Source organism: Diadema antillarum, unplaced genomic scaffold, assembly GCF_040938485.1.
Source record: "Diadema antillarum isolate AM-2024a unplaced genomic scaffold, OU_Dant_1.0 seq00000089_RagTag, whole genome shotgun sequence".
NCBI classification, from domain to species: domain Eukaryota; kingdom Metazoa; phylum Echinodermata; class Echinoidea; order Diadematoida; family Diadematidae; genus Diadema; species Diadema antillarum.
The window spans coordinates 1451110-1595288 of record NW_027271179.1 but is presented as its reverse complement, the minus strand read 5'-3'; the positions used below and the strand labels follow the sequence as shown (position 1 = coordinate 1595288).

At 39.3% G+C, this 144179-nt stretch overlaps 4 protein-coding genes across 4 annotated transcripts; 2 read left to right on the top strand and 2 right to left on the bottom strand.

Annotated features, from left to right (window-relative positions):
- Positions 1-11311: 11311 nt before the first annotated feature.
- On the top strand, positions 11312-16777 carry LOC139726541 (trypsin-2-like). The gene is made up of 5 exons (XM_071637525.1): positions 11312-11360; positions 13350-13536; positions 14921-15183; positions 15559-15704; positions 16613-16777. The coding sequence occupies exons 1-5, from the start codon at positions 11312-11314 to the stop codon at positions 16775-16777; spliced, it is 810 nt and encodes a 269-aa protein (XP_071493626.1).
- Positions 16778-40039: 23262 nt separating this feature from the next.
- LOC139726540 (sialidase-3-like) lies at positions 40040-72316 on the bottom strand. The gene is made up of 11 exons (XM_071637524.1): positions 72235-72316; positions 65140-65369; positions 63927-64061; positions 63341-63395; positions 57271-57441; positions 54728-54866; positions 53247-53340; positions 50515-50592; positions 46018-46163; positions 45451-45645; positions 40040-41433 (listed from the first exon to the last, which is right to left on the bottom strand). Exons 2-11 carry the CDS (start codon positions 65342-65344, stop codon positions 41092-41094), a joined length of 1560 nt encoding a protein of 519 aa, XP_071493625.1. The 5' UTR covers positions 65345-65369; positions 72235-72316; the 3' UTR covers positions 40040-41091.
- Positions 72317-83618: 11302 nt separating this feature from the next.
- LOC139726550 (aldehyde dehydrogenase family 16 member A1-like) lies at positions 83619-127325 on the top strand. The gene is made up of 13 exons (XM_071637541.1): positions 83619-83825; positions 99550-99779; positions 100566-100744; positions 101499-101761; positions 102121-102273; positions 111304-111501; positions 111818-111916; positions 116051-116293; positions 119290-119447; positions 122353-122520; positions 123704-123908; positions 125349-125534; positions 125938-127325. Exons 1-13 carry the CDS (start codon positions 83712-83714, stop codon positions 126235-126237), a joined length of 2496 nt encoding a protein of 831 aa, XP_071493642.1. The 5' UTR covers positions 83619-83711; the 3' UTR covers positions 126238-127325.
- A 5950-nt stretch (positions 127326-133275) lies between these two features.
- LOC139726539 (NADH dehydrogenase [ubiquinone] 1 beta subcomplex subunit 8, mitochondrial-like) lies at positions 133276-137000 on the bottom strand. Its single transcript, XM_071637523.1, has 3 exons — positions 136914-137000; positions 135759-135849; positions 133276-134187 (listed from the first exon to the last, which is right to left on the bottom strand). The coding sequence occupies exons 1-3, from the start codon at positions 136955-136957 to the stop codon at positions 134083-134085; spliced, it is 240 nt and encodes a 79-aa protein (XP_071493624.1). The 5' UTR covers positions 136958-137000; the 3' UTR covers positions 133276-134082.
- Positions 137001-144179: the final 7179 nt, after the last annotated feature.

The window sequence follows — 144179 nt, the reverse complement described above, 5'->3', positions numbered from 1 at the left end:
AGAGCCATTGCCCATGACTTTAAAGTGCTGCTATATGATGTTTCTCTTTTGCATTGATGGCTGAATAATGTGTTTATACTTTCAGATCATCCAACTGTTGTGCCAAAATAATCTGTAATTGGCTAACGTGGTGTAAAGCATGCAATATTTATATCAGAACCCCATGGCAATTTACATTCTGAGCTTCATTGTTGATTTCTGCCTTGAATAGAGGTCCACTATGAAGAAACAAACATCTCATTGGGCATTGTAGAGTGTGAATTCCTATCGGGTATTTTTATAATGATGCAGCTGCTTTAAAATGGAAAGCTGATGAGTTCCGCTTCATACAAATACATGTTTACCATGCTTGTAAATGGAGAAAGAATATTTTCACTTCTACCCACATTATTACCACAATTGAAGACAGTCCGGAATATGAACAAATAGTGCTATTTTTGTAGTTTAAAAAAAAAATTAGTAAATTGTACACAAAGCTTAGCTGATTCCGGGTTTGAGTGGTATCTTTCAAAGTGTTCTGAAGTATTGGTGTAAATACATGTATGCTACTTTGACAAGCCAAAACTGGAACACCTCCAGTGACTTTGAGAGATATGCTTCATGAGAACCTCGAACAAGCATCTCTTTAATTTCTTTGTTGTCAATGGTCATTCTTTTATAATACATCTACATTAGATTCTCAGCCTTACTGCAGTACATTGTGTATATACACATAATTCATAAAAAAATGCATTAAACTGTATTTGCATCATTTTTGTTGATTATAGGCCTGTATCCATATGAAGAAATTATGCAGGATGGGCTTTGCTGTATAGCATAAAGAATAGTTATGTGCCTTGCAAACTGAAAATTTTATTGTATGGATTCCTAAAGTGATATGGTAAGCACACAAGAGCTAAGGGCTCACAGAGTGTGTGAACACTGACAGTTTATGTCCTATTATTCTTATTGGAGAGGTTAATGTGGCAATTGTCCACATTATGTACAGATGCATGAAAGAAAGCAGCACATTCAATTTTGCACACCTGAAATAACTACAGCCCTCAATTGCATATCAATGTCAATCTATATTAAAGAGGCTTCTTTAAACTGATGTTTGATAAATGTAGCAGCATTCGAAATGATCACAGTAGTTACGTTCAGACGACAAACCTCGAGGTTAAGCTTGTATTTAGGGACCGTGTAGACGCGCTCGTAGTTAGCTAACCTCGAGGTTAGCTCGATGTTAAGAGCCACAAGATAGCTTATGGTTAGCGCTCTAACCACGAGCCGCGGGGATCCCACTCATAGTTAAGCACCGTGTGGACACAAAAATCAACGAGCTCAAAGGGGCAGGAGCTTAACCCCGAGGTTAAGCTTCGTCGTCTGAATGTAACTAGTGTAAATGTTATCTAATCACTAACATCTTGTTTAAATGCAACAGGAAGGAATCAACCACATGTGAATAATCAAAGAAAAAATACTAGGTTAACATTTTTCATGTTAACAATTTCAGCTAAAAAAAAGAAGCACATGTGGATTTACATGCAGATTTCTATAACTGCAAGTCAATAAGCTGATTTTTTTTCCCTCCATGGAGGTTGTTTACTTCAGTCATCGCCACCAAATTCTACTCAGTGATTTCTGCACCATCTTTTTAACATTCTTCTTTTTTTTATGTGGTATTTGTCTGCACAGTACACATGGTTTTTAACCTGCCGAAAGCAAAGCAGAAATTCTGTAATCAAGTTGTATGATGAATGATTGTTATACAATGTGTGTGCTGTATTAACCAAATGTATAACAAATCGTCCTTGACTGTTTAGGGAAACTAGAGTTTTGTTTTGTTTTTGTTTTTTGAAAAGAGTTATTGTGGCTATTATGCAAATTATATTTATGCACTTAAATGTGAATGTCTTTTGACTTCAAATACATACTGCATTTGTAATTGGAAAGTTTGTTGTTTTTATTTATTAATGCTTGTACAAAGTATTGTGGTTAACTAACAGCATTGAAGTGCATTTGTAGCTTGCCTTTGCTTGTGTATTTATGATGTAACACCTCTGTGCAATTTATTTATATTGTCTAGTCCACAAGTGCATTTTTTACATGTGTTTTTGATTGCAGTGACAGATTTTATTGTCAATCTTAAAAATAACAGCTGTTCTAATGGCCAAACAATTTCCTCAGCTTACGTGAATAGGAGTCCAAGGCTAGTTTTCCCGGAGCTCTAAACCAAGTTAATTTCAATAATCGTCATTTCAACTTTCTAGAATATCCATATTCCAGAGTATGTCATTTGCTGCTGAAACATACGCTAATGATCCAAAAGTTAAATAACGAGGTTTCATACATTGTACATTGTTGATTAAACTATTGCCACATGTTTGTAGCATTTTTATGTATTGAGAAGAGCAGTCTGGCACTTGCACATCCGTTCATGAGCAGTCATATTGTGAATTCAAGCCCTTTTCCAAGTTTGATGTAATCGAAAACACAGAATAAACATACACTTGTTTGATCAAATGTTGATGCATGTTCTAGAAAAGCTTCATACATGATGTCTTCCTGCCAACAATAGGGGGCAGCCTATTTCCTGCAAAGGGGAGGACACACGTATAAGCCTAATTATGAGTAGATTACCCATGTATACTCGATGAGTTTTCATTGACAATCAAATCCATGTACTTTTGGCAGCTGAATAATTGCACAATGCGCTGAAACAGGGCTCTATTGCCAGCTCTTAGACTGGTTATTGACATGTCTGTAAATCTTGAATAAGTTTTACATTTCACGCATATCCTGTCATGGAATAATGTTGTATTTGGATGTATTCCAGAGTTTTGTTGAACTATTAATGCCATGCTTAACCTTTGCAGATAAAACTGACAAATTCATATCCTACCAAATGCTGTGCATGAACTGGTTTTACACTTGATATAAAGTGGAAACTTTAAGTGAGACGATGTGACATAACAAACTTGTTTCGCTAGTCCAAATGTTCATTTTGTTTTCATATACATTTTGTTATTACGAACGCTGTACTTAACGGTTAGGAAAATTTCTGTAAAACACAGACCTTTTTCCGGAAAGTTTCTTTGTACTCATGTGAGAATCTCGCAACAAGCATATGATTATTGTTCCGTTCTCGACTTTCGAATCAATATAGAATATCAGCTTTTTACGGACTCCGAGGTGTGTGGGTTTTTTTTTTTTCTGTTTGTGAGTATTTTATTCTTGCTGTGTAGCACTTCTGTTGGCTTTACTATTATTGACGTATACAATGAACTTGTGGCTTTTCTGTGATTTGCACTTTTTAATGAATTCCACTGATATGAGCAGGCATGGCCTAGTAATATCTTAGGCATGTATTGCTAATGAAGTGTTCTGAGTTTGCCAGTGCTACGCCATTTTTTTTTTTTTTTTGGTTATTTGTAAGCTTATTTGTTTTTTATCCTCGAAATTATTAGTTAATCTCGGACAGAAGGTCTGCTTTGCTAAACGTATACCGTTTCCAAAAACTTGATCGCTTGAGCTGACACTGGTTATGCAACATGACAGGGACCGCGAACGCTTCTTTTCTTTTCTTTTTATATGACTATACTTATTGTTAATTACTTGAAGTGTGAACCTTACCGACATGGTGTTTATCTGACTCTTTAATGTAGACACCCTTCTCAAGAGGCAAAGGAAAAACATAGCCGGAAAAAACTAGAAATGTCGCTATGGCGACTAGTATGCCTCCGCCATAATGTATGATTCTCCTAATAGGTCTAGATAGTACATGTGGACAATGTGTGATTACATTTTCACAAAACTGGCAAAATATTGAAATGACAAGTTTGTCAGAAATGTGTTGAATGTTCACATTCCCTGAACTTGGTTTAATTGGATGAATAGGAGAGCATGTATTTGGGGATTTAAGGACTTTAACTTGACTTTGACCCATTCATACATTTATGCATTGAGTAATTTTCATGGTACCGGTATGGAGAAAAAGTGCAATTTCTGTACTGAATAGTAAATTGTTACCATGTTCATCTGGCCTTAGACCCTAAAATTCATAAGATAATCACTTTCAGGTAGAACATGCATAGATATGCAGTAAGTTTCACGATAAATTGAGCCACTTCCGAGATATGGAGGAAAAAGTTAGTTCAGCACTTTCACTTGATCTTTGACCTTTTGACCTTTGAGGCAATTAAAAAAAGAAAAAGAAAAAAAACTCTCAAGAGAATTTCTATTAGGTTACACATGCATACACCAAGTGTAAAAAAAAAATACTAATCCTGCTGGCATTGCATGAACATGAGGGAAATAGTAAAATTTTGAAGTGTTGCACTTGACCTTTGACCCCTGACCTTTGACCCCATGAACCCTACATTCTCTAGATAATCACTGCCAGTCAGTACATGTATATATACTATGTTCCATGAAGATACCTTGAACAATTTTCCAATTTACAGAGAAAAAAAAGAAGTTTTAATACTTTTACTCGACCTTTTGACCTTTGACCTTTGACCTCATGACCCAAACTTTCACCAGAGAATCTAAATTGGATAATACATGTATACACTAAGTTTCAAGAAAATATCTTCAGGCATTGCATAGATATGGTGGAAATAGTGCAATTTTATGTATTTGACCTTGACCTTTTGACCTTTGACCTTGAGCACGTGCACCCAAAAGTTGATAGGCACAACTTCACCCCCTAATACACATACATGCCAAGTTTCATTAGGATACCTCAACAGCTTTTGATAGTTACCTTGTCCACAAAATTCATTACGGACGGACGGAAAGACGGACGGAAGGACGGACGGACGGACGGAAGGACGGACGGACGGACGGACAACCCGAAAACATAATGCCTCCGGCACCACTTCGTGGCGGAGGCATAAAAATCACCTAATAAAAATAAATTATGATGTTCTGTGTGCTTTCAAGAAACCGCCGTCACGTTGTCATGAAGCCTATGTGAATTACGGGACTGCGAGACAAGGATGTGTCAGTGCTGTGTGCAGGATTGCATGCTGTTACAGTGCACTCTCGATATAACGAAGTCTTCGTTACCACCAGGTTTCTTTCGTTGAATCGAGATTTCGTTATAACCGAACAAATACAGTACAATATTATCAGAATGCATAAGCAATTTGTATATGGTATGTTGTTTATTGGATACTCATCATTCGCTGAAAAGCAATGTTGAATGCTATGCTATCTCATTAATTTCGTTCAAATTTTACATTTAAAGGGGATGGCTAGTAATTGATCAGTGGGAATCAGTGGGAATGCTGGAGGATGATTGTTCCAATCCTTGTGGGGTTCATTTAAGAGTACATTATAAATTCCTGTGTGAAAATTATTTGCCTCAGAATGGTCTCATATTCAAGTAATGTGCAGTTTAATGTTTCCAGGTAAGCGTCCTTGGTCAGTGACGGGGCATTAATCTGCACATTACTTGAATATGAGACCATTCTGAAGCAAATAATTTTCACACAACAGTAGATATATAATGTACTCCTAAATGAATCCCACAAGGATTGGAACAATCATTCCTCAGCATTCCCACTGATTCCCACTGATCGGTTACTAGCCATCCCCTTTAAGAGACAGCATAAAGTTGTTCCTACTTTCATGCTTAGCTTGAAAACACATTGTATAAAAAGTTACATTCAAAGGTTCGTTATTTCGAAGGTTCGTTATCCCTAAGGTTTGTTCTTCCGAAAGTGTTTCATTCCGAAAGTTCGTAATTCCGAAAGTGATATAAAGTTCATTAGTCCGAAAGTTCGTAATTCCGAAAGTGATATAAAGTTCATTAATCCGAATGTTCATTAATCCGAAAATGGATTAAGGTTCGTTATTCCGAAAATGAAAAAGGGTAGTAATTCCAGGGTTCGTTTACCGGGTATACGAAAACGATATCAGTTTTGTGATTGCGAAGGTTTGTTAGTTTCCTCACTTTTTTTCCACTTTCCGATTAGCGAACATTCGGAATATTGAAGATTCCGATATCATTTTCGGATGAAGAACGCTCGTTATAACAAATTTCATTTCATTTTGGGATTGCAGAACCTTTGAAATAATGAACCTTGCGGAATAACGCCACGGAAAAAAAAAGAGAGAAAATGTTCGTGATAACATTATACCCTATTTCATTTTAGAACTAACAAATATTAGGTATGATCTTACGGAATCTGTTTACTTCGTAATAACGAACTTTCGGAATAACGAACCTTTATTTCATTTTGGATTAAGATATAATTACGGAAGTTCTCCTCGAAAACAGTGTGTGACACGGGGAGCGAATGCAGAGCGATTTTTATGTAGACTGAATTGTGAAGCGTTCGCGCATGCAGAGACGCGCTGTTAATTTTTGCTCTGCTGTATAATTTCGTAAGCGATCCGCATTTCGTCATAACGAAGCACATTTCTTTTGTTTCCCTTTGTGAACAGTGCTAAGAAACGACTTAGTTCTAACGAAAATTACGCTATAACCGTGTCCGTCGCAACCGAATTTTGCACCATGGACTGTAATGATAACTTTGTGACCTGAAGTTTTACTTCGTTGTAACCGCGTTCGTTGTAACGGGAGTGCACTGGAATAGCAACGTAGACGCAGGGAGAATTCTACATGTACACAGGGCACTGGCTCAACAATACATAGGCCTATTTGTGTTTCCTGCTTTCATTGCTTTACTTTACATGTATACGTCTTTTTGTTTTCACTTTTAAAACATCTAATCGTGTAGTTCCTGAACCAAGTTGATCATTTCTCACACCACTGGTATTTGAAAGAATTCCAAATGATGTCTGTCCTCGTGTCCTATCAGGTGGTTGATCAAAACCATTGGCATTGTACATGATCCTGATTTGTAATTAAACGGAATGCGTATTGTGATGCACAGAATTGAATCGTTTTTATCCTTTTGCCGTTTAGTGTATACTCGTGTGTGCAATACCGTTTTTATTATCGTTATTATTGATATAATAATGATAATTCTAATCATTTTCATTATATTGTTATTATTATCATTATCATTATTAGTAGTAGTACATGTAGTAGTAGTAGTAGATAGGGCGTGTTATTATTATGAGCTTGACGAGTGTCAGCCATTTGCGAGGTTAAAAAAATGAAAATGATTACTTGTTCAAAAATCATCGGTAGAGAGAACAGCATAAAGGCCAAATTTCGGAGATTCGAAGGTTCAAGTGTAGAGTGTACCAATGAACATACATTTTGCATCATCGTCATTATGATCGGCCCATGGGAAATCTCTATAGGCAATATATCACTGGTTTTAGTGAGGATTTTTTTTTCTCATTTTTCGATGAAAAATCCAGATGTGTATTTGCCCTAGGCATGTGAGTGTATCGGGTGAGTGTGTGTGTGTGTGTGTGTGAGGGGGGATGGTAGGGGTAGGGGTACAGCCTTTTCCAAGCAAATCGCACATCACATGATGCATCGTGGTGATTGGGGTATAACAATGGTAGGCTTATAATAAATAACTGAGGAATATCTTATAGTATAGAGTAAAGATCATGGTAGTTTTGGAATAGGCGACAGGTTTGGGGACTGGGCAGGTATACACATAAGCCACACAGGGTGTAATTAGGCAGTAAGGCAGAGAACATTTACATGCGATTAGGGGACAGAAGAAGGGTTAGATCGAACCACAGAACAACTGGCAAGCGACATATCGGGGTCCAAATGGATTACTCACAACAAGTAACATTCAGGCATATGAGCCTTGAACTAGCTTGTACGAGACTCGTTTACAATTCTGAAAATTCTTGTCTATATCAGCATGGGTCCCCAGATGGGTACCTAATAACCATGATAACGCAGTCGTCATACTCTCCCGAACTTTAGCAAAGATGGACACACTATAAAAGATATGTTTAGATTCGGCTCTCATCGTATAGAAATCGGGCCGTTCGTGACGTCATCTTAAACCATCGTATGACCTGTCCCGGCAATGGAGTTTCTCAGGCTCTGGCAGCATCTTCGTGAGCGGTGACAAAATCTTTGACGTGCCCCCCCCCCCCCCCCCCCCCCCAAAAAAAAAAAAAAAAAAAATGCTCGAAACCTTGCGAAGATCAATTTTCGTGCTGAATTCATACATCCATTTTGCCCTTCGTTATAGGTCATCGTTGCGACGAGGTGAGGTTCTCACAGAGTGCTTGTGTGAAAATAACCGAATTTCACAAAATGATAAGAAATTCGGACATTTTCACATAAACCACACTATGTGAACCTGTGTTTGTTCCGTAAGGGATTGACCCATATTGTGGGCTTTGTGTGTCCTCCGTCCTTCGGTTAAACTGCTCCATAAAAATTCACATCTTCTTGTACGTACTTCATATGCCATCGTGTGCCTTCGAGTGTCATCATGTGACCTTGTAGGCATCGTATTTGCTTCGGCTGTTGATTGGCTTAACTCGGGGCCAACTTATTCGTGCAAAACTGAAAATTGGTGCGAAGTTGGCCCCGGACATGGTCAAAAGCCGATCAACAGCCGGAGCAGGTCACATGAAGATGTGAATCTGTTAAGAAGTCTACCGCTGAAGAACACACGAAGGAAACACAATGTCTAAACGAACATGCACGACGAACATTTCCCTATATACCCCTCGCAAAGTTGCTGCTGGAGCTTGAGAAACCCCACCATGCAGTGGTCTCATCAACTATGATGGCTTGAGATGCCGTCGCGAATAATCCGATGTTAATACAGTACGATCAGAGCCGAATTTGAACATTTCCTTTATCATAGTATATGTCCATCTTTGTTTAATTTCGGGACAGTGTGGCGCCTGAATTAGAAACTGAACGTTCAGATGTAGCAGTTGTGTGCCGTTGGGTCACAGCCTGGATAGCCTGCATGCTTCTCAGGAAGTGCATGAGGAGTGCGTGCACGCGATCGTGTTCTATGAATACTGCGACGTGTTTGAAATTAACTCCTCTATCATAGTTCATCGCTGGAGCTATGGTTTTCGGAGGGCCTTTTCTAACAGTGCAGTTGGTTTCGATAATCTGATAATTAATGTTGGAGAGGACGTATTTCAGCCATCTCTCAGTATAATCCTTTAGACAGACGTAGCAGTAATATGTATCATTTGTCTTACAGATTACTGTAAGGCGCTTAGGAAATGGTACTTGCGTCATTGCAAACGTCATGACAGACACCATCTCACTGATTGTAGCGGCTGAAAATAGGCGCCCTTCATGTGGTTTACGGTTTTATATGAGTGCGTACGTGGGCGTATATACTGGGTAATAAGTTTCCGGGGGGGGGGGGGGGGGCCGGGGGGTGTCAATTTTCTACATTGATTCTATGGGACATTACAGGACCCCAAAAGGGAGAAAACTTTGCACAGCTCTAAGATTTGCTTTAAAGGATGACTTAAGTCATCCTTTAAAGCAAAATAAATCATAGAGCTGTGCATAGTACTAATTTAGTCACTGTGTTCAAGTACCCAGTTGGTTAGGCGTATATCTTTGGTCAGTGAGATGGATATTTTGTGTTTTCATTGTCCTCATCGGCATATATGTCTAGAATCTTGATCGAAGACATACATTAACATCTTTTATCTAAATCTCTAGATTCCTGCACACAGGTGATGCTCTCAAGTTTTGCTCGCACACTCAGTCTGATGCTCTCTAAAAGCGTAAATCTGCTGAAGATCCGTCAAAGAGGATAAAATTGGGTGCTGGAACAGTGAACTTGAGGCAGTTTACAGCGGTAATGAAATGTACATGTTGCAAAGTCACGTGTTGGGCAATGTCGATTCCCTCGCAACCCCTTTTATTTTGAACGAAGACTTCATAAAAAATGACAGAAACTTTGCAGAATTTCTCGATTTTCTCGACTTTGATGAGCATCCCTATAAATTTACAGAAGAAAGTAAGAACATTATGTAAATGTTGCTTTCGATGCTTCGGCTGTTGCAATAATCTCTTACATACATTTCAGCTCTGGCTTCGGGAATGATGAGTCCCAGGATGCTATTACCATGCATGAATATTGTTCCCATCTTGGTTTTAGTACTGCGACCAAATGGATGATGTTAATCTCTGTTACTGTTGCTCTTGTTCTTAAGTTCATAACGTTTTCATTTAGCCTGAATATGAACGATGAAACTTTTACAGCTGTTTTCTTGATTTTTAAAGTAAATGTAATAATAATGATAATAATAATAATAATAATAATAATAATAATAATAATAATAATAATAATAATAATAATAATGTGCAACTTATATTGCGCCATATCCACTCTGCAGGCGGTGTTCCAGGCACATACATTAACTATTAGGGCCTATTACCCCAGTAACCGGATACGTTGAGCATGCTTCTCGGCAGGGCACTGTACGTAGGCCGTAGTACCCGGCCGGGATGAATCTGATGTATATAGCAATGTTACAGAGTCTTTGCCGACTGTTGTCCGATGATAAAATGAAATTTACACACATAAATAGCGCAAGTTGATAGCACTTTCTTGAATATTAATTTTCGACTCATATATTTTATGACGATATTTCGGAACTGAGCTTAACGATTACATGGAACAAAGATCAAATAGCTCAGTTTATGTTTTCCAGTTGTGTCTTTATAAAATGCGAAAATTCGAGCCTTGTCTAGTGGCAAGAGCAAAAGTCGCATGTCATTGGTATAGGATGGTCGTACTGAAATTGAAATTATACATGAAAACCAGGGAAACTGTACTTAAATCAAATGCAAAAAGGAGGTTGTGAAAATTTCATGTTATTTTATGTAAAAGTTATCGATCAGTAACGGTAGGCTATAATAATTATCATGCAAAGTATTATGCAAAGTAGTGAGTTGACGATGTCAGGAACTCATTAAACGCGTCCGGTCATGACGCTGTGTTTCTATCAATGCTGCATGAAAATTCTCGAAACACGTAAAGTATACATGTTTCTCATCTCATCAGTTTTCATTTTATTACTCCATGAGGATTATGTGCTCTTTCTACAGGAAGTGAAAACATGAAATTGCTTTTGGATACTTGAGTTGATGTTATCAATAAGACTGGCCCTATCATACTGATTTTGCTCCTATATTCCAGCAGATGCGATGACGTGCAGATTAAATCTTTATCTCTAGCTTGTTCCAATGCAGATGCTGACTGCAACACTGTTCCCACACCGATGGGATGATCATTAAGTAACATTTATCTCTTGCTTCTTAAAGACAGATGTTAGCCTGGAGTTTGCTCCCACAGTCCGGTTGATGGAATGAAGACAGACCTTATAAATGGCTTGCCTTTCAACAAGGCTGTTAAATTTCGAGAAGACTCGACTTTGCAAGATGTTGGCACCCCTTGTTCTCCTCTCCTTCGTCGTAGCAGCCACGGCGGGTAAGACAGACAATTATATACTTTGGTGTGGTTGGACAATCCAGACTGCCTGTCTTTATTTTATTGCACCGATAATTCTGCTTTACCAAAAAAAAAAAAAAAAAAAAAAAAAAAAAAAAAAAATTAGAAAGAAAGAAAGAAAGGAAGAAAACTCTTGTTTTTGATATGGGCGGTGGTTATGGAGGGGATTGTACTTGCTGATGAATGGCACACCAGAACCAGTGGGTTTTGCCAAACAAATCCAACCATTGAATAAGTGTTGAGCAGTTGGGATGTACTATCATGTATGGTGCGGTTTATTTGGCAGGGCAATTTTTCTCAAATATATTGTGTTATCTCAAATATATTTTAATCTCATCAGTGTTTCAACTATAAAGCTGAAGTGCGAGAGATTTCACACATACGAAATCCAAGGGACACTCGATTGTTTACCCTGTCCGAAAGTGTTACAAAGGATGGATGGATCATAACCCGCTTTCAGAAGGGCACTCATAGATAAAAAGATAATGGCAGCATGACATGAAAACACATTTCAGCGGAATATCAGTAGCCCTGTTCCACATTGGATACCGTCATTTTCACCTGACCTTCTTTATGTTCTATAAGAGCTTCTTTACATTTTTCATATGTCAGCATTCTTGTTTGCTTCTGTCAATCTAACTCTTATTTTCCAACATCCATTCAAGACATTCATAGTATCGCAAAATATCAGTTTTTTGTTTTGTTTTGTTCTGTTTTTTTCGTTGGGTTATTGCTATCAAACACATGCTCATGAACAAAAGTTTTACGTATTTCTTCTTAGGCTAGTAAGCTGCTCGGAAGGATGTGATTTATCCATGGCTGTATAATCTAAACCTAAAAGTTTGCAATCAAATAATATCTTGACATATCTTGGCTCAAAAGATTATCTGAAGTCAGAATGGTAATGATTAAATAATTATTTATGCTGTCGTTGCTGTCCAACGGCGGCATGCAGGTTGACAACTAAAATGTACGGAAACAAGAAACAATAATTAAGGATCATTTTTCAAGCCTCGTTCCGTCTAAAATTCTTGTTCCGTACTGAACAGACGCCAGAAGCCATTGGAAATAAAACTGTGCTGGAATCGCGACGGTCACACCTTGTGTCATATATAAAGTGGTATTGAAATCGTATCCGGAAAATGATACCATCATTATGCACCAAGAACAATGGATTCTCCGACCTAAAAAAAACTTGAGCCCATGGCTTCATCAAGGCGTACCGGAAATATACTGACAGAGGACGCATGAGGCCAACGCAGAAAAAAAAAAAATTCACGTTGTCATTCAGACTTCCACCTAAATATCGATTTTCCATTTCATTATAGGCAAACTGCTCCACGAGATCAATTTGTCCCATCAATCATTATTTTAATCAAACCATGGATCTGGGATACAAAGTAAGATCAATCATGATTATCGTACCTCTTATTGTGTGCGAGCAATATTGATGCACTGTATGGGCAGACACATTTTGATATACAAGTCCCATCAAGCCATATCTTGTATATGAGTGATATCATGAACACAGACATAACAGGAGAATTGAATTTTTCGTTTGCAGGGTTTCGGTTTCAAAATACCATTCATGAACGACATAATATTATTACGTTGTCTTTCTAGTCAGGTAGTCTCAGTATAAACCAACAGATTTGGCCTATACATGTATTTCATATCATTCGAACACACTGGCTGCCCCCCCCCCCCCCCCCCGTGAAAAATGAATGTAAACTTAGAAATTCTTAGGGTTCACTTCCCGAATCCTCCCCTCCCCCCCCCCCCCCCAGGAAATAGAGGGGGGGGGGGGGAGAGAGAGAGAGCGTTCCACAGTGCCTACCCTACAAATTATGGTATCAAAATGCCGGTGTTGTCACGGTATGCATGGAACCATGCATGGTACAAACCATGAAGATATATCAATAGCCCAGTCTAGAATATATTATGGTGTGATTCTTTTCATTCCCAAAGATTGCGGCGTCCCCGCGATCCAGCCTGTAAATACGATGATCGTTGGCGGCAACGATGCGACCGAAGGCAGTTGGCCCTGGCAAGTTGGCATAATCAAGAACTACCTGGTGGGATCCGGTGGTTACCACATGTGCGGCGCCACTCTCATCAACGACCAGTGGATCGTGTCTGCCGCCCACTGCTTCTAGTGAGCATGAAAGCACCTTTTTTTTAAAAAAACATATCCGTAATAATTGTATCATGGTGGGATTTATGCACCCCTTGTTGTAGATAATACACAAACGGAAATAAAAACTGAGTTGATATAGATTGCTACTTTTTAAGGAACATGTAACAATGTACTAAATGCACGGGTTTTTTTTTTTTCAAATTCACCCCCCCCCCCCCCCCCTTAAAGGCAGGCCTGTGATGTTGACAGAGATGTTAAGGAACATGTAACAATGTAGTAAATGCACGGGTTGTTTTTGTTTGTTTTTTCAAATGCACCCCCCTCCCCCTTAAAGGCAGGCCTATGATGTTGACAGAGATCTGTTAACAAGCATTGTAAAGATAATGTCAGCTGAAATGCGAATGTCTTTAAAAGATATATGACATGCTCTGCAAGTTTCTTGCAGGGGGCCGCGAAACCTCCCCCACCCACTTTTAGCTCGTACAAAAAACAAAAAAACAAACGGCTATACATAAAAGAAACCACAACAAAAATCATCACTTCCGCCCGAGAATCTTCCCGTCAAAAAAAAAGGGGGGGGGGGGGGGGGCAGAGAGGTACCATCAACCGTTGATCCCATCCCCCCCCCCCCCACACACACACACACAAAGTGGCCCACTGTCTTCTCTTCAACGTGGCTGACTTTTAAAGGATGATTTCAATTAATTTTCTCTAGAGAATGCGATGAAAAAAGAATCACGGCGAGAACGCTGTGAAACATTTGAGATCGTTAGGGCCTTACTTGTAAGAGGGTTTCAGTGGCTGGGAAAAACGAGCGTTCATGTGAATTGACTCCTGAAGTGTTCACGCAGCTGTGGCACAAATTTTATTTTGAATTTGTCGTTTTGGTTTTATTTACACATGAATTAACTCACTACATCGATATGTACATGAACTCATGCAACCACTTCCTCCCTCATTAGACCATGGAACGTGTAAGTCGACGGTACGTCCACCCCAAGAATCAAAGCGTACAGTGACCCTGCAAGCATAAAAAACTATGGCCTCAACGTCTATGTCAAAATACATGTACAACAAAGGGAACAGTATTCAGAAGGAATCGCTGAAGACCGGCAAAACTGACATGCAAAACTATTGAGTCTTTTTTTTTTATTGGCACAGCAGCTGTAACTTCATTCGAATTTTACATCTGCACTGGGCTATCGCTTACGTATTGATAGTCTCATACATAGGGCATATTTCACCACAGCAATTGGGAGGTTTTGAGATAGGAATAGAGAAAAAAGCCTTCGTCTTACACAGAGGAGTTAAATTTGTGAACAATTAAACGATATGACGTTAAGCAATCGGTACAAGAGTGTTCAATGAGATATCAATGTTCTTTCCCCGCCATTCCCCGTAGTCGTTGGAAGCGTCTCTCAGACTATACCATCACCGTTGGTTCCCATGACCGCGATGATGTCGACAAGAACCAGCAAAACCTGAAGCTTGGTGGTATCTGGGTGCATGAGGACTACAACTCCCGCACCCTCGACAACGACATCGCTATGTTGAAACTTGAACAGCCCATCACTTTCACTGACTACATTAGCCCCGCCTGCGTGGCCACCAACGACTACCCGGCTGGCACCACATGTGTCGTAACAGGCTGGGGAGACCAGGAGAGTGAGTATAGCCAGTGGGGATGCCTGACCATGCTGGAGTCTGCATAGTAGGTAGCGCACCGCGCTAAATCATTCCATCTCAAAAGAAAAGTAAAAAATGTCATCAAGCCTGGCCTGGAAATAGCACACAAAATAGTCAATTCAAAGACCGGGCGAGACATTTTGTCGCAGAGGCAGCTGTGACTAACTCTACGTTAGGAAAGTGTAAGAATATTGTATTATATAGATTTAAGACTATAAAGTAAATACAATTTTATATACGTATAATGCATGTCGAATAAATGCGTATGATATATTAGTCATGCAGGGTGGAAAACCTCAACTGCCATATAAGTGTACATTCTTACAGGTTTTGCTTGATCTGTGGTCTTTATAGCCGCCGTTGACGACACTGATCTCCAGGAGGTCTATGTGCCCATCATTGACACCGAGGTGTGCAACCGTCAGAATTGGTACAATGGCGCTATCACCGACAACATGTTCTGTGCCGGATATCCCGAAGGTGGCCAGGACTCATGTCAGGTGCGTCACAAAATATGAATGAACCTTCATTTATCCCGAACACGCAATAGCTCTATAGGTGAATAGAATGATAAGAGAGGAGTATAGATAGAAAGGAAAAACAAAAACAGATAGGAGAGAGAGATCGATCGAGCGTTCGAACAATCGATAGATAGATAAATGGAGAGATGGATAGAAAATAGGTAGATGGAGTAAATAGAAAGCTACATGAAATAAATAAGGGAACACGGGAGTGTTGGTACATTGTTAGTTTGTTTTAGATAATAGAGGAAAAAAGGAGAGGAAAGAGGGAGATGAAAGAGAGGGAAACTAAGAAAAGGATCAAATAATGATTGACATTGTGTATGCGTGCAGTGCTATTTTGATATCTATTAAAAGAATGAGCTACTTGTAAGCATTGTTCGCAAGTTGGTCGTCACAGTCCCCATACATCATACCAGACAATAGTACTGGTTCGTTTTGGGTACTCTGAGGGCAAGGTTATGATATCTGAGTTGTGCGTACACTATACCATGAATAACTCTCTTGAAGAATTATTGTTATATAGGAATGTTTTAGGGTGTACAGGAAAATGAAAGAATATAATGAATATGATGAATATGATGAAAGACGAGATAGATGAAATAATCCCTTTCATTATAGTAATAATAACGTGTATGTAAAGATGAGATTACATGAAATGCCTATTTATTTTTAAAAGGATAAACGCTAGTCTGTAAATCTCAGTGCATAATGACATGTTGGAGAAAACAAGAGAAAATGACACTATCGCCCGTCCTGTATGTATGTATGTATGTATGTATGTATGTATGGTATGTGTATGTCGTTGATATACCACTGAATCCTCTTGACACTTTTGGCATTGTTGATGCACACAATAAAGTTTGTCGCTATCGTAATCTGTGCAGGGAGACAGTGGCGGACCTTTTGTGTGCCGGAACCAAGCAGGAGCTTGGGAACTGACTGGAGTAGTGAGCTGGGGATACGGCTGCGCTGATGCCCTCAATCCAGGAGTCTACACCAGGGTTACCCGCTACAATAACTGGATCAACGGTATCATGTCCAACAACTAAAAGACAGTGGAATGTGTGTAGGGTCACAGAAACAAGTAAACATATATCAATACAGGTACCGTGATCTAATGAAATCAAGTTAAAAACCAAATCAAATTCTAGAGTGTCCTCTGGCAGCAATTTTGCGAGGGGTGTTTCATCAATGGGCAATGTATAAAGTGAAGCTTTATTGTTTCATATAATGAAATAAAATGAAATATTGTAAAATTTTCTCTTGTTTGTGTTTACGGTTATTGAAGAGTATTATGTCGTGTCATAATGCATGAATATGCTTGAGCGAGTCCATGTATGCGTGATGTCTGATTGCATGGAAATCATACTCATGGGGTCCTGAGAACATTCAATACGTAGAAGTCTGTAGATATATTGATTGATTGAGTGAGTGAGTGAGTGAGTGATTATATATTTCCATACAAAGCATTAGATACGCGATTTACAATTCTGAGTATTATATAAAGTGAAGTACAGCTAAGAAAAAAAAGTAGTAAATTCTACCAGCAAGGTATTAATATCCGTAACGTGAAGATTGTCTTGTTCATCATGGTGGCGCTGTCAATGTCTTGATTGTCATAACATATAGGTATATAAAAAGAATCTTAAAAGCTGTCTGTCTCAACACTTGCTACAGACTGATAACACCTAGTAGGATTTTGTTTTTAAATGTTGGCATTGTCGTGCAAACCTATTTATATGAATATACAGCCATAAGAATTAAAATACAATCTCTCTGGATATGTAACGCGAGCATCCCCTGAAATCAAGGAGACAAGAATAGCTTCAAAGAGCACATGCAGTATACACATCATCACATCATGCACATGACATCACACTCATAAATACACACCATCACACAAATGCACACACACACACACACACACACACACACACACACACACAAATACTTCCGAGATTCTCCGACGTCTTGCCCTCTGCAATTTCTTTCCTAAGTCCTATTTTTCTGCCACATTCTTGTTTGTCTTGGCTCGGGTTTTCGGAAGGATGTCCGTTCCTTTCTGCTGCTGCTGGTCGTGACTGTGCAGACAGTCTAACCATGTGTTTCTCTTTCTGGAAGCAGTAATTCCTCTTTCCAAATTCTTTACGGTACTCTCACGCATTAGTCCGTGCGAGGTATACTATTGGTTTAATCATAAAGAGTATAGGTCACTCCGTTCTGGAAAAGGCAGAAACAGTAAGAGGAAATGAAACCGAAAGTATCGATTGCTTGTTTTAAGATACACGGGTATATATGTATAAATATGTAAGACATATAATTATGGTTATACATATATATGCCTATATGTATATTCTCAACAATCCTCAACAAACTATATATTCCTGACGGACCCAACATATATGTATATATATATATATATATATATATATATATATATATATATATATATATATACACACACTTGGCGATTCTATCCTACTATGAAAAGTGCTCGATATCCTCAAAGGAAGAGCTTTAGACAGAAGTATTGGAACAAGTTCACGCGGTTGACTGCAGGTTCATCCGTATTTATTGCAACTCTGAGTTTCATGCAACCTCCATGAGGTGCAATCATCAGGCAATTATAAGACTTCCCAGATTTATGGGAAGTAATAATTGCCTGATGATTGCACCTCATGGAGGTTGCATGAAACTTAGAGTTGCAATAAATACGGATGAACCTGCAGTCAACCGCGTGAACTTGCTCCAGTACTTCTGTCTATATATGTACATATATATATATGTGTGTGTGTGTGTGTGTGTGTGTATGTGTGTGTGTGTGTATAGTCATTATCCATACTGATCAAGGGGAAGTAACGTTAACAAAATGCAACATTATTAATACCCCATCATGACTCAGAATAATATTGCGTCTATCAATCTGTTCTTATAGTATGCTTTGTGCATTGTAATTTCAGAATAGTGGGCCACGGTAGGCCTAGACCACTGACCGTGGACAATGTGAAAGATAAAAGACTTTTATTTCAAGACTTTTGTTAGCAGCTCAAAATCTAGCCAAACCATACAATGTCAATCGAGGAACTTACTGTAAATACGCCTGCATGAGAACGCTCTGTTTCACAGAGAAGTTACATAACGAGGCACGGGAAGATTTAAATGAGCCCTCATGCCGCTTATGGTATAAACCAGGACTCGACACTTAACTTTTTTCCCGCTGGTGGCCCGTTTGGGTCACTAGAATCTTTCAATCTGAAATTTTGGTGGCCCAAAATATGAGCAAACGTAACTATCCATTTTTAATATTGTAGTTGCCCGATCGGGCTATCAAAAGATAACAGTTTTTGAAATTTGGCGGCCCGGCATCAATATTTAGTGGTCCCAGGTTAACATTGGGGATACAAATTTCCCCATTTTGTGAAAAACGTATAAGAATGATGATAAAAGTGAAATAAATTTTGAACAGGAAAAGACACAGTTAGCGGAAGACAACTATAAGTAGCTGATAGCTTTAAAGGATAGGTAACACAAAGAAGTAGATAGGCAGGCTGAGAGATTGAAGTGTGATGTGAGGAAAAATTGCAACAGTTAGCAAATGCATACTAAAAAAAAAAAAAAAAAAAAAAAAAAAAAAAAAGTTTATGATACACACATTGCACAACGCGCAACTATTGAGAACATGCCATGCCAGGACAACAGTGCAAAATATTTGCATTTCAACCAGTTTCACAGGATATAACCTTCACCTTTACCGCTGACAGCAATCCAGACATGGAGCACCTAGATTGATGAGTCGTACCACTGTGGTAATGGCAGTCACACGTTAACAGGTCATCGTTGCTAGGCAACCAACATAGTGTGCACAAAGTGATTTACTCGGAGACCAGAATATTGCAACAAAGCGATCCTGAATTCTAGCTGGGAAGGAAATGAATAACAAACTTTCGAATCTACGAATCACGCATTTCCTCCTTGTCTCGGATTACAAATCCAGCCATGTATTTACAAAGAACGACCAACTTGTCGCCAACGTGTGTGAAATGAAATTGTGCGTGCATGTGTGTGCGCGTATGTGTTCATATATGCATAAATAAATAGATATGTACATGTATATGTACTTTATTATACAAATCAATTACAAAGTAGACTTAAGCTTCACTGTCCTTGAATGCGTCAGAGCAAGGCGGGATAAATTGTAGAAATGTATAACAAACTTCTCACTGCTGAATTGTTCACGTAAAGTTAATAGTCACAATGGTAAAGCAAAATAGTATCAGTAAAAATGACTGACGGTGGCCGATGTGGCAGGAGTGACAGTGGAATACTAGTAGTATACTAGTAGTTGCAATAATAGTTCACATTAAAGAAGTAGTGATAGACGAAGTAAAGGTATATAGCAGTAGTATCTCTATTAGGTAGAAGCAGCAGTGGTATTGTGTATAACGGTTAGCATGGTTAGTTGTATAGCACTATGGTATAATAATTCTTCCACATCCCTGGTAGTAGTAGAAGTACTAGCAGTAGTAGTAGTAGTAGTTGTTGTTGTTGTTGTGGTGGTGGTGGTAGCAGTAGGAGCAGCAGTGATAGTTGTGACTGTTGGTAGTAGTGGTAATAGTAGTGGTAGCACACTTTGTTGTAGTTGTGGCAGAAGTATAGAAGTGGCACTGTTAGTGGCAGTGGTAGTAGTAGCTAGCAGTAGTAGTAGTCGAAGTGGTAGTAGTGATGGTTGCAGCTGTCGTAGTGGTGAGTGGTGGTAGTAGCAGAATAGCTATGGCATCGGTGGTAGTAGTGGCAGTGGTTGTAGAAGTAGAAGTGTGTAGTAGTAGTAAGCAGTAGTAGCAGTTGTAGTAGGAATGGTGATGAAAGTAGTGGCAGTTGTAGTAAAGTAGTAGTAGTAGTAGTAGTAGTAGTAGTAGTAGTAGTAGTAGTAATAGTAGTAGTAGTAGTAGTAGTAGTAGTAGTAGTAGTAGTAGTAGTAGTAGTAGGACTAGTAGTAATAGCAGTAGTTGCTGTAGCAGTGCTGGTAATCAATAATCAAATTTCTCTTTCGACTATTGCAATGTCAAACAAGCCACACACAAAAAAAAATCCGCTTTGAAAAAAAGAAAACTCTTTTTGGACTGTAAGAGTATATATAATTTCAACGAGCGAAAGTGGCTTCTGCCCTCTTGACCCTTTATACACAGTGGTCCTTTCTCTGTCGGTCGCAGTTTCCACAACTTGATAGTCACAGTATTGTTTCATTTTGTACGCCTTGCGGTTTATAGGTAACTGCTGTGTAAAGTTTCTTTATTTCAATCCCAAGCATTGAAAGTACACATGTATATTACATGTCTTTCTCGTAGCTACTTCTCATTTGTTGACTTTCCTATTTTCATAAAATGGAATTAATAGAATGATTGATACAAAAAATATTCATCTAAAAGCTTAAAAGTGCACGGGAACAACGTCCTATAAAAACATGGAGGGTTTATTTCCGTGTAACTTCCTTCTTGGAATGAGCAGCGTCAGTGAATGAGTAAGGTATTTTTCTCTAAAATGAGTTATCTACATCTTTATTTTTTTCGTCGGACAAAATGAGTTTGTCCGATTTTTCATTCCGTGTTTTTCAATAGCACATTATTTGGGAGAAAGATTGCCAGATGCATACCAGATATACAACAAAAAGTCAAAGCAATAACTTTTCTCTTGGAGATCCACTTTATCAAAACCTTCATTGCAAGTGTTCTAATACTGTATAAAGCATCAATGCAGAAATACGCTAACTCTGTACGCATCACACTGCAGCCCACCTTCGAATCCCTTCAATCCTAATTCATTATACTTGCTCAATGAATGTCTTTATTCTTGGTTAAAGGCTAGGTCTCGCGGGTTGCGTATGCATGGGTGCTTACATCAGACATGTCCCAATCTGTTAATTTTGTTTACACACGTATTCATTTCATTTATTTGAACAGAACTGTCCATTCAGATGAACTGGTCTCCCATGATATCCTGTAAACGAATGAAAATAGACACGTTACAAACTTCCGAACAATCAACAACAGCTAATGAAAAACAGCAACTCTAAAATTAGAAAATGTTTCAAGAAGCAACTAGAACACAGAGCACAGGTAAAGAGAACGTAATTTGAGTAAAAACATGCTTGTGCAAAGGGATAAAATGATATAGATGATGATACTGCTAACCATCATTTCATTTCTATAAAGCTATCCCCACATAAACTAACATTATTATGACGACGTCATTAAAATCTTAGATCCCTTCTATCACTGTTCAGCAGGACATGAATTATCTAGATTACAAGAGGTGCAAGCAGTGATTACGTTAGAGTATTGACCCAACTGGGCTGCATTGTCCCGATCAGATAATGATCTAACTCATGATTCACAATTTAATGGGATAGTTCAATTCTGTTCTGCAAAAGGGTGTAAGAGCTTTGTTGTTGGTTTTGGAGGGGGGGGGGGTTGGTTGCTTTTTTACCTTGTCGTTATGACTTACAAAACACTAAATAATTGAACTCTGCAAGTTTTGACGTATGTATCTAAGCACACCCGCAGTTCCGCGTTAGATCATGCATAACATTAAAAAACAAAATTTTCATGTACAATGGTATTTAATACCTTCTGCCCTGTAACTGTGACTTAATAGAGGAGGCATTATAACGAGTAGGCCAACACTTACAACATTATTGATATGCAAAAAAAAAAAACATACAAACACAAACAAACAAATACACAAAACGAGCTAAGGAGCAAGCAAGCAAACAACCAAAGAAATTCCCTCTTGACAACTTCAGAGAATAGGCTGCCATAGTAAAACATTCAATTTGCAGTCATCTTAACTTTATAACAAAGGCTACTCCTGAAAGCAGCTACAGCTTGCCCGCAGGCTTGTCCGCCATAGCAGCAGTTTACCCGAGTAAACCGGAATCCTAGTATGTACAAGTAGTGGGGTGAAAAAAAAAAATATATATATATACATATTGAGGCAATAGCGATTGGTATGCCTCCATCATGTCGCATTACATGCCATTCTATTGTCTTATTATATCTATGCTAAGGTACATCTTGTAAATGTGAGACGAGTTTCACATGAACGACGAGAAATTGAAATGACATGTTTGAACGTCTAATGGCACAACCGCAATATGCATTTAGATATACACTCCTTGTGCCATGTTTCATTTGGATGGTAGAATTGTTTTAGAGAGCAAATATTCAGGAACTTTAGCATTTAACTTGATCTTTGACCCTTGTCATAATGACTCCATGGCCCACAACTTTCTTCACATAATCACTAACTGATAATATACATACCAAAAACAAATTTTCACAATACTTTTAAGCTATTTTCAAAATGTGGGGGGAAAAAACAGCGAAATTTTAGCATTTCCACTTGACCTTTGACCCAATAGCCAGAATCTTTCCTTTAAAATCATCGTGCTTTGTGTATATACCCTGTTTGCATAAATGTATCCATTGAGTCATTTCCAAGATATGGAGGAAACACTGCAATTTCAGCATAATACCGGTAGTATAATTCAGCATTTTAACCTGACATTATAGCTTTGACATTTGACCCCATGACCCAAAACTTCCCAAGAGCATCATTTTCGGGCAATATATGTACATAATACAATATAGTAAGTTTCATGAAAATCCGTCGAGTTAATTCTGAGATATGGAGGGGGGACACAGTAATTTTAGCATTTTCACTTGACCTTCGCCCCTATGGCTCAAAACTAATTCCTACAGAGTCTTTATCTGGTAATACACATTAATAAACTTAGTTTCATGAAAAGACCACCAGGCATTACAGAGGTACTGGGAAAATTGTGACATTTTTGAAGAATTTGACTTTGACCTTCGACCGTGAGCGCGTTGATAGGCACAGCTACCTCCACTCATACATACATATGCCAAGGTTTATTAGAACACCTCAAACGGTTACGACGTCCATAAAATTGTTTTAGGGACGGAAGGACGGACGGACGGATAATCCGAAAACATAATGCCTCCCCTTGGCAGTGCGTAGTGGAAGCATGAAAGAAGGTGAACTCAGAGTCGTGAGTGTGTTTCTTTCGGACACCTCGTATCACCTCGCAAAACCGCGAGTTTTGTCACCTGCATCACTCAATAATTTTTTATCTACTATGCGAACTGAGCGTTCCTACTGAGCTATGAAGTATGTTGTAATGCAGGGTAAAGCAATGGAACTTGCAAAATGCTGCGAACCAGGAAGTCGCGTACTAAAAGGTCACAGATCAGGTCGCTGTCATGATCAATTCTGAATGACGTGCGGGATCTCCTGGTAAGAATTTTTCACGATTTTCGGCACACCGCTAGTCTCTTTACCCACTCTGTTTCTGCTAAAAATCGTCCCTCGCATCGAACATCTAAAAACGTGGTCGACGGATCACCTCGCATTATGGGAGATAGGGACAAGGGGGGAGGAGGCTGCTAACTTAGATTGTTGTTGTTATTATGGGTTGTTGTTTTTTTCTTCGACGGGCCTAACAACTGGAGGAGACGTCGCCGCGATTGACTCGGTCTCAGTTGCGGAGACGTCTCCGGTGAGTCGTCAATGGGTCTCCGCGAGGTCGCGGGGATGTCTCTCAGACCTTCCCGCCTTGGCGATAGGTCACCGAGACCAGCTGAAGACTGGAAAAAGTTTCCGAAAAAATTGAACATGTTCAATTCTCTCACGACTCCCCGGAGACCAGGCTCGTCTCAACGAGACGTCGAGGGGACATGGCAATCAGCGAGACTTGAGTCGCCACGAGGTCGCCACCTATGTAGTCTCCAAGCCAATGAGATACCAACTTTAATACCCATGGGGAATTGGGGATTTCAGTTCAACATCATTTCCACTCGACTCTTTTCTCCCAGTTCCTTCCATTAAACAATGGAATTTAGCATGCAGCTCAAGTTTCATTTGAATAATTATTGTAATCCATTTCAAACAAATTCAATCATACAAAGCCTTTAAAACGTGGAATATGTTTTGACTCGGATCGTATCAGTCAATTTGAACAGACACAGATGCTGGCTGTGATTTTGACTTGGTATGTCACATTATAATTGCAAAATCCAGAACATATAACAAACAAACAAACAAACAAACAAACTAGCTAACTAGCAATTTTTGTTGATGATTGTCACAAATCATAACTGACTCATTTCCTGACAAAAGTTACTGTTGTCACGAACATTGCCTTGTAACAGTTCTGGTGCAGATGAGAAATAAAAGGGAATATTACAAAAAATTTTACGGAAATCGTTAAACATTCTAAGTTGCTATATGAGATTCAACAAATTTTGCTTCGAACTATGATTACAATAACACTAGTAATGTGAAACCTTTTTGGTCTAGACCAGACGCGAAACATTTATTGAAATGCATATTTACATTATTGATAATCCAGTCACACCGGAGTTTCCTTTGTGCACCTGCTTTTTGACTACTTTAGAAACTTGAGTCATTCAAGACGGACAGAATTCCAACAGTACGAGTTCAGTAACACGCAGTGACTCGATCAGTGGAATATAGCGACAATGACTTCTTAAGATACGATGAAACAGCGGTCACACTGTCCCGAGATCATCACCAACCAGGCGACGTGGGGCTGTCGAGGATAGAAGGTGTGTTCTCATAGTCTCTCACCGGCATGACGAAATTCTCGTAGTTCTGGTCCGGGCCGTTCCTTCCTACTCCCATCAGTGGTGCTGACATGGGTGTGGAGACACTAGGCGACATACTCGAGGCCGACGGCCGAGTTGGTAGTTGAAGGGACCCACCTCGAGTAATGTCAGCTGGACCAAGATCCTTCATTGCCGTAGTCTGGGACGGGGTCGTATTCTCGTAGATGGATTCGTCATCCACGTATCGCACGGGTGCGAAAATCATCTGACTCAGTCGGTTCAACTTTTGCCTGAAAAAATTGGGTCGTTGAAGAGCAGAAGCGGTCGTGCCATGACTGCGGCTTGCGTTGCTAGGGGAGGGGGCGTGGCTGGTTTGATAACGCCGTGGCAATGAAGTGTTCGTCTCGTTCTCAGGTGCGGCATCTGTCTCGCTCTTAAAACTTCCACTATAATCAATGTCGTAGCTTTCAGATCGCTTCTTACGTGCGTGCCTTATCCCTATTACCATACACACACAGATGAGAAAGAGAACGGGTGTGCCTCCCGCAGTAAGACATGCAATCAGCACAACAGACTCGGTGAAACTTGAAGGCTTGTCACCTCCGTCCTCGTTAATGATCAACAGGTATGTGCGGTTGTTCGATATCCCAGTGGTTGTCCATGCCGTACATGTTATCTCCGTGCCATTGTCGGTATAGTTAAGCCAGCGATACGTAAGATGACGATGTCTGTGATTCCATTCATCGTCAACAAAAACGCGCGATCCTTCAAAGAAGTGGCGATCATGTTGGGGGTATACTTGCTCTCCGTTGATGAACCAGTCGTAGGTCTCAATCTGTGGGTCACCTGTTCCGTCACACGTGAATGTATTGCTGTCACCAACAAAATGTGTTCCGGGTGAACTAGTGATTGTCACTTCCGGTAGCATCACTAGGGGCCGCTGAGAGCACGACGGACTGTGGTACACCTTCGAGCCGTTTATTGGCATACAGAGAAACTCGATGCCGTTATCATCCGGCGCCAGCCGCCACTTCACGGTCATCTCGTGATTTGCTGAAAGCTCACTTATGTTGCCAGAAATCTCTCGTCGAAACCAGGCAAGCTGTGGTTGGTTATCGCTATCAAGAGCTCTCGTCGGTTCTGTTCTATCGGATTCATCGCCAGTAATAGTCCCATTGCTGTTTAGATTGGTGGGAGCAGAGATAGCCGACCATTTGCATTTAAGTAAAATGAATTGTCCAACTTCAAACCGTGAAGAGCCACCAACCGGAGAAGACGAACAATACAAGCTGTCGTACAGAGATAATGCTGAATGACAGCTTGCCATAAATAATGAGAAGAAGAGATGTTTCCAAATGTATTTCATCTTGCAGGGTTCGCATGCAACACTTCCAGCAGAATACAAACAAAATATAGAAGATCCCGAATTATCCACAATCCGTGACGGGGTGCAATTCAGCGACTGATGTCGTGACAAAGGTATGATCCACAGAAAATAAAGAAGTATGTAGCACACGACATCGACGTTGCGAAATCGCATTCACGTGCAATATACAGTCGACATTCAAATTCTTTAAGAGCCTATGTTGCCTTTTTATATCCTCTTCATAGGATTGCGAACGATTTGTGTCTCTGCTTATTAATTCAAATCAAGGAGGCACGGTAGTCTGTTCCTGATGCTTTGCCTGAATGATGTCGTCTGCAGTGAACTTGTTTTTGAATCGTCTGCAACAGTATGGTAAGCCCAGCTGGTTGGCGTAGAATATGCTGAAATGAATTACATGTCTGGTCGGGTGTCCGCCACGCACACACCAGCATAAAAAGTGCCCTATTGTATGATTTGTTGATGAAAATCTGAGGCTGTCGCAGGTTCACAGTGTCCTCTGCGGTTGTTTCGTTTCCGTTGCGCTGGTCCTGAATTTCCGATCGTTTGCTCGAGCCTCTCTATCTTTGTGCTTCCACCTCCATGACAGGTTTGTTGGAGTAAAGCCATTGTTACGTGCGAAGCAGAATTTAGAGGGGAAAAAAATCCACACCAGTTCACCTGTAATTGAAGATTGTCACAAAATGCACAATTCATTTTGACAATGCTGAGGCGAGGAAGAGAGTGTGTGTGTGTGTGTGTGTGTGTGTGCGTGCGTGTGCACGAGCGTATGGATTGTCAATCTATTGGCTGTTTTTGAACGGACAAATTAACTGTCCAACTTCATAATAATATGCTGAAACTTGGATATTCCTGATCTACAAACATGTGTGATTCGTTATACTTTGATAAAGATTACTTGACAGGTTTGACTCACAAACTGCTAGACTTCTTGAGTAATGGTCTTGGAACGTGGAGAAGACGATTCCACTGAAGCTTATGTGACGTTCAGATAGCAACAGTCATTCGATTGAATTTCTAGATCATCATGCCAACGAAGGTCCGTTATTCTAATCCCGTGGTCTCAATCGTTATCTGGTTATTGCAGTCAGGGTCCCGTTTCATAAAACCTGTTATCAGTAACAACTGTCACATTTCTATGACAAATTTGCTCTCGGCCAATCGGATGCGAGAATTTCAGTAACTTAATAATATTATCGTAACTTGTTACTGAGAACAACGTTTATCAAACGGGACCCAGGTTTTGACTGCCATGTGACAGTACTAGCCCTGTTACGTTTGTATAACTTCACCGCGGGGTGGGTAAGGGGTGCAGTTTGCTGTAACGTACCATGTGTACTCAGACAAATTGGATCGGGCGTGACAGTGACACACGAGGTGACACCACAAGTCAGCAACTTGTGACTGGCTGCTGTAAACCATCTTTATGCTATAGATCCAGATGAATATTAGCGGTGGCAAAGGTTACATTATTGCGCTGTATATTGACTTGCACATCAATATTTTGATTTGACTGGAGTAAATAATATCGGTACCTTCAGATGTCATGGAGCACTTTCAGCAGTTACATGTACTTCAAAGCAGACAGACAGGGAAGAAAATAACATTTTCTTCACTTTTTGTGGTTTTTGTATTCCTCTTAGGTCCCTATACTTCATGTACTTGATAACCTGATCAAACATTAAGTCATCACACATGAATGGTAAACACCATGGCATCTACATCTTTTGAAGGAAATACGCATTTCGTTGAACATCCTTTGTTCATGCATTGCCGTCTGATGAGAATGCACGTGTAAGCCTACTTTGTATACTAGATTTATTATCATGAGCTGTTGCAGTGCGTTCTTTCGTTTACCTCCATATTTGTCTGAAGCTGTTGTTAGCAACACAGCACGAGCACAATTTCAGTTAAAGCCTAAAACTTTGGATCGGGAAGTAAAAATGCCAACGGGAATTCCCCTAAAGACGAAAGCTGGAAAGAATGAAATCAGTAAATCAGAAAAACATTAGCAGAAGGTCTTAGGAAAATAGAAACACAGAACGATTTGAGTCATTTCATCAATTAATTACTCTCCAATGGAAATGTCACACAGCCGCCGTGGTCACATGACTGAGATGTCGCTTTATTTGACTGAAAATGTTGTGAAGGTGTCAGAAAATGTCATTATCTTTGAGATACATCGGAGAATGAGGATCACATTGTTGAAAGAATGTAAAAGTACCGAAATAATACTTCACGTAAATATACACACAGACATGCATAAACATAAAACGATTATAACACAAGCACATCAGCATCTGCCACTGACAGGCAACATTTATTGGAAATTTGTCGGAAATACAGCTATGACCATGCATGCCAACTATCAACTCTGTATAAATGTGATGTTCAAACGGCAATGTACGGGATGCAAATCCAAAAAGCTGACCTCACTTGCTGCGATTCATTTCAACTTGCAATTTGAGGGTGGTTGCAGTGCAAAATACCTGAATACGACATTGCCAGCATCTGAGGAAACCTATCCATGTATACACGCGAGTCTTATTTCCCTACATCATCTCAGCATTCAGTGAACTACATTTCTCAGCCTCTGGCTTGAATCAAGACTACGTGACTTCATTAATCTTTCTTCTGATGGATCCATGTAATAGATGGTTCCAAAAAAGCAAACTCCTCAGCCCTTTTCCATATTATTATAAGAAAAATACTCATTAATGGGACATTTTTTTTTTTTTTTTTTTGGTGTTCAAATATAAACATTTTTTTTAAAAAGTACATCAAAGTTATGTTGGAAACTTTCCAACGTTTGATGACTATCTTAACCCTTACCGAGCCGGGTTATTCAGGGAGATGACAGAGGTGGAGGAGGGAGCCTCCAAGCCTCCCCCTCCTCCCCCCCCCCCCCCCCCTCCCTCATCCCGTCTCGCCCGTAACGAAACGAACGACAATCGGCAGACACATTGCCTGCGACGTAATTTACAAAACTGTATATATCTATCTATCTATCTATATATATATATATATATATATATATATATATATATATATATACATGTATATATATATATACATGTATATATATATATATACATGTATATATATATATATAAATATATTATATATATGGTAATCTATGCTGATTTAGGAACAATGTATGCGTGAAATCATGCTTTTTGGTAAAATCACTAATCAAAGTTCCACAAAGGCATATTTTTGGTGTACATATTCTTTCTTGTGTTCTTAGCAAATGTGGGTGAGAAAAATGCATTATAAATAATTTCTTTGCATTTCATTGTTTTTTAAATTTCTCATGTATTTCTCTTTTTTTTTTTACTTTTTCTCTTGGATTTTTTTTTTTTTTCGATGAAACTTGTTGTAGACAATTTCAGAGCATGAAAATATGTTATAAATTGTTAGTGACAACAAAAAACAAAAATCATCATGCTTTATGAAATTTGACTGAAAGCATGATTTACATTGAAATTACACATGAATTCACGTATTTGAGCAATTTTTTATCCGACGTGTATGTACATATTTATGCGTAACTTCTAAACTGCGCACCCGGGTGTCGCAAATTTGGTGTCAAAAGATGCAGGAGACTCGGAAAAAAGAGACCCTCGGGTCTCGTGCTCACCTGAGTATCGCAAGTTCACCTTCAAGGCAGTCACTAATCTAAATTAGCACAGCATTACTGTAGCTTATTGTCTACAATTTGAGAAAAGGAGATTTTCCCCCCTCTCAAGTGGGAAATCATGCCCATTCATACACATATATACTTTATCACGCAGGCACCAATACCTGCCAAGTTTGGTGAAAATTGACCACGCATTCTCAAAAAAAAGATGAAAATGTACAATTATGGCCCCGATTTGTCTAGAGCAATATATCTTTAAAGATCCCTTCATTTGGGGGGGGGGGGGGGGGGGGGGGGGGGACTGGGCCCCATTGGGCTCCCAGGGGAGCATGGTGCCCATTTGAAGAAATTGAGATCCTATCCCCCTCGAGATGCTACCTGCCAGGTTTGGTGAAATTCGGTCAAGGGTTCTTCAAGAAGAAGCAAGAAGAAAATGAAAATGTACAATTTAGGCCCCCATTAGGACCCCTCCCATCCCCCTCCCCTGGGTCCCAAGGGGGCACCCCTGATTTCGCCATGAACAAACTTGAAACTACAGTCATCAATGTACTAAATCATAGTACAATTGTATTAACTTAGGTCTATCACTTCTGGCTCTATAGAGAAGAAGATTTTTAAGATGCCTTAATTTTTTTTTTTTTTTTTTTTTTTGGGGGGGGGGGGGTGGGCCCCCTGGGGCCCCCAGGTGGGGCATGGTGTCCATTTGAACAAATTGAGATCCTATATCCCCCTGAGGTTCTACCTGCCAAGTTTGGCGAAAAACGGTCATGGGGTTTTCAAGAAGAAGATGAAAAATATGTAAAAAGTTTACGGACGACGGACGCCGGGTGCCGGACGAAGAGCGATCGCAAAAGCTCACTTGAGCCTTGGCTCAAGTGAGCTAAAACAATAAATAAATAAATGAATTAAATAATGAAAAATGAAACTAAAAAATCTTGCAACAACGCGGCGATAGCTTTTGGCGATGGCGACATATCGCGCGGAATGTCGGGTAGCCTCCGCCTAGTTAAGGTTAAAATAAAATGTAATACACTGTATTCTTCATAAGCCATCCAAACATGTTACTACGGAATCTCCATCAGAGCGTGTGGTAATTACAGCTCTTAGAGCAAAAATCAGTTTGCCGAATGCCTCTTGATACTTTCATCCGTTGTGTCAAAGACTACATCGCCGATGCAAAACACAAACAAACGCACATAAACACATAACTTTCACACAATTTCTTTTCTTTAGTCTTTAATTGCCTTTTTAAAACCGCAACATCCTATCAGAAGCACACTTTATCTAGAATATATACCAATTTGTTTCAGCAAATTGAGAAACATTTATCTGCTTTCTCATCGGTGCATTTGGAAATCATACCTACATACTGTGCATGTATTATAAAATCTGGTAAAATGCAATAAAAAAGAAACACCTGCTCAGCTGAATGACTTTCAGCGTGTATGTCAAGAATCTTTATGAAACGCATACATTTGTAGTACATTATCAGCGTTTTGTCATTAGTTCTTTCTCACGTGAAGATATTGCGAGAACAATGCCCCTTTTGAAACAAGTTCAATAATATTTACTGTTTGCAGTGACTTAAAGGACAAGTTCACCTTCATAAACATAAGGATTGAGAGAATGTAGCAATATTAGTAGAACACATCAGTGAAAGTTTGAGGAAAATCAGACAATCCATTCAAAAGTTATGAATTTTTGAAGTGTTTGTGCAGTAACCACTGGATGAGAAGACTACTGCAGTGTATGTATAACTTAGATGTCACATGCGTACAACAATATAAGGAAAATATAAAGAGAATTTCACAAAATTCCATCTTTTGAAAAAAGTACACATTCCCCTGACTCGTTACCGACAAATGTTATGGGTAATATTATTCCCCCCGCCTTTAGAAAGAGGCAAGTCAAGTGCTCTTTTATTATGCGAAAAAAGTGAAAATATGTTGAATTTTCTTTTACATTTTCTTTATACTGTTGTACGCATATGACTCACAAGCTGTAGTAGTCTCCTCATCCAGCGGTTCCAACACAAAAATTTTAAAAATTCATAACTTTTGCATCGATTGTCCGATTTTCCTCAAACTTTCACTGATGTGTTCTACTATTATTGTTGCATTCTCTCAATCCTTATGTTTATGAAGGTGAACTTGTCCTTTAAGTTACTTGCTGTCTATTCCAATTCCTTAATACTATGTACAGGGGAATCCCGTTATAGCCAGGTCGGATACAGCGACGAACCCTCTTTTAACGGGGTAAATCTTTGGGTTTCAAACTAACCAACTGTGTCAACCTATTAGAATTCGAAGCGTCTGGTACAGCGGGCGATATCACGTGTGAGTTGGCGTATGTAATTTCTCATTACTGTATACAGCTGGCCCTGGCCAAATGTAGCTTCTCAACCTCTCTTCACGTATTCACGAGTCCGAATATTTTTTAGATAGCGTGTTGTCTGTGTAATACCCTTCACGTTTGGTTCTGTCCTTTTATATCCACTATCTAACAGCGTCAGAAAGTAAAACAATAGAGCGCTATCGCTTTGCAAAAAACAATAACAAAAACAAAAACAAAACACCAAATCGTGGCTTTGGCGACTGGTATAAGGATGGTTCTCATAATAGGTCTATAGTACGTCTTGACTGTGTGACGACAGTTCCACTTCAATTGGCACAAAAAAAAAAAAAAATAATAAAATGACATGTTTGTCCCTAACGTATTAAGTGTTTACTTTCCTTGAACTACGTTTAATTTGGATGGATGGCTACATTGTCTTATAAGAGAGCATTTATTCTGTGATTTGGGGATTTTCACTTGACCTTTGACCCTTTTATTAAGTTTATGCATTGAGTATTACGAATATCCAACGTATGGAGAAACAAGTGTAATTTCATCATTAACTAGAATTTTAGTATTTTAACCTGACTCGACCCCATGACCCTAAAATTCTAAAGAGAATCACTGTCAGGCAGTACAAGCATATGTGCTAAGTTTTCCTTGAGCCACTTCTGACATATGGAGGAAAAAGTGAAATTTAGCATTTTCACTTGACCTTTGCCATTTTGACCTTCAACCCTCCAGCCAAAAAACTTTCCAAGAGAATTTCAATTGATTAATTCATGTATACACTAAGTTTCAAGAAAATTCAATCAGGCATTGCATTTATGGGAGAAAAAGTGAAATTCTGAGGATCTGACCTTGACCTCTGATCCTTAACCTTTGGCCCTATGACCCCTAAAGCACTGTAAAAGAATCACTAACAGGCAGATATGTACTCAGTTCCAAGAAGATACCTTGAACCATTTCCGAGATATGGAGAAAAAAAAGTGAAAGTTTTGCATTTCTCAGGACCTTTGACCTTTAACCCCCTGGTCCAAAACAGATGGAAGGACGGAAGGACGGACGGAAAACCCTAAAACATGTCTCCGGTGACACTTTGTGGCAGAGGCATAGAAAAAAAAAGGATGGTGTTGCCTGTGGGCACAGCAATCTCCAATACTGCTGTGCACTTTCAAGAAATCATTTTATTCGCACGCCTGTCTTCAAAAGGCAGTGCATCATTTTTTCCCCTACCTGTTTCATTTGCTTCCCTTTTCTTTACTTACCATTACTATGTGCCTAAAGTACTTATGTTCTATATCCTGGTTGATATGATATAAGGACGATGTGAAGACAACGTCACGGCTTAATAACATGCATAGCGTGTATAATGTAACGCTATCATGACAGAACAGATTCATTAAGTGTACATTTACAGGTGTGCTCCAAGTATACGGATACGAGGGTCCGCATATAACGAGGTTACTATTAGTCGAACCCGACGATCTCATTATAACGAGATTCCCCTTTACTTAAACAATGAGATTACATTGACATCATTTCTCTCATACTAATTCACATTTCACCTTCTGATAGATGTCTGACTAGGCACGTCATCTAAGGAAGCATCACTGACAACTACATCACTTCCTGGAGTAATACGGCGCATTATAAATGTACTTTATTAATATTATTATTATTATGGTGTCTCCTTATCATATTAATGGAAAGAAATTCCTCCACAGTTCCTGGATTTCAAATCGGCAAGAGCATGTACTTCTGAGTAAGCATGTATTTCAGAGAATCAGATAAATTGCCTTGAACAATTAAGTACATTTTTTTTCCAGTATAGTTCATTAGTTCATGTTAAAGGGATAGTATAGTTATGGTTGAGATGGAGCTTCAGGTTTCAAACTTTCTATTGTGAGATAATGAGAAAGCTCTTATGAAATACGAAAGAGCTTACAATTCTAAGAGGAATTCAAAGTTTACTTGATGCAAATTGGTTTACTTTATTTTGGATATCACAGCCATTTTAAAGGACAAGTTCACCTTCAGAGACATGTGGGTTGATTGAATGCAGCAATATTAGTAGAGCACATCATTGAGAGTTTGAGGAAAATCGGACAATCCGTTCAAAAGTTATGAATTTTTGAAGTTTCTGCTCACTCAAGGCTGGATGAGAAGACTACTATAGCTTGTGATGTCACATGAGTACAACGATATAAAGAAAGAATAAAGAAAATTCAACATATTCTCACTTTTCTCGCATAACAAAAGAACACTTGACTTCTCTCTTTCAGAAGGCAGGGGGAATAATATTACCCTTAACATATGTCAGTAACAAGTCGAAGAAATGTGCACTTAATTCAAAAAGTAAAATTTTGTAAAATTCTCTTTTTATTTTCTTTATATGGTTGTACGCATATGACATCATACACTATAGTAGTCTTCTCATCCAGCAGTGACTACGCAGATACTTTAAAAATTCATAACTTTTGAACGGATTATCCGATTTTCCCCAAACTCTCACTGATGTGTTCTACTAATATAGCTGCATTCACCCAACCCAAATGTTTATGAAGGAGAACTTGTCCTTTAAAACCAACTTTCATCAAATGAACTTCGAATTGCTCTTAGAATTGTACGCTCTTTCACATGTCATAAGTGGTTTCTAATTGCCTCACAAAAAAAAAAATCAAAATCTGAATCCCCATCTCAATCAAAACTATACTATCCCTTTAAGGGTGAAGTATTGAGACTTATGATAAATCCTCATTCTACTTTTATCTAAAATTTCAGTGACAAAGTGATTCATTCATAAAGATGGCACAAAATATAAAGGCTATCATTTTGCACCTTGCCATACACTCTCAAAGGTTCTCGGGGAATGTAATGCAATGATGATGATGATGATGATGATAATAATGATAATAATACTGTAATACACTTGTTATAATGATTATAATATGACTTAACATTGCACCAAATCCATTCTGTAGAGTGCTCAAAGCACATACATGTGTACTATTATTACCCCAGTTACTGGATACATTATTTCCATTCAGCACTGACAGTGCTCACTCTCCGCTCCCTGGGGAGCATTCCAGCCAGTCGCCATTTTACAGGCACACACATGCTGATCAACCAACATAAACATTCTCATCCCTATGCAAAGCACTTAGAATTTCATTGGTAGCAACATAGGTCTTGCAGAGCATCTGATGATACAAAATAAGAGTATGATGGCACATATTCTGTCTAAAATCAAGGAATCACAAACTGAATTCGTATGTGACCTTGCATCACAAAACCAACAGAGATTCCAGACACAAATTTTTAGTTAAGGGCTGATTCTGAAAGGGCAGATGTATGATTCAGTTCAAATCAACTCTCCTATTGAAAAATGTATCTAAATATTTAAAAAAAAACAACCACACACACACACACTCTGGAAAAGTGTGTACTGAAAAAAGAGGCTGTGAAGTATTAGGTCTATTCAATTAAGCACTTTATTGCCAAGCCGTGCTCTGTGAAATGAATGGGACAAAAAAGCAGTATGTAAAAACTCAACAGCAACAACAATAAAGGGATTTTAGATTAAGCTGCAATTTAGCATGCTCTTTTAACACATTTTATCCATGACTAATAGCAACTTTGAAAGCAGCAGCATCATCCTTTCAAAAGTTCTTAGAGTTGAAAGTGAAGTGTGCAAAGATTTTTTCAAGAAATAAGATGGGGGGGGGGGGGCTCTAAGACACACCTCATCACACTATTCTGCACAGAAAGTGTTCAAGAAAACTGCTAAAACACGATTTCCACCTAGCTTAATGATCCCAAACTTTGGAATAATGTAGAAGAATTGCTCTTTCAGAAAATATGAAAAACTCAATATTGACTAGGTTGACAAATTTCGCCTCTTTTGAGCCCTTACTTAAAACTCAGGATGTGCGACTGTTGGTTTTGTGATGCATGATCACAAATAATATACACAGCACTATCAACAGAAAATGCTGATGTCAAAAATTTCTCATCAGACAGCGAAAATACATTCTTAGTCGAAGACCTCACTGCATACACTATATACTTCTTGCATGAACAATCACAAGAAGTGGGAAAAAAACAAACAACAGCATACAAATAAAAAAACAAAAAAACATGTTGTTGTTGGGGTTTTTGTTAAGTACACTGCACTTGGTGCCATATCCCATCTCTCAGAAGCACATATATTCAGATCTCTTACTGGAGATCAAAGTCATAAATCAGGAAACATTAATAAGACCCGCTTCTGTTAAAATCATGCACAGCACTATCACTTCATGAAAAGTGCTACCAAAAAAAAAAAACTAACAAACAAAAAGAAGCGATGGAAAATTCAATTAACCACATATATACCTATCCACACTGGCTGACACTCATATTTTCAAGAATTTTTACAGTGTTCTATCTTAAAAAATTAAAAGAACTATTAGCTCATTTGAAGATAAGCTAACCTCACAATGCTTTTCACTTGCCCCCTATTTCACTTCCCCCATACAGGGAAAGTACAATACGATTGTATCTACTGATCCCAAAGTGAAGTTCATGTGACCTGTAAATTATGGTCATGGTTCACTTCAGTCTGCCTGCTGTTGAAATGTGTATAATGTATGGGAGTCCCACAAGTTAACTAAATGGGTCAGAATTACATGATCACAACAGGATGCCATTGTTAGCAACTTTTTTTTTCACTCTCCATCAGTTTCACCTAAAATTACAATTGCTAGAAGTATGTCATGTGTAACCATGGATATGTTTGCAGTGAGAAATATACCCCTTCTTTGAATTCTCTACGTTTGTTGGGGTTTTTTTTCCTGCATGAATTGGGCTAATGACAATTTTGTTTGGATGGAAGGGCCAAATTTCTTCAGTAAATACTCTGTTGCGGGTGTGAATTAGAAATTGTGACTTCAGACTCTAGATAAGTTGCTATTTTCCTATTTCTCTTCTCAACCCCAACACTACCTTTAAAATGGGGCTAAGGTCTTTAGACTGTATACATGGCTCGACACTAACTTTTTTGTTTGGTGGCCCGATGGGGCCACCAAAATCCTAAATTTCAAATTTTTGGTGGCGCAAGAGAAAGATTTGGTGTCCCGAAAAAAACAATAACAAACATTAAAAGTCCTTTTTTTTTTTTATGAGTCAAATATTTAAGTTTTATGATAGTAAGAATTAGAAGTTGGACATATCTACTCATAAATAAACTTCAACAAACTTGCAACACTCGCTCTCAGGCACTCATTCAGTCCTTTTCATCTATCCTTTAAACAAATTTAACTGTTAATTTCCGGCGCAAAAAGTTACGAATTTATTGACATACTTTTCAAAAAAAATTGGTGGCCCGAGGCGGGCCACCAAATTTGCCCTTTTTTGAAATTTGGAGGCCCGACTTTCATTTTTGGTGGCCCCGGGCCACCGGCCACTGTTAGTGTCGAGCCCTGCTGTATAGCACCCTACTGCATTTCAATCCAAATTACCTAAAAATGACATTAGCACCCTGCTGATGTTTCTTTAAAATCTAAACCCGATGAGGACCAGTCTCGAGTATACTCGGTCAAGTGTCCATGGAAAATGCGTGTTGTAGCAAAATCAGCCCATCCTCAATGGGTTAAACATCAATACATACAGCACACAATGCAGCACAATTGTGGGTCTTATACTAATTTTTCAATATTAATTTACACTGGAATTATTCTCCAAACAATTGAATGAGTCAGCTGATATAAAATTGGTCTGAAACAAATCAGAGTAAAAACAAAGACATATTCTGACATGAGCAATGATACAGCTAATACTGTAGAATGGTAAACATTACCATTCATTGTCACTAATACAGGTAGAGGGTGAAATTTTAGATGTAAAATCTATGGTTCTCATGCATTTGCCAAATGTGGGTGCACCATCGAATATGTTTAAACACACACACACACGCACACACACACACTAGCAAACACACACAGATACACTTGACACATGCTTAAAAAAAGGAAATATTATAACAACAGCCTGATATTGTATCCGCAAGAAACAGCTAACGTAAATAAAAAATTTTCAGCCAAATGAACAAAATGTAAAAGGGCACTAGAGAAATAATTAAACTGACAGCATGGAATGAAAAAGCCCTGAGTATATTTCACTGGGAAGGTGCATCTCTGCCTACTTGGGATGTCTCTTTTGTACCACTTCACCAACAATTAACAAGCTTCACTATTTCACTGGTAAAAACATGACATACATAGTGCATCTTTACTTAGTCAAACAAAAGACAGTGTACATGGATGTGCAATCGCGTAAGTCAAAACGAATGAATACTATTGGTTATTTCAAATCCATTAAACCTTCACTAGTAACTTTCCTCAGTTTTCATGAAAGAAAGTCTTTCTTTAATGAGTACAAACTTTGCGTAAGGTATCTTAATTTCTTGATTAATCAAAGGGTTAACTTTTCATCATGCATAAATATCCTATGGAGGAAGTAACTGGACAAATAATTATAATTTCATTCTGTTTCATTCAGAATCTTCATTACCTCATATTGCAAAGTAACATGTCATTGGCATAAATTGTTGCATTGGCGTAAACCGCCCGACCCTAAAAATTCCGCCGACCCCATGTTTTTTAATTATTTTTTTTTGCTATCAATATCAAATATCTTGTTGATTGCGATCGCGATCGCACAAACCCGGAAGTGGAAACGGCTCTGGGGATATCGGATGTACGAGGGAGAGATCTAGCGCCTCGCATAAGCCTTCCTTGATCAGTATGTCATCTGTTTCCAACACGGACACGTACTCTAACAAGATTTATTCAGTGTATACGTAGCATTCAGACTGCGATGTATTGTGCACAGTTTTGCCATAGGTTTCTTGTGTGGAGAACTTACACGAATCTGTATATGTAGGATGTAATAGAGATCGCCGTGTGCGATGAAAAGATCGTACATATGTGTCAATTTGCATCTATCTTATCTAAGTCAAAATAGTAAAATATGAAGTGAAAACATTCAGGATAGGGATTTCAACATCTTTAAATTCTGTGAAGGGGTATAATTCCAGTAATATCGGCCTCATAAATGATTTGTAGAATAGATGAACACAGCACATTCGGTGCAGCAGTTGTAACTGTTTACTGAGCTGAGCACGAGTTTTACACGTAAAATGCAGGTAGCAAAAAAAAAAAAAAAAAAAAAAAAAAAAAATCCGCCCGACCGACCCTATTTGAAAATCTCATGTTACGCCAATGCAACAATTTTTTTTTTTTGGCCTTATCACTGATGGCTCTTTTTTTTTTTTTTTTACATGTTTAGTTTACGCTTTGACCCTTAATGTGTGCTTATTCTGAAACAATGGTAAATAAATGTGGATCACATAATCCACGAAGTCTGTACTGTATATCAATTGCCTTGGCATGGGAATGTTGTTTTGATTCCCAAGAGGGGGTTTGTTGAAATTACATTATGACCTCATAATTGCACTAAAATAAGACAAAATGTCTTGGTAAGTTGCAGCCTGACACATGGACATATGAAGGGTAAAGAAAGATACCTGTAAAGTACGCAGAAGAGGACAATTAAATTAATGAACTGCCTCTGGCTATTACAAAGGATGAAAACTTGCCATCAATTTGCTAATTCTGCAGTTTCTACAGGAGGTCAAATTAATGATACAGGTGATGAGGACACATTTGCCACACATGAAGATGGCCATGGAAAAAAAAAAGATAAACTTGCAGCAATAAAATATCAATAAATTGCAGAAATTGTCTCTAATCTGATAATCAATCCCAAGACCGATGGTCAATCCATGTCATGCATCAGCACAACAAGGATATAAGTAAATAACCATCACATTATTATAAAATTACAATCAAAATAGTTTCTATCTCAAGTCTTCTGCTATATCTTCTCTTCAACATTGCAACAATCCTTCATCTCATGTCATTACGGTACCTTTGCTGTTCCATGCAGGCAAAGGAAATATCTAGATTGGCACAGTAGAGAAAAAACAAAACACCCCACCAAAACCCTTTAACATCCAACTCTTCCCACCACAGAATGCAAATAGCTGCTTTCTGACTTCATCTTTAAAAGTGGCAGTCACAGTCAGTCTACTCCCACTTCACACACATTTCTCAGAGGCTTGTACAAAATTCAAGATGTAAAATAGATTACTTTCATTCTTAAAACACTGCGTGGTTCAACAGTGAGCAATTTGCTTGTTCATACAACATTTGACAGTAATTTGTGAATTTTATTTTAAAGACGAGGAGTAGGTATATCACAGACATGCTAGTCAAAGAACATCAGGAGCTGAACACACTCTAGGTGTCAAAATTCTTGTCACCTCCCAGTGGCATTAAACAAACCGTTCAAAATATTTGATAGGCTGAAAACTTGGAACTTCACATACTCATGTGGCATCCGGAGTCCTCCTTCAAACATCATTGCTAGATATGGAACGACCATCCCATTGGAGTCTCTGACCTCAAAGTAGGCTAGATCGGAGTAGGCAGCAAACACCTTGTGAATGACCAATGGGGTCGACCATGTCTGGCAGCCATCTATGCTGAGGCGCACAGCCAAATTTTGTCGTTCCACACGGTCAGCTGGGTTAGAGAGAATGACCCACGTCTTCTGGCCCACAGTGACTCCCTTGGGTGCTGGAAACCCAATCAGACTACCCTGCAAGTGACATGACCGAATCAGGAAAATCTCAGAAACATTCAGAAATGATAAACAACATTCCATGAGTGTGTTGCAAATATCATATTTCAAACACACTAGCACCTATCATAATTTCCTCTTTGTAGCTATTGACTTCGAGCAAAATATGAAAAAAAAAATGGAAAGGTTGTTATGGCAAGTGGTGTTACGGCACATTTTGGTAAATCAGCACATTTTGGTAAATTACCAAAATGTGCAAGTTACCAAAATGTGCCGTTACCATGTCACGGCACATTTTGGTAATTTACCAAAATGTGCCGATAGTGCACTTATACCTGACAGGATCAACTGTTACCAAAATGTGCAGTTAAAAGTGGATCTGCCTGCACATTTTGGACAATCTGCACATTTTGGTAACTGAACTAAAAACCCATGGATGGGCTTGAGATTCATAATACGGTCAAGAAGTTAAGGTGATATGGTCCTGCAGTGAAGACAGGCAAGACACTTATTTAGCTCACCTGAGCTGAAGGCTCGAGTAAGCTATTGCCATTGCTTTTTGTGCGGGTATGCTGTGTGACCTGCGTGCCAGGTGCGTCGGGCTGACAACTCAGTGAAGGAATTCCTCTGAAGGAATGGCAGAAGTACCACAGAATGTCATTAATTTGGCCGCATACAAGGACTGCGAAATACATGCGCGGGAGTTGCCTGCAAGGTGCTGCCGCTAAAGGCCTCCTACTGGCGTTCTGCGTGTACCTCTGTGGGCGATTCCCATGACTCACCCGGAAAAAGTTTTGGTCATGCTGTAAACTTAGCTGCGGGTAAATCGGACTTGCGTGAGCACCTCCGGGCAAATACAGGCGAGATACACGATAGGTACTGTTAGGTGCGGACCAACTGCGGAGAGCTCCGGTAGCAAATTTACTTCCCCGCAAGTCAAACTTCCCCAGATACGGTATGACAAGGCCTTGAGCATGTTCAAAATATGTTCAGTGTGAGTTGCGGGGGTACACGCAGAACACCAGTAGGAGACCCTTACCGGCAGCACCTTGCAGACAACTCCAACGCATGCACTTCCCAGTACCCATAAGTCGCTCGTAACAGAAAACGGATCGGTTTCAAAGTTCTCACGCAGGTCAAACGGAATACACGCAAGTAGAAGGTAAGTAGCACGCGTTTAGCAAATAAGACACAAGTGCAAAACTCGCAAACATTCTTGTCCGCCTGCAGAAAATTTTCCTGCGTGCTGAAAAATCCCTACTCGTAACAAGCCCGCGTAGCTTGCCCGGAAAGGTGTGACACGGCCTTACAGGCCTTACAGGCCTTACAGGCCATGTCACATCTTTCCGGGCAAGCCTTGCGTGCGACTTGCGAAGAAGAATTTTTACTACCAAGAGGTCCCCGCAGATGCCCTGCACGTAACGGTACCTAGCACGTATCTCACCCGTAGTTGCCCGGAGGTGCGCACGCAAATCTTTACCCGTAACCATGTTAAGGCCTTGTCACACCTTTCCGGGTAAGCTACGCGGGCTTGTTGCGTGTGAGGATTTTCCAGCATACCGCACAATTTCTGAGGGCGGACAAGGATTTGGGCGAGTTGTGCATGTGTCTTACTTGCTGGATGCGTGCTACTTATGTTCTTCTTGCGGGTATTCTGTGTGACCTGCGTGCCAGGCGCATGGGGGCTGACAACTCAGAAATTCATCTGAAGGAATGGCAGAAGTCCAACAGAAAGGACAGAATGTCATTATCTTGGCCGCGCTGACCGCATACAGGGACTGCGAAGTACCTGCGTGGGAGTAGCCTGTAAGGTGCTGCTCAAAACTTGGCTGCGGGTAAATCAGACTTGCGTGCGCAGCTCCGGGCAACTACAGGCGAGATAATTTTCCTGCGTGCTGGAAAAACCTTACTCGCAACAAGCCCGTGTAGCTTGCCCAGAAAGGTGTGACATGGCCTTTAGGCTGCCGAACTCATTCGGTGGGGACAAAAACCAACTGCACTTACAATTTGTTCTTGTGATGATTGTGGAGGAGCAGAAAGTTACCAAAATGTACCGTCAATGTCCTGCACATTTTGGTAAATTTACCAAAATGTGCAATTTACCAAAATGTACCGTAACAACTGGTACGCCTCTGCCATATCACATTACTCTACCAATAGGTCTACAGCACATTTTGCCAATGTGAGACAACAATGTCACATGATTGACAAATAATCATTATCCAATAATTACAAATCAATTTTCATGACAATAATTTGAGCCACTTTCAAAATACGGAAAACAAGTAAAATTTCAGTATTTTTGCTTGACCTTTGACCCAACGGCCCCAAACTTTCCCTTCACAATGACTGTGTGGTAATGCATATATCAAATAGTTACACCACTAAGTGTATACATTAAGTCATTCCAAGGGCATAAAGAAAATAGTGTTATTTCAGCATCAAATAGCGTAGCTTAAGCATTCTATCCTGACCTTTGACTCAATACTTTTAAATATAATCAATTTTATATCATACAATATACATGTCTTAGTACAGTGCTCACTGCTTAATCAGGAGGGTCAGGAGACAAGTTTCTCTCCCATTTAAGCAGTGCTCCTGCTTAATTAAGCAGTGGCTGGTATTGGCCATGCAAACCACACAACATGAAGCCCAGTACATGGGCATTACACTAAAACCATGCACAGATATCAAACCCACCGATAACCACAGCAACAAGTACACGCGCACTACGACACACAGACACAAAATGGCAATAAGAAAAGACACAGCAATCGCATAATTTTGGAAAATGCATTATCGGAACAAACCTTCATTCATTTGATCCACAAAATAACCCCTTTTAGAGTTCAAAGTACATACCAAGTCATGATGCCTATGACCCTATCAATGCAGAGAAAGAGGCAGCTATATGCCAACTTAACACGCTTTTAACATGTTAACAACATACACATTATGATGACACTGATTCCCATGATCGAAAGAACACATTTTTCTTATATATATTCACGCCCCCTTTTATGCCGCCACATACAAACAAACACACATTGCATGCATACTATGCACAAACAGGGAGAGTATGGGCCGCACACAGGGAAGGGGACTCTAAGTATTGCACTGAATGGGTGGTACAGTGTAAGTGCATGAGTAGAAGCTCAATAAAGATGACCACCTTTGCGCTGCATCTTACTGCGTAATGGCAAATGTTTAGACTGCAGTTGGCATAATCTATCTAGAATTGGCTTAAAAAAAACCCCTTCTGGTAAGGAAATGAAATCCCTGAGATTATTTCAAAGGATTTACTTATTATTTTTAGATACTAATGACACACAATGGACGTGCATCAGCAAGATTTGTCCAAATAAAGCAGTTCATGGTTTCGATTAAGCGGTGGAAATAACACATGAAAAATTTGTTACATCAAATTTTGTTGTACTAAAGCACGGTTCCTGCTAAAGCGGTTCCCGATTAATGAGTGAGCACTGTACTAAGTTTGACAAAATTTCTTGAGCCATGTCTGAGATGTGAAGGAAAAAAGAAGAGAAATTTTAGCATTTGAACTTGACGTTTGACCTTTGACTTTATACAATACAATAAAATACAATATGGGTACTTGACTTTATACAATACAATACAATACAATATGGGTACTTGTATAGCGCTCTTACAATGACCCAAAACTTTCCCTACATTCAGGTATTGCAGAGATATAAAAGGAAATAGTCAAATATAAGCATTTGACCTTGGCCTTTGACCTTAGCATATGCACCTAAAAGTTGATAGGTTCAGCATCATCCATTCATACATACATGTACATATGCCAAGCTTCGTTTGGATAGGCCTACCTCAAACTGTGTACTTTGTCCCCAAAATTGACTACAGACAGGTGGATGACAGACTGACAACTCTACTCTACTCTACTCTACTCTACTCTACTCTACTCTACAGTTTGTACTTTATGAAGCACTTAAAATGAGTGGTAAAAAGCATGGTAAAATGACTCTCTGGGGCATGATGGGTTAAGGTTGTTCCTACCTGGCATCCTGCAGCTGCTCTGGGAGTGGCCTTGCCATGTTTGCTAACCTTCCATCCCGGCTCAACCAACTCCTCCTTCAGGATGGGGTCTGACAGAGTCATGCCTCCATCAAAGCTGTACAGGACTGCCCGGGTCTGCTGGAAGTTGAGCGTTCTGCTGTTTAAACTGACGATGCTTTGGTCCAGTTCCACTGCCTGTCAATAAACAGAAACCAATAACGACATGCACTGGAAATCAACCCTTCTTCCTCCTACATCTGAAAGATTCCAAAAACTGCATAATTGGAAATCTGGGAGGTAAGGACTTGTTTAGTATAGAGGAATGCAAGCTTTTTAAGTTGCAATGAATGCAGTCGCTACGGAGGTAGCCAGGAGACTATATATTCAGTTGAGAAACATGTTGTTGCTACCATACCTACAATTTTTACCATTCTAGGCAATTGCAAGAATCTGAAGGAAACAGGCCCCTTACATGCATCTTCTTAAGACATCTTCAAACTGGTTCAAGAACACTTGGAATCTTTGTAAGTGTCATTTTGATGTTCACTATATGACTCTGGGACTCACCATGACCTCATTAGGGTAGATCGGGATACGGAATGGGTCCCTCTTGAATCTTGACCTGCCCCCAACAATCCACGTGTTTCCCCCGTCATCGCTGTAGATGATGCGATTATAGTTACTGCAGTTTTGGCACAGCCCTGCCAAATCATCTGACAAGAAAACATATTGATTTGGTGAGTATTTACCCTGAGCAGGAGAAAGAGATAGATCATGATCACGACAAGCTATGGTATCATGATTGATAACAGCTGATATAATATATAACACTTTTTCCACTGGATACAAAGCACAGCTGCTGAGACCACAAGAATGCCTGTTAAATGACAATAAGACAATAAGATACTGATAGAAGGAGAGTCATTAACCCCTTCCTAATGGGATCCTGGTATACCAGGTTCCCAAAATGTACACAATCAGAGTGTCGGCATTTAAAGACATAATATACCATTTGCAGATGAAACAAAAACCCAGCATTAGTGCTTCACAATAGTTCTAAAATGTGAGTTAGGGATAGAAACAACCAGTGTAAAAATTTTAACCAGTATAATCAATGTTAAGAATTGTTAAATATACAAAACATTTCCAATAGTTACAATAGAAATGTTTCCAGACTAAACCGTCTACAGTTCTGGTTTAATGAGAAAAATAGTGATGTTTCCTTATATTTTAGGCTTTATTGCAAAAAGTTAATATGGTAGGATGTTTTGTGATACAAATGATCTACACATATGCATCAAAAGTGATATCTTGAACATTTTTTTTTTTTTAAATCACTGCTCCCAAAGGTAAACACGACCTTAGAGATAAGGTCTAAATTAATGATTGTCAGTATCATACTCAGTTGCAAAATTACTTTAATCAAAAGGCAAGGGGTTCTGCTATCAACATTTGTTCATTTTCTGTCTCAGAATTTTGTTTACTTTTGGCATAATTTACCTTCCACCTCCCTGTTCCAATGTAATAGTGCGCTTGTTTTGCTGCACAACTTGTATGAAGATGTACGTAGCAAACAAGGTTGGGCTCACTTGATTCTGACTTTTGCTGACCACAATTAGATGCCCTTTATAGTGAATAAGAAAAGAATCTGTGGGCCCAGCACACACTTTATTCGTTCCTCTCATGTCCAATCAATATTTTGCACTGTTCAATGGCACAAGCAGTTGACCATGGAAAAGGAATACCCGTACTGCTTGACTGGTTTCGTAAAGGTGGATTACCAACCTGTCTGTTCTTTGTCTACGGGCAAAAAGATTATTATTTGGGGGCACTAAAGGCTCTCCCAGATTTGCAAAAGGAACAGGTTGAATGAAGACATGGAATTATCCTCTGCCCTTCATCTTCTGCGACTGATCCATCAGTAAATTCTGGCTCATTTTCCTTTAAACCTATATGGTCATGTCCTAGGAAATACTGAATAATCATATAGAGCTAAGAGGGCATTTCTCTCAGCTCCTGAAACAATTTTGTTGTGACAGCTGAAAAAAAAAAAATCAAAATTGACTGAAAAACCAGTAAGAGAACATGTTGTGTTTTATTGGAGAGCAATCTTTATCAATATAAACCTTTACAGTAATAGCTTGAACTTCAAACATCAAAGTGGGTTCAATCACAATTACATGAAGAAGTAACAAACTTAAACAAATAGGAATTTACATAGAAAAGGAGTGCTCTAACTACATGAGCTTGATGTATGATGCATACAATGTACCTTTCATGAACAGAAATGCACAGGCATATACACCTAAATATTACTTACTAACCCCAAAATTAACCTTACAAATAAAGAGGTGCATGAGAAGTCTTCACTATCTTTGTTCAGACAAAATTACCTTTTGTCCTAAAATACTACATATCACATAAGGTGGAAAGACAGAAGCCTGTAACAAATGTGGCATCTTTTCCTCTTACTTTGTGGACAATCTGCAAAGTACTTAACCAGTTCCTTACAAACTAGGTTCCCGTGGCATCAACAGATATACCAGGTTCCCAAAATCTAGACTGGAGTGCCTGCATTCGTAGCCTAAATTCACATGTATTTGTGCTATGCTGCCTAGAAAAATGGCTTTCATAGAAAGATTTCAGTTTCTGTTATCATTATCAATTTTCATTTGGTATGAAAACTGTGTGTATTGCAGTATAATTTGCCTTTTTCTCCAATGTAGTGAGCGCTTTTGTTATAAAACTCGTATGCCCAATCAAGGCTGAGCTAAGTAGATATTCGCCTTAGCTGACCCCATTCATGTGACTTTTTTTGTGTAGAACAAAATAGTTTGTGAGCCCATCAGCACATGGTCTATTCATACTTCGCACTCAATTGATAATTTCATTGTTCGATGGTACTTGAAGTTGACTGTGGCAAGGGGAAACATGTACCACTTGACTGCTTTCGCACAGGTGAATTACCAACCTGTCTGTTCTCTGTCCACCTGCAAACGTAATCTTGTTTGGGGGCATTGGAGGCTCTCGGGAAGAATGGGCCAAGGGCTGACGTCCACTAGGGCGCGGACAAGCCTAGGAAGGGTTGCGGAATCAAATTCTGTCATTTCGGCATCTAGTCCACATCAAACGCAGAAAAAGTGTGCGAATTGGCTTGTCCTGAGACATTCCTTGGAATCTCTGCGGACTGACTGCAGACATTCCTTGGAGTGTCCTAGGAATCACTCAGGAAGAGCGCAAAATACCCCGGAATATGCTAATCATTACCGTACAGCGCGATCATATCTAGGATTACACCAGGAATGGTGAAATCATGAATAAGCACAATTAGGAAGGCTTGCCGACAATATGCGGACAACATACGGACAGTAAGCAAATAATCAACGTTGGTGAAGGTGATGGGACAAACTATCACTTCCTCGGCTATCTGGATGTAGCTATCTTTCCGAAGCGCAGCTGAGCAGAAGATAGCGTACACATTCAGATCGCCGAGGAAGTGATAGTTTGTCTCATTGCCTGAAACTAAAAGTTGATTATTTGCTTTATATTCCACATCTAGGGTCCTAGAAATTCCCATTTTATTCCACATCTGAAACCGTTTTAGCTGTCTTTAGGTATCCTTAGGGCTTAGGCTTAGTGTGTGCGTAGATGACAAAATAATGAATTTGCTGCACGCACCGCGCGGCACCGAAGTGAAAGTGCGTTGCACTGTGTACTATCAAGTGACCTAGGTCACTTGATAGTACACAGTGCAACGCACTTTTATTTCGCGCGTACTCATCTTGCATTAGGACTTTGTGGACTGTGTGGAGATCAGCGAAACAAAAGGGACTATCAACATAGAGTGTAACAAACTTTTCTTCTCAGGTGATGTGATGGGCACAACTACGCTTCATCACGTGATCACCTCTGGACCAATCCTATTGCAACATTCTTAGTATGTGGAATATAATACTAGGAAATAGGGGAAGGTTATAAACTGGGAGCCGACTTTTGAATTTTCTCATTTGACCGCCTGCCATCATGGAGGTCACACTAGACGAAATTCACTATGCCTTGTTACTTCAAATTAAAGCTGTGAGAGATGCTCAGATAGCGCTATTCTTGGTCCCCTTTGAATGGGTTAGGATGGTCCCATTCTAATACGTTAATTTTTTTTTTTTTTCAAGTTTAGAACTTAGTACTTTGACATAGGCCTAAGAATTAAAAAAAAAAAATGATTATGAACTATGGTTCCACTTTTGTGGGTTTTTAGCTGAAGCGAACAAAATGATGTACTCCATAATGGCAACTATTAAAAATCCCTCAAATGAATAGTATTTCTAAAAAGAATGAAACAAAAAAAAAGTTCACTCGCAGCGGAGGGGGCTGCTTCCTCGTCTTCCTAGTTACTGTTGACAAAGTATCTGCTGCCTTTTGCTGTGCTTTCTTTGTTGGACACCGGGAAATGCTGACATTTACCTGTTCCTCATCAGAGGAAGACAGGTTCGGCTGGGGGGCTAGGATGGGGACCTCACCCCTCCCCCTTCTTTGTGTTTTTATGTTTCATAGGTATAATGCTGTATTGATTTTTTGCCTTCAAAATCCTTTTGCTCATAGGAATCTGTTGACTCTTCCGTGTCTTGACCACACATGTCTGCAGTGGCTCTGTGCGCTTGCATTTTTCGATCCGCATCGGCACCAGGCTGTCCTAAAACATTCTGGGTGCCTTCCGCTTTCATTCACGAAGCTGCCAGCACCGCAGGATTCTTTCAGGAGCGTATGCGGAAGAGGCGGAAGGGTTGCGAAAAAGGCGGGACATCCTGACGATGTCCTCACGACAAGTTGCCGAAGGTGTCAAGAAGTTCATTTTGGCGTCCAAATTTTGGTCTCGATTCAAATTTGGACGCAAAAATTTTTTCTGTCCCCCGAAGGTGCCGAAACGCCTGGACATGTTTAGGACAGTGAAAGTACTCATTCAAGAACGTGCGGAGAGATTGCTGAATGAGTGTGGAATTACTAAATTTGCTTTCCGCATCTTGTCCGCACCATAGTGGATGCCTGGTTTAAGTAAACATGACTTACTGCGTCTCTTCTCTTGTGTGAAGTAGTTGCAGGGAACAATAATTCGTCCACACTTCAGCTGTATGTTGTGACCCGGACCTGCCATGATAATATGAAACTAGTGGTATTATCAATATAAGGAATTATATTTGCCATGATGACAATGATAATTAAAATAAGGACAATGATAGAGAAAATGAAAAGTAAAAAAAAAAAAAAAAAAAAAAATTACTATAATGGCAACTTCAATGAAGATAATACAAAAGGTAGGTATCTTGCTTACAGCACTCTTTGCTGTCTTTCATAAAGGTGCTGTAAAAACAGAAAGTCCAAAATCATATTATAATACTAAGTTACATATGTTATCATAAAATGACCTAAAATAATTTCAAAACATCTGAAAAAAAAATCTAGATCAAATAATTTTAGAAAATTCTGTCTCCTGAACGTGACACAATCCATAAAACTTCTAAAAATTTCATTCATTGATTTTGAATTCACACATTACCCTGTAATTACAATCGTGATGCATATTGAAGGATAAGCACATGAAGGACAGAAAGATTTCTCAGAAATGGAAGAATAAAACATGTCATCTTTTTCATTAGTAATTATAATGCAATTTTTGCAGTAATACTGCAGCATGGCAAAGGATTACAAAAATACCACTTCATGGCAGATATGAATTTGAAGCCATCAAGTTAGTGCAACGTCAATTTCTTTGACAGGATACTCAGAAAAGAGAAAGAAGCACCTCAAGCAAGATTTGCCATCATGAAATAATCATCAAAATGTTGTCTAGGGCACTAACTTTGATAACAACTTCAATTCATCCAGCATATGATTGCCGCATTCTCCGTAAGCTTAGCAAATAGAAGCACATGGTCACAAGGAATGCTACCATCCTAGACAGCATGATTTCAATGACCTTGTGAAAGAAAGGGAAAGGACTACTTCCTCTGACAGAGATTAACAATGAAGAGATCAGTTGCAGTTCCACAATCAAGTAGAGATTAAATGCAAAAATACACTGTACAGGCCTGCACTGGCTCTAGCACTTACTGTAACCATATAGTGCGCATAGGGGTTGTCCACCCATCTCCCAGAAAGCAAAGCATAAAACTGACTATCAAATTGAAGCTGTTGGTGCCGGAGGCTATTTCACACAAGTTTACTCAAATGTGCTTTCTCAACTTCAAATAAGTCATTTCATAATTAGCTCATGTATACATTTCGGAAAATGACCTTTCTCTCTTCTCAGTTTGTAAGGCAATTCACTTGATTCAAAAAAACATAATGCATAGGCTTGCCTGACATATAAATAATGTAACAATTTAAGGAATTCATGTTCAAACAAAGAATGAACTTGCACTGAGCAGGTGACAAGAATGGTCTGTCAACTACCACTTAGGGAAGTATACATTTGACTGTTTTGCATTGAATGTATGAATAATAATTCACAGCATTTATATAGCGCATTATCACATGAAATGTCTCTAAGCGCTACGCAAACTAACAAAAAATAAAATAAAAATTCAGGAAGAAGCAGAAAGAAAGAAAGAAGAAGAAGGTTCAGTTTCAGAGATTGTAAGAAATAAGTCAAAAAATATTCAGTAAACAAATAAGTTTTTAACATGGATTTACATTTGTCTACCGAGTCTGTTTGTTTTATGCATTCAGGTAAACTGTTCCAGAGTTGAGGCAATGCTGACTGAAACGATCGTGAACCATAAGATTGTGTATTGACAGGAGGAGGCATTAAAAGTGATTTGTTGTTTGACCGCAAGTTCGGGAGGGTAGGTATGAAGAAACTTTTTCTGTCAATATTGCCCAAATACCAGGCTTAATGTCAAGTGGATGTGCTGGCAAGCACCATTTATTAAGATTATATGAGTAATCATCACACCACAGATGCTTATCTAAGTGATGTTACAACCCATCATGGCTGTTGGTACAAAATTAATGACCTTTTTCTGCTCATGTGCAAAGTGGAATTTTGAAATGGTCTATTGATATAACTGACACTTATGAGAAGAAATCCATGGAAAGCTATTCATTATTAGAAAGAAAATTAATGTGTTTTAAAATTACATTGAAATCAGAGTCCTCTGATGAATAATATGACATCAGACATTAAAAATATTTGCATATGAAATACAAATTTACGAATAATGGCATCACTTACTCAAAAGAAACCACTTATGAAAAATATAAATGGTCTCTGTACGGAAAGACAATCATTTCATAATTCTTCATGATCTAAGCTTTCCAATGGTATGTAACTCATAGGGTAAAATTTTACAAATATGAAGAAATATTGAATGGAAACTGATGGATTGCTGTGGACTGGTGTTGTCTAGCTCACAAACGTATGGATGGGAAGACAGTAAAGCACATACGCATGGCTTTATTCAAATTCACGTAGAGGAAGACCTATTCCGTTTGCTCTAAAATTCAAAGGTGAATGCCAATCCAAACAATAGTGACAGGAAAAGAGGCAGGGACAGTGATAAGTCAGAGTTCATGGGCTATAAAAAGCTCTATAAATCATCCCATCTTCCATTTCAGCTGCCGACTATTCTGTAGATTGGCGTTTGCAGCGTTTGTGCGAACTTCAGGAAATCCCGTAGATCGGCAGATATGAGTTAAAGACCGTAACCGCCTGCATCTTGTGTGGAAATTGTTGCCTTCTTGCTTTTTACCTGCCGAAAACCTCCCCCCCACCCCCCAGCATTCCATGTGAGACAGATTACCTGGAACGAAGAGGACAGGCACAGGAAACACTTTGAGGACAGTCTGGGAAGTGATGTCATCCGGAGTTGTCCACGTGTCTCCAAGGTCATACGTCTGTAGGTGCATGGACAAGAAAAGACAATATTACATACACACAGCAGAGGCGATAAGGGCCAATAGACTGTGGTGGAATGGGCATGTGGCAAGGAAAGCAAACAGCCACTTGTCACAGAAGGCTACTAACTTCTCAATGTCAGTTAAAAACCAAGGGGTGGATTCTATACTAGCACCTTGGAAGAGACACTTGCAGAGGACATTGAAAAATCTAGTCTAGCCCAGGTTTTTGTCACAAACAGGGCAGTCTGGATGACCACAAAGGAAAGAAAACATCCTATCCCATAAAGTCACAGCTACAGACATTACATGATGATTGCACGGTGTCATCAATCCACAAATGCAGGTTACAGGTAACTGCATTACTCAACTGAACAATGAAAAATACAAATGTGACCACCAATGCTGAACATATGTGACCATGCATCACAAAACCAACAAAAAGTTGCACACACCATGATTTTATGTGAGGATTCAAAACAGGTAGAATGGATCAACCTAGTCAATCTGTAGTTTTTTATAGCTTCTGAAAGAGCAATTCTTCTTACATTTTTGCAGTTTTTCTATAACACTTTTATTTGTAGAATATTGTGATAAGGTATAGTCTTACAGCCCCTTTCCACTTCTTACTAAAAAAAAAAAAACCTTTGTACACTCTTCACTTTCAACTCCAGTAACTTTTGAAAGGACCAGTGCTGATACGGACTTGAAAGTTGGTATTAGTCATGAATAGAATGTGCTTACAGTGCACACAATTTCAGCTTAATCGGATAATCCCTTCATTGTGATTGTTAAGGAGTTTTATTTCCTGTTTTTTGTCCCATTCACTGCACAGAGTACAGCATGGTCCAAGATTAGGCCTTTGAATAGCCCTTGAACTGCACAGCCTCTATTCTCAGTAAACCCTTCTCCAGAGTGTGTACTTTCTATTTCTTTCTATTAGATAGCTTAGGAAAGTCCATTTGTACTGAGTTTATGCATTATTTTAAAGCTTACAGTCTGCTCTTTCAGAATCTACCTTTAACTGGTGAGTTTGGCGTTGTGATGCAGGGTCACATAAACAAGGACAGCAAGACGCCTGTTTGTCAGTGTAATTCACATCATATTAGTTTATATCAGCTGATCTACCACTAAAGAGAAAGGAGTAATTTGATAATGTTCATTACAGAGAATGCACTTAACTTAAGTATGAGTGTAACTGGCTGGCATGCATGCCCAAAGCCAATATCCCTTCAAACACATCTTTGTGATTGTGTACAAACAGTTAGTACATTATCAATGTGAGCTGGCTTTCCTTCCCGTACCTAGCATGCTAGTCACTTATCACAACGTCAGCTTCGGCTGGAGCAGGATGGGGAGGGTGAAGTACACAGTAAAACAGACATACCTTCATGACATACAGCTTAGACATTGGAAACCTGGGAAAGGACATCATGTCATGGAAGGATAGCTCCGTCGGGAAGGCAGCGAAGACCAACACTATGGAATCACGGACTTTATCAACAATGGGACTAGGATTGTTGGTCCTGTGTGCAGAGAATAAAACAGCAACAAAAGAATGAAAAAGAAAGTACTTCACATATTCTTCACACATCATGAATGTCTTCCTCACACTTATAACTTTCCAGTTCTTTAATACTTGATACTTGGGAGTCAAAAGGGGCCTGAGCTTTCGATCCTAGCAGAATCTTTGTCAGAGGCAAAATGACAAACGGGCAGGGGAAGCAATCACAAAGGACTACACACAACTAGAACAGTCCAGGAGGGCTAGGGACACAGAACAAGGAAATCAAAGGGAAAACAGGCAGGGAAAACAATCACATATAAGGATTACACACAACAAGAACAGTCCAGGAGGGCTAGGGACACAGAACAAAGAAAACAAAAGGGAAGGGATGGAAGTCAAGGGCAAGGAGCCCAACAAGTAAAGGGAGAGGGATTAAAGCAGGAGGGTGGACAGGCAAAAGGCAGAGGTGGGTTAGTAGTGATCCCAAGGATCATTGGGGGGGGGGGGGGACCTATGAAGGATAAGGACGAATAAGGAGGCAACATCAAACAAGATATTGTAACAACAGAGGGATAAAGAAAGGAAAAGAGTGAAATAGCAACAGCGGGGGGGGGGGGGGGGGGGGGGGGGTTGAACAAGCAGCGAGCCCTAACCTGGTGTTGCCTCCCTATTTATCCTTATCCTTCACAGGTTGCCCTCCATGATCCTTGGGATCATTACTGACCCTCCTCTGCCTTTTGTCTGTCCACCCTCCTGCTTTACTCCCCCTCCCTTTACTTGTTGGGCTCCTTGCCCTTGATTTCCAACCCTTCCCTTTTGTTTTCTTTGTTCTGTGTTCCTAGCCCTCCTGGACTGTTCTTGTTGTGTGTAGTCTTTAAATGTGTGTGATTGCTTTCCCTGCCTGTTTGTCATTTTGCCTCTGACGAAGATTCTGCTAGGATCGAAAGCTCAGCCCCCCCGACTCCAGACTCCATTTTACTCTGGCTCGCTACTATTGGATAGCAGTTTTCAGCAGCTTTTGTTTTTTCTCTACATACTTGATACTGTGAGCTATACTGGGATGAACTACACATGTGTGTCATTGGGAGGTGCCACAGTGATGATCTCTGCAATAAAAGTGTGCAATGTGCAAGTAAAATCTGAATGCATTCTTCCGATGGATGAGGGATCCAGAAGGCTGCAAGGTTGTAATAGAGGGGAGAGCAGCCTCTCTGAATATCGTCAGGGTGGTGGCATGCATGACTTGACTAGGTAGGCGGTTCAAGAAAGAAATACTTAAACACAAAATAATAAAACAATTCCCATCCCATCCTCCTCCTACTTTTTTGGTTATGTCCTTTCCCACCAGTACTTTACCACTGCATCACATCCTATCCTCAAAGTCCTTCTGACATTAACTCTTTCTCTCTCAGACTACTTAACTATTGCAAGACACTTCCCACTCAATCTACATAAGACAAACTTAAACTCAAACCGCTTTATGCAAAGAATGACACCTTGATTTCATTTTGTTCCTTTACTGCAACCCATATAAGTGATAACAGTAAGTTCTAGTTTAAGTCTTGTCTGACATTTTTTTTTTTGAAGAAGAAGAAGTTATGTCACAGTTCTCAGGTAGAATTGCAGAAGTATAAAGTCAGAATGATAATTTTACATCTTCATTTCTTTGAACACTGGGGGGCTTACACATGAATACATTAAATGAGACATCCAAAGGGGAAAGAGGATAGAAAGCAAAGCAAAATGATGATACGAGATACCAGATTTTCACTCAAGAAAGTAAGTCTTAAAGGGACTGTACAGTACTGGTTGAGGTAGGGATTCATGTTTTGAACATTCCTAAGTGAGATAATGAAAAGCCCCTTATGAAATATGAAAGAGCATGTAATTCTAAGAAGGATTCAACGTTTATTTGATGAAAATTGGTTTTCAAATGGCTGAGATATCCAAAAAAGTGCTAATAATAAAAGGCGACATGCCCCAACTTTATTAGTACCTCTTTGTTTCACCTTGTTTTTGGATATCTCAGCCATTTCAAAACCAATTTTCATCGAATAAACTTTTGATACCCCTTAGAATTGCATGCTCTTTGACATCTCATAGAGTGGTTTCTGAATATCTCGCAAAACGTTAAAAGCTAAATCTTCACCTCGACCAGAACTGTACACACCCTTTAAGTTAACATATCTAACACTACGCACAATACATGGCATATGATGACAACCATCTTTAACGCTGAACAAGGGTCCTCACCGTCAAAGCTTTTATCACATCCAGAACCCTCAGTCCTCAATTCCCCCATCCCATTTCATCCCTTTGTGGTAACTTCATACTTCATTCGCCTCTCTATTTTCCAAGTTTTTCCATCATGCCCTCCTCTATCTAGAACATCACAATGTTACCACTAAGGCGTGCTATCTGACCTAAAACCAGAGAGGTTGATGAGCAACTTGATCCTCCCCCAGATGATGTCATGACCTTTGATATCTCCTCTTCTCATCACCAGCAGAATGTGGCCAAAATCCTTCAAGCCATCAAACCTTGCTTCACTGAATGCCAAGAAAGTGTTCTTGTGATAGACCACTGCTGGAATCCTGGGGGTAAGGACGAAAGGAGGAGAAACTGAAAAGTGGTTGCTGCGTAACCTCATGTATGAATATTCATGTAATACAGTACTCCAAACTTGACTATGTTTACAAAATACACACACACACACACATGCACGCACACATGCAAAGAAACAGGCTTAGCTATGTACCCACAAAGTGTGCCACTGAGTTGTATTTCTTGCCCTCAAACCTCCAACGATATCAAAACCGTGAATGTATCATCAGTCATATTAATAACTTCAAGACAACTCAGAACAATGGCAGGAAGGAATTAATTCTTTGTTTTCAGTTTGCAGTGGTCCAGTAACAAATACGAAAAAAAAAATCGCAGTGCTGGCAAATGCAAACACAGTCAATCTAAGATATATATTCAGTTGAATGTAAGATACTACTGAACAGCAAAGCATTCTCAAGGGAAGTCAACTGCAGGTTGCACAAATCAAAGTGTGTCCTCTGCAGACTGTAGCCTCACTCTGACATATCAACTTCATTAGACTAATACAAGCTATATGCTCATGAGTCACTAATGCAAGCTATATGCTCAAGAGTCATGGAAAAGTCCTGACACACGTCTACATTGTACAACTTCACGTTGGACCCCTGCACGCTTCATTAAACTCTACTCATGCCAACAATCCACTGCTCGGATTCCACCAAGTCCTTGGAAGGGAGCTGAAAATGTGATAATCTTGGTACAAGGCAAGCCAAAATGTGACTTTAAGAGTTAGTACTGTAAGATCCAACTCTCTCTGCTCCATTCATACTGACTGAAATGCTCACTCCCGACAGGATGTGACCACTCAAAACCTTCCAAATGTAATGCGGCAGACAGAATTGAGGGTCAGCCCAAACTCAGCCAACTGCTCAGGCCTTGAATCAATATTTCACAACAGCAACTAAAGTGAGATACCTGTATGAAACTTGTCACTTTAAGATGAGTTAGGTGATACATGGGGGCAGGGGTGATCAGACATCGGTTGCCTGTGACCAACACATCTTAAAAGGGGACAATTAGAAATCAAAGCAGTACTTTTAGAAAATACTTTCGTGCGTATTTCACACAAACCACTGCTGTTACTACATGTACAACATGACAAAACATTGTTCAACATTAACAGTTTAATAGTGCTTTGCTCATTCAGAAATCATACTGGTCACATGTGCCAGATCTTATGTCAAATGCTCAAAGCTAACCCAAATTACATTTTTTTTTTGATAATTTTCATCCAAAAAGCTGTTATCATGGCAACAAATTGTTCAACATTGACAAAAGATGAAATTTGCAAATCTATGAAAGCAGTCACAATCTAAAGTCAAATGCTACAAAACTGGGACAGTTAGCTCAATCCACTATATCTTTGTATGCTTGTTTTAACAATAAAAAAGAAAAATGGATACCATGACAACACATTTTCCAATGTTGACAAAAGATGTGCTCTGCCCGTTTAAATATATGGTCTCATGTGCCAAATTTCAAGTCAGATGCTGAAAAACTGAGGGAGTTAGCTCGATCCACAATATTTGTGTTTCATTTCCGTTCAAGAATAAAAGTTGTTATCATGGCAATGCATGGTTCAACACTGCTAAGAGATTAAGGTTACACACCTGCATACTAGAGATGTCACATGTGCACGATTTCAAGTCAATTGCTAAAAAGACTGATGGACTTGGCTTAAATAATCCACAATATTTTTGTATGCTTCTAATTAAAAAAATAGTCATCACCATGGCAATGCATTGTTAAACACTGATAAAAGATGTGTTTCCCACATCTAACAATTTAACTATAGTGGTCACATGTGCCAAATCTAAGTCATATGATCACAAACTGCTCAGGGAGATAGCAAAATCCATATTTTTGAATGAATGTTCATACAAAAAATATTGTTACCATGGCAAACACACTTTTTGACATTGAGTAAAGATGAAGTTTCCACAACACTGAGTAAAGATGGAGTCTCTACAAATAGATATTATAGTGTTCACGTGTGCCAAATTTCAAGTCCAGTACTCAAAAACTGCGGGAGTTTGCTTGATCCGCAATATTTTTGTATGCTTTTTATCTTACAAATGCTTTTAGGATAGCAATGCATTGTTCAACATTAACAGAAGATGCCTTTTAAACAATCAAAATTAGTATTGGTCATGTGTGCCAAATTTCAAGTCAAATGCTCCAAAACTGAGGGTGTTAGCTAGATCCAGTGATAATTTCAATGATTTTTACAAAAAGAAACTGTTACCATGAAAACACACTGTTCAACAATGACGAAAAATGAAGTTTGCACATCTACATACCGGTACTACAGCGGTTACATGTGACAAATTTCAAGTCAAATGTGCAAAAGTGAGGGAGCTAGGTCAATCCACATATTTCTGCATGATCTGTATAGAAATATTCTTGCCATGGCACCAGATATATTGACACTTATCAAAAAGTGTCTTTATAAACGATAACATATCACAGCGATCATATGTCCAAAGAATCAACTCAAATGCTCAAAAACTGAGAGTAATTCGATCTACAAAATTTTGTATGATTTGTTTAAAAACTGATGTTGCCATGGCAACAGATTTCTTAACATTAATGAAAAAGATGTCTTGCATATCTACATCTTGCATCGATGACATGTGCCCAATTTCAACTGAATTGCTTTAAAACTGAAAGAGTACTTATAGCTTGATCCACAACATTTTGTATGATTTTTATGAAAATTTGCTGTTAACATGGCAATGCACTACTCGATACTGACAAAAAGGGTGTCTTGCACGGGTCCAGGGCAATTACTCCCTTTGGCAATTACCCCAGACCCTAACTCTAATCGTAATCTTGAACCTAATCCTGGCCCTGATCCAAACTCTAACCCTAAACCTAACCCAAACCCTAATCTTTACTCTAACCTTATCACTAACCCTCGGGGGTAATTGCTCTGATGCAGTATGGCACATTTGCTTAACCCTAATCAGGTCAGGCTTTTTTGGCTATGCTAAGACCGGATGGGGGCGGATTCTGCCCCCCCCCCCCCCCTCCGAGATTTCGGCCATCAGAGGTGCAATCACGACGAAATTTGGCATGCGTGACACCCACGTCATAATCTACAAGATTGTGCCATAATATTTTTTGAAACGATCAATTTTTAATTTCAATTAATTAATTATGCAAATTAAGCTCAAGATCATATTTCAGCCTAATTAAAAGCATTGAGAGCCTACTTTTTGGTCTGAAAATCTGTTTTGGCATATTCAACAATTGTACATCACAAAAACTTCCAAAAGTCATTTCAATTCTTATGTATTTTGTTGTTTTCAGAATTTCTTATGTATTTCTCTTTTTTTAATTTTTTTTTCTTTGTTTTTTTTTAAATTGGAAATTGTCACTGACCACTTTTCTACCATAATTAGCATAAAATTAATCAATGAAAGTGATCAATTGTAAAAATAATCAGGTTTTTATGACTTTCATGACAGAGTACTGTTTTCCATAGAAAATGTACACAAAATCACAAAATTGTGCCCGTTTTGGGGCGACATGCCGTTACAAAAATGTGCATGGCTTCGTGAAAATATGCACGACCATTGCAAATTTGATCTCAAAAGTTGCGCGAGACTTGAACAAAGAAAGTCAAGAAGCCTCGCGGCGAGGTCTTCTCGCATTACAGAATTGTAGCGCAAAACGTCGAGGGGGGCGGATTCTGCCCACCCCCCCCCCCCCCCCCCCCCCCGCCCCTTTAGGGTTAAATGATAGTAAGCCACACATGCCAAATTTAGGTCCATTGCTCAAAAAATTAGGGAGAAGTTCGATCCACAAGATTTTGTAAATAGACTGAATGACCACTCACCCACCACCCAACTGACTGATCACCTTGCCACCATACCTCAGTGATTCCTATTGTACACACGCACTTTGTGTCGGTTGGGGTATGATTATTTCTACATACAAAGCAACAAACCCTTAACACAAAATGTTAATGGATGAAGGGTTACAGGACTGGGAAGTACTGGTACTATGATGGCCAATATTGAGGGTCAGCCCATGCACAAGCAAAGCCTGGTCACATGGTCATGCCAGATGAGCACATCCGGGCAGCAGATACCCATGGATCTCTGACTGATGAAGACAGGGCAACCATCTGGAAAAATTATCTCTTTAAAAATCCACACACCCCACTGGCTGCTCCCTACCTTACTTAAAATGGGTTTCTCTCATCCCTTGTTAGGCTAACACCGGATGCTGAAATGTGAATATGTGTGCACCAATTGTAAGCACATTTCGAGTTTCAGATACAAACTAGAAATATCACTTAAGGTGATTAATACCCCCGCCCCGTGACGGCAGTCTTACCCAAGGAATGATCTTTCCCTGATCTTCTGCCATTTAAATGCCGTTACCATGGCAACGCAGCTTCCGACACGTCCGAAAAATATGTCTTGCACATCTTCCCACCAAGACTATTGCGTGTGCCACATTTCATAAGCTTTTGTCAAAAACTGAGGAAGTAGTTCAATCCACAAGATCTTTCCTTGATCTTCCGCCATTAATATGCCGTTACCATGGCAACGCAGCTTCCGACACGTCCGAAAAATATGTCTTGCACATCTTCCCACCAAGACCAATGTGTGTGCCACATTTCATGAGCTTCAGTCGAATACAGAGGAAGTAGTTCAATCCGCAAGATCTTTCCTTGATCTTCTGCCATTTATATGCCGTTACCATGGCAACGCAGCTTCCGACACGTCCGAAAAATATGTCTTCCACATCTTCCCACCAAGATCAAGGTGTGTGCCACATTTCATAAGCTTTGGTCAAAAAACTGAGGAAGTAGTTAAATCCGCAAGATCTTTCGTTGATCTTCTGCCATTAATATGCCGTTACCATGGCAATGTACTTTCGGGTACTGTCAAAAAATGCGTCTTGCACATCTACAACCAAAGGCACACATCTGTACCAAGTTTCATGGAAATTGGGCAAAAACTGAGGAAGTAGTTTGCAACACAAAATTTTCCATCATTTTGGCTCATAATATGTGAGCTGTTACCATGGCAACATACTTTTTGTCACTGTCAAGAAATGTGTCATGCTGACCTATATCCTAAGACAAACATTCAATATGAATTCCATGAGAATTGGAAGAACACTGATGAAGCAGTTTTGCCATGAAGCATTTTGCCCTATATTTTACCAATAACATGCCGTTACCATGGCAACGCACTTTTTGCCACTGCGGAAATATGTGTCTTGCACATTAACATATTCAGATGAACATCTGTACCTAATTTCATAAAAATTGATCAAAAACTGTGGGAGGAGTTCGCGACGCAAGATTTGTACCCATTTTTGCCCATAATATGCCGTTACCATGGCAACGTACTTTTGGGTACTGTCAAAAAATACGTCTTGCACATCTACAACCCAAGGCACACATCTGTGCCAAGTTTTATGGGAATCGGTTGAAAACTGAGGAAGTAGTTCGCGACGCAAGATTTGCAACGGACCAACCGCCCGACCGACCGCCCGACCGACCGCCCGACCGCCCGACCGCCCGACCGCCCGTCCGCTGATTCCTATATACCCCCTTCAAACTTCGTTTAATAACTGGTACAGTAACATTGGTTTGATTTTTGTAGACTACAGCTTCAATAGTACTTATAAATAAAACAGTACTGAATGGCAGGTAGAATGCCTATGAAACATGACAGGTCCAGCTATGGCTCATGGATATCACCTTCAGCCACAAGCAATGATGAGACCATAATACATATGCCAGAAGAATTAGAAGAACACATGAGTAGATACTGGTAAACAACAATTACTTTGTGGTATTAGCTGCAAAGCAATATAAATCTTTAAAAAAAAAAATCACTGTACTAAAAATAGTCTCATTTTTACCTTGATTTAAATAGAGGCAGTCCTGATTCTCTGATGGCATTCTCGTCAAACAGTGCTGCCAGGAGAAAGAAATGGACAAACAATCAGTTAACCATTCATTTGATGTATTTGATCACAACATTTTCCAAGAATAGAATTGTTTAATACTCCTTCTGCATGACTGAGGGGGAAATCCCCTTCAATATATTAAGCAAACAATGTAGTATCTGCAGAAATTCAAAAAATCACAGGGTGCAACTCTAGCAACAGGATTCTTGCACAAGCTTTGATATCAACTTTATAATTATACGTTGTAAAAGCTACTGCAAACTAAATAAAAGACCCCAGTCCTTGACGTAACACTTTGACAGCATTACAAAATTTTACATCCTTGTACCAGGAAATAGGTTTCAGGCAAGACAGTGCAGTCCTTGATAAAGGTATCAAGGCACAATGTTTTCATAATCATTTTACCATCTTAACACACATATACAAACTCACTCTACATTTGAATTTAATTTCTAATATCTAACAGTGCATTACCAGCCTGAATACTTATGATACACAGAATACAACAACAAATGAGGTAATGTGAAATCGCACTCACATTCTGTATCAGCAGGCCAGAGATGGGTAGAATGAGGTTGGGATTCTTGTATAATTTTCTGCATTGTTGCTTTGTCCAGGAAGACTTTGGGTCCCAGAGAAGAGTTGACGTTACCATTTGGAAAGGAGCAGCTTTCTATTTGTGATTTAGAAGTAAATATAATTAACTGTAAAAAAAAATATTTAATGTAAAATGCCAGGAATTTGGATTGTATTGCAACTGACTGACACTCTGCACTTGAAATAGTGTAGACAATAGCAGGTGTGGTTGAATTTGAAATCACAAAATAGAGCAATCGAATTACAAGTCTCATCCTTTCCAAGTGGAAAATTCAAGATACAGACTCACGTGACTGTAATAACTGCAATACACAAGTTATGAACTGCATCTAGACATCTGTAGCAGACTGCAGTATGTATTTGTACTGAAGGCCTGCCTACAACAAAAAATTGTGATAGGATGTGACTCACGGCATACTGCTGCACACATTAGACCAAATTTCTTTGTAATAGCTCACCACATTTGGCAATTGAGAGCTACCAGTGTGTTAAAGGACAAGTTCACCTTCATAAACATAAGGATTGAGAGAATGTAGCAATATTAGTAGAACACATCATTGAAAGTTTGAGGAAAATCAGACAAACCGTTCAAAAGTGCATGAATTTTTGAAGTTTTTGTGTAGTACCCGCTGGATGAGAAGACTACTGCAGTGTATGAATAACTTCGATGTCACATGCGTACAACAATATAAGGAAAATATAAAGAGAATTTCACAAAATTCCATCTTTTGCAAAAAGTACACATCCCCCTGACTCGTTACCGACACATGTTATGGGTAATATTATTCCCCCTGCCTTTAGAAAGAGGCAAGTCAAGTGCTCTTTTATTATGCGAAAAAAGTGAAAATACGTTGAATTTTCTTTAACATTTTCTTTATACTGTTGTACGCATATGACTCACAAGCTGTAGTAGTCTCCTCATCCAGCGGTTCCAACACAAAAATTTAAAAAATTCATAACTTTTGCATCGATTGTCCAATTTTCCTCAAACTTTCACTGATGTGTTCTACTAATATTGTTGCATTTTCTCAATCCTTATGTTTATGAAGGTGAACTTGTCCTTTAAAGAATACCGGTACACAAGATCCCTTTACCATTCAATTTGTTACTACACTGTGTTAGCAGTCTAAACAATTTCAGCAACCATAACTCACTGTTCTTGCCAACATCACTCCTGGCATGTATGATGGGAAGTTGGATCTTCTGTTTGAACCGTTCAATGCGATCAATCTGTGCACTCTCCAGGAAGTTGAGGGTTGCCAGACCACTCTTGGAGCCAGAGAGAAATAGCAGGATGAAGCCAAGGATGCACACTGCTCCTGACACGAGGATGAGGCGCTTCAGGTGCCATATCCTCATGGCTATTGATGGTGATGACTTAAAACTGAGGATTAATACATACAGAGTATGTAAGGTTGAGCGACACTACGTTCTTGGTTTGCTTTTGGTGGCTATTCTGTGCCATCTGAAATGTTGTACATAAGCAAAGCATCTAGAGACCTGCATTCATTTGTAATTCAAGAAGACTTACATGTTAGTTGTGTTACTTACAGAGCCAATGTTTGCCATTATGTCTAATGTCATGGACTACATTAGACATTACATTTAAACCCAAATCAAATATACATTTCATTCCATTCAGATCAATCACAAAGATACCAGATGTACATGGAACCCAATAGCTATACAGTGATCTAAGGAGGACATGTCCCAAGAAGTTACACAAACTGGTAACTTGTGTTGGAATGCCATGATACAATATAACAGAATGAATAAATTGATGAGAATTGCATACATCTAGACATATATAAATACACAAAAGGAAGAACTGAAAAGAAAAAGACAGCAAAAAAAAAAGAAAAAAAAAAGGCACAAGTTTACAGACTCCCCCCCCCCCCAAAAAAAAAAAAAAATAATAATAATAATAAAATAAATAAACAAACAAAAAATAGTGTGCATGTATGCTTGTTTATCTACCCTGGATCAACAATTCTGGCAAATTTTTCTTTTTACAATGCATTGATAACAGGTACTCTTAAATAAATTCATACATTGTAGATGAAACACTAGTAACATGCAGAGGTAGTGAGTTCCAGTGTTGGTCCAGTAAACCAATATTACACTGGAATGACATTATTCTATGACTAAGATTCTAAGATGCAGACAAGTCGATGATCATGCTGTTAACACGAAAACTCTTGATGGGGTCTAGGGCAATTAGCCCCTGGGCAATTATCCAGGACCCTTCCCCTGGCCCTAATCCTAATCCTAATCCTAACCCAAACTTACCACTATTAAACCAGTATTTGATTTAGCCGGGGGATAATTGCCCTCTAGGGGTAATTGCCCGGATACGCTCTTGTTGATGGGGGAAAGGTCCCTAAAACAGGATGGTACATTATGGTTTCATTCATAGTTTTGTACACAAAGATGCCTTGTTGAAAAAGCAGTATTTATATGATGAATTTTCATCAACCTCATTTTATGATAGTATTGTTCAGCATTACTTCTAGGGGATACACCAACTACATGTATATTATTCAAACAATTTTATTTTGAAGACAAATTATTTTTGAAGATGAGACTGGCATGTAGTTGCTCATGCCAAATTGCAATAAGAGAAATAGGGGGGGGGGGGGGATGAGTGTACAATATCAACATCCCCAAGATATTTTTACACAAAATGTGCTGGAATCTACATACAGTACCAATTGATGCTTTTTGATACCTTCTTCTCAACTTCTCTAATGTGATACTTCCAACTTAACACCGAGTCTAAATAAACCCCAAGGAACTTGGTGTACTCAACCATAGGTATTCTTACACAATCAATTAAATTCAAGTGCATTTAAATCACGGAATGACTACTGTGATTACGATAGACATGTATCATAAAATTACATTTTTCAGATTAACTGACAGCTTATTGGCACAACACAATACACTCACTTTCTTCATATTATCATTTGCCCGTCTTTGAAGCTTATTCAAATTTTTGTGTTTATGAATGATATTAGTATCTCCTGCATCGAGAAGAAAAGAAAGCATAGGGGATGAATTCTCAATGTCATTAAAGTATAAAATGAAGAGTAAAGGTCCTAGCGAGGAGCCCTGAGGAACACCACGGGAAATTTGTTTTAGACTTGAAACAGATAATTAAAACTTCGTACATTGAAAGCCACTTCAGACATAACTATTAAACCAATCATTAGCAATTCCACAAATACTAGTGTCTCAAGTTCGATAACATAATACTGTGATTAACTGTATCAAAAGCCTTTGATAAATCTATAAAAATGTCAATCAAGAATTACTTCTCTTCAAATGTATCCACAATTTCATTACATGTCAACTACTGCCATAGATGCTGAGTACGCGGTACTTATTACGAATCCAAACTGATTCCTATTCAAAGTATCCTTCTTATTCTAAAGATAATATGCTAACAGCCTGTCACCTACTATGTTTGTAAGGAATCTTCCTTCCTTTTTTATTCAGGTGAATACACTATGTGCATATCACCTATTGTATCTGAACGGAATCTTCTATTATTTTTCCCTTTTCTTTCTGATGAATTTTGTGAACGCAGTATCTCAACAATGATTTGACCAATTAACATGAAATTTTCAGTCATCTTATCTCATGTCAACATTTAGAAAAAGAAAATTTTTTGTAATGTTAACTAAGCTGTGACATCATTTAGATGCCATTTTGTGATTTTGACATGATGTTAAGTGATCGACCATATTTTCACAACTATTGGTACTGTAAATGTCCTGGCTTTATTATTTTCAGCGGGCATAAGTTCAAATGTCACTCGATCTCTTTGCACAGTGCTTGTCAGTCAGGATGCACGCCTACATGCATGTCAAAATTTTCACACTGACCGATTTTCTATGTTTCAGACAATATTGTGTTTCCAAAATTTCTACGCACTTTTGCGTGCACAGCCACATTAAAAAATGCACATTTTTTTTATTCAGATTCCAGATACATCCAGTGACAATATCCATTGATATCACTTGTCATGAAAAGACAATTTTGACACAAAATTGTCGTTTCATAACAAAGGACACTATGCAACACTTGGTGCCTCATACTTACATGTAACATCAAGCTTACGGTATCCTCCAAGCAAGTCAGCTTATCCTTGAGGTTAAGGATTACCATCTGAATGTAACTACTGTAAGTTAGCCAGCCCACTCAAATATTATATACCGGTAGATGATGACTGGCGGGGGAGGGAACACACCGAATGTTCCACCCGAAGGGTTTGAAATGCTATTAAGGGACTTATAGCCTCCCGAAATAGCATTTCAAACCATGAGGGTGGAACGTTTGGTACATCTTCCCTACAACAAAAGACATCATCTGTTATATTATATGGGTTTAATAGTCAAATACGTCAAATACACTGTACGTCAACGTCATCAACCACCAGCACAACGCACTTGATCGCTCGCTCGCGCCGTCGCGTGTTCAGAGCCAAATTCACTGTGCGCGCACAGTCCTAGACCTTCTGTCATTTGTTACATGAAAATGTTTTCCCATGGGAGAACATTACGAAGAATGTTCGCCCATGGGCAAACATAACGAATGTGCCTCCATCGCGTGACTGTGTTTAGCCAATCACTAACCAGTATTTGACTAACCCATTTAATATAACATTATGTCTTCTGACAGTCCAATAGGAATGCCATGGTGATATTTCCACATACTCCATCGTATTTATGGGTAATCTCGGCCCTTTGTAGTGGAGTCAAATAGGGGCCAAGTTTTACTCGTAGTTACCTGATTTGACTTTGTTTTTTACAGTTTACCGCTAATTAAGTTATTGTGTGAAATTGTGAAAGTAATGTGATGCCAATCTGATGGAATGTTTCATTTTGATTTCCCACTGAATCCCTGTTTATAGTTACAGCCGTATTTAGTGACACTGTGACATGAGTGTGATTGACACTAATGTAATGACAGTGAAGGCACACATCAGTCATATCCAAACATTAACCGAAAGATGGGTCTAACAATGAGTATCTTGTCGTCGGGGAAATATTTTCCGTGGAGACTACGTCTGGCTTCACAGAATCTCGATCCTCTCCTTTGCATCATGCATGATAAGGCGGCAAGGGTTATGGGTACCATATATCAGCAGGGTAACTTAACATCAGTGTCGTTATCAGCACCCTGCATATCATGGCTGTTTGCATACGCGTGGGATTAAGCGCCATACACTATGAAAATACTAAAAATGAACAGACGAAAAACAAACTCATTTAAACAAACTAACAACCTAAACTAAACATGGTTCAGTTATTTGAGGTACCCTTTCAAGCCGTGCAAAGAAAATGCATCGCACGCACTAAAATGGCGTTATTTCACTACGGAGATTCAGAATCAACAGGACGGTCAAGAGATTCGAAACTGCAGCACACGGCATATTTGAGGCAAAACTTTGGCACATTTTTTGTATACTTTTGAAATAAACAAGCTGCATATCCTTAGGTAGGGAAGCGATTAACCCCGGGGCACTCCTTGTACACAGTGCCCTGTGCTTCGCGTTCGGACTGGTCACAGTTAGGTGGCGATAGGTGGTCCTGGTAGTAGGCCTACCCTCAATCTAACTGCACCACCAGCGACCCCAACCCGTAATAACAGCGCCCCGCGCCGGGGTTACCCTCAATTTAACTGCGACCAGTCCCAATGCGTAGCGTTGGGCTCCCACGATATAACTGTCTACAAGGAGCTCTGGATCTGGATCTGGATCTGGATGAATACGCTGAAAAACTCTGGATAGAGTATCACTCAGCACTGTGGTGTGATGTGCAGCTAATCACAACGGAGGTGACGCTGGAGCGCTTCTTTGAATGTGTCAAATTTATGAATCTGCTTTATGTTACTCGGCAGATTATTCCAATCCTTCGCTGTTCTATGGAAGAAGGAGTTGGCGAGAGCAGTTGAGGAACCGTATAAAGTAGAGTAATTATCAGGATGATAACTTCGGGTTGTCATACCTCTCGGTGCTTGAGCAGGACTGATATAATCCTCCAGATTTAAATCAATATTACTGTGCTTTATTTTATGAAATGTTGATAGCCTTAAAAGCTTGCGTCGTTCTGGGAGTGGATGAAGTTTGAGATCCTTTATCATTCCGGAGACAGAAGATTGCCACCTGTAATCATTACAGATGAATCTGGCTGCTCTATTTTGTACTGCTTGAATCTTGGAGATGTTACGTTGAGTGAAGGGGTCCCATACTGTACAGCAATACTCCAAGTGGGGACGCACTAGGCTCTTATATGCTTGTAATTTAACATTTCTCGGTGCATTATGTAGATTACGACGAAGAAAGCCAATCATGCTGCTTGCTCTGGCTGTAGTTATATCAATATGTCTATTCCATTTTAATTTGTCTGATAAGACAACTCCTAGGTATTTGTGACTGGACACTGTTTCTATCTGGTGACCGGATAAGGTGTACGTGTGATGAATGGATCGAGACTTCCTTGTGAAACGCATAACGTTGCATTTGTCCAGCTTGTATTTCATTTGCCATGATCTTTTTCCCCAAGCCTCTAAGGTACATAGATCTTGTTGAAGTATGACGCAATCTTTAGAGTAAGTGCACCGGTTTGCGGCCGCTTAAGGGTTTTTCCACTCTGAAATGCAAACGTGCAGATTGCTCTAATCCAGGTTATATCATAGAGATTGACCACTTACCAATACACCATATTGTCACCATTGCAAGACCAATGTCCATCCCGTTGGTCAAAAAAGACCGCGGCCGCGATCCGGTACAGCGCGTTCCGGTTTGCGGCCGGGGTGTTCTGGTTCGCGGCCGCCTCGCGCTTTTGGGTTTTGTCCAGCGCAAAGTGACTTGTTTTTTTCCATCAAGAATGAAACATATCAAACTGTAAATGCTATTTTCCCAATCTATAAATATTAGTTTTGATTAATAAAACTATTTCCTCAAAATTTTCCCCAAATTACTGAATATGAGCCATTGACAAATTGGAAGAGGAAGAGGACTTCAAGGAATATGAGGGACAGCAGAACTGAAGATCAGGGACAGCTATGAGGCACGCCCTTACAAGTCATCAAAGTATATGGATGCGTGATCTTATTTTTCAATTTACTTGTTTTATTAATAAAAAATATATTTTTGTTCTATTTCAAATGCTTTTCTATATTTCTGTACGCTTATTTTGGCTGGCGTTTTACCCCCGGACGCGATATAGAGCAAGCGCCCTCTATGGTGTTCCGGTTCGCGACCTCCCCCCGTTTCCTTCGCGATTCGTCATTTTCAATGTATCGTCCGTGGTGAGTAGTCATCACATTCTAACCCTCCTCTACGATCAATATTTCAACAAGAAAACGACATATAAGGACATGACAGCCGTCTAGCTACGTCCAGAATAGTTGACTTACGTGTTAATAATACCTATAATTCAAGCTCTTGCGGTGAACACCTTGGTTTCCAAGAGATTTTACAGCGACTAGACCTCGCACTGCTGTTAGTCCCAGGTATGTTGATGTTGTGCAGGATATTCTCCGTTGAATGGTGACAAGTTACCGGGCTGCCAGCCCATTGGCCAGATTTTATCAACTGGAGACCGCTGGCCCGGCCGCGAACTGGTGCATGGCCGCGAACTAGTGCACTTACTCATGTGTCTTAATGGGACGGTAAACTACACAATCGTCAGCGAATAAGCAGAGCGCCCCGGGGTTACCCTCAATCACACTCTGTAATTAATATATAATGGTGTTGGTAATGTCAATATGAATGTCTATGGAGAAGAACCGTACGTCAAAAAACAGACTCCTCCGGACAGACGGATATTCCGATTTTTCTGTCAAACGTTAGAACCCAACCCATACACCGTGAAGCAAAGCAAAATAGTCTAGCGTTAGAGTCTAGCGTTACACTGGCTGGATCTACTCAAATATATTAATATAATATATACTGATATAAATATATATTGGCGTAAATTATCAATAGGTCTACTCAATCTTGAGTGATACAAGCCATTAAAACCAAAACAACAACTCAAATAGAGTCTAGATTCCATGTCTCAAATAGTTTCCATGAATCCGGCCATGTTAAATAGAACTAAACCTAGCAATACTCCCAAGCAAGACTGCCAAGAGGTAACGAGTAGATTCTAATTTATGCCAGCCAGTTGGAAAAGTGGCAATGCCAAAAAGGTAAAACTACAATTGGGATTTAAAGTGCTGCGATTAATTTTACTCACGCTTTGCAACCACACTGCACTGCGTAGACATAAATTTACAAGTTCTCTTGACTTCTAAACGTCGTAGACAGTGTAGAGGATGGGCCAACTCAACTGCCACTGCACTGCACTGCTGCTGCACCGGTTTTGCTGATAACGTCTACAACATAGACATGGTCTACTTCTCTTGACTTGGTACCGGTTACGGCAACATCGCTCAGTAATCAGATGATCATGGAATGTACCGGTAACTGCTGTAGTCTGTAGTGTTAGCACTAGAAACCTAGCTAGCTAGCATCTGTAGAAAAGTCTCAAGAGGGTCTACTGACTACCGGTAGTCTACTCCATCCCAGAGTAGAGTCACGATAAGCTCCTTCGTCTCCTATTTGTACAGTACAGCATAGTCGAATTTAACGATTATAAGCAGTAACAGAGGCCGTTTTGACGTGATAACTTGCGCCGGCCGGATGTCTTCACTAACAAGTTTGCACCTAATCGTCACGATATCATATATTATATTACTAGCCTAGCCTGTAAGTAGCGGGCGGCGCGGGCGCCGTGCGGGGGATGGAGCTGACGACCACCACGTACACTTTAGCTCCTACCACTCACTTTCGCGTGCGTAGGCTCGTTGTACTTGCGTATAAAATCTGAAAGTACGCGTGGGACCAGGGAGGTGAGAGAAAACCAAAGGGGTTCTACAGAACCTCTTTGGAGAAAACTCACCTCCCTGTGGTGGTACCAGGGAGGTGAGAGGAAAGCCCATAAAATGAAGAGGCAGGAAAGAAATAAACAGAATTTAAACAACAACAACAATGATGATAATAATGATAATAATGATAATGATGATGATGATAATAATAATAATAATGACAATGATAATGATAATAATAATAATAATGATGATAATAATAATAATAATAATAACAACAACAACAACACCGAAACATTTGTTTTATAAACACATCTTGGGCTTGGGGGGGGGGGTGTTTCATCAACGTTTGTCAGCGCTGACAACTTGAATCACCATAGTAACAGTCAGTGACCAGAGCATCTCAGCCAATAAAAACCAAGGATTTTGCTGAAATTGTCAGCGCTGACAAACGATGAAACACCCCCTCTAGGACAGTTGCGGCTCCTCCCCTCCCCGCAATGATTTGGAGGCGAACACTATCGTTTTGTCCCCTCTCCCCCCCCCCCAAAAGAAAACAAACAAACATGATCCAGTATGATATAATGGTACAGTTTGTATTAATGAGTGCCTGTTCATTCAATTGAGACAGAAATTTGATTTTCTCTGGTAACATAAAACAACGAAAATTTCTTAAAACAATCATACACTTTGCAACTGATTTTGAATCATACACTTTATTACAATATCCATTATGCTCTATTCATGAATTTGAATCATACACTTACATACAATATCCTTATATTTATACACATACATATTGTATTCATAGATTATAATTATGAATATCATCAATTACTGTTGATCATATTTCAAAACATAGGGCCTATATTATCTACACCTATAGGCCTACTTTCAACCCAATTACTTAATTTGCACTTCTTGACCACAATTTAAGTCTGATAGGCCTTTAATCATTATGTTATAGGCGTACACTGTGATAGGCGTGTTTTCTGTCTCTGTCTCTCGCTGTCTCTTCAATCTTTGGTGCCTTGTTATCTACGTCTTTACGCATAGATTGCATTTTGTATAGGCGAATCAATTCACTTGAAGACTGTGATGATTTACAAGGAGATCTTGATGCTTTGGGTAAATGGTCTAAGACATGGCATCTTGATTTTGATATTAATAAATGTAAGATTATGAAAATGTCACGGAAAAGAACAAAATATGATTATGATTGTGTTTTATATGGAAAGAAATTAAGTATAACTGTTCCTAAACAGAAAAATGTTTAGGAATAATCATTACCTGTAATGAAACACTCAATTGGAACGATCATTGTAATGAAATGTATGTTAAAATTAATGTATATAGTAAAATCATTGGTGTTATAAAAAGGAATTTTTTACATATGTTTTAATCAGTTTATACACTGCAGAAAGTCCGGTGTTAAATAGTGAACACCGAGCTGGTATCAAATTTTCGGTGCTCATTTATGGTGTTAAATTAACACCTCCGGGTGTCATTTCCAAATTTTAAACTATTTTTTGAAGAATTTCTTAGTAACTGCACTTCTTGTTGATTTTTAATTTAAACAAGACGATCAAGAATTTTACATTAAAATACTAGATTTTTGAAAAAATGTGAAAATAAATTTACACCAAAGTAACACCAGCTGGTGTGGTCTCTTATTGAAGCTGGACGGGTGTTAAACCATTGATATTAACACCAACAAATATCAAATCAACACCATGTGGTGTCATTTTTTAATTAACACCAGTACAGTGTCAAAATAACACCAGGTACAGTGTCAAATTAACACCACGAAGTGTCAGGTGAACACTTTTCAACACCATCACAGTGCATTTTTAACACCTGTGGGTGTGGTCCTTTATTGAAGTTTGATCGGTGTTAGATTTAACACCCGTGGTGTTAAATCTAACACCGATGTTTTTACAGTGTACAATTCACTTATACGTCCATGTTTAGAATATTGTGCTGCTGCGTGGGATCCATACAGATTATCTCACATTAACGTACTTGAGCGTGTTCAGAAGAGGTTTGTAAGATTATTGTTTCGTGACTGGGAAACAAGTTATGATACATTGTTGCAAAAGATAAATTTCTCAAAATTAATTACAAGACGTAAGTGTTTCAGACTTATAATGTTTTACAAAATGATAAATGATATGGTGAACACTGGACAACATAGAATTACACGAGATAACAGATTTGGTAGAAATGGTCATAATAAGAAAGTATGTATCCCGTTTGCAAGAACTGATTATTTAAAATGTTCTTTTTATCTCAAGACTTCAGAAGAATGGAATTCATTGCCAAGTAACATTGTAGCCAATACATCTCTTTCTCGCTTTAAATATTTATTAAGACAGTTTTTATGTATGTGAATTCATTTTACAATGTATTATGTATAACATAATTATAAGTCTTATTTGTTGAATGTCTAACCTTATTCTGTCTGGTGCAATATTAATGTGCATTTTATACAGTGTACTATGATATAGACTTTTTTTGGGGGGGGGGGGGGGGGTAATGTACTCATCCATATTTTAATGTTCCGCTAGTATGCCCTGCAATATGCACGGTTTATTGTTTTAGATGATTATTCCTCTCTTGCAATATCACTTATTTACGGGTCTAGGAACACTACCCCCTGGAAAACCACCCTCCGGATAACTACCACCCGGATAATTACCCCCCAGGAAAATTCCCCCCTCGGGCAACTACCCCCCGGACAACTACCCTCCAAGGGCAATTACCCTCCAGGGTAATTACCCCTAGGACAACTACCCCCCGGACAACTACCCTCCTAGGGCAATCACCCCCAGGGCAATTCCCCCTTAGGAAAACTACCCCCTGGATAACTATACACCCCTCGGATAACTATACCCCTGGATAACTACCCCCTCGGATAACTACCCCCTGGATAACTATACCCCCGGAGAACTACCCCCTGAGTAACTACCCCCCCCCCCCCCCCGGAGAACTACCGTCTGGATAACTACCCCCCGGAGTACTACCCCCTGGGTATACTACCCCCCCCCCCCCCGGAGAACTACCCCATGGGTAACCACCCCGGATAACTACCCCCCGGATAATTACCCCCCGGATAATTACCCCCCCCCCCCCCGGATAATTACCCCACGGATAATTACCCTCCGGATAACTACCCCCCCCCCCAGATAATTACCACCAGTATAATTATCCCCAGCTTAACTACCCCCTCCTTCGATAACTAGACCCCAGATAACTTCCACCCGATAACTACCCCCTCCGATAACTTCCCATGGATGATTACCCCGGATAAGTAGGCCTACAACTCCCCCTCCCCTATCAAAACTATCAAAAGGAAAATTACCCCCAGGACAGTGCACCACGTCAAATACCCCCTGGATAACTACCTCCCGGGTCATTGCCCCCCCCCCCCCCCCCAACTCTTACTTTTAATAAAAAGAATATTATTACTACAGGAAACGAAGTTCTTTGTATCATTTGCCAGGAATCACGGAGATGCCATACTGATACTTCATCTTATGAAAACAACATCTTAAGGATTTACGATTTGTATCGTTTGCATTTAGGACGATTTATATAAGCTTAATTTCTCCCTTCTGTATTTTGACTCAATGTTAAACAAAAACGAAACTGTCCCTGCATATCCTATACCCGGTAATTCAGTAAATGCCAATGCCTTTAACCAAAACTATTTTCGCTAAATCTGTATTTATTTTTCTTTTACTGTTCCGAAATTTCGGATTTCTCTTGATAGTAGTATAAAAGAAGTTTTAAGTTTGAATGCCTTTGCCATTGAACTAAAGACATTTTAAAGAAATGTTACATTTCACTTTTTGCAATATTTTTTTTTAACCACAGTCGTCTATCGTTTACCACAACTCCATGTAACGCTTCTTTATTTTGAGGAGCTTATATCTCATGCCTCACGTGCCCTGGCTTTGACCCATCATGTTCCTCTTCCCTCTCGCTTTTCTCTGTCCATGTACCGTGAAGGTAGTCTATTCCTGTCATTCATTACTCACCTTTCCTCTTTCTCTCATTACAAGGGATTTATCTCGTGTGTGTTCATGTGCAGTGCACTCCCGTTGAAATGCCCAGGACCGGCAGTTGTTGTTGTTGTTTTGTTTTGTTTTTTTCGTTTTAACGAAATTTCGTTATAACCGAAAAAATATAATATGCAATGTATAACGAAAAGAAGGAAACCACGCATAAAAATAGATTTCTGTTTGTTGAATCCTCATCATACGCTGGAAAGATTGTGAAATGGGAGAGTACCTTTTTAATTTCGTTTAAATATTACATTTTAAAAAGAGCATAAAGTTGTTTGTGTTGTCACACATGTGTAGAAAATGACGGTGTAGGATTTGGTTACAGTTCGCTATTCCAAAGGTTCTTTTCTTACTTAACTACGTTACTCCGAAGGCTCCTTATTCCGAAGTTTCGCCATTCCCGGGATTCCGATGGTTTGTTTATCTGAAGGTTCGCATTTCCGAAGAATCGTTATTCCGAAAGTTCATAATTTAAATTAGAATAATATATTGTTCATTTTCCGAAGGTTCGTTGATTTGAAAATGAAATGAGGTTCGTCATTCTGAAGGTTAATTATAAATCAAAAAATGAGAAAGGTTCACTATTCAGAAAGTTTGTTGTTCCGAAGGCTTTTTCATCCGAAAATGAAATAAGGTTCGTTATTCCGAAGAAAGTTTGTTAATGAAAAAAAAAATGAGAAAGGTTAGTTATTTCGAAGATTTATTTATCTTAAGACGATTATAAGGATTGCAATTCTTAAGTTTTGTGAGTGTACTCACCTTTTTCCACCATGGATTAACGATTCTTTTTGTAATGTTCCGATTAACGAACGTTTTGAATTCTTATCATTTTCGGACTAACGAACCGTATAAGAATAAGAATAAGAACCATTTATCATCGGATTAACGAACCTTTGGAATAACGTCAAAATGTGCTTAATATTTCATTTCCGAACTATTACGGACATTTAGTTGTATCAGAATCTGTGTGTTTTGTATTAAAGGACTTCGGAACAATGAAACAAACCTTATCTGAATTCAGATTATTGTATTACAATAACGCAAGTTCCCCTCGCAAACTGTGCGTGATACACGGAGTGAACATACAATGATGTGAAGCGTTTGCTCATGCATGCAGAGACGCTATAAAAATGCTTGTTCCGCTACGCATTTTCGAATGCAATCCGCATTTCGTTGTAACGGAGCACATTTCTTTTGTTTTTCTTTGTCAGTGGCGCTCAGAAAAGACTTCGTGGTAACGAAAATTTCGTTATAACCGTCTTCGTTATAAGCGAATTTTGTACCATAGACTTTAATGGCGATAATTTTGGGACCAGAAGTTTTGCTTCGTTATAACGAATTTCGTTATAACCGTTTTCGTTGTAACGGGAGTACACTGTATCTTTATTTGTGTACTTCGTCTCTGTCTTAATTTGCTTTCTTTGCATTGTTTCATCAATTTTGTAACTGTTTTACTATTATACCGTTAACGCTCATTTCAGAAATTGCCCTACTGCATCATTGGGCATTAACAACTATAGTATATCAAGGATGCGGGAAGAGATTGTCACATCCTTGGTATGATCACCGCAGAGCATTACCTCCCTTGACAATTACTCCTTATTAAAATTAGGCTCCAAACAATCACCCCTCTTGCAATAACTCCCCCCCCCCCCCGAAAATTACGTCTCTCATTGTCATTTTCGAACAACGTTTGCTATTTGAATTGAAAAAAAAAAACAACATTTTTTCATATCGTCTGGTTTTGGTCGAGACCTAACTTCAGGTTTTTAACATCTTTTGGGTGAGATAATTAGAAACCCTTTACGAAATAATTAAAGAGCATGTTATTCCAAGAAGGATTCAAGTTTTTGTGAAAAAAATAGTCTTAAAATGGCCGGGATGAAACAGAGCAACCATAATGTAAAAAGGATTCTGTCAACTACAACTCTCTAGATCTATTCAAAAAAAAAGGGTGCAGGACAAAAGACTTCGTTAACAACTAGGGGTGTTTTGTAAAAAAAGAAAAAGAAAAAAAAGGCATACCGTTAAACTCGTAATATTTTACTCTTTCTAATTAGACTAGCTTATATTTGAACTGGATTTCCCCTTAAAGTGTCGACAACATTTAATTTGAAAACTAGCACAATTCTACTTGTATGTAAAATAAGCTGTAATTTTACTCAAATGACAGATTAGGGCACCGTTTGATAAAAGTTGCCAGTTATGACATCTTGTTAGTCTCTAATAATTTCAATAAAACCATGGGTTCTGCTTGATTGATAAGCTCGAGTCACTGACTTGTTACCATGGACCTGCTTTGATCGACCTACATACAACGATAGGTAATTGTGTGGAATTGCTGACAGCTTGTCAGGACTGATAATTTCATAAAACCGTGCCCGGATCCTATCAGAAACTATGGCTTTATATCGAAGGGTCCCTCGCTAATGTTAAGGGAATATGAAGGGGAGGGGGGCGGTTCGGGGTATGGTTATGGGGGGTATCTCGGGGTGGTAATCCGGGTGGTAGTTATCCTGGGGGTAGTTATCCGGGGGGTAGTTACCCAAGGGGGTAGTTCTCCGGGGGGTAGTTATCCAGGGGGTATAGTTATCCGGGGGTAGTTAACTGGGGGGTAGTTCTCCGGGGGGTAGTTATCCAGGGGGTAGTTATCCGGGTGGTGCTATGGATCTTGGGGGGTAGTTATCCGGGGGGTAGTCATCCAGGGGGTAATTACCCAGGGGGTAGTTATCCGGGGGGTAGATGTCCTAGGGGTAATTGCCCTTGGGGGAAGTTACCCCCATTCAGTCCATCCCACACCCCTTTCTTGAGTAAGTGTGAGCCCATGCAGACAGCTCTCATTCATACCCAATCACCCCTCCTGCAGCTTCCATCATCTCATGATCCTCTTTATTTATTGATTGATTTATTGAATTGGACTCCTCCACTTTATTGAAGTCCCCCGTTCCATTTGTTTTTATCGGTTTTAGTATATAATTTGAATATATCTATTGTTTATGTAAATTATGTTCATGCAAAATTGCTGAGAGCGAGTTGCCTTCAGAATAAATCAGAACACTACCAGACTTTATCGGCTTCAGTTTGTCTTATTGCGTCTTTCCTGGTTCTTAACATTAAGTTATCTCTCCTCACACAAATAAATTCCGGTTACAGGATCGAGAGACCCGCATCTAATAATAATTTGTTCAACACTTAGAATGACAACGCTCTAAACTATAGTGGCAGCGATGACCCCTATGACACAATGACAATATAGTCAAGGGTTATCCCCAGCTTTCCGAAAGAGGCAAGTCTAGTGCCCTTTCACCATGCTAGAAAAGTGAAAATATGTCAAATTTTCCTTGTCACACCACAGCACACCCCTGGGTCTGCTGGCATTTCCATTTCATTTTATATACCCTGTGTAAAAAATGATACTGATGTCATATTTCACACTCTGCACTGTCACACCACACCCCTGAACTACAAGTCAGAGCACATGACCTATATTATTTCCATTTCATTTTGTATAGGCCTACTCTGTATAAACATGAAATGAGACCTTCTGCACTTTCACACCATACACCTGAGTGAAATTACATGTCTGAGCGTATAAACTTCATTTCCATTTCATTTTGTATTCACTGTGCGGGTATGGAGTGTGGAGACCACAGGCTATTGGGGGTGTGGTGTCACAATGCACCCCACTCTGCACTGTGACACCATACCCCCTGTAACACCACTACACTGTGTAACGTGCGACCTGCATACAAAGTACAGGATTCAGGGCCGGCGGAGTGTTTTGAAAACTGTATAGGGCCCACTTCCGGGTTTCATGAGCTAACAAGCCAAAAAAATAAATAAATAAATAAAATAGATAAATAGAAAATTAAAAAAAAGAAAAAAGGCCTTCTGTGCAACTTCTGGTAAATTCCGGGTTTCTTCAGCTGACAAGCAAAAAAAAAAAAAAAAAAAAAAAAAAAAAAAAAGGCTTCAGCTCATCTTTCTCCTTCCTTCCACTCATGTCTCCGGGTTTCTGCAGCTGACAAGCATAGTACCACTTACGCACTAAAAAAGTGGGGGCCCAAAGTGGTGACACTTTATGTATTCCTTTGTACGGTGCAAAAAAAAAAAGTGGGGGCCCAAGCCCCCCGCCCCCTCCGGTTCCGTCGGCCATGGGATTGACTAGAGAATATCATAATAAACTCATAACTTTTTATTACATTCAGCTATACGAGATATCTACAAGAAGTCCATGAAGCAATCCATCCTACCAAAGACAAGGGGTTGACAAGGGGTTTACAACATCAAACACTGCTGTAATGGTGTACATCAGATGCTGGCCGAGCACTTTAAAAAAAAAATGTCCAAAATGGAAATAATAATAATAAAAAATCAGCCTGAGGGGATCCCTGCGACAGGGACCCCCTCAAGCTGATTTTTTATTATCATTATTTCCATTTTGACCACACACACATACACTAAAAAACAAAACCGTGACAACTTGCCTGGCTTGAGAGTTTCTGGTTTATAAATCTATGGGCAGAGGATGACTCTCATTCACGGAGCGGAGGGACGCAGCCCCGAAGTAAATACTGTAGTACTTTTGAAGGTAAAAGATTTAACCAGAAACTCGAAAGTAGGCAGAGCTAGAGTTATACATGTATTTTGTTTCATACTTTGGATAAAAAATGAACAAACGGGGGAAATGCAAGGCGAGAAGTCACTTGGTGAAAGCGATATTTGTTTCTATGTGCTTGTAAATATCTGTAAGTAAACTGTAATATAATGTAAATAGCACAGTCTGCAAGAATCTTCAGCCTATTGAAGGAGGCAGACTATAGTACTAGTAATCAGAAGAAGAACAAGAAGAAGCGACGGTAAGCACTATTTGGGCACCCGTCCCGCTTCATCATGAATATTCATTAGGCAGTAAGATACTGTATTATACAACACCTCAGAATGATGTCGAATTGTGATTGGCCAAGAGCATGTCACATGACATTCAACAGAAAATACCTATCAAACTCATTGAGAGTGACAGCCATACAATAGGCCCCTGGCATGGGCCTATTGCATGGCTCGAAGGTACTATAGCACGGCTTCGCGGGGGGCTACTAATGCATGGCCGCTCACAGAGTTCTGTGGCTCACACCCACCCGTAGCAAAGCGCCAGCAAACTACAGTGTACATTGTACGTGCTGGCCGGCTGCGCTGCGCTGCCGGTAAGTCTCCCATACCAGGCGCGGCGGAGTACTGCAACGCGCAGCTACTTTACCTAGCTAATTGCATGTATCGCGACCTTTACACCTCCTGCTGTGTTTTTACTTTTGACTCTGATCTGCTACGTGGACCACAGTGATCCCAAAATCAAGACTTTAAATTTCAAGTTGAGAAACCGTAATTTGATTATTTTTCTGTGTTTTTATACAAAATCATTTTCGGAAATAGACAAAGTCTAGACCTACTACTAGATCTACCGACATCTCAGATCGGCCTAACAGTCAGGCCTAACTCGATCTAACGTAAGCGTAATAAATGAGGTATACTAGTAGACCCTGCGGAGTTTGTGATTCCTGTGTCGTGGTCGAATCATGACGAGTGTTTGAAAGCAGTACACAGGGTGGTTTACAATTCTCTGCCTGATGTTACATTTATTTTTGGGCCTTCCTGAGTAAGCGGTCACTAATTTAGTACTGTGATTGTGGACAAGGTGTTGTATAAAACGAATAATTTATGATTTTGTTCGTGCATTGGGGCACGTAATACCGCACTCGGCGCGAGATTCGCCACTGGTCTATTCAACGCGGCGCTACGCGCCTTGTTGAATAGACCAGTGGCTTATCTCGCGCCTCGTGCGATATTCGTGCCCTATGCACTCACAACTCATAAATTATTCGTATACTATTAAATGGCAGAACGCTGGATACGTGCAAAACGTATCGCCGGGAAATGTAAAAATCCCGAAAAATTGCATCAACGGGGAATGTTAAAACGTCTCGCCGGAAGATGGAAAAATGTTCAGTTTTGCCGAGAAATGTAAAAACGCTGCCGGGAAATGAAAAAATTATGTATTTCCACGGTATTACCGATACATGTAGACGATGAATATTCATGATGAAGCGGGACGGGTGCCCAGATAGTGCTTACCTCTCAACAAACGACACGATCGCCTCTACTCTGGATTACGCCCTCTAGTACCAGAGTCGAGTGTCTGTAAAATCGTGCGTATACATCATGAGCCATCGGATCACGGTAAGCACTATCTGGGCACCCGTCCCGCTTCATCATGAGTATTCATCATCTACATGTATTCGTAATACTGTGGAAATACATAATTTTTTCATTTCCCGGCAGCGTTTTTACATTTCTCAGCAAAACTGAACATTTTTTCATCTCCAGGCGAGACGTTTTAACATTCCCCGTTGATGCAATTTTTCGAGATTTTTACATTTCCCGGCCATATGTTTTGCACGTATCCAGCGTTCCGCCATTTACTAGTACAGTATCTTACTGCCTTATGAATATTAATGATGAAGCGGGACGGGTGCCCAAATAGTGCTTACCTCGGATCACATGCCATGCCACCACACCATGCCAGCTCCAGGTACGCTCCATACGTGCATGCATGCAGCAGACGAGCGCGGGTGGGTAGGGATACCGGCAGCGTACATGTAAAGTATGTATGCTGTGCTCGCTGCGCTATAGAGTCACACACGGCTAGAAAACGGCCAACCCAGCAGCAGCGGGGAGTAGACAGACAGCCAAAAATCTTAAGTAAATACAGTACATTTTCAATCATGGCGGCGGCTACTTCCTCTAGCGGTCCATCTTCTGTGCCCCCTAATTCTGTTCAAGCTATCTTTGACAGTATGGAATATGGCCCAAATCCAGAAGCACCTAATGCTGCACAGGTGAGCAAAACATCATTTTCGTTAGTCCCGTATATAGACTACACTGGTGGTACTGGTAGGCTATCCTAGCTCTAACTAAATTTATACACAGCCCAGTCGCTGTACGTAGGTACATGTACGTCGCGACAGCGTACTTACAGCGTCTGCTGCGAGTGCTGGTCGGGCGGGCTATGCTATCCTAGCTCTAACTGCGACCAGCCCCAACGTGCAGCGTTGTTGGGGCTGCGCCGTTTTCGCATTCAGATCTTAAATGTTGTACAAAACGGGTGCAGTTCCGTCGCTTTTTTATTTCCTTACTTTTTCAACAAAAACTACTAGCGTTAGATTCAGGAATACTTACATGGGTCGATTTAAACCTAAATGTCAGCTGAATGTAGGGCGTCGGTAGCGCGATGCACTTTTTCATCCCCTTCAAATTCACGCACAAGTCGCGAGTTCGCAAGTCATCTTTGATTAACCTAGTCTGTATGCATTTACAGAGCATAAAACTACTTCCAAACATTTTTTTACAATAAGAGAAATCTATCATATCATTTTCGATACATACGGCTGTATGATATCACGGAAGTCACATTTTGGTTGCAACAGCGCTAACATTTTCATATAAACTTACGACTACCAGATGCGTTCAGTGCGTGTTGGGCAATGGGCAAACGTAGGGCGCGTGTTTGGTCGGAAAGTGGACCCACAATTTTGGCTTAAAATCACCTTTCAGGCATTTTCGCTAGTTGATCCCGGGGAAAAATCCCCATAAATTTGGTATCATATCAGTTCGGGAAACCCACTCACAAGGGGGGCCCCTCCTTATAAGTAACCCGTCCCCCTTATAAGTAACCCCGTCCCCCTTATAAGTAACCCCCGGGGCACCCCTTATAAGGAGTCTCCACGCTTTTTTGCAATGCAACGCGAAAATGAAAGGACTGCGGCAATTCGCTTGATTATGTCCATAAAGCTTCACAAGTTTCCTAGTTACTCACGAAATTTGAGCAAAATCGGTTTGAGGCATCATATCTAAAATCATGGATTTAAATGCGATGTCGAACGACCCATGCGAATGCTGAAATGCGAGCGATTACTGGCGTGAGTGTCGCCAGGCGCGGCGGCGCGGCAATGCTTGAGTGCAGACGTGGCGACGTAATGTGATTACATGTGCGCTTCTCCATGCAATCTGTAGACCAAAAGCTATAGCGATGCACTGGATGAGCGTTCGTTTTATCACAATCAATGGAAATTACCTTTACTTGATAAGACTTTCGCCTGCTGGCTCTGCAGGCTTCTTCAGATCGAGCGTTGTGAGAAGGACTTCCCACGAGCCGACGTAGCTGGCGCACGCCGATCTGAGAGAATGGGATCGTATATTGAGGAAAGTGAATATATCTCCAAAGAGATTTTTCTCCTCCCCACCACTAGAGGGCGGACTCTACAATGGAGTCAGTGATTTCATGGGGGCCGCCATTGTTCCACTTAAAAATGGTGGACTTTGCGTTCTAAGTATACATTTCTACAGCGCGTATTACGCGAACTTCTGAACTTTTACGCGAGTACGCACTTGATTTTGGCTGCTCCTCGGTTGCTCGTTTGCTAGTGTGTTAGCACGAGGGGTGAGCCTACCGCTTCGTTGCCATCCAGTGCTCCTTGCGCTCACACAACAATAGTACAGGGCGTATGAAGACTCCGCACTCTAGCAGTCACTGCGGAAAATCTCTTTGATATTGTCCGAGGTCTCAGTTGAAGGTTCTCCCTTGTTGTTTCCGAATGTGAATTGCTTCCCTTATCCAGCGTGAGGTTTTCCCAGAGTCTCTGGCTAGGATGGAACACTTTTTCCAGTTGATGTGGTGGTTTTCGCTGGCCACATGGTCGCTGATGGCCGACTTGTGCATGTGGGAGGTGGATTCCATCTTTTTCCCTCTTGTGTAGTAGGATGCACAAACTGTGTCTACCTCTAGTTTGCGTTCATTTTTTCTGGTGCCAAATTTTCTAGCTGTTTCTCCAATGTAGCTTCTTTCACAGTTACCACATGGAATCTGGTAAACTACCCCCGCTTGGTCATCGATGGATCGTTTGTCTTTTGGGTGGACTAGGATGTTCCTGAGTTTCTTGTGTGGCCTGACTGCTGTGGAGATGTGGTATTTCTGGTAAATCCTTTGCAATGCTTCTGAGGTACCCTTTACATATGGAATGGTTGCCAATTTCCTCCTCTGATTGGTTGGTTTGGTCTGTGAGTTCTTCTTGGTTTGATTATCCCCCCTTTTCTTTTTGGCTTTCTTGAAGGACCAGCCAGGGTATCCACATTTCCTGAGAGAGGACTGGATGTAATCTTCCTCTGCCTTCAGGTCAGCTTCCTCCGTGACGATGCTGTGTGCTCTGTCCATGAGTGTACGGATGACTCCTAATTTTTGATGGAGTGGATGGTGGGATTGGAAATTCAGGTATTGTCCTGTGTGTGTCTTTTTCCTGTAGACGACCATCTTGGTTGTGCCATCCGGTCTTTTTGTGATCTTGGTGTCCAGGAAAGGGATGGAATTATCAACCTCCATCTCATGGGTGAATTTGATACTGCCTGTGTCATTGACTTGGTCTAAGTGTGCCTTGAGTCTGTTGACTGTGTCCGCTTTTACAATGGCAAGGATGTCATCCACATAACGCTTCCAAACTCTGGGTTTGATGTCATCATGAGCGGAGGCAATGGCTTCTTCTTCCAAGTATTCCATGTAGATGTTTGCGACAATGGGTGACACAGGGCTGCCCATAGCTGTTCCATATATTTGGCGGTATATCTTGCCATCAAAACTGAAGTAGGTGGTCGACAAGATAAATTCGAGAAGCTTTATGATGTCGTCCACTGTGAGATTGGTCCTCTTGTGTAGTTCGGAGTCTTTCTGAAGTCTGTCCCTTACGATCTGAATGGATTGGTCGATTGGGGTGTTGGTGAAAAGGCTCACGACGTCGAACGAGACCAGAACTTCATGTTCATCGAGTGTGATGTCTTTAAACTCTTCAGCCAAGTCCTTGGAATCGAGTACATGGTGACCTGTCTTCCCTACCACCGGTGACAATATGTCTGCTAATGACCTTGAGGTATTGTAACCGATGGATCCAATGTAATCCACTATGGGGCGGAGGGGAAAGCCTTCTTTGTGAGTCTTAGGGGTACAATACAGACGTGGTACATTCTCGGCCGTTGGATAGAGGTAGTCATACTGTTTGGAAGTGATCTTGTTGTGAGCTTTGAGCGGCTTGAGTAGCGCTATTAACTTCCGTTTGTAAGAGGAAGTGGGGTCACAAGATAGTAATTCATACGTCTTAGCATCTGCCAACATGGTACTAACCTTGTCTTTGTAGTCTCGAGTGTCCATGACCACTGTAGCTTTCCCCGTATCTGCAGGAAGGATGGTAATTTCCTTATTGGAAGCTAGTTCTGTCAAGGCTTTCTTTTCGTCTGCGCTGATGTTCGGCTGAGGAGGTCTTGCATTCTTAAGTGTTCCCAAGACATCGTTTCTCAGAAGGTCGGCTTGGGGCTTCTTGAGAACTGCCGTGGCTTGTTCTGTCGCCACCATGAATTCCTCAATTGGTATATTATAATATACGATACTTAATATACGATCCCATTCTCTCAGATCGGCGTGCGCCAGCTACGTTGGCTCGTGTGAAGTCCTTCTCACAACGCTCGATCTGAAGAAGCCTGCAGAGCCAGCAGGCGAAAGTCTTATCAAGTAAAGGTAATTTCCATTGATTGTGATAAAACGAACGCTCATCCAGTTGATTTTCCAATCAGATGAACCTTTTCAGCGAGTATAGCGATGCACATGCACCACTGACTACTGTGTGCGCTATTACTCCGCCGCGCTGTTAGACCGACGTTTATTCCTACGTACTGCCTACTAGTTGTCATCGGTCTCGTAAACCCGTGTACAAATCGGTCTGTGGCCAGAAATATGTTCCGTGGAGACTACACTGTACGTCTAGCTTCACGCGGAATCCTTTCTCATGGAAGAGAACCGTGAATGTCAAAAATGAGTAAAAATTCCTCCGGACCAAGAAATTTTTCTGTATGCGACCTCGGTTGCTCACTTTCCGTGTTGTATTTGCCCAGCTGCTAGTATTTAACCTAAGTGCATGCAGTACGATAGTTGGCGCGATAGCGCGCAGTACACCATGCATGTATAATTGCTGGCATGCATACACGATGTATATTATGACATCACAGAGAAAACCAGTGCGTGCGAGTGCAAGTGCGTGCAGTGGGATCGAAGCGGGCCTCGCAGCTAGCGGGCTGGGGTAGGTGTGCTAGCTGACAAGGATGCGCGCTTAGCCTTAGAAACATGCACGCTTTGAATGTGATAAACGCAGTGAATAGCACTGCCCACTGGAGTGCGCTTGACAGTGAAATTTCATTACGCTCACGACCCACTTTTTCGCCAAGGTTATAGCAGCGTGAGGATAAAATATACCCTGTTTTTATTTGCTCATAACTTCACCGTTATTAATGATTATGGTGAGAAATTTTGCACATATATTATGTTAGCTATGGACATCATGGATGTTTTTGTGTATGACTTGTATTTCTCCAGTTGCAAAAATCTACCAGACACCCTACTAAATGATTCACGTCGGCGACTGTTTGATGCATTTCATTGCTTATGATGCAGAAAATGCTGTCTTATAAGGCAAATATCTTCAGCTCACCGATGCTCACTAAAACTCACAATCACTTGCACATGCGCACAGCATGCATTCAGTGCAGTCCATTGACAGCTGTATTGCTCGCTACATGATGCATATATTCATTTCACCGTATATGCACCGTGCGATGATGCATTATTCATATCTTTGAGCATCCGTAACGGTGACGTAACGTCATTGTTCACGCATGCGTAGATGCGTAGTAATGGATATACACGTTCAAAATAGCAGCAAAGCTCTCCACTAGGGCAGGCCGCTTACTCCTAAAAAATGTGGAAAATTTTGCAGTTTCCAGATAAATTGGTGAGAAGAACCAAGGCAATGGGGTAGTGTATATTTCATTTGTTATTACAGGCTTTACAAAGAAGGCAGTTAATTAACAGTAAATTAAAGTTGTTTATTGCAGTAATTAAGCTTATGTACATTGCTGTTTTTAATAAACTAATAAACAGAAGGTACAGTTGTATTTTGGTGTCTCTAGATAAGATGACTATACACTTCATCAACAATGATACCGACTTTTGCCATGCACAAATGAACAAGCCAACACTTCCAAATAGCGGAATTGATTTGTTTTACTTTAATAACACAGTGTAAATAAATGTTAAAAAAAACTGTAAACAAATAGAAATGGCCATTATTTGGCTTTCAAGAAGAATTATATTGTTTTTCTTTCAAGAATTTGTTTATGAAAGTGTCATGTATCATTTAATTGATTAAAATTATTGTAATCTCATCAATTCAGTGGATTAATTACCTTATTTACTGATTTTAACGAGTATTGTAGTTCCTTTTAGCATAGAGTAATAGAGTAATTTAGGCTCAAACTAGGGAACATGTACTTTTGTGTGTGAAATCACACTACAGAACACTTTTTATAAAGTTGTACAGCCCACAAGTACATGTCTCTCATACTCTGTTTGTCAATATGAAATGTCAATCTGAGGTAAAATTAATTTGCTTTTTTTAAATACAAGATAAACATTCAGTAAACAACATTGCGGGTCAGTTATTAAGGCATGAATTGAAAGGGAATTTTTTATTTCTTGCTTGTGCAAAAAGTCCATGTTTAACTGTAATTGGCAATAGAACCCACTAAGTCTTGTTTACTTTCTGTACATATGCAATTTTATAATTGAGTAATTAATTAGCATGTATTCATACTATAGCTTGATCAATAGGCCTATATGATATAGTTGACTCCTGCTTTAACGAAGTCCCCATGGCCGGCAGTTTTCTTTCGTTGTATCGGAATTTTGTTATAGTCAAACAGTAAAGTACATGCATACAAAATGTACTAGTATATTATAGACTATAAATTTTGGATCTTGATTCTTACTTAATTGTAATGAGACTTTTGTCATTACCGTGTTCTTTACAACAGGAGTGTACTGTGTTAAATAGCATAAATTATTGTTGCTTTTTGTTAAAGACAAACTTCATGAATACAGGGTTTCGCGCTCCATGATGCACTCCACTTCACCATCACAAAATTGTCTCGTTTATTCTGATAATTAAGTAGTATTTAATTAGGACCTCTACAGAATGGCATAAGCCTAAAAATAATATACATGTAGTTCAAGCAACATCTGTATAGGGCTTCAAGAGGGCACTCACCGTGAACTGTACATTGCTGTAAGTACAATTTGGACACACACACATTGTCAAAGTCAGCGATATGTAGAGGACTGTGCAACTGACTATATATTTCAGAAGGTTCAGAAAGTTTGTGAATGCAACCTTATGCAATGGACTTTAAAGCAATGGTATCTTGGCATTATTGTTTCACTGCGGAGCTTAAAACATGTTTTCATCACACAGTCATTGTCACACACTGTAGTAACACACAATTATATTCAAATATGTATCGTATTACTACAGATCTTCTTTTTACCATTTATGGCAATAAATATGTATGAGTTTTACTTGTTTTGAAATAATCAACTCTGAACCCTTTAAAATTGTTAAAGGTATTTTGTATGACAGGAGATTGTTGTTAAATACCTTCTCAAACAGGTTATCAGTCATACTTTGTCGCAAGAAATCATCATACCATGTACATTTATGGCAAGTCTAACAGAACAAGAACATTATTAGCACTCTTACTACAAGGTAGAACACTTAGATATTTAAAAAAAATAGAACATTTTACACTCATCAACTTAAATAGGAAGTGGGAAAATAGAACATAGCGAAACTTCACATTCAACTAAAGAACAACTCTAAGGGAAAGGTTAGTAAAAAAAAAATCTGTGACATGATATTGTTTTATTGTGCTAAGAAATTACAACGAAAATAACAAATGAACATCTAAAACAGCACACTGCCCTTTGTAAACTTTGATAAAACTTAACTGGGTTAGAAAAAAAGACTTCGAAAGTAAAGAAAAATGAGAACAAACACTATACAAATAAGTTTGAAACATTAAAAGTTAAATTCTTTGTTAATGTAATACAACAAATACATGTGTAAATGAATAAAAATATAAATATATGTCCCATAAGATACTGCCTTAGACTTGGTAAAAAGTACAATGTAGTATACTTTTAGTACTGAACATTTATTATGAACTATTGGCCCAAGGAAAATATTAAAAACAAAACAACCAACAACAACTAGATTGAATGGAAAATAAAACTTGAGAGCCAAAAAAAACCCAAATATGAACAAGGAATAATGATGTTGTTACTGCAATCATTAATGAAATTATTTGTATTTGATAAACTATGGTGATCATATAAAAGGAAGGACAACATAACCATACATGTCAAACGCTACATACATGCACATTTGAACTCGTCACTTCATTCAACACACGTGCACACAACACTGCACAGATACAACGTAGCCCGCACAGGCCGCACCAGCCGCACCGGCTAAGCGGGCACGAGCGGTTTGCTAGCCCGCTGGACCCGGGGCGAAGAGACACCAAGGTACCGTTACATTAAAATCCATTGCGCTTCATTGCGCTTCCGCAGATACTCTTGTAGTTTCGGACGATAATTTGACATCTTGATTTAAATCAAATCTTAGTTTAAGCCAGTTTAATTGTGTTTTACATGGTGAAAGCACATTTTAAAGGTACAGATTAAGTACCGACTTTTGAGCGTGATATCTCGTGAAATCTTCGATTAATTTTTGCCGGACTTTTGATGGATTGTTAGATGGACTTCGAATGTGTACACGGGTATTGCTCACATGTGAGAAAACGATTTACAATCGTCGCCATCGCCGTAAGCCATAGGGGTTGCAGCTAGGGCACCCAAGACCAAAATTTTCATGGCGAAGTTGAACTGCGCAGATCGGATGCGCAGTAGGACCATTTTGGACCCTATTATTAAACAGTTCAGTAACACTTGTTACAGGCTTTTACAGGCCATACAGCTGAGAGTGAAATTTATGTGAGACTGAGAGGGAGCCAGTGGCGGATTAGGGGGGGGGGGGGGGGTGGGGGCGCACCGGAGTCGGCAATTGTGCACTTTACGGCCCTATATTATCAGTACCTCATTCGCCGTATGCCAAGGACAAGGTGATATCCCATGAACTACCCGCACTGAGCAGCTGGCGAGCTTCTCTTGCTGTATGGAACACCGTTTGACAAGTGATAAGGTCACTATTAAAATAGTAAAAGCCCGCCTCGCTCACTGTGCTTCTGCAGAGCTAGCGGACACATCGAACACTGATGTGCGATCGTGATTTCGCGTGCCTTTCCTCTCCGCTGCAAGATTATCGAGCTTTAAAGTTTAAATACAATGTTGCATCGCAGAAAATTGCCATGATCATGGCGCAAAGTGTGAGAAAGTTGGCAGTAAATTTAGTCTGTGATACAATAGATTCAATTTTTGGACATCCTAGCTAAGATTGCGCCAGCTCGCCACAACAGTTATGTGAATATTTTCATGCCTCTTCATTCCTCCCGATCCGAACCCATCAAATATCATGCAAACCAACCACGCGGGCGAGGCTTGTGTGTGTGTGTGTGTGTGTGTGTGTCCATGTAGTGGCTGCCCGTAAATCGGTAGCTATTACACTTCACACGGTGCGGCGTATGGTCGGGCTCGTCAAACGGTAACTGTGTAGATGAAACAAACACTAACAGACTGACGAATCGGGATAAAATTTTGGGTTTTTTATAATAATTTCACAGAATAATTTCGCCAAGGCCGCGAGTGGACATATGTCCTCCGCAATAGGTTAATTAGTGATTCCCTGCTTAAGATATAATGCAAAATTCATTCATTTAAAATCATGATTGAAGCACGGAAGTTTACCTCTCGTCTGTTGTGTGCCAATGCACAGCACCCTGTTTGTCTAGGGGCAAGTCCAAGATAACACGCACGTTACGTATGGGACATTCAGAGACTTTTATGACCTGAAAAATAGTGTTAATGGCCTTTGATCATATTGAACTTCATCATGGTGATTGATATCTAGAAGAAGTATAATCATGTAAAAAATTGAGAAAAATGACCTTGACAATTATATTCTAGAAGAGAAAATATGTGCCGTTACGTATGGGACCAGAAAATTTTTGTGTTTTTGAACATTTTTTTCAACCTCAAAACTCTCTGAAAGTATATCATTCTACAACTTGTAACTCACTGTGATGAAAGTCACAACACTCAAGATTATCACAGGTAAGTTTCATGTCATTAGGCAAAAAGCTCTAATTACAGGTTCTAATTAAAGACAGACATGACGTGTTACGTATGGGACAGTTACGTATGGGACAGTTTGTCCCCCATTCATTTAGTGTGTGAAGAACCATGTTTATGGGTATTTTGCATAATTATTGAAGTAAAATCACTTGAAACTACTCAAATACTGATCCAGATTGTCAAGGAAACAATATTCCCCAAATATTCACCATCATAATCATATTCAATCATATTTTTATATTTTTATGACCAACCTGGGTATGCATGCCCTTTGTCCCCCATTCGTTTAGTGTGTGGAGAACCATGTTTATGGGTATTTTGCAAAATAATTTTGCAAAATACCCATTTAAACAGATTTTTGCATAATTATTGAGGTGGAATCAGTTGAAATTACTCAAATACTGATCCAGATTGACAAGGGAACAATATTCCCTAGATATTTACCATCATAATCACATTCAATCATATTCTATATTCTTTATGACCAACCTGAGTATGTATGCCCTATTTTTATCAGGATAGTTACTACTGAAAAATTGAATAGTTTAAAGTGTTTACTTCCATTGATGAAGGGCAGTTTGCCATTTAGTTTCAATAAAAAACAACTTGACACAAGAAATATTAAGTTTAATAAATAAGCAATACCTGCTTCGTGGAACCCCAGTGATCGAGTAGATATACAATGATGTCTGTCTAGCAGTCAGGTCATTGATTCGAGTCACAACTCAGTATGTATACCCATGAATTTTGTTGTGGCTAATACTGAAAACTGAATAAGAACAATTTGTGTATCACTTGCAGTTTAAAAAAAAATCATTTTACTTTTTATTTTTTTTCTATATATTTCACAACCATTTCAAATTGGATCTCCATCACATAAACTTTGAATTCCTCTAGTCTTCAGATTTTATGCTCTTAAGTAATTCATATAATTGGTTTCCAATCATTTCTTTAAATGTTGAAAACTGAATCCCCATTTCTACAAAAAACTATACCATCCCTTTAATGCTGGTTTTTCATTGTGTATTTTGCCATTTTCCCCTCCCCCTTTCTGAAAATTGTTCAGTCAAGTTAATGTATTGTTTCAAGTGTCTATAACTCAAAAAGTAGCTACAATGTTGGGATGCTTTCTTCAGGATGATTGACCATTTGTGTACTGAGAGACCTTCCCAGCTAGCTACATGCATTCACATACAATATGTATGAGGATGTCCCATACGTAACGCATTTGTCCCATACGTAACATTATTTCAATGCCTAATAAAAAATATTTCTTTCACTTTTTTTTCTTTTTTCTCAGGTATTTAATTTCTCTAAACAATAAATTAGAACTTTCCAAAAGGGCATTAAAACAACCTTAGCAATTTCAGAAAAAACCTAAAAAAATGACCTCATTTTGTTACGTATGGGACATCTCATGATAGGACACGAGCTAATTTGCATAATCATTTGCATAATCCCGAAATTTTCATACCAAGTTAAACTATGTGATGAACTTCTTATGTCCACATATTAATCAAATATTATTTGCTTTCCTTTGAATTAATATGAATTTTTATAAATGTCCCATACGTAACGCTGTGTTTCACATTTATGCAAATGAAGCCCTTGAAATTTGCATAAATTTACATAATATCATTTTTTCCTCCACGGAAATCAAAACTTCAACTCATAAGCTTCAAAATGATACCAAACATGTCAATATTGAGCAAAGATGAAATTTTGCCTTCTGAGGGGACCTTATCTTGGACTTGCCCCTAGGGTCTGCTCACGCTCGATCAGGCCGCACCGCACAGGAAAGCATGGGTGTATGCAAGGGGGGGGGGGGGGGGTCGTGAGGGTCGTACGACCCCCCCCTCAAAAAAAAAAAAAAAATTATAGACATAATAAAGAATAAAAATAAAAATTTCAGAAGGTCCACATTTTTGCAAAATACAGATTTTTTTCTGAGGGCCTTTCCACAATGACCTGTTAATTAAAAAAAAAAGAAAAAGATATTGACCAGGTACCAGCAAAGAGTCCAAGAACCTTTGCCAATTGCGTGACGTACAGGTCTGTAATTCTATCCCAATTCCAGCCATTCTGACACTGAGTCTGCCATCCGCTTCAAGCCGCGCTGCAATCGATTTTCGTGTCTCCCAGCAACTTATCACAACTGGCTGAAAGTTACTCGTGCTTCGCCCTGTGGCCAGTTGTTTGCCGGAGCAACACATGATTATTGTTTGCGCGCCGCCTTTCCTCTATGGGCTAGGCCTACTTTGTGATGGACAGCAACACAAACCTAGACATGTCACAAGCAGTTAAACTGCACGCCAGTCAGGTCAGTACTTTAGTACTGTTTGAACGTACATAGGCTACCTTGCAGCTTTGTTACTGTCAGTGAGCTCTAGCACTCTGTACCTCCATAGACAAAGGCACACACTCAGAAGAAGACGTGACAGATTCCATGTTTTAGCCATTCAGATTGTCCCTCAATATTCACCTTCTTACCTTTTTTTTATTGAAATGTTTCTTAAAATTCCACCAAAAGTGTGCACCAGATCATTGAATTACAATTGTAAAAATGCAGAGCTCCCTCGTGTGAGAGGGGGACCCTCCTGGCCCCTCCCCGCCCTTTCCACCTCTGTATACAGGGATAGTGACTGGAAAAACACAATTCAGACACTCTCATTGTGCTGAATATTTGTTTTTCAACTTTTTTATCGAAAAATAACAATATTCTTAATATCCCCCTCAGAGAGTGTGCAGCAGATAGTTGAATTCAAGTCTAAATAATGTATGTAAAAACTCCCTCATGTGGAAGGGGGGGGGGATAACACCATACCCCTGGGCTGTCCATCTCCACAGACTTGGTACACAGTGAAGACACAGACACGATGATGCCTGATTCGACATGAAAGTGATCAAAACGTCCAAATGATCCATTATCCAATGAAGTACACGTACAGTTGGAGTCCATTCCATGTAAAACAACTCGTATCAGTAACTTGTAACAGTAACTCAGTAACACGGTTCACTTGCAACAGTAACTGGTGTAAAAGTTTAAAACACAACTCTCAAAAAATAATAATAATAATAAAGAATAAAAATATACTATTTATAATTTTTAATTAAAAAATAACTTATTTACTGTATTAACAGGTTTGGTGTTACTTTTGATAATAGTTTATCGTAACATTGCAGTTATTCAACATGAATGGGCTTTGTTGCAACTGCATCGTACGACTGGTATGGGTTGTAGATCTTGTGCTAGATACCTGAGTGACCGAGCCACGAGAAACAACATTATTGTCTACTGGTGCTCAGATATTAGTCTGCTCTGTTTCCTCATGAATCGTAAGTTCTTGGGAGCCTGATAATGATGCGAAATCTATAAAGTCAAAGTTGATGGCCTCTAACAAATCTGTGTCAAAGACAGGATTTACATTCTCAACATCAATATTTGGTGCTCTGCTAACTGTTGACGGCACAGTTGACACATTTGCTGGATCAATCCGTGGAACTTTGCCAACATCACCTTAACCAAGGGCATTGGATAAGGCATCGGAAATGTTCTGCTTTCTGTTGTCGCTAACAGTTCCAGTGTATCACGCAATAGAACCTTCGTTGGCGTGACCAGACACTTGGCAAATTTCTCGCGATGAAAATCCTCTGGAATCTAAGATGGTGATACATGTGGCACGCAAACAATGATTGGTGTTCGGTTTTACAAGCTTGCCTGTTCAGATGTGGTTCTCATATTTCCGAGAGTATGTACCCCACATTGGGACTTTTTATACCACTGTCCAGATTCTGGGGCTTTCATCTTAGCTGACTGGAAGAAAGCATCACAACTCGGATTGAGTTTTCCAACCTATTTCTTGAATGATTTTACGGGACATTGCTCATCGCCAGTGGCATAAATTCTGCCCGCGTCTTTTCTGGACGCTGTGCTGTCTTCCCGAGTTTTCTTCGTAAGTTCATCTTTTGCTTGTGCAACAAATTCATGTCCGTTAGAATCTCTTTTCACAGTGAAGTGGTTCTTTTTTAGTGTTTGGAGAATTTCCCTGCCTCTACGGCATATGTATACCATCAATTCAAACCACACTTTCCGCTGGAGCCCATGTGGGCTATTTAGGTTGAAAACTCTGGATTTATAGAGTTTGTCTATGTCGTTTGCGTCTATTGAGGGATGATGCTCCACATCGCCCTTCCCTGCCTTTTTCAACTGGACTGTTGCCCTGAACGACTGGTTTGCATCAGAAAATTCACTGTCTTTGATTATGTCTATTTGACCATCATAACAATCCTTCAAATGACGATTTAGTCCGGCACGGATGGAAACTAAAGACGATCGTTTGTAATACTCACCATCGGTTTTTCTCACCTCGACGTAAAATTTGGCAAGTATTTCCGAAAGTCTGTTCTTATCGAGCTGCTCGAAGCTGAACGGCAATTCCTTCTCTGTCAAATATGCTCTAAAAACATCTAGAGCACTTTTTATACCCCTGCCACACAAAGTGTGAAGGGGGTATTATAGGAATCACCGTGATGTTGGTTGGGCGGGCGGTCGGGCGGTCAGTCTGTTGCAAAATCTTGCATCGCGAACTCCTACAGTTTTGAAGCAATTTAAATGAAACTTGGGGTAAATAATGATATTGAGGTATAGATGTGCAAGACATGTTTTTTGTGTTTGTCGGACAATGCGTTGCCATGGTAACCATAATTTTACCAAAAACCTTGTGGATTGAATAACTTCCACAGTATTTAGGCAATCAATTTCAAAATTAGTATCTATGATGATCTATGGGTGTAGTTATGCAAGACACTCTTTGTGTTTGTACTTGACAAAGCGTTGCCATGGTAACCGCATGTTTTCTTCGAAATCTTGTTGAGTGAACAACTTCCACAGTTTTGAAGCAATTGAAATCAAATTTGGTAGCCCTTGAGGCATAGATGTGGAACACATAATTTTTATGTCTGTCAGACAAAGCGTTGCCATGGTAACCTTAATTTTACCAAAACCTTGTGGATTGAATAACTTCCACATCATTCAAGTAATTAAGGTCAAATTTAGTATGTATAATGATCAGGAGGTGTAGTTATGCAAGACACCCATGTGTTAATATAAGAAAAATGTGTTGCCATGGTAACCACTCATTTTTGTATCAAATTGAACCATTTAATCTATGAAGGTGAAATTTGGTGTGTATGATGCTCTTTAAGTGTAGTTTTGCAAAATGTCCTTTGTATTTGTATCGGACAATGCGTTGCCATGGTAACCGCATTTTTTTTTTAATCCTGTGGAGTGAACTTCTTCCACATCATATCATGATCTAGAAGTGTAGTTTTGCAAGACACCAATGTGTAAGTTTAAGGAAAATGTGTTGCCATGGTAACCACTCATTTTTTTAATCAAAATAAACCATTCAAGCTATGAAGGTCGAATGTGGTGTGTATGATGGTCTTTCAGTGTAGTTATGCAAAATGTCCCTTGTGTTTGTATCAGACAATGCATTGCCATGGTAACCACACTTTTTACCCAAACCTTGTGGAACCAACTGTTACCAAAGCACTCAAGCAACTGTGGTCACATTTTGTTTGTATGATTTCCCTCATGACATCACATACTGTAAAGCAACGCTAGGGGCGGGGGTATTAATCACCTTCAGTGATAATTCTAGTTGTTGCCTTTCGTGTGTTCAACACGTCTTTTTCTTTCAGAATGTTTTCGAATTCCTCAGAGTCTAGAGTCGCGAACCTCTTTGTGGAGGCCGCCAAATGTTGTTTACAAAATCTAACCTTTCAACTTGTATACGGACGTGTATCTACGCACAGTACAGTACAGAGCATATCAGCGAGCGACTGCCGCAGACAGCACATACGATTTACGTGTACTCCTATGGCATTTCTCAACCTCATCGCGCAATGCCACTGCACTTTGCTTTCTTTGCAAGCGATACTGCGCATGCGTATCAATTAAAAGAAACATTTGAGTGCGTTATTGACAGCAGAGTACAATATTGGAAACAACATTGATATAAAAATACATAGGACAGGTATTATGCTAACAATATTGCATGTCATTAAGCAAACCCCTTGCAGGAATATTGATACATGGTTTTATTGTATCGAAAAAGTGGCTTGTATGTATAATGATATGTAGTATTATGCTTATACTACAGACTGCATGATTAGGGTCTTTGGAGATTGCTTTGCATTTTCATGGGGATCAGCTTATCTGTTTGATATTGATGCCAAGATCACACTTAAACAAAACAAGAAGTATAATTCAATCTAAAATACAATGCAAACTACATGTAGGCTACATGAGGACTTTGTTGTTGTTGTTTTGTTTTTATTTTTAGCATGTACTTGATTGTCTTTAATGTATCAATACACAGGCATGGCTTGATAGTCATGACAGGAAACTTGGCCACTTTATCAATAACAAGTGGGTGCGTCCGGAAAATCGCAAAACTTACACAACCAAGGGACCTGCTTCGGGTGAGCCACTTGCCACCACTATACAAGGGGAAGAAGAGGACATAGAGCTGGCAGTGAATGCCGCAGGAAAGGCCTACCAGTCATGGAGCAAGCTGCCCTGCCATGTGCGGGCAAGGCACATGTACAGGTAAAGTTTCTTATGCTGCCTGGAAAGTGCACAACTGATAGAGAATTACCAAAATAATTGTAATTTTTGTTTCACACTGTATAACGATGGCAACCAAAATCAAAATTTATTGTGTCGTCAGTTGAGAATGAGAAGGGTGTTAAGTTGCCTCAAATACTATATCCCAAATTCACGAAGGCGGTCCGATTGAAACCATGGTTTAAACCATGAACAATTTGTATGGAGCGCCAGGTGTTGCATGGCCTATTTCGTTAAGAAATCAGTCATTTTGTCGAGGAAATGAACATTTTGTCAATGAAATAGGCCATGCGACATTTGGCACTCCATACAAATTGTCCTTGGTTTAAACCATGGTTTCAATTGTCCTACCTTTGTGAAATCGGGCCTACACACATGGGTTTTGTGGCAACTTAATGCCCCTGTCATTCCCAACTGCCGATGTGAAGGAGGATTTTTGTAGATAAAAGGTGAAATTGCCTTGGGGTGGAATGGCTTAATCGTCACTAACATTTTGATGCCTGGTGCACACAATGATGATTGATAAAACAAATGCAACAACTGATTATCAGCATCCTTTCTGTCAAATTATGAGCACTTAGAAAATGGTAACATCCAGAAAGCACCTGAAAGAGACATGTATCTTGGTATTACGACAGTCACTTTGAAAACAAAATATTAGATTAGTTTTCATGCAACTGCTACCACATTTTTTTTTCACATACAACAGGCTTCTATAATATCTTGGTCTTTACATATTGTCATGATTTATTTTCTGATCAATTTCAGTATTGCACGGCATGTTCAAAAGCACCATCGCCTGTTAGCTGTGGTGGAAAGCCTTGATAATGGCAAACCAATCCGTGAGACTCGTGACGCTGATGTGCCCATTGCAATCCGCCATCTCTATCATCATGCTGGATGGGCGGAGCTCATGGACACTGAGATGCAGAACTGGAAATCAATCGGTGAGATCTTCTTAGCATTTGGTATCTAAGCATAAGGTCGTTATGGAGGAGGTAAGATTCCCAAAAACCTTGTATGTTGTTCATTTTCTTTTATATCTTATCATAATGTGAGAAATTGCATTCTGAGTATTGCAAATTTGAATTGAAATAGGCACAGAAGCTTGGCTTACTTCATTTCATCGGGTGATCGCGTTCGGGTTGGGTGGTCGCGATACACAACCTTTCGCAGATTATATGCTCTAATATACGAAGGGTCGGGTAGAGCATTTGAGAATTAGACCCCTATTATTTACGAAGTATCGGGTACAGCTTATCCGAATAAAAGCCAGTGCAAATTTGCGAACGTTCGCGTGTGTTACACGATGGCATTCCTATGTTTTTACTCTGAAAAAATTATCACAAGCGTTTGTATACAAGCTTCTTCACTAGTTAAGCCAGGTGTATACATATCCAGTTTTCCTCGTGGTGGTAAGGCAAATACTACCTACCTAACATGCTAGTACACTTGTATCTCCCAGCAATATCCTCACTCACCGGTACTACTTCCTCTTTGCTGTTGAGAGTAAAAAATGCATACAACTACAATGGGAAATGTTGACAACATGTTTGTCAATGTCCTAAGAGTCCCACAAGCTCCCACAAATTTGTATGTGCTTTAAATGTCAAGAGCAATGAGATTTACAGCATTACCTGTGTTATTGTATGACTTCATAAAGAAGGACACAGTTATATAACATCTGTATACACGCCGCAGGGATTGTCGGTGCCATCGTACCCTGGAACTTCCCTCTGATGCTGCTCATGTGGAAGGTGTGCCCTGCCCTTGCCATGGGGAACGTTGTTATCCTTAAACCAGCCACCTACACCAGGCTGAGCGCCCTGCTCTTTGCCCAGATCTGTGCTGAGGCTGGCCTTCCTCCAGGTGTTCTCAACATCGTCACAGGAAATGGAGCCTTTGGCAGCAAGATGGCTCTTCACCCTCGCATTGATAAAGTTGCATTTACTGGTTCCACAGAGGTATGTCTGAAACACTGCCTTATCACTTTCTCTCTGAGAATTAAGTCAGATGTGATTTAAGAAAAGATGTAATTTGTTACCATCACAAACAAAGTGTAGTTTCGTATCACAAGTGTACCACTGGGGTGAAATATTAGAAAGTGTAATCATTGTAGTCTCTTTTTTTTTTGTGCCATTTAGTTGCCAGATTGTCTTGTACCATGCAAATCTTTAAAATGTTAGTAGATCTTAGTCATGGCGATGTTAATTTGTATGCTACCATTTGTTGGTGGCTTTGGGAGAATACATCTGCAATGAAGTTAAACATCATGTGGCACCAGTGATTTTGTGTGAACGCCTCATGATCTTTTTCACTCCAGGTTGGACAGATCTTGCGTCGTGCTACAGCTGGCTCAGGCAAGAAGCTGTCATTAGAGCTTGGAGGGAAATCCCCCTTTGTGGTGTTTGAGTCAGCTGATCTAGACTCTGCGGTTGAGGGCATTGTGGATGCTATTTGGTTCAATCAGGGACAGGTACAGTGATCATTAGGTGATACGCTATCAGCGTATCACCTATTGTGATTGTCAAAATCTCTCTTTATTTTTAGGTGATACGCTTTTAGCGTATCACCTATTGTGTTTGTCAAAATCTTCCTTTCTTTCTTTTTATTCTTCTTTCTTTCTGGCACATTTTGTGTCGTGAATATCTCAACATTGACATGACGGAATAACATGACATTTTCAGTCAACATGTCTCATGACAATATCTAGCCACAATAAGGTTTTCATGACAGTAACATATCTATGACGTCATCTAGGCGCCATTTTGTGATTTTCGGACCATGTTACATGATCGATCATAACTTCATAACTAAAGGTCGTTTCTGTATCATTTTCGTTGGACATAAAGTTCAGGTCACGCTCTATCTTACTTTTGAATGCTAATTACCTAGGACATCATTACGCGCGCATTAGCGCGCGTCAAAGTTTTTAAATGCTTAAAACGACTTCCCAATGGGAAATCTCGAAGTTTCAGACAATTTTAAGCGTTCCGCGCGTTCGCGTCCGTCCGCGCATTTCCGCGCAAGCAACATGAAAATGCACATTTTTTGACAGATTTGGATTCCTGATACATTAAGTAACAATATCCATTGATTTCCGATCAATTTCGACCTATAACAAAGGAATGCGCTGGCGTCAAAGTTGAAATTTCGTGTGCGCGTCTATGTGGAAATATAGCGAAAAACATGTCTTTGTTTATTTCGCCATAGCTCTTTAAAACGTCAGGTGACCCTATGTTTTTATTGCATATTACAAAAGCATATGAATTGAAAATAACGTTTCAAGTATCAATATTTCCCTAAATACATTATGACGTCATCATATCATCATCTGAAATCAAAAAAGTGGAATTAATTTTTTTGAGGTACTGTTTCTGACATTCATTTGCTCGTATCTCTGTTGTTTAAGCTCAATATTATCCCAAATTCAGATATGTTGTACTTTGAACATTTGCCTTTCAAGTCCAAGTCATGGTTTTGAAATTTGATGACGTCATCATACCTTAAATTGTGATTAAAGGTAAAGATGCAAAATCGGACAAGTTTACGTGTTATGTCTATGGGAGGTGATTTTTTTTAAACCATGCATTGACTTGACAACGTTTAAGCACCTTTATCTCAGCTGATTTTGCTTCATTTCCTCTGAAACTTAAGTATGTTGTAGCTGAGACAATAAGCTTCAGTAATCATGCATTTTATTTTGTGAAATTTCATCATCGGGTTGACAATTTTGCAGTTTAAAACTGAAAATGAGAATGGAATGTGGACAAAACGATTCCCGATTCATCTTTCACATTCATAAGTTTACGCTCCTCATATTTTCTCGCCGAGACGTATGGCCGAGTGGTTAAAGGCGACGTCTCAGAGACGTGAGGTTGCGGGTTCGAACCCCACAAGATCAAGAAACAAAATACTTTGCTATTTTACTTTTTTCTTCAATTTTGTATTACATATTCGTCCATGTAGAAATCACGTTCGTATATAAACGCACCTATACACACACACAGACACACAGACACCATATCCCTCTTTTTTGTGTTGGAGACCACATTGCTTCGACTGCTGCAAAATTTTGCAGACTGACTTTGTCAAACCGATCATAGTATGTAGTGACGACGACGGAGGTGTTGTACTTTGAACAATTGTCTTTCAAGACCATGTCATTGTTTTGTACTTTGGTGACGTCATCACACTGAAAATTGTGATTAAAGGCAAGGTATCAAAACCAGCCGATTATAGGCTTTATGTCTACGGCGCGTATTTTTCCCAAGTTGCCAGAAATGGCATAGCGACATCAGTCGTTACAAGGCCGCATTTCCGTCTAGCAATGCAATACATGTTCACGCGGCCACGATTGTTGAGTGGGCATTGACTTTTTCCCCCTGTAATATCTATACATTTCTTTTTTGCCTTACCATTTCCGGGGATGTCCCGTGGCCGAGTGGTTAGAAAAACGGTTTTGCATGCACGCTCAATATAACTTCAAGGTGCCTATATCACATTCTTTTCTTTGTCGATCACAGATGACCGACACCTGATGACCCCAAGCGTATCACCTAACTCGTCAGCGTGACGAGTTTCATATCTCGTTTTTTATTCTTCTTTCTTTCTGGACAATTTTGTGTCGTCAATATCTCAAGAATGACATTACGAAATAACATGACATTTTCAGTCAACATGTCTCATGACAAAATCTAGCCACAATAAGGTTTTCATGACAGTAACATATCTATGACGTCATCTAGGCGCCATTTTGTGATTTTCGGACCTTGTCACATGATCGATCATAACTTCATAACTAGATGTCATTTCTGTATCATTTTCGGTGGACATGAAGTTCAGGTCACGCTCTGTCTTACTTTTTAACGCTAGTTACACAGGTCATCATTACGTGCGCATAAGCGCGCGTCAAAATTTTAAAAGGCTCAAAACGACTTCCCAATGGGAAATCTCGAACTTTCAGACAATTTTAAGCGTTTCAAACATTTTCTCGCGTGTGCGTCTGTCCGCGCAATTTCGCGCGCAGAGCCCGTAAGCAACATAAAAATGCAATTTTTTTTGACTGATTTGGATTCCTGATACTTTGAGTAACAATATCCATTGATTTCCGATCGATGTCGACCTATAACAAAGGAATGCACTGGCGTCAAAGTTGAAATTCCGCGTGCGCGTCTTTCTGCAAATATAGTGAAAAAACATGTCTTTGTTTATTTCGCCATAGCTCTTTAAATCGTCCGTTGACCCTATATTTCTATTGCATATTACAAAAGTATATGAATTGTAAATAACATTCCAAGTATCAATATTGCCAGGAAAACGCGATGACGTCATCATATCGTCATTTTAAATAAAAAAAGTAGAATTTATTTTTTTGAGGTACTGTTTCTGACATTCATTTGCTCGTATCTCTGTTGTTTAAGCTCAATATTACCCCAAATTCAGATATGTTGCACTTTGAACATTTGCCTTTCAAGTCCATGTAATGGTTTTGAAATATGATGACGTCATCATACTAGAAATTGTGATTAAAGGTAAAGACTCAAAATCAGACAAGTTTACGTGTTATGTCTATGGGAGGTGATTTTTTTTTAAACCATGCATTGACTTGACAACGTTTAAGCACCTTTACCTCATCTGATTTTACTCCATTTCCTCTGAAACATAAATATGTTGTAGCTGAGACAATAAGCTTTAGTAATCATGCATTTTATGTTTTCAAATCTCCTCATCAGGTTGACAATTTTGCAATTTAAAACTGAAAATGAGAATGCAATCTGTACGGAACGATTCCCAATTTTTCTTTGCAACTGTATATTGATCGAATCCACGCTGCCACTTGTGGGAAGTTGAATAGCGCCATCACAAGTCAACACTGTCACGATAGTATTTAGATTTAAGTTTCGCACTCGATCTTCAGGACAGCCATGTGGCATAATCGGTTAGCGCGCTGGTTGTTCATAACGCCATACCGGAAGGCGAGAGGTTCGACTCCCGCAGGACTTTTATCCGTTCTTTCTTTTTATGCCTCCGCCACGAAGTGGTGCCGGAGGCATTATGTTTTCGGGTTGTCCGTCCGTCCGTCCGTCCGTCCGTCCTTCCGTCCGTCCGTCCGTCCGTCCGTCTGTCTTTCCGTCCGTCCGTAATGAATTTTGTGGACAAGGTAACTATCAAAACCTGTTGAGGTATCCTAATGAAACTTGGCATGTATGTGTATTAGGGGGTGAAGTTGTGCCTATCAACTTTTGGGTGCACGTGCTCAAGGTCAAAGGTCAAAAGGTCAAGGTCAAATACATAAAATTTCACTATTTCCACCATATCTATGCAATGCCAGAAGATATTTTCTTGAAACTTAGTGTATACATGTATTACCCAATTTAGATTCTCTGGTGAAAGTTTGAGTCGTGAGGTCAAAGGTCAAAGATCAAAAGGTCGAGTAAAAGTATTAAAACTTCTTTTTTTTTCTCTGTAAATTGGAAAAATGTTCAAGGTACAGAACTGTATCTTCGTGGAACATAGTATATACATGTACTGACTGGCAGTGATTATCTAGAGAATGTAGGGTTCATGGGGTCAAAGGTCAGGGGTCAAAGGTCAAGTGCAACTCTTCAAAATTTTACTATTTCCCTCATGTTCATGCAATGCCAGCAGGATTATTTTTTTTTTTTTTACACTTGGTGTATGCATGTATAACCTAATAGAAATTCTCTGGAGAGGTTTTTTTTTCCTTTTTTTGCCTCAAAGGTCAGAAGGTCAAAGATCAAGTGAAAGTGCTGAACTAACTTTTCCTCCATATCTCAGAAGTGGCTCAATTTATCGTGAAACTTACTGCATATTTATGCATGTTCTACCTGAAAGTGATTACTAGTGTCTTATGAATTTTAGGGTCAAAGGCCAGATGAGCATGGTAACAATTTACTATTCAGTACAGAAATTGCACTTTTTCTCCATACCGGTACCATGAAAATTACTCAATGCATAAATGTATGAATGGGTCAAAGTCAAGTTAAAGTCCTTAAATCCCCAAATACATGCTCTCCTATTCATCCAATTAACCAAGGTCAAGGAAGGTGAACATTCAACACATTTGTGACAAACTTGTCATTTCAATATTTTGCCAGTTTTGTGAAAATGTAATCACACATTGTCCACATGTACTATCTAGACCTATTAGGAAAATCATGCATTATGGCGGAGGCATACCAGTCGCCATAGCGACATTTCTAGTTTTCTCTTTTTTTTCCGGCAGTTCAGCTGTACTCCGATGTCATTTATCGTATTATTTTATCAAGTGTACGTAACCCGTGAACACGGCTGCTCTCTTTCCCTTGTTTTGTATTGGAGTTTGGAGATTGGGTTTGCTTCATTGTCCCCGCCGAACGAGTTCGAGCAGGGGACTATGAAACGGGCTCCGTACGCGTGTGAGTCCGTCCGTGTGTCTATCCGTGTGTCCGTCCGTGTGTGCGTCCGTGTGTGATCAAAATGTTCAAAATGCTACTCCTTCGCCATTTCTAACCCGATTTTGATTCTATTTGCTTTATATGATAGCACTACATGGGAGCTTTGAAACTTCTATACAGAATTTCAGTTGTGACCTTTGACCTTGACCTTTGACCTATATTGTACATTTTGCTTCAAAATGCTACTCCTTCGCCATTTCTAACCCGATTTTGATTCCGTTTGCTTAATGTGATGGCACTAGGTGAGGGCTTCAAAACTTCTACACAGAATTTTGACCTTTGACTTCTTTGACCTTTGACCTTGATTTTTGACCTATATTGTACATTTTGCTACAAAATGCTACTCCTTCGCCATTTCTAACCCGATTTCGATTCCGTTTGCTTTAAGTGATGGCACTAGGTGAGGGCTTCAAAACTTCTACACAGAATTTTGACCTTTGACTTCTTTGACCTTTGACCTTGATTTTTGACCTGTATTGTACATTTTGCTACCAAATGCTACTCCTTCGCCATTTCTAACCCGATTTCAATTCCGTTTGCTTTATGTGATGGCACTAGGTGAGGGCTTCAAAACTTGTACACAGAATTTTGACCTTTGACTTCTTTGACCTTTGACCTTGATTTTTTAACCTATATTGTACATTGGCTACAAAATGCTACTCCTTCGCCATTTCTAACCCGATTTCAATTCCATTTGCTTTATGTGATGGCACTAGGTGAGGGCTTCAAAACTTCTACATAGAATTTTGACCTTTGACTTCTTTGACCTTTGACCTTCATCTTTTTACCTATATTGTACATTTTGCTACTAAATGCTACTTCCGGCGGGGACATATATTACGCACCGCGTAATTTCTACTTTTCCTTGTTAATTTTGTCACACTTAATGTTGTAAATTGCCGCTTGTTACAGTGTCCCGCTTGCCACCTTTCGTTTGCTCTTTCCCTTTCTCTTCATTGGTTATTGTTATACTGTAACAGGATAGGTAGGAACATTAAATAACTTGCAGGAATGGGAGCTGAATTGATTAACTCTAGTCCAGGTGTATGGCGTCTCGCTCATCTCTCTGAAATTCCAGGTTGTTATTGTTTGACCCAATAACGGAGTTGTAGACAGGTTATATGTTGCTATAGAGGTATCTTGTGCCACATGAGTGGAAAGCATCACTGTTTAGTAGTAGTAATGAACTTTTTCATGTTGTATATGGTATAAAGATTTAAGATATATATATATATATATATATATATATATATATATATATATATAAAGATTAAAGATAAATTTCACATCCAATCTTCGGTACAGCCGTGTGGCTTTATAGTCACTTAGCGCGCTGCATGGTCATTATGCACTACCTTAGGACGAGATGTTCGAGACCCGCAGGACGCTATCATTTTTTTTCTCTCTCTCTTTCTTTGTGTTTCTTTTGGCAGTTCAGCTTTATTCCGATCGATGTCATTTATCGTATTATCTTATCAATTATACTACCCCACGACACACAGTCGCTCAAGTTCCTTTTTTTTTGTCGGAGGCTGGAGGTTGGATTTGCTTCATTTATCATACGTATTGTTTAAATTGCCCTTGGTACAGTGCCCCGCTTGCCACCTTTCCTTTTCCCTTCCCTTTTCTCTACGTTTGTTCCTGTTACACTGTCACAAGACAGGTCGGAAAATAATTTGCATAACTCAGCTGGAGCAGGAATGGCAACTGAATGAATTAACTCTAGGCCAGGTGTATGGCGTCTCGCTCATCTCTTTGAAATTCCAGGATGTTATTGTTTGACGCAATAACGGAGTTGTAGACAGGTTTTATGTTGCTATAGAGGTATCTTGTGCCACATGAGTAGAAGGCATCACTGTTTAATAGTAGTAATGAACTTTTTCATGTCCCTCCATGTCAATTATAGTATGGTTTAAAGGGGTTGTGTGTCTATCTACCAAAGAAAAGGAAAAACTTATTTTCGTCATGGCTGTTTCTCTATACGTAGCCGTAGGTAATGAGTGTTGTTGGTATCTGAGCAGTGAAGAACAGAGCATCAGGCTAAAATCCCCCTTAGTTATACGCGCTAAGCGTTCAATTTGATATATCTTTCTTTATGAAGTCAATCCCTGCTAATGGAGTTACAGAATTATGTTATGACACGTTTCACTGAAAGTTTGTAAAGCAAAGTTTATGGACAAGGCAAGCAATTGTACATGAATAATACCTACCATTGATTTCAGAGGGAAATTATGGTATGCCTAAATGTAAGGGTATCATTGCTTTGGAATTGCTGAGACAATATGCTTGGCACGAGGGCTTCCACTTCTAATAACTGATCCCTTTGAAGATGTGTCGGTCACGGGTGATCGTCATGATTCATCTTTCACGTAGAAGCTTACGTTCCACACTCTTGGTTCGAGAAGACTTATCATCATACTTCAAATTGTTATTAAAGGTAAAGACTCAAAATCAGACAAGTTTACGTGTTATCTCTATGGGAGGTGATTTTTTTTTTAATGTGCATTGACTTGACAACGTTTAAGCACCTTTATCTCAGATGATTTTGCTCCATTTCCTCTGTAACTTAAGTGTGTGGTAACTGAGACAATAAGCTGCAGTAATCATGCCTGTTATTCTTTGAAATCTCCTCATTAGTTTGACAATTTTGCAGTTTAAAACTGAAAATGAGAATGGAATGTGGACAAAACGATTCCTGATTCATCTTTCACATACATAAGTTTACGTTCCTCTTTTTTTCTCGTCGAGACGTATGGCCGAGTGGTTAAAGGCGACGTCTCAGAGACGTGAGGTTGCACACGTGCGGGTTCGAACCCCACAAGATCACGAAACAAAATACTTAGCTATTTTACTTTTTTTTCTTCAATTTTGTATTACATATTTGTCCATGTAGAAATCACATTCGTATATAAACGCACCTATACACACACACAGACACACACACACACCATATCCCTCTTTTTTGTGCTGGAGACCATATTGCTTCGACTGCTGCAAAATTTTGCAGGCTGACTTTGTCAAACTGATCATAGTATGTAATGACGACGACGAAGGTGTTGTACTTTGAACAATTGTCTTTCAAGACCATGTCATTGTTTTGTACTTTGATGACGTCATCACACTGAAAATTGTGATTAAAGGCAAGGTATCAAAACCAGCCGATTATAGGTTTTATGTTTACGGCACGTATTTTCCCCAAGTTGCCAGAAATGGCGTAGCGACATCAGTAGTTACAAGGCCGCATTTCCGTCTAGCAATGCAATACATGTTCACGCGGCCACGTTGGTTGAGTGGGCATTGACTTTTCTCCCTGTAATATCTATACATTTCTTTTTTGCCTTACCATTTCCGTGGATGTCCCGTGGCCGAGAGGTTAGAGAAACGGTTTTGCATGCAAACTCAATTATAACTTCAAGGTGCCTATATCACATTCTTTTCTTTGTCGATCACAGATGACCGACATCTGATAACCCCAAGCGTATCACCTAACTCGTCAGTCTGACGAGTTTCATATCTCGTTTCCTCTTGATGCTGGAATGATGTTTTCATTTCATAATAGTATGATTCCTCTGAATCAAAAGTGGGTACTAAAACAAGCTCTTGTTTTACTGTCATTCAAACCATGAACATTACTGCATCCTATTTTTTTCTTTCCTTGACACATGTTTTGTTTTGTTTTGACATTGCAGTCTACCTAGAAACTGAATGGAGTAATTAGATATTGCAGAATTATATCATAGCATTTGTCTGTGTATACATTATTTGGTAGAAGGTCACACTTGTAGTAGCACACACAACTCAAATGTTAGAGATGCTGTTTCATTTTGTGTGATCACATAGTCTCACAACACTGACCATATAGTTGTCTTTTCCCATATTTCCAGATATTTAGAACTTGGGAGACTTGCGTATCTCATGAGAGAAACTTGTTTAAGTCCCACCAAGCGCCACAATTTCGTGATTTTATGGATCATACTGTGTCTATATTGATGGTTTCTTGAGTCCCTGTCTTGGCCTACAGTGTTCTATGAAATGCCTTCACCCAGGTCTGCAGTGCTGGGTCAAGGCTCATTGTGCAGGAGACAGTCATGGCAAAGATGGTGGACAAGCTCCGGGAACGCATCATGCACTTGCGGCTGGGTGACTCCCTGGACAAATCAGTGGACATGGGGGCGGTGGTGGACCCCTCACAGCGCAAGACAGTGGAGGAGTATGTAGAGGAGGCCAGGGCAGAGGGGGCAGAGGTGAGTCAGACTTTTCTAGTCCATTCTCGTCCTCTAACCACCTCTTCCTCTTCCTTCTTCTCCTCTTTGCAATCTGTCATATTGAATCAGAGAAGTGACCTCTCCTCATCACTTTGGGAAATGTCAAAGCATTACACAAAGACAGTGCTGGCCTTATCTCATATAAAGACTTCAGTTTTCCCTTCATATTTATGCTCACATGTCTTACTGTACTGTGAACATCTGTGAACATGCCCATGAACAATATTTGATTCATGAATGTGGCTGATTGTAATACCGTATATCTATGAAATACTCCCACCTTTTCTCCCTACAGATCATCCAGAATCCAGCATGTGTTCCTAAGAAGGGTTGCTTCTACCCTCCCACAGTCATCACCAATGTTCAGACATCGTCAAAGGTCGTTATGGAGGAGGTAAGAATCCCCCAAACCTTGTATGTTGTTCATTTTCTTCTATATATTATCATAATGTGAGAAATTGCATTCTGAGTATTGCTAATTAGAATTGAAATAGGCACAGAAGCTTGGCTTACTTCGTTTCATCGGGTGATCATGTTCAGGTCGGGTGGTCGCGATACACAACCTTTCGTAGATTATATGCTCTACTATACGAAGGGTCGGGTGGAGCATTTGAGAATTAGACCCCTATTATTTGCGAAGTATCGGGTACAGCTTATCCAAATAAAAGCCAGTGCAAATTTACGAACGTTCGTGTGTGTTACGCGATGGTATTCCTATGTTTTTACTCTGAAAAAATTATCACAAGCGTTTGTATACAAGGCTAGCAGCACAGTACTGTTCAAACTGTTCAAGTACTGTGTATAACTATGGCAAAGCGATACGCTCACGTGCGATAAAGTGATAATGCAGGTATCAATCTGTGGACGGCCATCCATGTATGTGCGACGAAGGTAATAGTCGTCTCGATTCGTGGATTACAACGATCTGGTCCTTCTTGTTTCATCTGAAGCTCTTGACAACATTGTTATCAGCATTATCGTGGTTTCTGTCTCCACTCATTTCTTCACTGCTGGTGACAGCTAGCTCATACCACCTCCATAGACTTTATTGGGCTAAATCGTGATATCGGTCCCCTCTTGTTCTGCGTGTTTGTTCTGCGTGTGCATCTTCACCATGTGTAAAGTCTATGGAGGTGGATAGCAGTCACCGGCTATGACGAAATGAATGGCTTGAATGGAGTGGGGACCTATTTCAGGATAATGCCCTTTATTGTACAGAACCACGTAGTATCATTATGGAGACATTCTTTCAGATCACTGCGAATGCTTGTGTTATTTATTTTAACTGACAAGATGGAATTCTTTTCACATATGATCAGAATTTAGTTACCGGTGCATGAAAGAATCCCTTTAAAATTTGATGAGATTGTCAGACCTTTCCAATCCCTTTCTGAAATATTATTCAAAACTGATTAGTTTGTTTGGTGGGTCAAAGTAGACTGGCAGAACTCTTGATTAATTGGTTCAGTTCATGTTCTCTGCTTTACCATGTATATTCTGTGTTTTGTAGGCCCTATAGGCTGTGCAAAATGCAAACTTTGGGATTGAATGATCATAGATTCTGTGTACGTGATTTCAGAAGTCGTAGCGGTATGCCACTATTCTTTGTTTCTTCGTCGGTCCATGAACAACTTTGAATTAATTATCATACCTGAGTACAATATCAACACTTTTATGTTAACCCTAAAGCCCAAGGGGGGGGGGGGGGGGCAATTATGCCCTACCATATTTTCAATTACTAAGCCCTCATCACTTACTTGATTTTACACCGCGTTATTTCATTTTATATTGTCTTGAATCGCGAGAGTACCACATTAGTATGTCGCAGCCTTGAGAAAATCTCAACTGGACCCTCGATCTCCAAAGATTTCTCATCAGTCAGTGGCAGGATACCAGTATGTTAGTTCGGGGTATATTGGATGGGAAGACGAAGAGAAATGGCTAATCAAAAAATAGCCGACGCAGTTGTAGCAAAGCAGGCAGGGTTCGGATCGTATTAACAGGCAGTGCGCGCGTAACCCAAATCTGTGACTTAAAAATACCTGACTTCCGGAATCGCCGCATTTGCACGTCACCTTTGCATCACCTCGTATTTTATCGCTCAGTAGAAACAGCTCGAGTGGTCGTAAAATACGAGGTGCTGCGTTGGACAAAATTCGTGGCGATGCCAGGGATGTGAGGTGCTCTCAGTAGAAACACGCTCATAAACAGCTCAAATTTTCCCATGAATTGCTGTCTCAAAAATATACCCTCCACTTATACCCCCCACCCACACATAGTTTATATGGGGGTATATAGGAATGACTCTGAGGTCGGGTGGCCAGGTGGTTGGTCGGGCTGTTAGTCGCGTAGTCGGTCAGTCGGTCGGTCAGTCGGTCAGTTGCAATACGTGTTGCTCAAACTACTCTCTTTTTTTGAGGAATTGACCTCATATTTGGCATGTGTGACCGCTATCATACAGCCCTGTAGGTGTGCAAGACACCTTTTTTATCTGTATGGAGCTATGGTTACCATGGTAACAGCAAATTTTTATAAAAATCTTGCAAAATGTTGTGGCTTGAAGTACTCAGTTTTTGAGCAATTGACCTTAAATTTGGCATGTGTGACCACTATCATAGGTAAATGTGCAAGACAACTTTTTTGTCAGTGTCCCATGATGTGTTGCCATGTTGCCATGGCAACAGCAAATTTTCGTAAAACCCACAAAATATTGCAGATTGAACTATTCTCCACGTTTTAAAGCAATTCAGTTGAAATTCTGCATATATGAACAGTATATGAATATATGAACAATGTGTTGCCATTGCAAATGTACTCTCAATATTCATGAACTTAACATATTCATAAGACATGTGAGGTCATAGGTGAGAAGTTTTTGCTTTGATTAAGTCTTCCTCTTAAAGAAACAAGTGAAAATGAATGTATTTTAACAGAAATCTCAAATTGTGCTGGAGCAGCAAATGAGGAAAAATGACATCATATTAAGAAAAAACAACAACAATGAATGGACTTTCCACTCCGATCCAGCCAGCTCGCTGTAGTACTGAAGTACTGTATTGCATGTCCGATGTGTGACATCATACTGTATATTAGTCGACTACAATAGTAGCGGATCTTTTCGTTGTGCTGTGACCTCGCACCTCATCAGCATTTTATTCATCGGAATGTGCCTATTAAAAAAAAAGAATGCAAACATCTATTATGATAACACTTGAAAAGTCGTGACATTGAATCGTTCGTACTTCATGCAGATATCACTACACTAACAATACAAGTTATGATCATACATAACAATGCATTTCCACAGAGAGAACACCACGAAAATGTTGATGCATGGGACTGTACTATGTCTCTGCGTGCGGAAAAGACTTCAAAAATTTGTGCTCCGAACAAAGATAGAGAATGCATTGTCTTTTTGTTATTTCCAGACGTCACATATTCAGACACACTACTTCTGCACTGTGATTTTTTTAGGATTTTGTAAAGAAATACATACTTAATGATATACTTGTAAGATTTTTGATGTTCATGCAGTGAAAATGTGAAATTTTAGCAACTGTCTCTGATAAAAGTGTTTCATACAATGTAATTTGAAAGTAAAGTGTTGCTCGATTTTTGATTTTTTTTGGTCATTATTTAACAACTGTAACATAATGATAAGTCAAAAGTGAGGTTTTTCCTATTAAAAAAAAAGAGTAGAAATCATTACAAACTAGAGAAGCACTCTGAGAGTGCAGACCTCCGCCAAGCATGCAGCTCATTTCCACCCATACGTATAGCATGCGTGCTGAAAGTCACCTGATTTCCCAATATAGAAGCCCTTTGTTACGTCATAAATTTCCAGCTGCGCCACGCGCTTCACCTTGGTAGAAACTAGAGCACACACTTTAGTGCGCGCATGCAAACCTCAAATGCGCGCAGCCTGAACTCCCAAGTTCATTGGCCCTACCTGCCAAAATATCAAAATTCTTGTATCACTACAAAAATTCAATCATCTGTTACTTGTGTCATTCTCAACCTTACCTGTAAGTTTCATCCAAATCCGTTAACTACTTTTTTAGTTATTTTGCACATGGACAAACAAGCAAACAAACAAACAAACAAACAAACAAACCAGTGGTAATGAAAACATAACCTCCTCCCTTGTCGGAGGTAATTATGAGTTAGTAGTTGAGTTATAGCAATTTTGCTGTGACACTTTCCCAGCGGTTTCTTGTATGCAGCACATTCATTCAGGAGGAGAGCAAGATCAGAGCTGAACAGAAATGGGAAGTTGATTGTATCCATCCGCTGCAACTGGAAATACTAACATCAAGGGCCAAGAGCCGCTTCAACCTTTAGCTTTGAGTGTATTATAATTACAAACACACATACATACACACACACACACACATACACACACACACACACACACACACAAACACCATATTATATCATTTAACTTGCACATTAATTTTAACTCTATACTTGTCTTTGTCATTGTTGCTCATTTTTCACATAGTTTCTCTTTTCTTGTGTTCATCTTTAGATTTTTGGTCCCGTTCTGGTGGTTCTCCCATTCCGTACAGCAAAAGAGGCCATAGCCCTGGCCAACAACACCAACTATGGTCTAGCGGGAAGTGTCTGGACAGAGAATGTTAGCCTAGGGCTGGAGGTGGCTCTGAGCATCAAAGCTGGTGCCATCTGGGTAAATGCACACAACATGTTTGATGCAGCAGCAGGCTTTGGTGGATACAGGCACAGTGGCTATGGGCGTGATGGAGGCAAGGAGGTGAGACCATGTAGTTCATGGTGTGACTCTAATGGATGTATTGCAGTGAAACTTAGTACATATGCATGTACTCTCTGACATTGATTCTCTTGGGATATTTGTGGTTATGGGGTGTATGGTCAAAGGTCAGAGTAAAGATGCTAAAATTATATTATTTGATGCTAAAATTACCTTGTTTTCCATACTTTGGAGATTATTCAATGCATGCATTTTAACTAGGTATATACATGCAATCATGCACAGTGATTCTGTAGGGAAAGATTCGGTCCATGGAGTCAAAGGTCAAGTGAAAATCGTAGAATGTATCAATTTTTGCATATTTTGAAAAAAACTCAGTCTTGTCATGAAAATTGGATGTTACCATGTAGTGATTATTTGAAGAAACTTATGGGCAATGGTTAAGGTCAAGTGAAAATGCTCAAATTCCTGAATACTTGCTCTTTGAAACAATTTAGCCATCATTTCAAATGAAGCCTCAAATGTAAACGCTCAACACATTTGTGGTTGTGCCAAACTTTCAAACATGTCATTTAAATTTTTTAGCCAATCATGTGAAACTGTTGTCTCACATTGTCAAGGCATACCCTTAGGAGAACCATTTGATATGGTGAAGGCATACCAGTCGCCAAAGTGACATTTCTAGTTATGCTTTGCATCTGTGTAGCGGTCGTGTTGCATTCACCTGCCATTCAGGCGTTCTCGTAGTAGTGCACTTGTAAAAATTTGCTAGCTGTATGCAGACAAATGTGCAGTAATGCGATTGAAAATGGCATTGTTCAATGTATGAAACACATGAACACTTTAACACATACAGTATGTACATGTACTGTACATGTGAGTAATTATACATGTACATGTGAGTAATTATACATGTACAGTGATAATACTAGGTGTTACAAAAAACATTTCCCACTTTTGATCATAAATATTTCAAAAACTGTTCATTCAATAAAACTGTCATTGATATGAGTAATAGCTGGATAGTGTACAATTTGGTTGGAAGTGATATGCACGTGAAAGCATAAATCAGTTTCATTAAATCTAAGATTGATTTTTAAGTAAGGTTTCAGATTTTGGTCAAATTTTAACCCTCTGTACAAAAATTGAACTTCGCACAGGAACCAATGATGTGTATGTGAGTGTGTGCTGACAATGGCCCTGAACAATGGACATGCCTGAACCACCTGTTGACTAGGCCTCAGTCTGGCGCTCCCTGGCACATGAATGCTTAATCAATAATTCATGTGGATTGCCCTGGGCACTGCTAGTCTGAATTCATGCACGGTAAAGTGCTTGCAAACACCACATTTCATTCCAGCTGGCAATCATTGTCAAATTTTGCTTCTGACATATCACTAAATTTGGGATATAAATAAGCATGAATGAAATAAGCATGAATGAAAGTTCCTCATTTTGATACAACTGTCTACTAATTAAATAGTCTGACAAATTTTTCGCTTTTTCGATAAAAAGAGATCATTTTTGGTAAAGAGTTCAGCAGCATTTATCATTGGGGCGATTTGTTTCAGAGTAGATTTATTTAAGGCTCCATATACACGAGTGTATTATACTCTAATTGATTTTCTTTACTTCCTGTCACCACGTTTACGATAGAACAGAAGGTATTCATTGTAATTTTGTTTTTCAGAAGTAGGAAGAGCACTGACGCGACTCAACGACAGTATCGACAGGCGTTTGACTTTACACAGATACTGCCAGAGGCTGAATAAAGACTAACTGTGATAGTGGAATTTCTCATGAATGAATAATGAAGCATTCAAACCCTGGCCATTGTTCAGGACCATTGTCAGGGTGTTAACCACACACTCCCATACACACCCATTGACCCCTGTGCAAAGTGACATTTTGTACAGAGGGTTGAAAATAGAGCAAAGTCTGGAACCTAACTGTGAAATTAATCATGGATTTCATGAAACTTATTTATGCTTTCATTTTTAAACCATCTTCAACCAAATTGTACATTATTCAGCTATTACTCATATCAATGACAGTGTTATCTGATACATAATTTTTTAATTATTAAGAATCAAAAGTGGGAAATGTTTTTTTGAAACACCTAGTACATGTATTAAATGGTATGTGTATGCAATACACACAAAATGTTGGAGAACCTGTCTATAGTTGCCACCTGTCTATAAAGGTCACTCTTTTTGTTTCCCCGTAGGTAGCCTCTACAGACTAGTTTGACAAATTGTGCACATTAGTACTTTTGTGCTGATGACAGGTGCAATGCATGAAAAATTCCACATTGCAAATTGTTCAGTGTTTATGATGCCTAACACCACCAACAAGCTGCCCCAGTTTTATTACTAATTCCAACTAGGGAATGTAAGTTCCCTGTGTGCTTTCTCTGTATGTGCCAAGTCTGTTTGTTGCTACTACAGTGTTTATGTGATAGATTTATGATCACTATTTCTGAAAGCCATGCTTTATCATGAAAATTTGGCTGTACATTTTTTTTTCTTTAATTCAAGAATTATTGCAAAGTACAATTTTTCTAAGACAATGATCAAAGCAACAACTTTTGAAATCAAATTCAAAATACATTAAACAGAAATCAACTGCTCTAAAATTTTCTAGTTCAATGTTCTAGAAAATGAATTTCAAAAGCCGCAGACTCTCTAATCGTTCCTGAAAAAGTGTAAAAAATACACTGTAAATTCATTCTAGTGATATTAAAAGTTTGTTTGAACAAGTATTCATGAATAGTGATTGATTCTGTTTTGGCAGTTCAACAAGGCAGCTTCTACACAGTGTTTCCCATAAAACATTCATCTTCATTTATGCAATTTTAAATAGCAGTGTAACTTCTGAGCTGGTAAAGCTGACATATGTACAGTATGTGTCATTTGAAGTAAGTGATAAATTCATTTTCATTTATTCTCATCAAGTGGATATGTAGTTAGTCATAAATGGATATCATGACTGTCCACAGTGTGTTTTATCATTTTGTACATCTTTAACCACATCACCAGGGATTATATGAATATGTCATTCCATCTTGGATGGAGAAGGTAAAGCCAGGCAGTGTCGATGTTGACATCAAAATATTTGGCAGCCATGTTCCCAACATTCCCACCGACAACCTGCCGGCACAGTCCACTGTTCAAGTAGATGGCTTCCCCGCACCAAGGTGAGCATACTTGATTTTTTATTTTATATATATATATATACACTCAGCAAAAAAAGAAAGTAAACACTTTTTCAAGTTTATATTTCTCATAGAATATTTGGCTAAAAGTTAATGTATTATATACCATATTGAAGGTAATTTAATTGCCTGTCAGCCTCATAGGCCAATAAAAAGGGAAACTTTACGCATGAGTGAACACCTTTGTTTTTCTCTTCCAAGGCACAAAAGCAAAAATTGCAAAAATGAACAAGTTGTCATTCATGTGCAAGTGCTCTTCCTTGTAACAACAAGAACAAAAGACAAATCAAACACAATTGAATACATTACTTTAGTTGTCAAAATAAACCTTTGATCTCTATGATATCTTTGAAGCCCAAAATATCAATAAAGGCCAAGATAAGGGAGAAAAATGAAGAATCTTTGGTCAAACCCCGATTCAGATGAAATAAAGAGAAAAAGCAATATTAACAAAAATGGTAGAAATTTCAATTTGTTTTTAAATTGGAAAACTTGTAGATAATATTTGGTTCTTAAATTTATCTCATGAATCCTTAAATTACTAAATAGAATGAATGAAATACAGAAAATATGTTTATTTAATCATCTCTATGCCATACTCCCTATGTCGTTTGAAGTTTAAGCTGACAGAAAATTCTTATTTTCCCCCTTTAGTTTCCCATTTGTATTTGTTTGATGTCACAAAGAGATAAAGAGAACAAAAAAATTGTTTTTACTATTCATTCATGTCTCTCATTGTGTTAAACTAGCTTTTTGTTGTCATTGTTATCTTGAAGGACATTGTCAAATGAAAGACAACTTGTCAAATTTTGCAATTTTGACTTTTGTGCCTTGGTGGGCAAAAATGAATGTGTTCACTCATGCGTAAAATTTCTCTTTAGATTAACCTTTTAACTCGATAGCTAATTAAATTACCTTCGATATGGTATATAATACATTGATTTTCATCAACATCTTCTATGAAAAATATGAATTCGAAAAAGTGTTTACTTTCTTTTTTTGCTGAGTGTATATACATACATATTTGATATATTTATCAGCATTAGACTGGCATGACACTTCTCTGAACAGGCAAAACCATCAAGTTATGCATTAGGGGACAAGAAAATTTTGTTTGTAGTAATCCTAGATATGCTTTTTGTCTCGCCCACCGGAGGTGAAGGCGAGACTAAGGGATCCAAACGGCGTACGTCCGTCGTCCGTCCGTCGTCCGTCCGTCGTCCGTCCGTCGTCCGTCCGTCGTCCGTCCGTCGTCCGTCACAAATGTTAAAGTTTACCTGCAAGACTCTCTTGTGATGCATAACTTGGCAGCTGTTACAGCAATGGCAGCCACACTTGGGTGATAGAAGCACTAGGGGTATCTTCATGTTATGGTGTTGTCAGAGGTCATGTGATGATGTCAAAGGTCATTTGAGGTCATATATTAAAGAGTATGTGCAAGACTCTCTTTTCTATGTTCAAATTTACCTGCAAGACTCTCTTTTGACAAATAACTTCCCATAAATTGCTTGGATTACAACCTAACTTGGGTCATAGATGCACTGGGGGTACTTTCATGTTATGGTGCCGTTGGAGGTCACAGGATAAGGTCAAAGGTCATTTGAGGTCATACGTTAAAGTTTACTTGCAAGACTCTCTTATCACATGTAACTCGACACATGTTGCTACAATGGCAATCAAACTTGGGTGATGGATGCACTGGAGGTACCTTCATGTTATGGAGCCGTAAGAGGTCACATGATAAGGTCAAAGGTCATTTGAGGTCATACGTTAAAGTTTACTTGCAAGTCTCTCTTATCACACATAACTCAGCACATGTTGCTACAATGGCAATCAAACTTGGGTGATGGTAGATGTCTCTTGGGAAGTTGAAGGTAACCACAAGGTCAAAGGTTACAGACAGGGGTCAACAAACTTTTAGGGCGCATTTCGTTTATGGCTCATAACTTTTGATCCCTTTGTCCGTTTGTGACCAGACTTGGATGGAAGATGTCCCTTGGGGAGGTGAAGGTCGTCACAAGGTCAAAGGTCACAGACAGGGGTCAACAAACTTTTAGGGCCCAATGTTATGTTTTTAGGGCGCGTTTTGATTGTGGCTCATAACTTTTGATCCCTATGTCCGTTTGTGACCAAACTTGGATGGTAGATGTCCCTTGGGGAGTTAAAGGTCATCACAAGGTCAAAGGTCACAGAAAGGGGTCAACAAATTTTTAGGGCCCAATGTTAAGTTTTCATGGCGCGTTTGGATTATGGCTCATTACTTTTGATCCCTTTGTCCGTTTGTGACCAAACTTGGATGGTAAATGTCCCTTAGGGTGTTGAAGGTCACCACAAGGTCAAAGGTCATAAGCAGGTCAATTAACTTCTGGGAGTTGTAAAAACTATTAATTCCTTGTACGCGAATGGGCGAGACACAATTTGGCGATTGCCTTGTTTTTTTCTTTTGTTGTTCTAGATGTTTGGCTGTTTACAAAGCACTTGATGCACAACCTAAGAGTACCAGAAAGCATAATTGCCACTTTAGCATGCTGGAGTTGCAGTTGTGTCATGATAGGTGTAGCAGTGATAAAAACTGACATATGACATTGTGTCAATGACTGGCCAAGAGAATAGCTAACACTGGTTTTAATTTTGTGAGAAAGAGCAACCAACAGTTGCAAGTAAAAAATGTAACCAACAGGAACAGCAAACTGCAGTAGATGTTTCTGTGCGGTATTTCTGTAATTCTGATGCACTTCAGACACCTATGCAGGTGAATACTGTTTTATTCTTCTTCTTCTTTTTTTTTGAGGGGGAATAACATAATTCTAATAACTGCAGAATAAAACCCACTGAATAACTGTACAGATGTCATTAACCCTGGTATCCTCATTTGCCCACTGTTCAGCATTGACCGCACCTACAAGCTATACTATGGTGGTGCCCAAAAGAGACCAGATGGTATGTACTCCAGACCAATCATGGACACAGAGAATCAGGTGGTGGCCCTGGTCTCCGATAGCAACAGGAAAGACGTGAGGAACGCTGTGGAAGCTGCACATAAGGCTGCTCCAGGGTGAGTGGGGTTACTGCACTCGCTGTGATTGTTACTGTCTACAGCTATCCTCATAGTTTTTAAGGTACAATTGTAACTTCAAAGATAATAATTAGGATTGATCGTATTCCACAGACTTATTTCAAATCTTTCTTTTATTTTAAGGTATCTTTGAGTGATTCTTTTATCAAGTTTGTTTGAGGGTTGTTTAGCTCACTTTAGCCAAAGGCTCAAGTGAGCTATTGCAATCCCTCTTTGTCCAGCATCCAGCATGCGTCGTGCATAAACTTTTTACACTTTCATCTTCTTCTAAAAAACCCTATGACAGATTTTCACCAAATTCAGCAGATAGCATCCTGAGGACGATAGGATCTCAATTTGTTCAAATGGGCACCTGCCTTCCCTGTGGGCCACCAGGGGGCCCATCCCCCCCCCCCCCCCCCCCCCCCCCCCCCCCAAAAAAAAAAAAAAAAAAAAAAAAAATTAAGGAATCTTTAAAAATCTTCTTCTCTGAAACCAGAAATGATAGAGGGAAGTTAATACTATGGGTAAGTATGTTGATGACTTTTAAGAGTTAAAACCAGAAAAACTCTGAGTTAATGTATTACTGAATGCACTTAAAAGTTATTTATGGTAAATCCAGGGGTTTGGCAAGAATTACGTTTTAGTCTTTTTACACTGCATAGTCAACTTTTCTAATATAGTGTGTATGGCAGGTGTTTTTACTAGTGTGATGGAATTTGCAAATGGGCACCATGCCCCCATGGAGGCCCTCAAAGCTGCCTTCTTCACCAAGTTTGCAATCTTGACATGTATGTTAGAAGTCTGCAAGAACGCATGGAAGGTGAACTTGCAATACTCAGATGAGCGCAAGACCCGTGGTTCTCTTTTTTTCTTTTTTTAGAGGAGGTGGTCCTTCCTGTATGTGGATTATACTTCGTTCATGTGTGTCACTGTATTTGGTTTTGTGTAGACTTGTGATGTGTTGATTTTCATATTTCTGTTGCGAAAGTGCAAGAACTAAAACTTTTGCAATTTATGTGTGTATGTGTGTGATGTAAGGCATTTCAGAGAATGGGGATGAAGTTGACTACATTTCTATTTGTTTCTAATTGATATAAGTGTTAAAAAGGTAAAAAATGGGAGTGCTAGAAACTTATGGTATTGCACCTCAACAAGGCATTCAAACTGTACTTGCATGCAGTTGGGGCAAGAGAGCAGCTCACAACAGGGCCCAGATTGTGTACTACATGGCAGAGAACTTAGAGCAGAGACGTGATGAGGTTGCTCAAGGCATCGCCAGACTGACTGGACAGGACCTCAAGAGTGCCCTGAACGAAGTGGACTTGTCCATCCAGAGGTTGTTCTACTGGGGAGCCTATGCAGACAAATATGGAGGTACTGTGCAGGTAAGTTTATAATCATCCCACATCACTATTTTTTTTTGTCAAGGTCATGATATTCTGGATAGGGAGTGGGATGTGGAAAAACAACAACAATCTAGTGACAGGCACATCACAGCTACACAGGCAAGAGCAAGTTTGTACCTTTGACACATGGGAAGGGTATGTTCAGTTATTATTTTTTTGTAGCCACTAGTTTGTAGATTCTATGTGTGACAAATTGCAGGTCTTAATGTATCATTGTGGCGACTATAAAGACTTCAAGTAATGTAATTGTAGAGACAATTTTTATTTGCCAGCGTTAGTCTTTAGAACTTATGTGACCCACTACTGAAAGTCAGGGGATGACGATTTTCTGAAAATGACACGACATTATTCCCTTACTCTTCCACTCTAATTTCATATACTACACGACTCATAAAAGTACTTGGTTGCAGAGATATACAGTTAACAACAAAATTATTCAAACCCCTGGCAAATTTTTAGTTTTGAGCATACTTCTTACAAGTGAAGGATTGAGTGATGGTGATTGGATGTTATATCTCAACATTTCTATTGTTATGCAAATGAGATGAAACTGGAATTAAAGTCAATTTATATAGGACAAATACGAGTAAAAAGTTGACACCCAATTACCATCACTCCATCCTTCACTTGTGAGAAATCTGCTCAAAACTAATAATTTCTGAGGGGTACGAATAATTTTGTTGTTAACTGTAGATGATTTTATTAGTGCATGTCGAGTGGTTTAGGAAATCAGTGTTACAAGAAAAACAGCTTCAAAGTTTTCCTTCCAACGCTATCGTGATCAAGGGAAGGCAAGACAGTCTTTACCTCTTGACAATAGAAGGTAGACTCCTAGCAACCTGCGTGATGTTCATTCAAGCTTAGCCCCGGTGGTCTACGCACGACCATTCAGTAACCAGGATGCCACGCACTGACCAATAAGATCACTCCCTCATTGCTAGGGGCCGAGTCTATCTGTGGCGCTAAAGCCTAATCTTTGGACACATTTCTGTTCCATTGAAAGTCAGAAAATCATGGCCTAGAAAAACACTAATTTCTTGCCTTTCCTTTGATCATTTAGCTACGAAATTTCGGCAGATGATAGACGATACATTGGACTGCAAAATTTTGCCAAACACAGAAATCCTATCGTTTTGATCGATTTTGATAATCTGACTTCATAGTTGATTTTTTCGGCTCAGCTGTCAGTGACTTTCGGATCCTTTTGTTGTGGTGGGTCACTTATGCAGTTTTCCTAACACCTAGAAAATGTGATAGACTTTTTAGAGGTATGTGCTGATATATTACTTTCTCTTTTATCTGTCAAAAAAAATCCCTTCTCATCCACAGCATTCCTTTTCTTCTTTATGCGGCAGATTTTTGTCAAAATGAATGTGATGAAAAAAAAGAGTGATTCATTCTTGATCCATTCACAATCAGGAAACCACTCTGTATGGTGCAACCGTCAAGATCCATGAACCTGTCGGGGTCATCGGTATCATCTGTCCAGATGAGTGTCCCTTGCTTGCTTTCGTCTCACTCTTTGCCCCTGCTGTCATCAGGGGAAATGTTGTGGTTGCAGTGCCCAGTGAGAAGTATCCATTGCCAGCTCTCGGCTTCTACCAGGTAGGAGAAAAATTGTAGTCGAAATACAATGAGAAGTTTGGTAATTTTTCACTATGAGGGGGAGAGAAATGACATTGTCAGTCACTGCTTCCATCCAGGGTATTGTAACTGTAGTGCTGTGTTTTTCATCACTCCTGTTGTAATTGTGTTGTTTGTTTTTTCCTCTACAATGTTACTGCATGGACATATGCGTCACAGAGCCCTCTGCTGTCGCATGCTAATTAATGAGTGATGTTGAGGACATATATCAGTATTGTAAATCATCTATTTGTGATTACTAGTACTTAAAATTCTATGAAGTTTTTGTTTTTAAGAGGAGAGTGTTTGAGCAATCAATTGTCATGATAGTGTATGTAAAGTGGATTGGTGCTGACAATTGACTCCTTCCCTTCTCTGCCATCAGGTCTTTGACACATCTGATCTCCCTGGAGGAGTTGTCAACATTCTCACTGGGGACAGTGGTCACATCACTAAGTACCTGACTGAGCACCAGGACATCCAAGCCATGTGGTACTTCGGTTCACCTGAGGGGTCAAAGTTTGTGGAATACACATCAGCAGAAAATCTGAAGAGAACGTGGGTGAACTATGGAGCTGGCCGCGACTGGGCAAACAGAGTTCAGGGCCAGGGTGAAGAATTCCTCTATCATGCTGTGGAGGTGAAGAATATCTGGATCCCAATGGGGGATATCTATGCTAATTAGGCCATGACAGGGTATCTACAAATGTGGCAAGTTTCCGCTGTGCTCCTTTACAGTGGTATCAAAATGTCAGTGTCCCATGGCAAATAAGATTTGACATGTGTACCTCTCTTATAACATAAATGATGTCATCTGAAGAGACCTGACAGGAAAACTTGCTCTTTTTCGCTCAACACGGTGAACAAGATTCATCAATACAATCAAATTATGAAACAGGTACTGCATTGATTCACCCGATTAAATAAAGGGACAGGTCCCTATAGCATTTGTGGTGTAAATTCAAAATGTAACCAAAGTTAACATGATCATGACAGGTAGAGATTTACGACATGAAGTATGTTGGAAAAATTTTGACATGGCAGTTTTGATTACTTTTGACTACAGTGATCACTTATATCTGTATCCTACACTACATTGTTTACAAATTTGAATATTAGTACACTAAGTGCCTGTATCTAATGTCTGCGATCAGTGAAGTGTAAAAAGTGTCATATTGATATTATTCCCACTCTTCATAGGAGAGTGGATCAGAGTAATGGTTGCTGGGAATGGAAGACATTTGCCAAAACTAAACAAACTACATGTAGCAGTATTCTACTCTTTCATGCTTGTTCAGGAGCTTTTCAGGCAAAGTTAATATGATCTCCATCAACATTTTCCTTGTTCTTGTGTTCTGACAATAACTGTTCAATGCTTGCGGTGAGCACAAAGTAGTATTTGTCTCGCTAACAAAATTTCCATCCCCATGACTTATGGTTTGGGGATGTCATATACCGAACCTGTTCCTTTGAACATGTAGGTATTTTGTTTAATCTATGTATGAGCACTATAATCTGCAAGAACTGAACAATTAGAATGATATACACGTACTGGTAAGTATGTATGCTTGCAAAAGCCGAAGAATAACGTGTAGCATTATGGTTCTTATCCGGTTCATTGTTATACGTGTGATGTGCTACATCGTTATGATTACTGCCTTTAAACACTTCAGAGTCATTTATTGATGCATCTAGTAAGACTATATCCTTATGAATCATGATCATGTTCCTGATGGAATTATCATCAAGCTTTGCAGTGCCAAAGAGTTGATAGTAACATACACAGGACAGAGTTGATTTATTTTTACAGTGTATCGATACCCTGAAAAGTAACTTTGTGACATGGAAGAGCACCTAAGAGGTACCCCTAATATGCTTCTGTTTGTCAATTTCCTTCATAACTTTGAATACAGAAATAAATCTTAAACTTACCGCTTATGCAGTTCATTCTCAAATTAATTACATGAACACCCTTTTCATGTATGTGTGTTTTCCTTGTGTGCATCCACTCATTACAGCTGTTACAAAATTGTCAAAGCCATGCAGTAGCAAACATGAATACAGCATGTATGCTACGTAATGTATGCCAGCGTACATATCACATCCCATCTTCAGTACCAAGGATTGCATGTATGTGACATGTGTAACAAGTCCAGTTGAGGTTTTTACCGTCCGTAAGATTTTGCGCTTTCATATGCTGTACATACAACCATGCTTTTGTGATATACAGTAATAGCATGCATGGCGTATGGACAACGTAGTGTACATGCTCGATTGAGCTTTGAATAGTAACTGTACTTGCGCCATGTTACAAAGTTTCAAAGTTGTGTATTAAATATGTAGGAAAATATTAGGAAGCCCCATAATGCACCAGCCTATCTGGTGAGTGTATGGTACGTACATGTATATTTTACATAGCTACACCTGGCCAAGTCATCGTGCATGTACATAATTTATACTACACACAAAGACCCACACAAAAATATCCAATCTGTAAGAGCCAGTGCCTGTTGACTAGTCTAAATTCAAGATGTATACACTTTTTAGTGCAGTTTGCAACATGCCTCTTTTTGTTTTTACTCATAAAGACCGTCACACTCTTATATTTTCAGAAGACATTAGAACAATGTATCCTGTAAATGGTCATGTCTTGACAGCACATAACCTGAGTGTTTCTATGACACATGTAGCATATACAATGTACATGTATGAGATTTTGATCTGACATGACTGTGAGAAATTGTATTGTATAGAATTTTTTCGTGAGATTTGCAATGGAGCTAACGAAAACCTGCTTTTAATAATGAAGATCTTGATATGGTAAGTATTTTGTTTGCATGAATGTGTATTGCTTTTAATCTCAGGGGCTGATAACGTTAATTTACTATTGCAGGAGGAAACAAAAATATTGTTGTACCACATGCAATGAACATGGCTTTTCTAGAAATTGAACGTTTGTTGCATACATGTAATCTTACATAGCTCCGTTATTCTACTTTTGTCTGGAATTTCTTGCGATTTGAGATAACGTGGGAAATTCCAGTGTACTTATCATGTGAAATGTCTCACAGTAATTGAACTTTATATTTTATACCAATTTTCTTGTGAATTGTCAGTTAAACCCTTGTAGCCTTGACATTTGTTGCAATAATTCTAAAGCACAATTTCTTTTTTCTGAAATTTTGTTAAATTTTTCTTTTCATATTTTGTGCACATTTTGAAATCTACGAGTATTGGGAGCATGCTTGTCGAGATGTGACCTATGTCATCGAAAACGGCAGTTTACAATGATTTTTGTGTGCACAATCTATAGTTAATAAAAGAAGTGTTGTCAGGTGATTTTTTTTTCTTTTCTTTCTTTAATCTCAGTAAATCCTTTTTGGTTATCATGAACTTTTCTAAATAAAAAGAAAGAATGAAAACCAAGTATAATAAACAAAGAATTAGATAATAAATTAAAAACAAAGAAATGCATGGGAATTTTAAAAAAGACACTAAAATACATGAATTTATATTGATATCGCAAGTTCTTTCTCGAAAATTCCTTTAAATACTACTAAGAATATTTAGACCAAAAAAAATATCCCATTTAAAGCTCTGTTTAAGGATTTAGAGTTAAAATCTGATGCACAAAAGTATACATGAATTAACTTTATTAGCATAATTTAAAGAAAAGGATCTTTTTTTGGGAAAAAATTAAGGATTCATTCTTGGAGATAACATAGTGGGCAAAGTATGTGCCAATTTTCGCCACGATTGCGAGATCAACATGCGAGATCTTTGGGGGGCTAAATATGTCCCCCCCCCCCCCACCCCCAATTACAATTGTACTACTAGTATACAATTTCTAAATAGCTGTGGCTCTATAGGGTTAAATTGTTTGTAGATAATCACAGTTTTTGCTACAAGCAAACACTCCTGGCCAAGATAGTGCCAACAGTGTGTGATATTCTAGGTACATTGTGTACTATGAGCTGTGTGAGTATAATCGTCGGTCTTCATGTTAAGTTATTACCTGTAATGAACACAGATAACCAGATCTTGCACACTAGGTCATCATTCACTCTGTTCAGGGTATTGCAAGTAAATTGTGCTCATGTATTTCAGCTAATGTGGTGAAAACTTGCAGAAATTTGAATATTCTGCACTAAGAGCTACAAACATTATCAATATGGAGATGAACATGTTCCATTTATTGTGACATTTTTGCTCTATGAGAACTTTGTACAGTGCAAATATAATCTTGCTTGCTTTAATTACTTTTGTGTGTTTAATAAAGTCTTCCATCATGACAACATAATTACATGACTATGATATAAGAATGTAGCTTTATGAAGACTGAATACAAATGCACTACTGTACAGTGTACAGTTTCTAGTGTACTTTGGAGTCGCAAGTAAAATCAGGAGTTGTCAGTGTACATTTACAATGTACAATGTACTGTACGAGCTGAAATTTTCGCGGTGGTTTTATTTTCGCGAATTTTGCGAATCGCCTTTGAATCGCGAAAATAACAACACACGAATAGCAAAGTTCAGTTAGACCCTCGCAACCGCGAAATTAACAACACACGAAAATGTCCAAGTAGCAATTCGCAAAAATATCTGTACACAAAAATTTCAGCTCGTACAGTATGTGGCATCAGCTTTATCACTGAATGATTTATTCCAACCATATACAGCAACAAACACATACACGTATGCCAACTTTTCTCTTCTATTCTGGTGTGCTGTTTTTTTTTTGTTTTTTTTTGCATAGACATGTAAGTTTGCACATTGTTGTCACAACCTGATACAGATTTGATCCCATCATCAGTGGAATTGGACATGTGGTTCATAATAAATACTTTTTTTTTTCAATGACTTCTTTTCTGAGCTGTTTTACATTTGTGTGTGTGTGTGTGTGTTGTTTGTTTGTTTGTTTGTTTGTTTGTTTTTTAGGGGGAGGGGGGGATGGTATTTGTGTGTGCTTTACATGTGCCTACAAGGACAATGCCGAAAAATGTACATTTCCCTGAATGTCTGGGAATGTTACATGTATTGCACTATTTGTACTGTCCACCTGGTGTGTACATGATGTGAACCTGTAATATACAATGTAGATCTGGACATTCGTTTTAAACTTGTTAGTAGGCCTACATATATACAAGGTACAATTGTACACTGTTTAGTTTCAAACCATCAATAGCTACAATGCAGGCTAACATTGATCCACCAGGAAAAGGAAAGTCTGTCTGGAGTAGAGCAGATCCAATTTACAGAGGAAGTCATGATTGACTTGCCATCTGACTTCAGCACATACTGTAATTGCTGTTGTATGCAGAATCTTGATGCTAATTGCCCATTTTCTCTTGCTTAGAAATGAAATCCTTATTGATCAAAAGAGCGTAGATCCACACGATGTTCCTGTTTTTCATACAAACAGCAAAATCAGATGAACAGAATGACACACAGTTTTCATGTCAGAATGAGGGGTGTAGTGGAGATTTGTTAACAACTTGATGGGACAGCAATGTCCTCACCTCTGCCATACCTGTGTTGTTTATATACAACTTCTTTATTTCAAATGTGATTTTGATGAACCTCTACCATTCTGCTCATCTGGTTTTACCTATTTATTAAAGCCAACATGAATATGGTGTGGAAATTGCACTTTAAGTGTTCATGCATACAAATACAAAATATTCTACAAACACACACACACACACACACACACACACACACACACACACACACACACACAATCTCGTAAGAGGCTTCTACAGGGGATATGATAGTTTGCTCAAGCTGGCCAGGCATATTACATTACATGTTTCAGAAAACATTTCTTTTTGGTGGTATGAATTGACTAACTGAAATGGAAAATGCATCAAATAATACAATAGGTATTCTAATTCAGTCTACAACAATTAAGGATGTACAGTCAACCTTGCTTAAGTCGACCTCACATAAGTCAAATAATCGGCTACATGTAAGTCGAAGGTCTTTTCAAGCCCTGTTCTCTTTATATTCCATTGAGTTTTATCCCTCATAAGTCAGATTTTCTCTAAGTTGAGGCTATTTCTTCAGCCCGAAGTTGACTGTGTGTACAAATTTTGAAATTTCCCCATTTGAATACAGTAGTGTAAGTACAGTGCACTCCCATCGTAATGAGCACAGTACATGTAATAACAAAATTTCACTTAAACCAAAAGAAAGTTCAGGGCCCAATATTATCATTGAAATATCTTTCTATACTGTATTTGTTTGGCTGTAAAGAAATTTCAATATAATAAAAGAGAACTGCCAGTACGGAAGACTTTATTAGAACAGGATTTGCCTGTACACTCTACATGCAGGCACTGAGCATGCAGAACAGGCAAGTGCATTAATACACATTGTACCCCCAATGTACCCATATGGGCCCCCTTTTTTTCATTTGTTCTAAGGGCATATACCCAGTGAGAAACTCATCATTATACCTGATTGAAGCCATTTTCGAGAACACACGTGCACACATACATGCACACACACACACACACATCTGTACCTCCTGTCTCAAACACAGCGCATTCCTGTCAATACAAACATTGCTTTTAATACTGCTGCCATTTCCTTAAATCCATATACCATGGTACGTATCTTGTGATCTGGATTGCTATCATGCCAAAACGATTATTACAGATCTTTATAATGCATTGATTTCACAGGTGCTACAAAAAGATTAGCGTATCTTTAATGAGAATCTATTATGTTTTTACCATATCAATAATCCACACTACATTAGGCAATCTGGTACGTGTAGCAGCAAAGGGACCTGCCTATACATCTTAGAATAATTATGATTTAAGTAGTCACATTGTATGTGTAATCACACACAAAATCACGTCCACATTGGCAATTTGTCAACTTTCTAATATAAATGTGGACTCCTACAAAGACTTTCATAAGTACATGTACACTGTAGTGATAAAAATAAACACCTAGACTTCTTCATCATGTCTACTTTGGCAGTGTTGACTTCTGTGAGGTTTACTGTACTTGGCCTTAAAATGAGACTTACTCTCACTACACAGTCCCTCCATAATGGTGATAGGATGTTGTACAAAGACAAAACTAACAATTTTGTGAAACAAAAACACACACTAAATGCCAAATATCATTCTCAATAATGATGCTGGTTGTTGGCACTCAGAATAATCACATACAGAGAACCACGTTAAACTTTCTTCAAAGTTTAATAAATCTGCATTTGTAAATATCACTCAATATACATTATCAGGGTGAATTGTTCTTGCGAACAAGTTCTCTAATGTAGCTCTGCTGTTCATTCAAACTGCAACTCTTGCTTTGACAAATACATGTACAGGTGTATGTAGACTAGGACTTAAATTCTTCTCTCCATTCTTACCCTGTCAACATTTTCATTTTCAGTTTGTCAGGAGCTGTGACAAACATCCTGTAAAAACATGCTAGCATCAATTGCTCACTGCAGGAGTTTTTTTCTTTCTTTTTTCCTTTAATATATCCCTTTCAAATACATCCCATTTGTATAGCTGATTATCAGTTTTTGCTGTCATGAAATGCAGCATTACATATTTGTCTGAATACACTATACTTGGTGTCGTGTGGAGTGTCACTGTCAAACTGCAACTGACCAACACAAATTCTTGGTACAAATACTTACACAGAATGAATTTGGTGCATCCCACACTTTATAAGTTATTATGCTAAGGCATGATATTCCATCACAAGGTAATCAGCTTTCTCCAACTGCAGTCAGTATCATATGTATGATTTTCGAAGAAGATTTGAGATGATTTGATGTCCCAAACCACTTGGTATCTCATACCTTTAAGACACCTTTGTTGTCATCCCTGTACATTGCACAGCATTGTACAGAGGGTTCTGAAATCTGAAGCATGGTTAGGGATTAGGTAAGCCTATTACCTGCTCTTTGCATGAAATTGCTTTTGTTACACGTTCTGTTACATGTTCTCCTTTGAGTATGCATTGTATGTATTAAATTTGTCATTTAATGCTGGAAAGGTACTTAGCATTACTTGGTAGTTTTAAAGTCTCATAACCACTGAATATTAAGGAAAACTCCAACATACATTGTATTATTACAAAACTTGTATGGGTCAACTACAGGAAAACTGCTCTAATGAAGACTCCCAGACTCCAACAGTGTTCATCCACAGAGATTTATAAATGAGGTTAACTGTATTGCTCTATCAAGTAGCTACAGAGAGCCTTGTGGGCTTACAGTCACAATAAATCAAAAGATTAATAGATCTACAAGTAGATATTCCCAAAATATGTCTGCAGTGTTGCCAACAAAAAGTATACTAAGCAGAAATCTGGAAAATGTATTCAATTCAAATGGGAACAGGCCAATGATAAACTGAATGATTCTGCTTCTGGTATTCTTCCTTGATCACAATTCACTCACACTTGGGTAGAGTGTACTTGTCAGTCAATACTACAAAACAGCAACAGCACTTGAAACATCTCCAAACCATTCCCACACTGCTTTCTAGTCCTCTTCATTAACTTGAGCTTGGGAAGCCATAGTGCTTGGGTGTGTCAGGGACATGGCTCATGTCTCCTCCCTTCTCTATGTACAAGCTGTTGTATGGATACTGCTTGGGAGCCTGTGCAAATACACATAGACAATGACAAAATTTAGAGAATGATGCACAAAACAGAGCAACTGGTTGTAACAAAAATAAAAGTTATAAACCAGAAATGTTGCTCTGGCAACTGGTATGCCTCCACTATACGCATTATTCTCCCAATAGGTTTACTACAGTACCTTTTGACAATGTGAGACAACAATTTCACATGATCGGCAAGAAATTGAAATGACATGTTCAAAAGTCTGATGGCACAATCTCAAAATGTGTTGAGAGGTTTAATTCCTTGAACTACCGTAAGTTTCATTTGGCAAGCAGAAGTGTTTCAAAGAGCAATTATTTGGGAATTTCAGCATTTTCACTTGACCTTTGATCCCATGGCCCAAATCTTTCCCTACAGAAACATTGTGTATGGCAGTGCATGTACATTGTATATTCTAAGTGTAATTAAGAATTTGCAATTTTTTTACCTTGAGTCATTTCCAAAGTATGGAGAAAAAAGTGTGGTTTTAACATGAAATAATGTAATTTTGGCAATTTAACCTGAACTTTGGCCCAATAACACAAACCTTCCAAAGAGAATCACTGTCAGGCAATTCATGTATAGTGCACATGTGTACTAAAGTTTAATGACGATTCCTTGACCCATTTCAGAGATACGGAGAAAGAAATCAATTTTAGCATTTTCACTTGACCTTTGATCTCATGGCTCAAACTTTCCCTAGAGAATCTTTATCTGGTAATGTACATGTATGCACTAATTTTCATAAAGATACTTTCAGGTATTGCAGAGATACAGGAGAAATATTGAAATTCCAGCATTTGACCTTATATGACCTTTGATCTTGTGCCCTATTAACTTGTCGGCACATGCCGACTAGTTGCTAGGCGCAGCTTTGTCCACTCATATATACACATGCCATGTTTAATTTGGATATCACGAATGGTTCTTAAGTTATGTTGCGCACATAATGGGTTAGGGATGGAAGAACGGAAGGACAGACACACGGACAGACGGACACACTTCATGTCAGACTAGAGGCATAAATATCATGTTATTGGCACTAATTCAGTGAAGAATACTTTCCCACTGAAAGTTATCATTAAAAGGTTATTACTCCACTGCAATCATTTGATGCCACAGCTACAACTTATTCTTATTATGGATTTCATGTCAACAAAGAACTCTATTTTAGACTAATGCACAGGTCTAAATGAAACTTGTGAGGTGATGACAATGTCATCTCTTCCAATTTGCATTAAATGGTCGTTACTAATGTCACTTTTTTCACGGAAACATGACTTAAGATGTAAAATTCTACATCCTTCTTATCTATGTCTCACATTGATGAAACTGTTACCGTTCTGTTTATCTGACTCTAGTCTATCTATCAAGCCAAATTAAACATGGTGTAGAATTGCACTGAAGACAAATGTTAACCTCCGTGTCAAATCTGGCTCCATATGGATGCATTCCAATAAGTCCAGTGAATAATTAAAGACTGCTCTGGGATGTCACATCTGAGAGAAAAAGGATGTTTCCAACCATCATCTATTTCTGAGCTTCCTCAACAAAGAATGTCACTTACCACTGGTAGGAAATACTTGTACTTCTGCCCAAGGATACCAAGGGTTCCTAGTGTTCCCAAAATTCCAGCAAGGATTAAGCACTGTTTCCACCTAAACACAAGGAAATCATAAGGAGGAATTTCATAGCAAAGTGCAAAAAATGGCGAATCTACAAAACATCAAAATGTTGATCGTCAGAAGTCTGAATCAGAAGTGGAAATTAATGCAAAATTTCACTGGAAAGCTGGCAGAAAAAAGATGAAAAATCAGGCAACTCCTATCTGATGTAAGCACTTTAAAGTACAAATGTGTAACAAACATGATGATAATTTCTTCAAATTTAACACCCACACATGAAAAAGTGACACATCAAAGCTTGTGTAGATCTCAACTTGGCTTGACATGACTTGATCCTTTTTTTTCTTTTTCTTTTTTGCCGCGGTGTCCAAGGTTCTGGGGTAGGCAGCAGGCGGTCATTGGCCCAAATTCACGAAGGTGGTACAATTGAAACCATGGTTTAAACCATGGACAATTTGTATGGAGCGCCCAGTGTCGCATGGCCTATTTAGTTTAATACAAAATCAGTCATTTTGTCAACAACATGACCACTTCGTTAACAAAATAAACATTTTGTCAACAAAATGGTCATGTTGTCGACGTAATGACTGATTTCGTAACGAAATAGGCCAACATAGGATAACATTTTGTCAACAAAATGATCATTTCGTTAATAAAATAAACATTTCATCAACGAAATGGTCATTTCGTCAATGAAATGACTGATTTCGTAACGAAATAGGCCATGCAACACTTGGCGCTCCATACAAATTTTCCATGGTTAAAACCACGGTTTCAATTGTACCACCTTCGTGAATTCGGGCCACAGTGTCTAACACCTGCCCTGCCCTCCATGCACCCCTGTCCAGCGGGTCAATGCAGGTCAGACCACACATCCTAATATCGGCCCTGACACATTAAGACCAGGTCTTTCATTGGTCTCCCACGTCCTCTGGAGCTGGTAATCAGTATAGTCAAGATGGTGTTAATACACAAAGTGGCATGTTCTACATACCCATTCCATCCGAGTTGCATGGCATGTAGACCATTTATGACCAACAAAAATCAATCACATCTGCTCCAATGCACAAAAATTCAGTTACGGAAAAGGTACTCACATTGGGTATTTCCTCTCCTTGTAGATATTGGGACGTTGCCGCATAAAGAGATCTTGCTCTATGTGGAGCTAGTGAGAAAGTGAAAATATATCTGATTATATGTTACTCACTGTTAGAATTTGGAGTAAAATTATAAATATGAGAAAACACATTGGGGGGGGGGGGTAAATATACATCACACTTATAGAAATGTATCAAAGTTCGCAACAGCACATGTAACTTGTGTAAGTGTAAAAAATTAAATGACTGGCTCAGGCAAGTTCATTACAAGAAGAAAACGTCAACTGCACTTTGTGACACTTACAATTTGCTACTTGAAGGCCTACATTACTGGGGAAGCTGCTACATACCACTTCTCCGAAATTTCTCCTCTCCTCAGGAAAATCCCAGTCCCCATGTGGATCTCTATCTTCTGAATGTTGTTTGGGAAGCTTGGGGTAGTCGCCCCATCCCCAGCCGTCATCAGCATAGGGTTCGTAATCTTCTACCCTCATTCCATACTTTTTGGCAGCTGCAGCACGCTCTTCTGGTGTCTTTGGCACAGGCCCTGGTAAGCTCACATCCCCTATTTATGACATGTATATAAATATATCATTCTAACATTAACCACAACAGTGTACAACAATTGTAAAAATATACAAAGTGCAACCATGAAACCTTCAAATGTGTAATTGCATACTTATCAATCATATTTCAATATGTAAATCCCAACTACCTTGAACTGATTATGTAATGAGTAGTTGTTTAGATTTCCACCCGGTACACACTTGTATGTGTATCCAGCTACAAAATTTTGCTCCAGGTGGTATTTAAAGCCAAAACATAGTTCTGGTACGCCTGCAAATGTTGTCAAATTTCGCTCCCAAATGTGAATGTATGCCTAGGAAATGTGCGGAATAACACTGTAATAACCAGATATTCGATGGGTAACGCCGAAAATGCGAAATATTAACCAAAAAGGTTCAGTCTCAGAACATACCCGAACGGGGTCAGGCTAAACTCGGACTCGGGGATAACTCGGCCTCACTTTGACGGCGGGCTGAGTTGTATTGGTTGTCCCTCTGGATTGTAGTGTTGTACTATGGGAGCGGCCTGTATAAACTACATTGTAGCGCTTCGCGTTCTGGCTACTCACAGTATTACATGGTCCGAGTTGTTACAACGTGCGCATCAAAAACCTCTTTGACGCGCATGCAAAATTAGTGTGCGCCTATCAAGCACCTCTAAAAACAATCAAAGACGCCTGATAAACAACAACAAAAACTTCAAAGACCGCGCATCTCAGCAACTGAGGTGATGTGCGTATAGGCTTGAGGACCGCGCGCTGTCCATTTGTTTTGTACCGGATTAGCACGCACTTTCCTGTCTGTTCAGTTAGGCCTCGTTTGGTATCTTACAGTATACGAATAATGACTGCTGTGAGGGGCACAGTTAAAATTATGGTTTTCACATCATCGAGGGCCTACATAATTTTAACTGTGCCCCGAATATCAAGCTGTCATTATTTGTTTTATAGACTGAAAATATAGATTCCGAAATATAGATACCAAAAGTATAGATTCTAGTCTCTTTTACAGCACTCGTAATCAACGCTGATCGACAGCGCGGCGGTCGTATCATTGGTGCGTACATGTACATATAGTGATCATCTATGTGTACGGGGCTGCGACTGTCTCCAAACGTATTTACAGGGCACAGTGATTGCTAGTCTCTTTTACAGCACGCTGATCGAATGCGCGGCGGTCGTATCATTGGTGCGTACGTATAAGCGATCTATGTGTACGGGGTCGTGACTGTCTCCAAACCAATTTACAGGGCAGAGTTGATTTACTGTGCCCCGGCCCCGGGCACAGTAAATCAACAAGGCAAGTGCCAAATTGTGTCTCGCCCATTTGCGTACAAGAAATTAATATTTTTCTAACTCCCAGAAGTTCATTGACCCACCTATGACCTTTGACCTTGTGGTGACGTTCAACTCCCCAAGGGACATTTACCATCCAAGTTTGGTCACAAACGGACAAAGGGATCAAAAGTTATGAGCCATAATCGAAACGCGCCATAAAAACTTAATGGGCCCTAAAAATTTTTTGACCCCTTTCTGTGACCTTTGACCTTGTGATGACCTTTAATTCCCCAAGGGACATCTACCGTCCAAGTTTGGTCACAAACGGACAAAGGGATCAAAAGTTATGAGCCACAATCGAAACGCGCCCTAAAAGTTCGTTGACCCCTGCCTGTGACCTTTGACCTTGTGGTAACCTTCACCTTCCCAAGGGACATCTACCATCTAAGTTTGGTCACAAACGGACAAAGGGATCAAAAGTTATGATCCACAATCAAAATGCGCCATAAAAACTTAACATTGGGCCCTAAAAGTTTGTTGACCCCTGCCACTGTGACCTTTGACCTTGTGGTAACCTTCAACTTCCCAAGGGACATCTACCATCTAAGTTTGGTCACAAACAGACAGATACATCAAAAGTTATGAGCAATAAACGAAATGCGCCCTAAAAACTTAAAGGTAGGGGATACCTTTTACAGACCTCCCAAAATGCAGCAAAACATTAAATATGAACCTCAGGGGACTTGCTTAGGCCACTGCTTAGAAATTTGGAAGTCAACAGTTATCTAAAATTTGAATAATGCACAAAACTCAACTACTCAGTAGTTCTGTGTGTCAGCCACACTTAAGCCTTTTTGTTGCATTCTTCTGTATTTGTGATCTATAAACACAAATCTAAAAGTACAAGAGCTGATGTAATAACATATAGAGTGTGTGGCAAGAATGTATATAAAAATGTTTGTAAGTGTTGATGAACTTTCTTCACAAAATATACATGATGGACACACATGCAGTACACGGGTCTGCAAAGGTAGCCTAGTAATGTACTGGAATTTACGGTGAGCCCCGAAAACAATTCAATTCAAAATTTAACGGTCAAAAAAATGTACTAAATGTTACCTTCCACTTTCAATACTTTATGGGAGTTTCTAAAATGATACTCTCTTCAACGTACCACTGTATTTATACAACTCTTCATGTAAGGCATGCAAATGGGATTCCCTACCTTTAACATTGGGCCCAAAAGTTCATTGTCCTCTGCCTGTGACCTTTGACCTTGAGGTGCCGTTCATGTTTGGTAAAATGTGTAACTTTGTATAACCACTCTTCCCTCCAAGCTTAATTGAAATTGAAATCCTCAGTAGAGAGTTATTCAAGTTTTTGTAGCGTTACGGACAGACGACGGACGGACGGACAGACGGACGGACGACAGACGAACAGACGCCGCAGGTGATCCCTTAGTCTCCCCACACCTCCGGTGGGCTCGACAGAAATGGGGCACAGCTATTTTCATGACTCCACTTTTAACCAATCAGATGAGAGGATTCTATACCGGGTGTCCCAAAAAAAGCGGAACGGTGGATTTTCAGTACCTTGCGTTCTAAAAGTGATATATTTTTTGACATCATTAGAAAGAGCATCTTCCGCAGAAGACCATGATACCAAAATCTTTAAATTTGCTTCAGTACTTTTTATTCTACGCCAATTTCTGTAAATGCAGTCATTTTCAATTTTTTGCGACTTATGAGATAATAATTTGGATGCGACATGCGTTCCATACGGCGAATTGTATAAGCTCGTTGATCCATGTCAATAAAAGATAATGCTTTCATATTGGGCGCACGCACACACAGACACAGACACACACACACACACACACACACACACTGCTTTTTCCTGGCCAGTGCCCAATGTGAGAGCTGTATCTTTTGTTGACATGGATCACCGAGCTTACACAATATTCACCGTATGGATCGCGTGTTGCACTCAAATTATTATCTCATAAGTCCCAAAAATCCGGCAAAATTTGAAAATGACTGCATTTTTAGAAATTGGCGTAGAATAAAAAGTACTGAACCAAATTTAATGATTTTGGTATTATTGTCTTCTGCGGAATATGCTCTTTCTAATGATGTCAAAAAATATATCACTTTTAGAAACGCAAAATACACGTACTGAAAATCCATCGTTCTGCTTTTTTGGGGACACCCGGTATATGAGGTATGTACAATTGTAATAGAATATGGCGATCACGAACTGCGTGTAAATTGTCTGAAATACAATGTAGGGTCGAGTTTTCCCTCAGACCGAGTTAGTCTGGAGCCTTCTGGAATAAAAGTCGGATTTTCCGACTTTTATCATTTCTCTCAAAATACTCCAAAACGACTCATCATTCCGGCAAACCGCATCAGCCAGGTAAGTTTCTTTGTAGACTCTTTCGATACATGGCAAGCAAATACATTGTATGAAATGGTGCCAGATGGGTTCTTAAGCCCTTACCAGAACTTTGTTTTCACTTTAAATCATGTGACTAAAATATTCCAAGTTTGTTTAGGTTTTAACATGACATCCACAAACATGGTTTCTACACTGTAACACCACACCTTAGAATAAAACTTCTGTAGATTAGTTATGAATACTACTACAAGTACACGGGCCATTCCAAAAGAAAACACATAGGATTTTATTAAAACTACTGATTAATATACATGTACTGAGTAAATACAAATACCCTGAATACCCATGGCACTAAGCAGAGATTGGGGAGACTAATCCTTAGTATACCTGTAGATATGTACACATTGCTGTTGCTAAAATTTAAGAAAGGTTCTGATAACCATGGGGACTAAAACAACAAAGCTAGATATCAGTAAGATATGACAGTATTCAGTTGTGTTATAGCACATTTCTCATGACTCTTCTCAAGTTACTGTTCAGAAAGAGAATTAACAAACATTTGAAAAAGATTCTCTTTATTTTCTGAGATTCTATCCAGGTTATGCAATGTCAGCATAATGAATAATGTTATTTCCAATGATGAATAGGCAATACAATTTGTAAATATAACTAGTGATCGGTGCTCGGCGGGTCGCACAGCCGAGCACATGTATCCCCCGAACCCACAGCATCATACATCATCGCAATATATAGCGCTCATACAGAAATTCCATAAATAAATAGGGTTATCATGGCAACAGTGATCCTGTCCACATTTTGCCTCTGGGTACCAAATTTGATGACAATAATATGATGCAGCAGTGTAACTCTGCAGAACTCTGCCAAATTTGAAGATGATCATAGAAGAAATGCAGCCAGTAGAGTGCTCACAAGGAAATCTCTGCTACATCCACAAAAAATTCTCGTTACCATAGCAGCAATGTCTCTGCCCACAACAAAAACAATAGGCGGCCTTGCTTTACCATAATGGACCTTCATGCCACATTTGAAGATTGGAGAAGAAATGCAGCCGATAGAGCGCTCACAAGGAAATCTCTGCTATTTCCACAAAAATTCTTGTTACCATGGCAACGATGTCTCCACCCACACCAAAAACAATAGGCAGCTTTGCTTTACCATAATGGACCTTCATGCCAAATTTGAAGATGATTGGAGAAGAAACACAGCCGGTAGAGCGCTCACAAGGAAATCTCTGCTATTTCCACAAAAATTCTTGTTACCATGGCAACGATGTCTCCGCCCACACCAAAAACAATAGGCGTCTTCATCTTACCATAATACACCTTCATGCCAAATTTGAAGATGATCGAAGAAGACCTGCAGCCAGTAGAGCGCTCACAAGCAGACCCTATTGGATTTACCTTTTCATGTATAAAGACAGAACAAGCGAGGGTGCCATCACCAAAAACCATAGGCATCTTTGTCTTATCATAATACACCTTCATGCCAAATTTGAAGATGATTGGAGAAGAAACACAGCCGGTAGAGCGCTCACAAGGAAATCTCTGCTATTTCCACAAAAATTCTTGTTACCATGGCAACGATGTCTCCGCCCACACCAAAAACAATAGGCGTCTTCATCTTACCATAATACACCTTCATGCCAAATTTGAAGATGATCGAAGAAGACCTGCAGCCAGTAGAGCGCTCACAAGCAGACCCTATTGGATTTACCTTTTCATGTATAAAGACAGAACAAGCGAGGGCGCCATCACCAAAAACCATAGGCATCTTTGTCTTATCATAATACACAGTCAGTCCGCAGCGTGTGCGATAATGAGGCACGAACGACAATTTTATTCAGAATCACGTTTACGCAGTTTGTGCCCTTGAGACTGACGAGATTTCGCGATACTTTGCGAGAGTTTTTTCAGAGGTCGCAACAACAGCTTTCATAGCTTTCGCAGTGCATTGTTTTACCCAGGATGGTTAGGTATGTTATAGAGCTGATTATGCTCATTAATTTGATACCTAATTTCCCTATTTTTTATGTCAATATAGTAGTCAATTTTAGCATCAAAGTAAACGATTATTTTGCCAATGTTCAAGAAGCTTTTAGATCATAGTTTGATGTTTTGCTAGTTCCTGACTGGTATTGAAAATAGATCTCCGTAATTTCTTCGATTTCACAATCGTGAAACTTGAGCGAGTATGATCAATTAAAAAACGAAGAGGGGCACCATTTTTAAGGTTGTGAATTTTCCTGTTGAAAACAAGGCAAATTATGTTTTCTTACTGGAAGTGGGGTAGTGAATGAACACGCGTGGAATGTGTTGTTGATACCCAGACGATGGTCGTGGACAATGGCCAGGATTGGAATGTTTCATGAGGAATTCCACTATCGCAGCTAGTCTTTGTTCATCCTGAAATGTGTTGTGTGCAAGCACATGGAAACATGTGCTTACTTCTTTCATGTGGATGCATTTCACCCTGTGTCAAGAATTCAGACTAGCAGTGCTCGGGGCAATCCACATGAATAATTGATTAAGGGCATTCATGTGCCTGGCAGCAGAGCTCGGGACAGGTGGCAGCCAGGTCCATTGTTCAGGGTCATTGTAAGTGCACACTCACATACACATCATTGGTTCCTGTGTAAAGTTCAAGTTTTGTACAGAGAGTGAAAATTCGATCACAATCTGGAACCTAACATTTAAAACTCACAGCATTGAGTCAGCAGCCAATGGATACTACGCAATGCGACACGCCGCGTCTTGCGACAGATTTCGACCAATCACAGACCCGGAATTCCGGTGCGAATGCGAGGATAATCTTTTTAAACTCGACGCTAGACATGTCTCTGAATTTTGCTAGTTCCTGACCCGTATTGAAATGAAGATGGGAAAACGTGCCCTTATTGTGATACTATATATACCTTAGCGGACATAGTCTTCACCATATTTTAGAGGGGCATGAAAGATTTCAGGTTAATTTTTGGCGTCAAACGTGAAGGAATATTTTTGAATACA

What these genes read in the sequence shown, in the direction of transcription:
- LOC139726540 (XM_071637524.1), bottom strand. Translation starts at nt 65,344, where the DNA reads ATGAGGATATGGCACCTGAAGCGCCTCATCCTCGTGTCAGGAGCAGTG. An exon ending in CTGGCCTGCTGATACAGAAT is followed by an intron (nt 63,396 to 63,926) that starts GTGAGTGCGATT and finishes TTCTCCTGGCAG; the next exon opens with CACTGTTTGACGAGAATGCC. An exon ending in GCCTGTCCTCTTCGTTCCAG is followed by an intron (nt 50,593 to 53,246) that starts GTAATCTGTCTC and finishes TTATCATGGCAG; the next exon opens with GTCCGGGTCACAACATACAG.
- LOC139726550 (XM_071637541.1), top strand. Translation starts at nt 83,712, where the DNA reads ATGGCGGCGGCTACTTCCTCTAGCGGTCCATCTTCTGTGCCCCCTAAT. An exon ending in CATTTACTGGTTCCACAGAG is followed by an intron (nt 101,762 to 102,120) that starts GTATGTCTGAAA and finishes TTTTCACTCCAG; the next exon opens with GTTGGACAGATCTTGCGTCG. An exon ending in CAAAGGTCGTTATGGAGGAG is followed by an intron (nt 111,917 to 116,050) that starts GTAAGAATCCCC and finishes GTTCATCTTTAG; the next exon opens with ATTTTTGGTCCCGTTCTGGT.
- LOC139726541 (XM_071637525.1), top strand. Translation starts at nt 11,312, where the DNA reads ATGTTGGCACCCCTTGTTCTCCTCTCCTTCGTCGTAGCAGCCACGGCG. An exon ending in TCTGCCGCCCACTGCTTCTA is followed by an intron (nt 13,537 to 14,920) that starts GTGAGCATGAAA and finishes CATTCCCCGTAG; the next exon opens with TCGTTGGAAGCGTCTCTCAG. An exon ending in AGGCTGGGGAGACCAGGAGA is followed by an intron (nt 15,184 to 15,558) that starts GTGAGTATAGCC and finishes TGGTCTTTATAG; the next exon opens with CCGCCGTTGACGACACTGAT.
- LOC139726539 (XM_071637523.1), bottom strand. Translation starts at nt 136,957, where the DNA reads ATGCGGCAACGTCCCAATATCTACAAGGAGAGGAAATACCCAAT. An exon ending in AAGGAGAGGAAATACCCAAT is followed by an intron (nt 135,850 to 136,913) that starts GTGAGTACCTTT and finishes CCTTGTGTTTAG; the next exon opens with GTGGAAACAGTGCTTAATCC. An exon ending in ACAAGTATTTCCTACCAGTG is followed by an intron (nt 134,188 to 135,758) that starts GTAAGTGACATT and finishes GTATTTGCACAG; the next exon opens with GCTCCCAAGCAGTATCCATA.